Source organism: Apostichopus japonicus, chromosome 14 (assembly GCF_037975245.1).
Source record: "Apostichopus japonicus isolate 1M-3 chromosome 14, ASM3797524v1, whole genome shotgun sequence".
Classification (NCBI taxonomy): Eukaryota; Metazoa; Echinodermata; class Holothuroidea; order Aspidochirotida; family Stichopodidae; genus Apostichopus; species Apostichopus japonicus.
The window spans coordinates 1,468,242-1,599,183 of record NC_092574.1 but is presented as its reverse complement, the minus strand read 5'-3'; the positions used below and the strand labels follow the sequence as shown (position 1 = coordinate 1,599,183).

The following is a 130,942-nucleotide window of genomic DNA, read 5'->3' as shown; positions in this document are numbered from 1 at the left end:
AATTGTACGTCGTCTCAACATGCACAAACTCCCGAAGATTGAGTACGAACCGACACTGTATGAAATTGATCAAAACAAATAAGTGTGAGTATCAAGTCTAGTATTAGGGATTGGCCGCAAGCTGAGGAATACCAGCACCGTACTCATACACCCATCATACTAACGTTAGGTTTGTATTGCGAAAGATCCATCTTTTTTCCAGAGGCCTAAAGAAGCACGCCTCCTTTTATAACAGTTGATTCACTGCAATCAAGCAAATCTGCCGTTCTTCTGTTGTTGAAACCGATATTCACAAGTTCCTCGAGTTGTATATCATCGTTTCATCCATTTTAATTTGTGATTGAAAATTCAATGAACGAGTACGAGTGCGAACGGCCGACGCACCTCGACTCTGTGATTGAAAAGTTCACGGCCCGCCCAAGATATAAATATGCAAGTTTGGCTGTCACTCAAATGAACGATCTCTGAGACGACGATCTCTGAGTGGGCGATCTCTGAATGGACGATTTCTTAATCACGACCATTTCTCAGTCGCGGCGGTTTCTAAGTCAACGGCCATTTCTAAATGGACGGTTCCCGAAAATGTGGGTGTGTTTGCGCGGCAATCTCTGATTAGACGGCCTGTGTATCAACGGCCATCTCTAAGTAGACGGCGCCTCACGTTAAGCGACGATTTCAAAATGGACGGCTTCTGTATTTGAGCAGCGATCTCTAAGTGGACGGTTTCTGAGCGAACGACCATTTCTGAGTGGACGGCGCCTCATGTTGACCCTTTCCGCGTTCCATACTTATACACCAAGCCCACAGACATACACCAGTATCTCCATTCTTCTAGCTGCCATCCCCGCCACTGCAAATCTGGAATTGCCTACAGTCAAGCACTTCGTCTTCTTCGTATTTGCTCTAATAATTCCTCTTTCATTCGTTATACAGATGATTTTAAAAACACCTTATTGCCAGGGGCCGTAGTGCCAGAAAGGTGCATGTAGCCATTCAGAGAGCCGCTCCCAATATTCATATCAATAATAAGTAGTTACCAGTATTCACTTATAAGCTTCTAAACTGTGTGTTGCTTTTCTTTCTCACCAATATCGATATACCATTATTGTCTGTTATGATGATTCAAAAATAATATCTAGCTAACCTGAAGGAGCCGTGACCTACACGTCTCGATCAGGATATTTCGTTCTGAGCATCATCACTTGTATTTTGTCCCTTGTAGTTGCTGTTACTTGTCATTCCGCCTCTGAAGATCCTGCTAGGATCGAAACGTCAGGCCCACTTACTTTTACGCATGGTTAAACATGTTAATATCCACCGTAGGTCAGTTGTATTTTAGCTCTTCACAAATTTGATAAAATCCCTAACTATATATGCTTGGACCAACAAGCAATCGAAATGCTTGTGGACGCATTTATTCCACTAATAAGACAATTGTAAAGGCTTGCTATATGCATGGCCTCCCAACTCGTCACCTAAAGAAACTACAATGCATTCCAAACTCGGTGACAAGGTTAGTTTCACAGGCCAGATCTATAACTAATGTTACTTATATCCTTAGCAAGAGTGTGCCCAATTGGGAAACTTTTATATATATAAGCTTCAGTGGAAAATTTGTCGGTGTAACCGATGCAACATGCGATGAAGTCTTGCAGTCGGCCGTCAAGCTGACGCAGAAGAAAGCTGAAAAACGCTTTAAGTTAGTAGCCTAAAATAGGTATCTTATATTGCCCCCAGCTTATATTGCTGAATGCTGAACAAATAAAAGAATGTAACCGAATGGATATGTAAAGTGATTTGAGGGATCAAATCAATAAACGTGGAGATGGGGGGGGGGGTGTTTTCTATTGCGGCGAGGGGGGAGGGGTCGTACGGGGGCTCCTCTGGAAAGCAGTGACTTCTGCACTGAGCCGGACTACCCTCATTAAATATGACAATAACAACAACAACAAAAACCAAGACCTCCAACCCTTCCCTTTGTACGGACATGCCCTTGAAGCACTCGTTTGATGATGGAAAAAAAGCAAACCATTACATGAAACTCCTGTAACTAATGTATACTGAACCCTCTGTAGTACAGTTGTAATCTAACGACAGATCCATTCAGTTATGCTGTCATGCATCAATCGTTTTCATATTACTTTATTATGGATGGTATCCATGTACGTTCCGTACTTGACGCCGTCGATGACTTCAATCATTAAGTTGGAATCTTCTATCCCACATGAAGGTTAATAAGTTTAGAAAGGTTTAGAAGGTGAAAAAGCTGTTTCAGATCACAGACTGGACTGTAGAAGCTTGGAAATTATACATGAGAAAGAAACATACTTCCATTATCTAAATTGGTAAAGGAATTTTCATTTTGGTTATCTTATTTGAACCCTGTAGTAAGCAGGAATCCAATTGGTAATATTATTTCCTCATTCATGAATACATATATGTACAAGAAGATTCCACTACAACATTTTATGCATGCTATTGGAAATATACCAAAAAGGCAGAAATAGTTCTTTATTTTAAATGTCGCAGATGCAATGTCTCAACTTGAATGGAGGGAAAAAAGTCCCTCTAGAAACGTATATGAATAATTAACTTAATGAAGCACACGCCCAGTGGCGGCACCAACGGTGTGGGGGGATCTGGGCATTTCCCACCTCCCTAATCATGAGCCCCCCCCCCCCCGCTACTGCGGTAAAAAAACTGAAATACTCTCCATTACGTCCAAATTTCCCAGATTTGGGTTTATTGGCTAACAAAATGCTACCCCCTTAGGTGCATTCGCTCCCTGGACCCACACAAGGGCTATGAAATACATTTCATTCCATTCATATCTGAAATGTATTTCTGTGTTTAAGTTATAATAGCGGCTAGAGAACTATCTGAAAGCATTGCTGCCCCCCTGGACCCCATTAGGTCCCTGAGATACTTTTGGCGTAATGTAAATGTAAATCCTCTTTCTGACAAGTACTTTGGCGCTCCAAAATCGATACAAAGGCAATCAATAACTATCTAAAGTGATGTAGCTTCTGGGGTATGGAACGCGAAAAGGGCAAACTTATTTCGTTGTCTAAACTAAGTTTGTTGTTGTCCAAACTAAAGTTGTTGCTGCTGTTTTACCAAGTTGCTGTTGTTCGTTGATGTCTACACTTACGTTGATGTCTAAAATCACGTTGCTAAGTAAACTTACGGTTGATGTCTAAACTCACGTTGATGTCTACACTTTCGTTGCTATCTAAAGTTCAGTTGTTGTAACACATTGTGAACGAACATCATTCTTTCTTTTCAAAAACTTATAAAAATCAACCGCATGCAAGTTGCTTCCGTGCAGAGCTAACAACATTTCTATTACAGAGATTTTCATGCTAAATACAGCCAATGATGTTTTCTCAAACTTCCCGCGATTTGTTTGGTTAATATAGTCCCTTACCCATTGTCTGCAAACATGCTTGCATCTTCAGTGCTATAAATGAACGCAAAGTATGATGGTTAACTATGTAACTCGAAAAGGGAACAAATTCGCTAACGTCCTGATTTGTAGCAACAGCCATGTTTATATCGTTGACAACCTGATTTGTCGAACTAACTCACGTTGTTAACGATATTTTTATGATAGTTGCTACAACTCCGAGGACGTTGTTAACGATATTGTTAACGTAATATTTGAATAATTGTTTTATCACAGAAAGTTATGAGTTGAGACAATCTATTAATTTTGCGGGAAGCTAACACTACGTCTCTGATACTGAAAGGATTTTCCATCTCACAGTATGTTTTGTTTTCTCAGTATCGAGAGTTAATAATGTAAAATGTGCATTCATACCACAGGTAATTTCTTCGTTGCAAACTTGCGTAAATGTTTGCGGTCCATTTGACCACGTGCTTCAAGCCATGATCTTTCGTGTGTATAAACTACTGTATATATACATCGTCAAAAGTAGTCATTGAAGTTTGAGATACTTCATCGACATTGCGTAAAAATGTTATTTCAATACTATAATTTTCGTGGAGCTGGTTGTTTCCAAATACTGCAAAGCATCCAGGGTACATGTTGGATCAGTTGCTCTATGGTTGGATGTAGTCTGCGCTCCGTGAGTAACACGAAAGGCACAATATTGAAGTACGTAGGCAATGCACTCACTGAACTAGTTTACTAAACTCGCCAATCAAGTTCATTCGTAACACCAATCCAGTTCGGAGTTTCGATTTGGGAAAGGGATTGTGGGGTAAATTGAATATACATGTACAAACCTCGCTCAGCATTGTTACGATTTTTTGACCAAAAAGGCCGCTAACATGTTATGCAAGAAATGAATCATCCAAGATACACTCGAGTTTTGACTAGGGCTATGTGTTGTAGGTACGATGATATGATCTTCTTCACAAATTTTCAGGATTTGCGCATGAAACTCCGAAGTTCGAACAGGCCTAATACAATAGCGAGGAATTTAGCATGATATGCACACTGCATGTACGGGGATATTTGAAGAGTTGGGGTTGCTGGTGAAATCGCTGCAATGTCAAAGCATGGAGGTATACTATATACGGAGTTGGCGGGGAGGAAAGAGTGACAGGGCAGCCTAAATGAAGGTAGGGCGGCCGCCCCTGTAAAACAGCGAAACTAGGGCATGCACTGGATGGCAGCTGCCACATATATTGTGTAGAACATTCACAAAGTACATGCAGTGATCATCTTTAAAACTACACTAGTAAAAGTATAGGTCATATAATAAACGCAATTGGTGTTCGATCGGGACGAAAACTGTTGTCTCTATACTGTCACTCGTTTTACTTGCTTGCCGACATTCACAAAGTATCCAGATATCACTTCATGGTTCAAGTGCAATATTTTATGATGGCATTTTGTGTCGACATCCGTATATTGTTGAAGGGGCTCGACTAAGTATATAGGTTTAAAAGTGAAGTATTTTTATGCTGGCATTTTGTCTATAGACACTCGTTTTACTTGACTTCCGACAATCACAGCGTTTATCTACATTGTTGAAGGGGCTAAATGAAATCAGTTTAAAAGTGGAGTATTTTTATGATGGTACTTTGTCTAAACACTCGTTTACTTGATTTCTGACATTCACAGCGTATATGCTAACCTATCAGTTTTAAAAGTTGTTTACCGTGTAGCCTCCTATTCGTATGAGGCGTAACGCACATTTTATCTGGTTGGCTGGCGGTGGGAGATACGGTAGCTTATAAAACAAGGTTTCCACAATTTGACCTCTAGTGACCCCAAATGGACTTGGACCTCCAAGACCCCAATTGTTTTTGGTGGAGGTGTGTATAGCAACGTACAGTAGACTGACCTGTTTTTATCATGTCATAGTGTTATTGTATCAAAATGGTGGTTCGGGCCATTTCTATTGTAACAGCTAGTAATCGAGTGTACTGAAGTCATCGAAACTTCAATGCATTTTGCATTCTGATTCACATTACGCGGTTGAGCAATTTTGAACAGCGCCAATGGCAACAACGTAAGTTTAGACAACGACGTATGTTAAGACAACGGAAGTTAAGACATCAACGTGAGTTTGAGCAATTAACAACTTGGTAAAACAGCAACAACAACTTTAGTTTATAGACAACACCAAACTTAGTTTAGACAACGAAATAAGTTTTCCCTTTTCGCCATCCATACTGGGTGGCCTGTAGTTCCAGCCAATATCAGTATACAGTTATAGTTTCAAAGCTGTTGCCACTTTTGTTAGTTAACTTTTTCAAAACGTTGCTCATTTCATTAGCCACTGCAGTCGGTCGCAAAAAGCCATTTTGTTCTCAAAATTAATCAACATCCCTCTTGAAAATGTACGTCCCTGGTTACACGACACTAAAGTGATACTAAAGAATTTCATGCAAGCATTCAATTAATAATAAAGCAACTTTGATTCACCGATAAAGCGTGGGGTTGGTAGGGTGTGGCAGGATAGGGCGTTTTTCTTTAACCCCCTAGATTTGCTCGTGATTTCACTTCATAAAAGTGCGTATGGCTTTTCCAGAATGTTTACCTCATTCCCGAATTGTCGGGGTTTTAACATTGAAAGTTCGACTTTCCTCCTCGAAAGTTTCAACTATTTATCTTCATAAGTCAACTATTATAGACTTTGACTTAATGCCAAATCGTCAATCTTTCTTGTTTAAATTTCGAACATTTGGTATCAAAGTTTAACTATTAACTCTAAATTTGACAATTTTTTTTTCTCTCGATTTTAGATATAAATGGTCGAAGTAGTAATAACAAGACAAGATTCGGCTTTTAATTATCAAAATGATGACTGTTTTACCAGAAATGCTGACTTTTCTCCAACTTTTCATTATATGTTTGCAAACGTACGACATGTAATATTTAACCCTCCAAGGGCGTAGGAACCGGGGGGCTGGGGGCGCCACCCCCCAGTGAAAAATATGGGGGCGGAAGTATCATTCCGCCCCCCCCCCCCGCTTCGCAAGTCAGAAAACCCCTTTTTTCATTTCCAAATGAGAAAAAAAATCTCATTTGGAGCACCAAATTGCATCTAAGGCCAGCTGCAGGTGCAAATGCAAAATTATTCACAAAATGGAGTGGGTGTTGAAGTGTGCTATATTGCACCAAATTGCATCTGAGGCCACCTGGAAATGCAAAAAAAAATCCATAGGGGAGGTCCCCCTCCCCTTAGACCCCAGGCCGCTCATCAGTCTTCAGCCCTCAAAAGTACCTTCCTACGCCACTGTAACCCTCCCAATCAGGCATTGTCACATGGCTGATCTTTGATCGACAGAGAAAAACGAGTGAGACGAGCGCCACTAGTTTTATTTTGATTGTCAAGTTGCTCGATTTTAGTATCTCCCAATCGACGATAACAATCTGTGCGGTTGCTCGTATAATCTGAAATTGGTAAACTGTTTATTAAAGGATAGTAATATTTAACTATCCTTTACCGCGACTAAAGTTCTTCTTTTTTCGTAAACCGCAATATTGCTATTTTCGCGGAAAATATGGACAAGCTATCTTCATTTTGAGTAATCTCTATAGTTGAAGGGTATATCACAAATGAAATCATCCAATCATAACAGAATAATATCGGTATGGGGAGGGGGGGGGGGGGTGAATAACGTCGAAAGCGCATGTGTTCATGAATCAGATGAGTGCCTTTTTAACTTTGTAATTCAACAGTACACTTTGTTCAGAAAAAATGTTAGGCCTAATTAAAAAGTCTCTTCTCTTGAGAAATGCAAATTGAAGAAAAAATAACAATTTCAAAAGTGCCAAATTGTTGTAAAGAATTACAAGTCAAATACGGTAGTTTGTGAATATAGAATGCATAAAGAAACCTCTTTTTGTCAGGAGGTTTCGAGGTGATTGTTTGATTAGCCCTTCAAATCCAAGTCACATGTCCTCAAATTTGGGACCTTCACCTTAACCCTCCTCCGTTGCCTCTGTCTGCGTGGGGGGGGGTGGGGGCGGGGGGAGAAAAATTAGGATTTCTTCAGATTAGAATAAAAGTATAGTAAAAACGCCATAAGCCATGCCTAAAATGTACAGTTCTTATTATATATGATGAGTGGTTCGCAATCTTCAGTGTAAATATCCACCTAAGTAGTATTATTTACGGGAATCTATTTTTGTTGCATGCAAGCAAACAATTTGTCATGAAGACTTATCTAAAGCTGCATAACAAGTAAGTTATTTATAATATCAGCTGATTTCTAAAAATAAATCACAAAGAGATATTACACCCGATAGTTTGATGTTATCTTCTTTTTCTTCGTTTGCAAGTTCAAAATAAACTCCGCAAACAAAGAAACCACCTAATCTGTTATCTTATCTAGTACTACTTAAAAAAATATCGCCAATTGAATCACTCCTACACTGATCTGTGGCAGTAGAATATGTTTACAAACAATCAGCTGATATCTTGGGTGTGTGTTGGCCTAGGTCAGGATTTCTCACTTAATTTTCTGCGAAGACCGGAAAGAAACATTGGATGGAGGAAAAGCCGCTAAATGAGAACTACATTGTTTTAAGCTCACCTTAAGATCCCCTTTGAGTGGACTAACGCTCTTTTAGCATATAGCGCTCGTAAATCACAGCGTTGAGTTTGACTGTTTTATTGAAATTAAATTAATGACTCTTTATCACCTTTTTTTGGGGGGGGGGAGGGGGGTATTCGGTGGGCTATTCAAATATGACTTTGACACACATTGTCTGGCATATTCCGAGACGGTAACATTCGTACAAACATTATATTTTTAACTGAGTTTTAACTGAGTGTTGTGCTATAAAGAGGAGAACCACTTACTTCCGTAACCTACTCATATATAACCGGAAAAAGGGACGTAGCGACATGGGGCGTAGGTTGTCTCACCCCCCCCCCCCCAATAATTGGCTTGAGTCTTCAGTAGTTGAAAAATTGGCGGTCAAACATCTGACAGTTGGAAAAGCTATCTATGCAACATAAACTAATTTCAGCTGATCGCACCCTTGACACGATAATTCTGATTTCAGAGTCAATAGTATTAGTCTATTTTTAATTTTAGGCTCACATTATTACAAGATTTCACTCTAACTCCTAACTCCTTGCACAACCCATAATAAGGTTGAAAATATACAAAATAACTTTTAAATTGTCTGGATACGGCCAATTGGCGTTTTTGACAACCCACAATTGACAACCCAATCGTGCTATGCTGCTGAAAATTTCGAACTTGCGGTACGCACCCTTCTCATGAATCCACCCAGTTGGAAAAATTATGATTGTCCCTCCCCCCCCCCCCCAATCACAAGACCCTATAGGTCAGTGCACGGACACGTAGCAAATACTGTGTAATCAGGATCCAGCTGCCATTTCTGCCTCGATGTTTCTAACAAGTAGAACAACGGAGAACTTCTGATGAATTAATTCTCAGCCAATCGAGTCAACTCATAACAACATGATCGGACAGAGGCGGATTCATGATTTAAGCCGGAGAGGGTTTGGTCCTGAGGTGGTTGAAGCCGACTCGCTTATACTGAATCTGGGGTAGGCCTACTCCGCAGGCAACCAAGTGAAATGGTGCGTTCTGTGGCATATTTAGGCTATAAACTAGGTCTATAATAGCGTCTTCATGCACTGATTGGGCTAATGACTAGGTCTATGATTTGTTGTGTGTGGTTGAAGGGGGGGGGGGTACGCCCCATATCCCCTGCACAACCGTTCCTGTCGAATGAGTATTTTGCGTTGATGTAAACTCTAAAATCGTCATTCGTTACTTCGAATATTTAAGGAAATCTCAACTAAAAATGAAAATTGTAAAACTTTCTCATTTGCATTTTGTTTGTGATTAATATGAAGTATTTATTGGTAACGAACTTCAAATTTCAGTTATTAATTACTCACCGTGCTAACTAATTATATAATTAGTGAAAATTATCGAAATAAATGATCAATGCAAAACTGAATTCTGAAAGAATTTTATGATCAGAACAGGATTCGACTCTGTCATCTCAGGATTAGAAGGACGGTTCTGTTTTTTGTTCACTCTTAGAGGACCATCTCATTGGAACTTGCTTATACATATATAAGTAAAACAGCAATGTAAGTCTGTCGTGCAATGGTTTCTGGGGTACTAGACAACTCAGTAGAGTACGTGACTTGAAATATAATACATTGATTTAAGTCCATGTGATAAAGGCAAACATTTCTCTGTTCTTTAAAAACCTGAAAATTGTCTAGTTTCAAAATAAACTGCAGTGTAACTTTCAGTTGTAACGTTGACGGAAATTGGTACTACTAACACACAAGGCTGATTCAAACGTCCAATAACGGTAAAAAAAACTAAAAGCAATATTGAAGGCTACCTAGAAATCGGTTGAAGAATAGTTACCAATCCCCTAATATTTTGTGTGAAGATTAAATTTAAACTAATATGATTTAATCAGCCACAACATGAGATACTTTACACATATTGAATACAATGAAGCAAGCATCTTAACTTCCTCATTGTTCTGTCGAAACAACCACAAGATAAAGCGTCTTCTATAGGTTTTATAAATAGAGGAATACAATCTATTCATAGTGCCAAAAGTAACAATAGGCTGTTATAAAATCTATTTTAGTTTCATGTGGAGCATCTTGGTATTATTTGACTATGCTGATAAAAATCATATATATCAGATTATTATGATTGAGCTTGATAACTGGTCAACTTAATGATCGTACCATCGGTACTAACATCAAAGTGAACAAGACTGGAAAAATGAGGCAAAACACAATGATAAAAAAATAAGAACAAACTAAAATAAACAAACGTGTGCATGAGGTGAGCAAACATAAAACAACATACGACAAAATAACTAAGACAGACATAAGTATTAAATATGTTACGAAAAACATGTCAAACAGTCTATGCATATACGTGTATATAGGTTGAAGAGCAGTAATAATATCGAATCCTGGAAAATATCTGTAAGGGAGCTTATTGCTGCCATATAGCCCTAGGACTTCTACTATTGTTCACGAATCCATTTACATAATTTGCACTTCTGTTCCATATATACATTGTTAGAACACTGGGTGTATTTTCTGTAGGATTAAGATTTTCCTTAAAATTTTGTAATCAAACTTTGCCCAATTATTACCCAAAATTGCCTTAATTAATGTTTATTAGATTCATTCAAACCGTTCGATAGCCTTTTAATTTATTCTTTTGTTCTAATCTATGTTTGCTAAAAGTTCAGTTAATTAATGAACGTAGTATATTGTGCTAACATCAACACACAAGTTGGTCATAGTGTTGACCCATTAAATGGGTATAGTTTATTACAATTGACACAAATCGGTTGCAGGTAATGTATTTAACAAGAAATATTTTGCGACAGCTAAATAGTTGCAAATATTTTAGCAAAGCAAATTTTGTTGGTCAATTTATTTCGTTATCACAGTTTTTATTAAGATGATGACTAAGTGCCCAACATTGGGCAGGAAGTTAGCAGCAAAGTAGTCAATTTTGATTCGAATCCTGTCACATTTGAATCGACTGCCTGGTCATCCGCGGGAACCGTATAGAACAGTCAAAATAACCAGGGAATACTTGCCAAATAAACCGAACCTAGTGATGTTCAAGAATATGCAAATGATTGGGTATCCTGCAGGTAAAAATAAATTATCGCGACATTCTGATAAAAAACAATTGAAAAGATTCATAAACAACAATAAAACGATCCAGGTTAGTTGCATTATATGTTTATATCTTATATTTATATAAAAATATATTTCATATATGTGTCTCTTTAGCTCGACTCATGCAGTTCTTTGATTAATTTAATTTTCCAAACAATTGAGATCAGTGGCGTAGCCAGAGGGGTACGGGGGCATCAGTTCCCCCACAGAAACTTTCGGGACGGAACGGAGACGTCAAAAACACAATTTCATGCACGTAATTCGATATACATCGGAGAGATTTAATGTTGTACTACACAAAAGTATAGTTAAAATTATAGAAATGACCGCACCATTTTGCATTTAAACCCTTTGCCGAAACAACAAATTCCAAATGGGGAGGGGCAATCCCTCCCCATATACTCTCCCTAAAACGGATGTGAGCCAAGTCTAGCCAGGATAAAAAAATCTACATTTTAGTACATAAACATATTAGTCGAAATTATTCAACATTGTTTCAAAACTGGCAAAATGTAGTACCTTCTTGCAGGGAGAGGAGTACACCATAGCATCTTGTGCACGTGACTACACAATCAAAAAAGGTCGCTCTGTATTGTGCCACGAAGAGCCATCAATACAAGCGTTAATTAAACCTTAATTCTCTGACTCTTAAAATAGCTCTTTCATAATAGCTAAACTTTGGTATGATATAAATAAACTGTGTATTTAGAATATTAAGAGATATTAAATCGATAAACATGTATATAGTCACCCTTACAATGATATGGCTGTACACATCATACATTATATTAACATACACAAATATTATTATAATGATGACAAATTTAATCAACAGCTTATGGAATATATGTTTCTTTTTAAACGAGGAAACTATAGAAGTCAAATGTGTATCGATATGCTATAAAAATACCCAATTAAAATCATGCATATGCATGAAAAAATCGTATCAGTGTTGTAGTCGATTCCAAGTCCGAGTTCTTGACTTCCGAGCCCTAGTCCTTGGTGTCCTATTACAAGCCTATGGCATAATCATGCGGAGGAGGGGAAGCCTCCTCCACTTTTAAGGGAGGGGAAAGGAGCAATTGTAAAGATAGCGGTTTGCAAAAAGTTTACCCGTTCAACACTCTTACATGGTCTGATGTGTGCTCTAACATTTGTTATCTTATAATGTTTGCAATGTCAGAAATCGCAGCAGGGTCAGTGCAATCTCTTTTAAAGTCGGACTGGATCAATGCTGTTATTTACATCGTCATTAAAATGTTAGTAAAATCTTCTTGTTACCAAATGTACCTATATCTGCAGGGAGCTGCTACTTTATAGTAGCAACTCCTTGAAATCTGTTGCCCTTGGAAGCAGCTCTTCACAATTGATGTGTCCCTCTCTTAAGCAGCCTCTTCCACGTACCAAGGTGCTTCGCGTGCCCTCTCAGTTTTGTGAATACAATTGCTACAAAAAGGATCTTTTGTTGAAACTGATCCATTTTGTTAGAACGTTTCGAGTTAACGTTGTGGTTTGCTCACTCAAATCAAGTCACAATAGAATTGATCAAATACAATTGATCAGAAGCATACATAATCTGACGGTAAGCTGTGCCTCCCCAGGCTTCCACCCCCTCCCCGTCACCTATTATCTAGTAAGCAAATTGATTGTATTTACTACAATATCTTTATGAATACGATCAAGTATTTATTTGTGAACATGTAACTTGATACAGGCACCTTTCGTACGCCTTGGCGTAGTGTTTTTATGACCATTGAACAAGGTGTTCGAAAACTTGTCTATACATGTGTTTTAATATTCAAATAACATGTTCTGTATGCTTTAGATAATGTGAAACAGACTATTAATATATTGTTATTTATTAGTAATAACCATTTCATTTATCCTGGCCATGCTACATTCATATGAAAGAGCCGTATAGTTTTAGGCTATAATATATACGTTTTAAGAAAGGCCACATGCATAAGATCAATTATTTATTAGTAAACAATAATGTAACTTGATACAGGCACCTTTCGTACGCAACACAATGTGTTTATGACTATTGAACAAGATGTTCGAAAACTGTTATTCTATGCATGGGTTTAATATTCAATTAACATATGTACTGCATGCTTTAGAAAATGTGACTATCATTATATTAGCTGCTGTTTTCTTTATTTATTCACTAATAGTTGAGAGAAGCAACATCATCATTACCAATGCCATTCAGTTTTAACAGTTGGGAGCGACTGACCCTTCTTACCCCCATAAGATCACTGGAATGCGCAAATTGAGAGTGACATGGACCCGACCTCTGATCGTCAGTAGGGGGGGGGGGGGGCTGTGGACGGTTCAATCGCTACCTAAATCATTAAGGGGAATTTTCGAGTTTATAATTTATTAGCACAATCTTGCGTTTAGAGCTACTAATATTATCCTAAATTGTTATTTCATTATGCCGCAGAATGCACCATCTGACGGTCCAAATTTTATTTAAAAAAATGCGAGGGGACCCCCAAAACCCACATACATAAGAGTTGTATTCAATGACCTTAATGAATCCCCCTCTATAAAATCCTCTATTCGCCTCTGGCCTTTCCATAAAAGTTCAGCCCCTTACCTAAACGGTCAGTCGCGGAAAAGTTGAATTTGTACCCATCTGGAATCATATGATACTATGCTATGATGACCATTTAATTTTCTTTAAAAGTTAAAAAGGTTTGATTTCGTCACTCTGCTTTCACTGCAGGAATTTGAATATCCGTTTCCAGGATTGGAGGGGAAATGTAATCGATACAAGCACTCCATGAATTTAAATACCCGCATTGATCAGAAGACTACACACTCAAGTTTTCAACTTCCATTCAGACTGTTTACCTGGCTGTGCCTGTTTGCCTACATGTTAGTCAAAGTAGTTTATGTGCAAGTGAATTTTATGATATAAGCACAACCAACTGCATTAGTTGAATAGCCGTTGATCGCTTCTCGACCTTTTGGCTAAGATCATGTGTAGTATCGATTCCCTTTCGAGGGGAATGGTGATGCACACCTGGCGATGATCACACAGTCACAGTCCCGATGCAAGGGGACTGGGGTAGAGAGCGGATTAGTCGTTCGGTAGTTTGGTTTTCGTGCCCAGGTTCTTTCCTGTGCGACTTTTTCTTAAAAAGTATAGCCGTTGATTGCAAACCTGATATTTCGAACTTGAAAATGTTAGAGAGCTAAAACAAATTAAACACTTTCAAACGATATATTTCGTACATAAGTTGAGTTTGGAGGGGAAGGAAACAAGTTGGGAGGGGAAGGAAACAAGTTGGGAGGGGAGGGGGAAGGAAACAAGTTGGGAGGGGAGGGGGAAGGAAACAAGTTGGGAGGGGGAAGGAAACAAGTTGGGAGGGGAGGGGGAAGGAAACAAAAGGTGGGAGAGGGAAGAAAACAATAGGTGGGAGAGGGGAGAAAACAATAGGTGGGAGGGGTAAAAGCAAAAGATGGGGGAGAGGAAACGGCAGAAGGGAATTGTATATGTTCTGGATTTGTTTTTCTATAAGAAATATCGCTGATTCCATGAATTATGATCAATATTTTTAAAGTGCTACGAACATCTAGACAATTTGCCCCGTATTCACATGTGTGTGATAATCTCATTCAAAATCTGTAGAATTTTTTTGGAAAAGCTCTTTTCGTTTGCAAGATAAACACGTGTTGTGCTTATCAACCTTTCTCATTGTAGCCCTTAATAGCCCTTAATAAGTTAACTAATAATTGCAAGACCACATATATCATTTGAATAATGTGATGTTCCTCTTTTCAAAGAACACAATAATATTTCAAAATTTTCAAAAATTCGCCTTAGGCCCACAAACCTGTGTTCCGTGTCTTTGAAACGAAGGTTGTGAAAACAAAGGGATTACATAGGCAGTCACTCCCTGTACATCATCAATGTGCATAATTAGCTAACATTTATTTATAAATAAACCTAGAATGAAGAAAAGACTTGTAATATGGTCAATCTTTGATGGATTTGATGGGAGTTGCAGCTATGTTCATGATTATAATGCCTAGGCTATTAGAGTGATTAGAGCAATTACATTGTTCATAGGCGTCCGTAGACATTTAAAGTCTTCCCTGTCCATGTCCCTTCATAATCTTTGCCAAATGTAACAAATGATAAACCTTCGTTCCCATTGTTCTAGGATTACTATGCCTAAATCACGTGCTTATTCTCCCTTTGAAATGGATATTGCTGTACGTACTATTTAAACCAGTTCTATAAATTGACAATGTTCATTCAATACAAATACATTACACATTGTCACGCACAGAACAAAATTATTAGCATGCCTACTGTTTTTTCATTACCCTTTTTCACAATGGGAGAATCCACGAACGTTTGACCTTTCAAAGAAATGTCGAACCATGTGAGGTGGGTGATACGATGGAACATAAAATCCAGGCTATTGTTAGCAGCGGAAATGCGTTTGAAAGTTGCAACATTGAAAGATATCTTGGTGGTCCGTCTCGTAGGTGGTTTACGTTGAACTGATGCTAAACCTGCATATAGGCTATATAGGGTAGCCTATACACATGTTGACAGATTTGAGGAAACAATAGCAGGCACATGATGAGCATTACCTTTCAATTCAAGGGGAATAATATTCAATTATTCATTATTGTATACTGTTCTTTTGTTAGCACCAAGCAATAGAAGCATAGTAATGGAATGCTCTGCAGTACCTTAGGCCAATTTGATGAGTATGAAGTAATTTGATAGGGTGCTGTAATTACACGGCATTCTCCAGTCAGTATTGACCTTTATTGTCGTTATACACAAATAGTGATCATGCTCATTTAATAATGATAGAGAAATAACATTTTCACACATCCTTCGGCATGCGTCCATCTTTGAAGCAGCAGGGTTGTGCTTTTCACGAATATAAGTCATTTCTCAATATTAACTCCAATTTCTATTGCAACAGTCAGAGTGTGACGTCGACGAAATATTTCTTCTTCTCCCAAGTGTCAAACGGTTGGTTTCTAAAAATATAATGACAGCTAGATAATGGCAATAACCACTCCATTTATCCTGGCCATGCTACATTCATATGGAAGAACCGTAGTTTTAGGCTATAATATATGTTTTAAGAAAGGCAACATGCATATGATATAATGTAACTTGATACAGGCACCTTTCGTACGCAACACAATGTGTTTATGACTAGTGAACAAGGTGTTTGAAAGTTTACAGGCCACGAGACCGAAGGTCCGTGAGACTGAACTTAAAAAAGGTCCGCGACACCGAAGGTCTTCGAGACTGAAGGTCCGCGAGACGAAAACTATTACTATGCATTTAATAGGGTAAGACAAATATTACTTCCAGTAATAATACGTTGATAAAAGCGCGTAATTAAAAATAATTTACAGCCATTTCTTCTCATAGTGGATACCAGTGACTTGCGCAATGGGGGCTGGGCGGCTTGCATTGATACTAGGCCTCCACCAGTGGCGTAACCAGAGGGGGTTGCGCTGCCCCAAATGAAATTTTAGAAAAGAATGTAACTTAATAATCATAGATATAGCGATACCCTATTTTAAACAATATGGCCCCCCTTGTCAATCTCTTTGACCCCCTCTAAAGCCCCTCTAATGAAAAAGTATAGTTACGCCACTGCTCACCCCCCCCCCCTCCTCCTCACCTCCAGTGGGGGAAATCACTCAGTCGGTTGAAGTCACTTGGTCGGTTCAATCCGGGAAGATTAAAGTGATTCAGACTGGGGAAAATGATTGACAGACTACACTGTTTTGATTGATATCAGATTTTAGGGGGGGGGGGGACGTCCACAAGTGAAACATTTTTGGGTGACGCTCCCCCCTCCCTCACCCCTGGTCTCGCGGACCATCGGTTCGCGGAAATTCGGTCTCGCGGACCTTCGGTCTAGTGGAATTCCCCCGTTCGAAAACTGTTATTCTATGCATGGGTTTTAATATTCAACTCACATATGTACTGAATGCTTTAGATAATGTGACTATATCATTATATTAGCTGCTGTTTTCTTTATTTATTCACAAGAGAGAAGCAACATCAATTTTCCCATGGCTATCAGTTTTAACAGTTGGGAGCGACTTGTTACCCCATAGGATCACTGGAATGCGCAAATGGGGAGTGGCATGGACCCAACCTCTGATCGTCAGTCGGGGGGGGGGGGGGGGGTTGGGCTGTGGACGGTTCAGTCACTACCTAAATCATTAAGGGGAATTTTCGAGTTTACTATTTATTAGCACAATCTTGCGTTTAGAGCTACTATAGTCCTAAATATGCACCATCTGCAGTTTCAAATAAAAATAAAACAATTTTTGGATGCAGGAGAACCCCCAAAACCCACATACATAAGAGTTGTATTCAATGACCATAATGAATTCCCCTCTATCAAATCCTTCATTCGCCTCTGGCCCTTCCACGCCCAAGCTTTGGAGCCCCCTGTTTGTGCCCCGGCCTTTACGTGAACCCACTTCCGTTGCTCCTACACGTATCCCATGGAACCTGAAACATTCATTATATGTCTATGATGCAATCATATGGTACTATACTATGATGACCATTTACTTTTCTTTAAAATATTTAAAACGTTTGATTTCATCACTCTGCTTTCACAGGAATTTGAATATCCGTTTCCATGCAGGACTGGATGGGAAATATTATTGATACAAGCACTTCATGAATTTAAATACCCGCATTGATCAGAAGACTACACACTCTCCATGCATGCTTTCATTATAGGAATTTGAATGTACGCTCGATCGTACGTGATGTGGCACGATCAGCCGATATCACGCCATCGCGTGTTGGGAATCTCCCTATACACATTGATTAAGGCACGCCGCCTCTCTTCACACTTATAATACGGCTCTACGGCAGATACTGTGCAATGGCGAAAACTTACTGTGTTTACACATTGGAAGGAGTCACTTTTCAAAAGGCTCAACGTTGATGTTTTTGCGTACATTTGGATTTACAGTTATCAAAGAGAGAGAGAAAAAAGGAGAAAGTACTTGGTATGTATACTTTTGAATGCTTTATTCTGTTAGTTTCATTTTCTTTTTGGTAAAGACTCGGAAAACTTGTAAAAATCAAAACACACACTACACCACAGATGGTTCAAGTAGGCCTAATACTTCTTTGCTATACTCCAGAAAATAAACAAAAATTTATATTAAAAATATTTAGCAATTATCTCATTATTATTATTATTTAATAATGATGCACTGGTATTGGTTTGTGTGTTACAATACTGTCTACTTTTCAGGCACGAATCCGGGGGTGGGGGGGGGGGTTCCTAGCTGGGATGGACCCCGCGCCTTTTCAACCCCACCCAGAAGTAATAGTTATCATAGAACAACCTTGCTTGTAGACCTAATTATTTAGACCTAAGATATAGCCTACATATGCCATAGAATGCACTATATCTGACGTCCTTTCAGTTTTCTGAGGGACGACCCCCATGCAGATCTCCCTGGATAAAGTCGGATTCAACAAGGCAATACTAACCCTCGTTTGTATAATCCTAGATTCACCTTTCCAAGTTAAACATGAAAGAAAAGGGATAGTGGGATGTAAAAGGTCTCACTTCAAGATCTTTGTTGCACAAGCGTTAACGTTTGTGACTTTCCACAGGGAACTTCAAACTCTCTTATATAGCTGTTCGAGTAGTTCTTCCACACACAGGCGCGTAGCCAAGGGGGGGGGGGGCGACCCCCCTCCCCGTGAGTATAATTTTGTTATGATATCGCTAGTAATTTCAAAATAGAAAATGCTTAGATGCAACATATACAAGGCCTGGGAAGTGCCATTTCCAGTGATCTGGGAGGCACTTTCGCCCAAAATTATCTTATAATTCAGAAAATTCGGTCATGCTTTATTGTGACACCAGCCCCTCTGTTGAGCTCACCGTTGTTTAAACAATCCATTATTCCAAAGAAGCTTACGTAAGACTCATGAGTTCAATCTCAACTCTGATAAATTTGTAATACATTGAGACACAACTGATATATTTGACACCACGGATGGTTTTTGATTTGCCACTTGATTCCGTGTGTTTAGGCCTACTTATCGAAAATTTAAGTTCAAAAAGACGTTTGCCCAAATGTCACAATTGACAAACCAAGTACTAACTTTGTTAAAAGTGTAACAATACTGGTACGCTATATATAGCTATTGTCAGACGTCAACAATTCCATTGTTACTGAGGATATAACCTACAATAAACGGCACAAACCGCGACACTCGCTATAGCTTTAATAATAGCCACTTATAGGTTGTGGTTGGGTATTCTATCTGATTTAAATACTCAACGTTTGTATAGATGTCCGCCTGTTTCTTGCTAATCAGAAAGAAAGATTAGCTGATCCTTGCATATGTATGATATTCTTATACGGGATTGCAGTATCGCCAGGCACGTAGCCACGGAGGGGGGGGGTCCCCTCCCCCATAATTTTCCATAATTTATAGCTCAATAAAAAAAAAGGTTGTATACAAATGGAATACAAATGTATAGGGGGGGGGGGGGGACAGATGGAAAAGATTGCACCTTGGCATCTAAGGCCCCTGAGATCAGCACAAATTTCTCCAAAGGCGAGGGGTATGGGAGGGGTAAACCCAGTGGCGTAGGAAGGTACTTTTGAGTGGGGGGCTGAAGACTGATGGCCGGCATGGGGGAGGGGTCTAAGGGGAGGGGGTGTCCCCCTCCCCTTTGGATTTTTTTTTGCATTTCCAGGTGGCCTCAGATGCAATTTGGTGCAATATAGCACACTTCAACACCCACTCCATTTTGTAAGTAATTTTGCATTTTCACCTGGCCTTAGATGCAATTTGGTGCTCCAAATGAGATTTTTTTCTCATTTGGAAATGAAAAAGGGGTTTTCTGACTTGCGAAGCGGGGGGCGGAATGATACTTCCGCCCCTCCATATTTTTCACGGGGGGGGGGGCTGGTGCCCCCAGCGCCCCGGTTCCTACGCCCTTTGGTAAACCCCTCCCCTTAGACCCGTCCCCCAGAACGGCGATCCTCCTGCATTGGTGTCCCCCCCCCCCCCACCCACCATATGATTATGAGTATCGAACATGCAACAATTAATTAATAACATTGCTTTTAGAAATCTATCCACGCATGGACCTCTTCATGATCACGCAGAGACGAGTCATAGAAGGTAGATTAAGGAACAGGTATCTGACCCCTTTTAAGTTCACAGGAAAGGCTAGCAGCTATACGCTGCAAAGAACCGATATGCATCATTTCAATATGTCGTTGATTGGTTGGCTAATCATAAAGGCAAAAGCTAATCAACATATATCTAGATTTTCTTGAGATAGGAGGGCTGCTTAAGCAGCTAAAAACAAAAGACCTTCGAGAACAGACAACCTCGCTAGAGCTATATATGCAAATCGGAAAAGCGAGTCGCTGATTGGTTCAATGTTTCTTGTTTACTGCACTTTATAGTCTGGCAAGGCCGTGTTCTTATTGTAAGTGTGATTACACTATACTAACAAACGACTAATATGTTTATATATCCTGAAATAACTTTGATAGGACAACGTGGCTATTTGCAGTGTACGGTAGATATAATCATTTACATGTGAGCAAACCTTATAAAAGGAATCTTGTGAGTTTGAGAGAACACAACAGATTTGGAAGGTTTTGTTTCAATACTGGGAGAATTTTGGCTCTACAGGTAAGTTTCAGCTCACGTATTTTCATAGCTATTGCAAACGGTTCTACTTTGCATCCAGAAGTATCATTTATGATACGGAATCTATGTTAGCAAATACATTTGGAAGTTTTTATTTCAATACTGAGAGAATTTTCTTTGAATATAACTATATATGTTTCGGCGTAGACATTTTTATAACTCTATTAATAAATGGTATAAATGTTCTGCATTGCCTCCAGTAATATTTCGGACACGACATTTTTGTAACTTTGTAATGGAAACTGCTGTTTATACTAGGAAGATTTCTTTATACTGTTGTCAAAGTTCAGCCTTGCACTTGCTTTATTCACATTAATTATCGTCATATTTGTCGTCGACACATCTGTCAATATGCTGAGTGAGTACCATTGCTTGTAAGTTTTTTTTGGGGGGGCATGATGGTGAAGGAACGTTCTACTTTGTGTGTTTCTTTGTCGAATATTACTCCAAAAAGGCACTTTTTACTACAAATTTTTTAAAAGGGCACAATATTACCAAACGAGGCTCATAGGCCTATTTTATGAAAAGGGTAGCCTACTACTTTAACCTTGAACTAAAATGTTGCGGAAGATTGTGGGGGGGGGGGTGACAAGATCAAGTCAAAATTAATATTGAATATGAACGTATAGGTTTTTTTTTAGTATACAGTCCTGACAAAACAAACTACAGATCTCTAACTCCGTCTTCGTACGGATATTTCAACTTCGGAAAACCACCATTCATCTTCTTCTTAATTAAAATACCCGCCCGTTGCGATGCAAAAATTTTTAAATTTAAAAAATAAACGTCAAGTGGTACATGCTGAGGGATATTTAGACTATAAATTGGGTCTACAGTCAGCTCTACTTGCAAAATTGTGCTGATTAATACTCTTCATTTTTTCGTGAGGTTGAAACCCCATAGCAGTAGTTTAAATTTTCCTGGCTGGATGTAAAACAACCTCCGACTGCCGCTTTAGACCCCACACCACTGTTACTTCATGTAAATGTGCAGATTTTTGTTTACCGCCTTTGCTCCTATATAGCATATATACTTCAAATAATTGCACCATTGATTCACACTAAATCGTAATAAATGTAAATAATGTGGTCTCTAAGTAATTGTGTCTAAGTCCTTGATAACATATGAAACAGATATTCTCCTGTCGGCTTTTCGTCACTCTTCCTGAGATGGGAGAACACTCGAACGGACTGATATAGACTCTATATCAGGGGTTCCCTAACTGGGGTACATGAACCCCCAGTGGTGCGTGAGTCCATCCCAGGGGGTTCGTGAGAAGTTTCTGAAAGTCAAAACTAGAGTACTTTTTGGTGAACTAAAATCTGATATATCATAATTTAGTAATGTACAATTAAAGTCGTACCTACTGTATCGACAAACTCTTTTCGCGTTCCATACGCATATGTTGCCATAGTAGTACCGTACCGGGCGAGCATTTTTCATTTTTCATTTTTCATTACACGTTCTATGAACTTGATCTTTTACGAAGCACTGTTATGCGTATTAGGCCTATAGTATAATAATGACTCAGATCGTGTCTCGAAAATTGGGGGTTCTTGGACAACTCTGACATCCACAGTGGTTCGTGGGGGGATAAAGTTAGTGAAACCCTGCTCTATATGGAGTATGCACCCTATAGCGGGGTGATTTGTCAACAAATGTTTGAAAACAAGTTGGTGCTACTGCAAAACCACAGCTGATTTTACAACAGCATCTGATGTTTCGTGGAACTAGATAGGACATAAAGTATAGTATATCATGGCTTGTTTTGTCGTTTCTTCCCGTCGCTCCTGGTTGGATTTTCGGCTTTCGAGCAAACCTTCAGATGATCGAGTGGTAACTTTCTTCAGCACTAGTGAGTTTCATAACTATTTGTTTCAGAAAAAACAACCTTGCCTATACAGTATTAACACTTGTTTACATGCGACTTGCGAGGTAACCAAAACTAACAATATTCAAACCCGGAAGTATTGATGAGTCTAGGCTACTAACGATTTCATTTTAAGTGTGGCAAGGAATCACTTAGCCGCCTGCAGCTTCTGGTTAAAACTCTTCTTGTATTTGCACTATACCGGCATCAGTATATGAAAGTTCATGTACCCACGCATTTACCATGTTACCATTTACATTACTTTTTAAATATGATCCTATATGAACATTGTCAAATGGGTACTGGGCAGGGTTTCCCACAAGGTTTGAAACATGGTCAGGGTTCAATATTTGCAGCCCACATCATTTGACATGTCATGTCCTTGAGTTGTGTCGTGTCAATGTGTCCAGGCCTAATGAAGGGAAATATTCAGTCATTTGATAATGAGTAGAGTATTTTCATTCCATAATATAGCCGACTTTGAATGAAGAATACTTAGGGAGGATGCAGTGACATAATTATTGTGGAGCTCAACCTTCAGTAGCTCTTAATACCTCAAGATGTGTCCTCCATATTTATACCCACCAGTACAGCCACCCTAGTTTAATATTTACAGGGCCACTCCCACAGTCCCAATCCTGTAGGTTCCAGGTTGAAATATGGTGGGCCTATAGTTACACTGTATTCATTGCAATTTGCCAAGCCATAAGACTAGTTCTAGCAGGTTTGAGGGACAGATTTCATATGCACAATGGTCACACCTTGTAACCATGCAATCATCACATAAATGTTAATGATAAGCCAATCAAAATGGAGAGTTCCCTTGAACAGGAGAGGAGAGGTTAGGGTCTATCCTCTCAGGGGATCCAATCACTTTGCCATATATATTTCTGAATGTAGGAACATCCAACTAACTTGTTTATTGTGAAAGGCTAGTTTAGTTTGCTGTGATGCATCAACCGCTTGAGCAATTCTTTGAGCCTATAATTTATAAGGGACAGAATGACTTACTGTAACAATGCAGTATCTATTAAACAAACCCCTGAAACTGTCCTTACAATTGTATTGACTGCTCCACACAAAGGTTCTTGTTTTTATATTTTAATAAAAAGATAATTTACGATTATCAGCCACAGTCATAGAAACTGTTCTCCCTTGGGTTGACTTTGCAATCTGTAATTACAGGATCAAAATTGAATGATACACCATGTTGACATGTATCTAATCTTTTGAAACTTTGATATGTTTTGAGGTATAGTAAATTGAAGTCCTGGCTAATCCAAAACTGTATTTCTTTCTGTAGTGACTTTGAAAAGCAGTACATCACCAAGCAGAAGAGATGAGGGGTGGACAGACAGACACTCAGGTTGTTGTGAGCGGGATGTCTGGTCGTCTGCCAGATTCAGACAATCTGAGTGAATTCTGGGAGCATTTAATCAACAAAGACAACCTCGTAACATCAGATGACAGAAGATGGGAACCAGGTACTTTAATTTTAGTTCATGCAGTCCAGAATTGCAGGCAAACTGTAGCATTTGAAATTACGTTGCATGGTCCTTTTTCAGTGCAATTTCGGTTTCCTCTGAATGCTAGCTAGTATAAACGAATCGAAATAAACTTGCGAGTAAATATTGCAAGTAAGTTTGTCATCGAAGCTTTTCACATCTCTTGCAGGTATCTTTGGTCTCCCTCCAAGAAATGGAAAACTAAATGATCTGAGCAAATTTGATGCGTCATTTTTTGGTGTGCATCCTAAACAGGCAAATATGATGGACCCTCAACTTCGCATGCTAATGGAGGTTTCATATGAAGCAATTATGGACTCAGGTAATGAAACTTAATAGGTTATTATCAATAAAAATAAGCAAACTGTACCCTGACAAGAGAATTTTAATGCTTTAACATCTATGGATATTCATGAGAACCTGAATACACACTTAAGCCCAAAAAAAAAATTGTACTTGCAATTTAGCTGTAAGGTTGCCCACTCTATCAAGGTAACTTAATTTCCTAAAGGTTTTTGAAGTTTCCTAAATTTCCTTTCTTCCTCTCTTAAACTAGTATACTTGTGGGCTCTAATAATTGTAGTATGGAAAAGATCCCCTACTTAAACAGACAACTATTTTGTAAGCCTGTTTGTAAACCATTTGCTAAAATGTGCAAAGTTTGCAAGAACCAGAATGTTTATCAGATTATCTATGAACAATGTTTTTATATTTTTTTCATGACATAAGTTATCAGTGAAGACAGGGTAGATGCATAAACTATACACTGCTTGGATGGATAAGCTAAAGTCTGAAATCTTTGCTATCTTCAACATGATTTACAAACTTAATTCAGATATCATCATTTAGTAAACTCAAAGAAGCAGCAGCATTATTTTGAATGTTTTATTTGCAGGAATTCATCCCCAAGAATTGCGTGGTTCTAAGACAGGTGTTTACATCGGTTGCAGTATGTCTGAAGCAGTACAAGCCTTCTGCAATGATCCTGAGCCAAAAGATGGATATGGAGTTACAGGAACCAATAGAACAATGCTTGCCAATAGACTTTCATTCTACTTTGACCTCCATGGTAAGGACACTTCCTGCCATTCAAAATTAATTATGATCTATCCCTTCCCTTGCTACTACATTATGGTCAATTTAACTGCCAACTGAAGAATTGCCAAGTTAAGATCAATTGCTTTATGTTTGTCTTGTGATGCACTATTGTTTGTTCATAAAAACAAGTAGCAAAAGTCATGCTATTGTTCTATATTTTCTTTTGCTTAAACTGTCTTGAAAATAGTTTCAAATAGCATTGCAAATATTCTCTAGCACAGAGAGTTGCTTCGGTGTGTAATATGCCAATGCTGTACACTAATTTCACTTCATGGAGACTGTTGGGTGTAAGATATTAACACAATCTCCCCTCTCCAGGGCCCCCCTTAATCAATTAATAGCTTCCATATAGAAACCTGTAACTTGCCATGTGAGTGCAAGTATTGTGTTGTCAATAGACAAAACAGTATACCTTTTAATGTTCCAGTATCAAGTCCGGTAAGGAACCACCACTCATATTGGTTTACTGGTATTAATATGTATATACAGTACACTGGTTTAAAAAACAAATTGATATAAATTAACTGTTTGATTTAATAGGACCAAGTTACAGTGTGGATACAGCTTGTTCTTCAGCGTTGATGGCCCTACACCATGCCCTGCAGGACATTAGGAGTGGAGAGTGTGACGGTGCAATCATAGGTGCTACAAGCATATTAATGAAGCCACAGTCATCTTCACAATTCAACAAATTGGGTGTTCTAGCACCAGATGGTCAGAGCAAGTCATTTGATATTTCAGGTTAGTCATGGTTATTGACAATTTGAAGAAGATATGAAAGCAAGGGAAACACAACCAGTATGCAATAAAGTTATGTTTATGTCTGTTTATGGGTCATAGATCATGATAAGTTAAATCATCAATTGAAGTTAGAGAGACTTTCTCTTGAAGCATGTACCCCTTACTGCAACATGAGAGGTTCATGGATGCTCAAGTATTATTAAACTAATTGAGATTCCCTGTCTTTTGGCAAGCAAAGAAATTCATCTTTTTTTGACGTTTACAGGTGATGGATATTGTCGATCCGAGGCTATCGTTGCAGTGTACATAACTAAGGAATCTCTGTCTAGAAGGGGCTATGGATATCTGATCAACTCCGGTACCAACACTGATGGCTTCAAAGAACAAGGTATGAATCAGTCCCTTGTAGATGCTGCACAGGGGGGAGCTTAGCTTATTAATGGGGGAGCTTAGCTTATTAATGGGGGCTGGATTTTTGTACTGCAATTATCCAAGGTGACTTGCAATTTACAAACTATTTGCCAAAATAAAAGTACTTTTAAAGCATTGATAATGCTAGTGATTGACATAATGGTGTGAAGGAGGGATGTATTAGCAACTTGAATACGAAAATGGTAAGACTATAAAAGTCTGAAAATTCTCATTTTCTTCATGAGTATCATCTGTAATAACAGGAAATGTATCTTGTCAAACTCATAACTTTAAATTTATTTCATTTGGAATAAATGGCACTAAATCTGCAAAACTGTGATTATTAAAATTGTCTTATCGAAGAGAGATTATATACCTTGTCAAATATTAATTTTCATATATTTTATATTTGTCAATTGAGATGGTACCAAGTTTGCAGTGGTAATATTTCACTTTTACAGTATCAGTGAAAAATACTAAGTATGCAAGACAAGCAATTGTTAAGATGTTTGTAACCATAAACTGTGTAAAGCTGTTGATGTCATCTCAGTTTTAAGCTTCATGAGAACTATTAGATAAATAGTGGGCTAAAAACAGGACTGAGGCATTAATTTCTACTGGCTCATAGATCCAACCTGCACTGGGCCTTGACAGAAGTGTCACTCTTAGCATGTTGGAAGAATTAGTAACTTTTGTGACCAAGAGGAAATCAACTCCTTCGACACTTATAGACGGTGACACCTGTGGTGCTTAGGACACAACGGTGCATTGGTTTTGAGCCAGTTTGCCAATAGGTCAATCACGCCCTGGCTAAGCAGCAGTCATCACAGCCAGCAATGCATTGCTTTTTAGGTTTAGTTGGTCTTTTTGTTGCAAGCTGTTTTGTTGTAAGACAGATGTTCTGTCTCACAAATACCGTCTGTTTTATTTTTAAATTAAGACGTTCAACATCAAGTAATATAAGGTATCCATATGATCATATCTAAATTGCAGGCATTACATACCCTTCTGGCAAGTCTCAGCAAAGCCTTCTGAAGAGGGTATACTCACAAGCCGATGTATCTCCTGATGATGTGGAATACTTTGAGGCCCATGGTACTGGCACTAAAGTGGGGGACCCAGAAGAGACCAATGGGATCCACAGTGTGTTCTGTCAAAATAGGTCCAAGGACAATCCCCTCTTGATTGGCTCTGTTAAGTCCAACATGGGACACAGTGAAGCCTCATCAGGACTGGCAGCTTTGGTCAAAGTATTGATGACCTTCAACAACGGCATCATTCCTCCAAATATTCACTTCAATACACCAAACCCTGACATTAAAGGCTTGCAGGATGGGACAATGAAAGTAGTGGTGGAGCCGACTAAGTTCAATGGTGGTTATGTCGGGCTAAGCTCCTTCGGGTTCGGAGGATCCAATGTTCACTTCGTTCTGAAACCTTTCACAAGTCCAAAGCCGATGGTGACATCTTCGATTCCGAAGTTATTGGTGTGCGCTGGAAGGACTGAGGATGGTGTCGTGGAGAATCTCACTTATTTGACAGACAACATTGCAGATAGTGGTGCACACAGCCTAACCAATCTTGTGGCCAATGGGCCTACCCAAGGCTTACCATACAGAGGATACAAAGTAGTCAATGGTGTCAGCAGTGCTATAGAAGTCAAGAAGTTGGTTGCTAAGGAAGGAAGACCAATCTGGTAATTGAACATTCCCTGCTTCTTTTACATTTGCTGAAGATTAGCCAGATTAGTTTATTTTCGTATCAGGAAAGTTAGGCTTTACTGCATGCAATGCCTGGCTTCCTTGTTAGTTTTGTTTTGGCTGGAATTATGATAAACAGTCTTTGATGATTAGATTCCATTGGTTGCACTTCATCAATACTCCACATTAGATCAAATGTAAGTAAGCAAAAATGATTACACGTTCCACAATGCAGAGCTGTAATTGTCCACCTTGCTCTAGATGTTTAATACTTTGCAGTAACTGAAATATCCCATATGTTTTGATCTGGTCAATTGCATTGATCATATCAGATAGTGGGTTTGCATGCATGGTATCATGATAGCCAGTTTGAATTGTGACTATATTTTGTTCTAGGTATGTGTTTACTATGCATGCATGGTATCATAAGGCCAGTTTGCATTGTGATTTCATTTTGCTCTAGGTATGTGTTTACTATGCATGCATGGTATCATGATAGCCAGTTTGCATTGTGAATTCATTTTGTTCTAGGTATGTGTTTACTATGCATGCATGGTATCATGAAGCCAGTTTGCATTGTGATTTCATTTTGTCCTAGGTATGTGTTTACTATGCATGCATGGTATCATGATAGCCAGTTTGCATTGTGAATTCATTTTGTCCTAGGTATGTGTTTACTATGCATGCATGTTATCATAAGGCCAGTTTGCAATATGAATTCATTTTGTTCTAGGTATGTGTTTACTATGCATGCATGGTATCATGATAGCCAGTTTGCATTGTGATTTCATTTTGCTCTAGGTATGTGTTTACTATGCATGCATGGTATCATGATAGCCAGTTTGCATTGTGATTTCATTTTGCTCTAGGTATGTGTTTACTATGCATGTATGGTATCATAATTAAGGCCAGTTTGCATTGTGAATTCATTTTGTCCTAGGTATGTGTTTACTGGAGTTGGATCTCAGTGGCCTGGAATGGGTAAAGACTTGATGGTTCTAGAGACGTTTAAGAAGTCAATTCATCGATGTCATAATATCCTGGAAGAAATCGATCAAGAGATCAATTTGTTAGATATCATAATGAATGGCACCAAAGATATGCTGAAGAACACTACCAAGTCATTTGTGTCCATTGCCAGCACACAGGTAAGATAATTGATATGTATGTAATAGCTGTGGGATTTTATTAATGTTAATAGTTCATGTGGGCAAATTGTATCCACAGAAAAAACATATCAAAGGCATACATGTTTTGAGTGCAATGTTGTCATCAGAATTGATGAGTATTAAAACCATCTTTCAGATACTGTAGTACTACAAGGTTAGCAAATGTGTTGTTGTTTATTTCTGCTGACAAAGAATATACTGATTGTAGGTTCAGTTAACTAGGAAAATTAAATCGCATTGTTGTGATATGTAAAGTTTTAAAGATGATGGTTCTAAAAGAACTGTATTTCCACACAGAATGCCTGCATGGAGATTTTAGACCAAATTTATGCAAGGAAATGTTGATGTCAGTAACACAATTGTATAAATGTAATAACTTCCTCTGCTAATGTGCAACCATGCATTCACATATTCCTGTAACTATAGGAAGTAAAAAAATCACATCCAGTCATAAAACTGGCACAGAGCTTGATACTATTCATATTTGGAAAGACAAATTAAGACTAGAGACACTAGTGTAACAAACAAAATCAAATGCATAAACATTGGTGTTCATAGCTTATAAATGTCTTTAATTTGTTTATTTTTCAGATTGCTTTGGTGAACTGTCTGAGAGACCTTGGCGTAACTCCAGACGGGCTAATTGGTCACTCCGTGGGTGAACTCGGCTGTGCATATGCTGATGGGGGTCTCACAGAGGAGCAAACACTATTGGCAGCATACTGGAGAGGGCGATGTGTCATGGAGGCAAAGTTACCTCCTGGAGCCATGGCCGCAATTGGTAAAATGTTTTGAAATTCTTCGATAAGTTCAGCAGTTTAGCTAGTTGGCATATATGCAAGTTATGTGAGGGTTTAATTTAAGAGGGACACTTAAAAGGTATACTTTGCAGCTTGAAGAAGATATATGGTATCGACTCATTTGTTACCTACTGCCATGACAAAACGTATATGACATTTTGTCATTAAAGGTCTTACATGGGAAGAGGTAAACACAAGGCTTCCTGCTGGAGTAGTAGCAGCATGTCATAATGCAGAGGATACCATTACCATCTCAGGGGATGAAGAACCGGTCAACAAGTTTGTTGACGAAATGGAGAGAGAAGGTGTTTTTGCACGTACAGTTGACTCATCTGGTGTTGCCTTCCACTCACACCATATGGCAGCCATTGCCCCACAGCTTCAGCGTGTGCTGGAGAAGGTGAGCAGAATACTTTCAGCATTCACAGCAATCTACACACTATACTGTAAAGGTGTATAAAAAGTTTGTTATGCAAGGTGCAAGGTAGGGGTGAATAACAATATAAATTAAAGTAAGGTTCTTTAAAATAATTTAATTTACTGAAATTAATTATTTCAATTGATACTAGGTCATCAAGACTCGCACCCTTCGGTCATCATCTTGGATTAGCACTTCCTACCCAGAGGAACTATGGGATACGGAGAGGGCCAAATGGTCTGGTGCGTCTTACCTGGTCAACAATCTGGTTAGTCCAGTACTTTACTATGACGGTCTATCGAAGATACCCTCCAACGCCATCACCATAGAGATTGCTCCACACTGTTTGATGCAAGCCATCCTGAAGAGGACTCTCCATCCAGACTGCGAGTTCCTGTCATTGATGAACCGCAAAGAGGAAGACAACCTCAAGTACTTCCTTTGTAACATCGGTAAATTGTACGCTACTGGAATGAACATTGACTTGAACAAGCTCTACCCACCAGTCAAGTATCCCTTAGGAGTGGGTACCACAACTTTATCCCCTGGTATCAAGTGGGACCACACCATGTCTTGGGATGTTCCCACTGCGGAAGAATTCCTCAAAGTTGGTAGCAGTTGCCCTTCTGTAACAACATTCGAAATTGGTAAGTTGATGATAAATAAAAAAATTGATGATTTCTCTTCCATTTTCAGTCACATCAGAAATGTCAAGGGTATACTATAATTAACTGATCCATTGGTAAAAGTATTGAATGCATGTACAATTTTATGGTCATATGTTTAGCCCATTAGATATGGTTTACTGTGGTGCTGTTCCAAGCTGTAATTAAAACCAGATGGAAACATCTTTTCTGCTCTGCCATTTTGAGTTCATGAAATTACTCTTTCCTGTTTGAGATCAATACAGCAATCATGAATGTCTTGTTATGTTACTGTGTGTTTAGAACTATGTAGATGTTAGGAGAACTACATTGTAGGGTTAAAATTTGACAGCTCTGCAATTAGTTTGTTCTGTTTCAAAATATGTTTGATATATTATTTTCTCATATTTAATAAATCCTTTCTACCAAGTAATCATATTTACCTTTTGATGCAAATTTTTCTGCCAGACACATCTGAAGGAGGTGCAGAGGAGTTCATTAGAGATCATACCATGGATGAACGGGTTCTTTACCCAGGCACTGGCTATGTGACCTTAGCTTGGAGAGCATTAGCTCGCATGCACAATATGCTTCCTGAGCAGATGGTGGTGGAATTTAAAGATATTGCCCTTCACAGAGCAACCATTATTCCACAATCTGGTAAGTTTATCAAACCTTCTTCCAGGGGTGAGTTATGAGGAGGAGAATTGCTAGATCAATAAACTGATAACTTGATCGCAACAGCTTTGTCTTGGTGATAATATTCAGAGAGTAGAGGTAAAGCTACCACTCCACTTATTCTCACCTCTCCTTGGACTCAAAATTTGTCCGTTGTCTCCCTGAAAATTAATCCGATGATCAGTTTTAGAAAGAGTTTCTGTTGGTTTGTTTATTGTGGTTGGATAGTTTACAGTGACTTCTCTTAATATTGTAAAAGTTTTATGATGTGAATTTCTGTGCAAGTTGTAGTGAAATGGATTAATTTGTTTAGAAAGTTGACAAAAACTATTGTATGTGTAAGACTGTCATGTAGCAGAATTGTTTTAAGCAAGAGTGAGTAAATAAACAAATAGATAAACAAATAAATAAAAAGGTGCGACTTAAGTCTAGAACTTTGGTATATTTCCTTGCATTCAAAATTTCACTACATAAATAAATTTTGTTATCACATTTTCCAGATATCATTAATGAACCTTAAAGTTGTTAACTCGTGTATTTTGCAATCACATTTTTAAAAATCACATTTTGGGATTGTCAGATGTAAGGTTTCATATATATGCTTGTACCTCCTTTTGGACAGGAACTGTGACTCTAGAAGTTCGGATTCTTTCTGCTACTAATTGCTTTGAGATCAGTGAAGGAGATCAGCTGACTGTTTCTGGCAAGTATTCAATCCCAGAGGAACCGTTTGTTCCAGAAAAGCAAAGCTCAATGAAGGAAGAAGATGGTTGTATCATACTGGAAAGGAAAGACATCTACAAGGACTTCCGTCTCCTTGGTTACGGCTACGGGCCATTCTTTCAAGGGATCAAACAGGCAAGAAATGATGGTGAGTTATACTGAAGTCTAAAAGCTGATGAAACAGTTGCCATGGCAACCTCTTTGAAATGTTTATCATTCAAAGCCTGGTGTTGCCTTTAATGCACCCCATCCTTTGTGCTATGATAGTTTAATGATTCATAATCTCATATAACAAACAGTCATTACATATCATCTGTCTTAATTATCAACACCAACACCCACCACTAGAGTAGACCTATCATACCTCATGCAGCACACTTAACAGTTTAGCCTAGTGAAGGCTTAGAATATCAGAATTAGATGTGAAGTGGTTGTTTTGTCCTTAAATAATTGCATCTTTTGAGATGGAAAGAAAACCTTCATAAAGCTTCAATAGCAAAACCTTTGGAATAGTGTGTGAATTTGATGGTAAGTGGATTCGTGGAATATGACTGTGGAACAGAAACAGATTATTTAAGATGTCGCTCTTCCTCAAACATGATTGGTATAAACCATGCTGTCAGCTTTAAAGAAATTGAACATGATCACTGTGTAATCAGCAGCGAATAGCAATCCAAAATTTAGCAATGATAATTCCATATTTGATGAGCCTGTATAGGGCCTTTGAGGACACACTATAAATCATCCACACAAGTTTATATTTTCCCTATTTTTGTTTCTTAAGTTTCAGTCATTTTGTGATAAATGTTTAGCTTGTCTGTTATGTTGTCTGTTTAGTTTCTCTTTTCATAATGCCAACATTTAATTACTTCATTTCATTTATTATTAGGTTCGAGTGGTACCCTTGAGTGGAATGGTAACTGGGTGACATTCTTGGATACGTTGCTACAAGCAAGTATCCTCGGTAGAGACAACCCTGGCCGATGTCTTCATTTACCGACTCGGATACAATCTATCCGGATCAATCCTCTCTTCCATCTCGAATCATTTGGTGCAGTAGATGAGGAAGTAACAGGTGATTAGATTTCTTATACTTTCAATACTTGATACATAATGTTGTTTGAAATATTTGAATAAACAATTAATGTTAAATATCAGAAACATGTGCATTCTATTAGACAAAAGAGATAATCTGCCAAATGGTGAGTGTCTTTTATTACTTTCTCTTCAGAAATCCCCTTTCACGTGGATACTGTTTTGAGTACGTGCAAGTCAGGAGGTGTGGAGATTACTGGTCTTCACACTTCGGTGGCACCTCGACGACAAATCCAGCAAACCACAACTTTAGAGTCTGTTCAGTTCGTCCCCTACGGTGTGACATCTATGTCGATTCAAGACACACCAACAGCAGAGTATGGCAATGCTTGTCAAGAATATCTGACATTCCTTCTGGGAAGGCTTGCATTACTCTACCCAAACCAGGTACCCAAAAGCTGTCTCTCATACAAACCAGCAGGTGGAAAAAATATTGATGATTTGATGACAAAGTATATGTCTGATGAGGAGTGCAGCTACCTTCAAGTATTGAAGCTGATTGGAGATTTGAAGGGGGGCAACGGTCTCCTGATAGATGTCAGAAGATTAATAGATCAACATGCCATTCAGTTGTCTAAGGACAAACTGCTCTCCGCCTTGCTTCGTAGTCATCCATTGAAAACCTGCTTGGACATTGTGTGGGAAAATACATCCACTCCAAAAGTGAAGGTTCTGGAGATTGGTGCTAGGAATGGTACCATGTTTGCTCATGTGATACCACTTATGGCCTCACAGCCCATGCTCAAACTCGACTTCACTGCTGGAGATCCTAATTTAGAAGAAATGAAAAGTGCTTTTGCAGACCATCTGGAAGCGCTCCAAGTGAAAACACATCACTTTGACATAAACAAGAGTGAAGTGAACGGCCTCGGAAATATGAACTTGGTGGTGACTCGGGGGCTGGCTCAGCAATCTTCAAATATCTCTGACTCCTTGGCAAAGATCCACTCTATGATTGACGGATCAGGTTTTCTGTTGCTTCATGAGCTCACAATGAATCACGGGATTCGTCATGGCTTTGATCAACTTATCAACGGCATTAATCACAGTCAGGAGCAGTTTGTTCGTAGTCTGGGAGTGTACCTCACTCAGAAGCAGTGGGAGGAGCTTCTGGTAAACTCTGGTTTTGAGCTTCTCTCGGTCTTTGCAGACAACGTTGCCTCATCTCTGTTCCTGTGTAGGAAGAAATATACTGCCCCATTGAGCAAGGATAGGTTCATCGTGGTTTCGTCTGAGAAGTACGATTGGGTCGAGGAGGTGAAAGATGCCCTTGTTAAATCCCAAGATCCCGCTACAGAGACTGGTAGAATTTGGCTTGTAGCAGATGGACAGCATTACAATGGCATTGTTGGAATGGTCAACTGCTTGAGACAAGAGGATGGAGGTAAAAATATCAGGTGAGAATATAAACTCTATAACTATAAATAATAATAAAAGTAATTGATGTATTGCAAAGGACCATTCACTCATTTACTTGTTTTGATGATGAATTATACTACATTTGTTCTTATTAAATCTAATGTGATTATTTTATACCATTCTATGTTTAAACGTCTGTACATCGGTTGAAGGAATTCCCTGGAAGCAGAGGTAGAATGATTATTAAAGAAATTTTTGCCAAGCTACTCTAACAATGCACATTCTTTTAGCATATTCTATTCTGTAGTAGAAATTTGGAATCCTTTTTTTATTTTCAAAGTAAGGACCATTTTCTCTGTAACTGCAAATATGTTTATGTCTTTGCAATGATCGAAGAACAGAAAATTTACTGGAAAATTATAGACAAATATGAAAAGAGCCAAAGTCTTTGAGTTTCTTGTAAGGAAATCAAATTTTCATGAAATTCACAAGAAAGCAAACGACAAATTAGCAAGTACACAAACAGAATAAATAATGTATGCTCCTCTGTCTATTATTTGAACCCAGATTCCTGTTCCAAAACATCTCCATCATGTTTAATCCTTAATTATTCGTTTGATGGTTTATTTATTAAAATATTGTTCTCATCAGATGCATATTTAATGCCAGTTCTGGCTGTATGCCTGATATCAGTATTGGATCTATCACCATGGAAACCTTATCAAGCAAGGATCTGGTCATGAATGTTTACCAGAAGGGTGGTGTCTGGGGATCCTATCGACATCAGTTTCTTCAGGAAGGTAGGCCTTAATTCAGAGAGTGGTGTAGATTCGAGATCTGCTATCTTTATTATTGAAGTGTGTTTGGTACAAATCAAACTGTTAAAGTGTCTCAATGTTATCTTTATTCGATTGAAATGAATTGATATATTTCAAAAATGTCTGTGACTTTATCTGCTAGGTATGTTTCTTTATGAAATCATTTAATATGGTGACCTCTGTAGTATCAACAGATATTATGAATCTATACATTAGGATAACTGTTATAAATGTTGAAATACGTCCATAGCACATCAAAGTTTTAATGCTGACTTTGTATATATCTATCAATCAATCAGTATGTATGTATATTTAACTATAAAATCTAGTGGAGCTGTATTTCATGTGGATATGTATGTTATGTGGATATGTATGTTATGTGGATATGTATGTTATGTGGATATGTATGTTATGTGGATATGTATGTTATGTGGATATGTGGGATGTTCCAGCCTCATTCATGCAAATAATATCATCATAACTTTTCTATCTATAATTTCCAAACTAGCTGAACAGTTTGTGGAGACCAGTGATGCCTATGTGAATGTCCTTACACGTGGAGATTTATCCAGTTTGAGATGGATCAAGTCACCTCAGACCACCAGTTCTGATCAACAGGATTGTTCCCATAGCAGATGTTCTGTGTACTTTTCCTCTCTCAACTTTCGTGACATTATGTTAGCAACAGGGAAGCTACCACCAGACGCTTTACCAGGTAACCCTTCAGTTATGTTATATAGGTGATAGTATTTGTTGTTGCATGACTGCAGACAGCTATTAGTTGATCTGAGCTCTCTCTATGTTATGACCAAAACAAAGCAGTCAGTTAACACGATGAGCTTTGAAAAGGGTAGTATGTTTACATATATGGCCATTTGAGGCCTTTGCATAAAGCGCTCTATAAATATTTGCTTATTATTATAATTATTATTATGACATATGCCCATATATACTTGGTATTTTGACATCTATATAAATTTGTGTAGTCTTGTGGAAAATAAAGTTATACTGCAAGTTTTGAATACCTAATGTGACAGGACTATAAAATGACTATTGAAGGGAAGCAAACTTAAAACTGTACTCTCCATGCACAGCATAACGTGGAATAAATGGGCAGAGGTAACCATGCATAACATAATGTGGAATAAATGGGCAGAGGTAACCATGCATAGCATAATGTGGAATAAATGGGCAGAGGTAACCATGCATAGCATAATGTGGAAAATGGGCAGAGGTAACCATGCATAGCATAACATGGAATAAATGGGCAGAGGTAACCCTGGTTGGTGTTTAACATCCATGTTGCTAATTCTGCTCTCCCATAGCTGAGCTAGCTCAAAAGGAATGCATTCTGGGACTGGAGTTTTCTGGTCGTGATCCAGAGGGCAAGAGAATCATGGGCTTAGTACCAAGTAATGGACTGGCTACATCAGTGCTGGCTGAATCCCATCTTCTGTTTGAGATTCCTGATTCTTGGAGCTTGGAGGATGCAGCAACAGTACCAGTGGTATATTGTACAGCTTACTATGCCTTGGTAGTCAGAGGTCAGCTTAGAAGAGGAGAGTCTGTATTGATACACTCCGGGTCTGGTGGTGTTGGACAAGCAGCAATAGCCATTGCTTTGAGTTATGACTGCCGAGTATTCACAACTGTGGGTAAGTCTGCAAGTATAATACAATTAGTGTATTTCTCTGTTGTAATGTTAGTTAATATAGGCTAAAGCTTGCAGGAATGATTCTGTCCCTGTTAACTGTGTGTGGAAGAATTCATCATTAAGTACAAAGCTGTCTATCATCACTTTAAAATTCACTTCATGAATGACAAAGATAAAGATATGTGTGCTACAAAGGTTAACCTTTGGGTGGAAAAGAGTAACACATTAGAAATATCTTCATTTCATTCTGGTATTGTGGTAATTGTTCATAATACATTGCTTCCTTATGTAGGAACCAAGGAAAAACGAGAATTCCTGAAGAAAAAGTTTCCCGCTTTAACAGAAGTTGCCTTTGCAAATTCACGAGACCTAAGTTTTGAAGAACATGTAATGAGACAAACGAAGGGTACAGGCGTCAACCTTGTACTGAATTCATTGGCTGGAGAAAAACTTGAAGCAAGTTTGAGATGTCTTTCTATGCATGGAAGGTTTTTAGAGATTGGCAAATATGACCTTTCTCAGAACACAAATTTAGGTATGTTACAACTAGGCTATGTGCATTCTAATTGATGATGTCGAGAGTATTTAACAATTTCTGCATATGCGAGATATGTTGGCATAGGGGTCATGTGGACCCAGCTGTTTGAAAACCTGAAAAATTATCAGTTTAAATATATACAAAGCATGCCACTTTTTGTCTATTAATGTAGTTTTAGTTAAAAGTGCCTTCATAAATATATGTATTTTCCTATCTGATTGACTAGGAATGGCAATCTTTCTGAAGAATACGTCTTTCCACGGAGTTCACCTGGATCGGCTGATGGAGAAGGGGAATCCTGATTGGTCGACTGTAGCGAACTTGATGAAAGATGGAATTCATAGTGGTGTGGTGCAACCTCTGAGTAGAAGCACTTTTGATCGGGATGAAATTGAGGAGGCTTTCAGGTTCATGGCCCAAGGGAAGCATATCGGAAAAGTTCTTGTAAAGGTATTTACTGTTTCATCTCAATTCCAGAAATGAAAGGAACATGATAGACAGTTTGCAGGTATTGCTTCACTAGTGGTATTTCACTAGTGACTAGTAGTGACATGCGCTATGAAGGTCGCATTGTTCAATGTTTATCACACTAGTTACTGCTTCAAGTTCATATGTGATGATGACCTTGATGTCCTCTCCTCAGAAGGTCATGTATGTCAATTGTTTGGTATTTTGCTGTAAATTTCAATGTAAGTCTGGGCCATACTCACTCCAAGATACAATCAATGTTTTTATAATTTGGTGAAATTGTCTCAATTTCCTTCAGGTTCGAGGAGAGGAAGATGAAGTGAGATGTTCTCCATGTGATGAAGCAATGACTGTAACTTTGAGAAACAGTTGCCATCCCGATAAGGTCTACATCATTGTTGGAGGACTCGGTGGTTTTGGACTGGAGCTAGCTGAGTGGCTAGTATCAAGAGGTTGGTTTTAAGATATTTCATCTGTTGATGTTCATAGTAAGATGCTGTTACATTGCTCAGTATTGTTGTGGAGTGAGAACAGCTGTTAAAACCCTGCATGAAACCTGTGCAGGTAATGTCTAATAGTTAGATCGCCTGATGTGTTGATTCTAGTTTGAACTTTAACAGTTTTAATAGACAGATGGGGCAGACTTGTTCATTAATAAATTGATCATATGATTAGAAGTCTTGATATATACTACTGGCCCATAATCCAAATTCTTTTCCTGATAATATCTGAGGATAATGATTAACGGTAATCATTTGTGCGTCTACTTATCACAGGCTGCAAGAAACTGCTGTTGACCTCACGTTCAGGCATCAAGTCTGGTTATCAAGCGAGATGTGTCAGTCGTTGGCAGGAGAAAGGGACCTCTGTCTCTGTGTCAAAACTGGATGTTGCAGAGGAAGATGGGGCCATCAAACTCATCAGAGAGAGTAATGTAATGGGACCAGTTGGTGGAGTCTTCAATCTTGCCATGGTAAGTAGTATTAACATTTTTTTTCTTTTTAAATCTTTCATCCCTCTTTGAAAATATTGAGAGCAGCAAGCAAAATGAACAGATATTTCAAGAAGGTACATACCTGTAAGTACTTTATTAGATGTCATTGTGCTAGTTATAATAATAACTGTATTAAGAAATGAACCCTTAATATCCCCGGCATGCTGGTATAAACAATTGTATATTAATAGTACTTAACATTTCAATCTTGAGGATATTAACAAATGTATTCCATAGACAGTAATTCACAAAGCATTACATGCAGTATATCAACCTTACAACATAAGTATGCCTTGATCTTCCAAAAGCTCAAAGTTCATCCATACAAAAGTATGGACTTACCCAGACATTGGAAAACTGGTGGAATATGTGTCAAACTTGCATGCTGTGCAAGTGTTGCTTGATTTGAAAAGAAAACAGCTTTACATTGTCTTTTTCTTATGAAATTTTGCCGTTATCTGTGAAGTCTATTCTAGTTTGGTTGTTCCCATTCCTCTTAGGTTCTACGGGATGGCCTGATTGAGAACCAGACAACTGAAGATTTCCTGGTAGTTTGTAAGCCAAAGGTCAGAGGCACGGTAAACCTGGACCAGGCAACCAGACAACTTTGTGGACCAGAACTGGACTGGTTTGTTATGTTTAGTTCAGTGAGTTGTGGAAGAGGGAATGCTGGCCAGTCAAACTATGGGTTTGCTAATTCTTCCATGGAGAGGATTTGTGAAAGAAGAAAGGCTGATGGCTTACCAGGTATATACAATATCATCAATTTGATTACGTCCATTGTAATTTAATATGCATATATATACATATTATGCAATGCTCTGCCATTTGTTGATCTTCCATCTCTTTAACTCAAGGAGTTTTGTTTTTTATTGTTCTCTTCCAGGTTTGGCCATTCAGTGGGGTGTGATTGGTGATGTTGGAGTTGTCATGGATACCATGGGAGGCAATTCTACGGAGGTGGGAGGATGTGCTGCTCAAAGGATCCAGTCTTGTTTGACTACTTTGGACCTCTTCCTCTCTCAACCTCATCCGGTTCTCTCTTGTTTCGTTAGAGCTCAAAGGGAGAAGCAATCTTCCTCGCAAGGTCAGAAAGCCAATCTAGCTGAATCAGTAGCTAGGATTCTGGGCATCAATGATCCTTCCTCCCTGAACCAGGATGCTACACTGGCGGAGATTGGCCTGGATTCGTTGATGGGAGTGGAAGTCAAACAGACATTGGAAAGAGACTTCTCAGTAATCTTAAGTATGAAAGAGATACGACTTTTAACCATGAAAAAACTTGGAGAGTTAAATGGAACAGAGTCTGGTCCTGAACCAGGGTCATCTTCATCATCATCATCAGCAGCTGAGAAATCTCTCGATATCCCTCTAGCTAATGTATCATCGATATTAGAAAGCCAGTCTAAGTCTTCACTTGTGAAACTTACCAATGGTACCAAGGACAAAAACCCTGTCTTTTTCATTCATCCTTTGGAGGGAACAGTCGATGTGTTCAGGATTCTTGCATCCAAATTAGAAACGAACCCTTGCTATGCTTTACAATTCACAAGTTCTGTACCAATGGATTCTATAACATCAATTGCAGCTCATTATATTGCTGAGATTGAGGCTATTAGTCCTACAGGGCCATGCCACTTGATCGGTTACTCTTTTGGCGCCTCCGTAGCGACCGAGATGGCACTACAGCTGGAAGCTGCCGGCAGAGAGAACTACCTGGCATCACCTCTGATGCTGATTGATGGATCCCCACTGTCTGTCTCATCACAGGTGAAATACTTCATGCACCAGTATGAACCAAAGGAGGAGGAGGTCAAAGTTCATGGATGGGAGGCTGTCATGGATGTTCAAATCTTGGCCTATTATATACAGATGCAGAAGCAGGTCTTATTTGATGTGGTAAGGGATTTATTCCTTTTTAGTGAAAATTGAACTAATCCACAAGATAATACTGCAGCTTGTTGTAGTACTCAATATCATACATAAGTGAATCTGTTTAAAGGCATAAAAGATACACAGTCAGCATCAGAAATCCAAATCTGTTATGGATTTGCAAACTTCAGGAATTAGTTTGACCATTTCATGATAAATGGATTGAATTATTTCACATCATTGTTGTTATTTTTCTCTCTTGCACAGATGAAAGACAAACTTCTCTGCTTGCCGTCATACTCTTCATGCCTCGAAACCGCTGCTGAAGTTTTATCCGAGGAATTCTCTAACGTTACCAAGAATGACTTGATGTTTTCAGCCAAAAGTTTTGCTATGCGTCTCTGGGCTGCCAGCAGGTACAATCCTGTCATCAAGTATAGTGGAAACATCTGCTTGCTAAAAGCTATGGAAACAGCTAATGTAGCCATTGACGGGGAGAGTAACGGAGACTATGGATTAGCTCAGGTCAGTTGATTTATGCATACTTCAAATTGTTTAATTGTAACTTCAATTGGTTTATGATGTGTGCTTCAATCATTGTAGTATATGTAAAGGATGCTTTGTAAAGTAGAAAGTTTGACACATTTGCGTTCAAATGCTTTCTCATTCTGATTTGTGATGCTATTAATAGAAGAGAAAGGAGAGCTGATAAAGTAGCCACCTGGCCAATAGGAGAGCTGATAAAGTAGCCACCTGGCCAATAGGAGAGCTGATAAAGTAGCAACCTGGCCAATAGGAGAGCTGATAAAGTAGCAACCTGGCCAATAGGAGAGCTGATAAAGTAGCCACCTAGCCAATAGGAGAGCTGATAAAGTAGCCACCTAGCCAATAGGAGAGCTGATAAAGTAGCAACCTGGCCAATAGGAGAGCTGATAAAGTAGCAACCTGGCCAATAGGAGAGCTGATAAAGTAGCAACCTGGCCAATAGTAGAGCTGATAAAGTAGCCACCTGGCCAATAGGAGAGCTGATAAGTAGCCACCTAGCCAATAGGAGAGCTGATAAAGTAGCCACCTGGCCAATAGGAGAGCTGATAAAGTAGCCACCTAGCCAATAGGAGAGCTGATAAAGTAGCCACCTGGCCAATAGGAGAGCTGATAAAGTAGCAACCTGGCCAATAGGAGAGCTGATAAAGTAGCAACCTGGCCAATAGGAGAGCTGATAAAGTAGCCACCTGGCCAATAGGAGAGCTGATAAAGTAGCCACCTAGCCAATAGGAGAGCTGATAAACTAGCCACCTAGCCAATAGGAGAGCTTATAAAGTAGCCACCTGGCCAATAGGCGAGCTGAGCCACCTAGCCAATAGGAGAGCTGATAAAGTAGCCACCTGGCCAATGGAAGTACTGTTTTTGACTTGGCAATAAGGTTGGCATGTTAAATGAGCCAGTTGAACACATCTGCCAGTTGGCATGACTTTGTATTGCATCACTCCATATGGTTCTTTCATGCCCTGGTTCAAACCACTTGTAGTGGCAGTGTGAACATTTTTAATAAAAACAAAATATTTATAAAGGTCATACTTCCTTATATATACTTAATAGCATAGCATGAAAATATGGTATATAGCATATGGGTGGACACATTTGATCTGAATAAATGTTATGCACTTGCTTCATACATACTATTTCAACATTTGTCTTTTTCAGGTTTGCAATGGTGATGTTGACATCCAGTTAATTGAAGGGAACCATGAGCTGGTAATGCAAGAACCTGGCGTGACAACCATGGCCGAGAAAATCAAGGATTTGATCATCGTGTGATGAGTAGCCATGGTAATGACTTATGACCAACAGGATCAATGGTGGTTGTTAAGTTTGAATAAGAGAAGAGACTCTTTAAACATCTGTCGAGTCATCAGCCGATCAGTTACTTTCAAAGTTTAAGCAGACTATTCTTAAAGAGTCTATAAATGTTCTCATATTGTTTTTTTTCATGTTTAAATTGTCTTTCCTTTACATTCATTTCATATTGTTTTCATACAGTTCTATTAATGAAGTGATAGAGCACACATCTGGCTTCAATGTGGAATAATTGAAAGGGACAAAATGAGATCCGCTTATCCAATATTAGTATTTTAAGCTTCTTTGTTCTTACTCAAACTAACAAAATAGGTTGTTTATTGGTATAAATGCTGTGTATATAGGTTTGTCATAAGTATCCATTAAAGAAACATATATTAAGTACAATGTGTATTAAGTACTACATATTAAGTACTACATATATGAGAAATTCTATACCATATCCAGAATATTCCACTATTTTTAAAGTGTAGAGAGGGACAAAATCAGATCCCTTTATCCAATATTTAGTATTTTAAGCTTCTTTGTTCTTACTCAAACTAACAAAATACATCTACTATTGAATCAATATGCAGTGAAGCAGCTTTTGCTGAATTGGAATATCATTGTGAACCTTTCTTTATATAAATATATAAAATGTCTAAATCAACACAAGTGTTAGTTTCGCAGTTTTGTTGAATATATCCTAGTAACATACACTGTAGTATCATGTGTTAAGGTATGCAGTATATTTACAGACTGAAAATAGTATGCAGATTCATGATGACAGTTTTAAATTGCTCCCTATAAAGTAATTGCTCAAACTAAGAAGGAGTGGATAAAATTGTATCGCTTGTCTCATAAATAACAGAAGAAAGGACCATAGGATGTTATTGGTATAAATGCTGTGTATATAGGTTTGTGTGCAGATGGCTTTTACCCAAGGATAGTATTAGTTGTCATCAGTATTCATTAAAGATACATATATTAAGTACAATGTGTATTAAGTACTACATATTAAAGTACTACATATATGAGTTATTCTATACCATATCCAGAAAATTCCACTAATTTTACAGTGTAGACTTTCTCTCATTTAAGGACAATGGGTATTAAAGTTGGCAAGGTGTATATAATTACTATTAATGCTAAAGTTGTACTTCTCTTATTGCTTATCATTACAAGTATCAGTATCTTACTATTAGTTTACCTTTTCACTTTGGTTTATTTTCTGATGTTGCTCTTATTCTCGCTTGTTTATGTAGGTCAAATATATGTGTAATTGCAATTAAGTTTACTGCTGAGACAGATTGTAATTAGTTCAATGTTTTATAAGATATATATTATCATTGCTTGTATAGAGGTGGAAGGAGGTTGTGAAGTTGCTTCAATGTTTCATTAGATATATATCACTGCTTGTATGGAGTTTGTGAGATTGCTTCAATGTTTGTAACTACTAAACTTCAATGTTAATTATTACTATGACGCTAAAGTTATTTTTCTCTTATTGCTTATCATCGCAAGTATCGGTATCTTTTTATTAGTTTGTCTTTTCACTTTGGTTTATTTTCTGATGTTGCTCTTATTTTTGCTTGTGTATGTACAGTAGGTCAAATATATGTGTAATTGCAATTAAGTTTACTGATGGGACAGATTGTAATTAGTTCAATGTTTCATGAGATATATATTATCATTGCTTGTACGGAGGTTGTATGGAGGTTGTGAAGTTGCTTCAATGTTTCATGAGATATACATCATTGGTTGTAGAGATATATATCATTGCTTGTATGGAGGTTGTTAGGTTGCTTCAATGTTTCATGAGATATACATCATTGGTTGTAGAGATATATATCATTGCTTGTATGGAGGTTGTGAAGTTGCTTCAATGTTTCATGAGATATATATTATCATTGCTTGTACGGAGGTTGTATGGAGGTTGTGAAGTTGCTTCAATGTTTTATGAGATATACATCATTGGTTGTAGAGATATATATCATTGCTTGTATGGAGGTTGTGAGGTTGCTTCAATGTTTGTAATTTATGCTAAAGTTGTACTTCTCTTATTGCTTATCATCACAAGTATCAGTATCTTATTATTAGCTTGTCTTTGCACTTTGGTTTAGTTTCTGATGTTGCTCTTATTTTTGCTAGTGTATGTAGATCAAATATATGTTTAATTGCAATTAAGTTAACCGATGGGACTGATTGTAATTGCTTCAATGTTCCATAAGATATATATTACCTTTTGCTTGTACGGAGGTTGTATGGGGGGTTGTGAAGTTGCTTTAATGTTTAATAAGATATATATATAATCATTGCTAGTTTGGATGTTGTGATTACATGAGTTATACAGTTATACAAATATATGAATCTAATATAGATCAATAGGATTTTTTTAATATTTTTAGTCATTGTATGTGCATCTAAAGTGTTATCATATTGTGAAATATTGGAAAACTGCTTCTTGAGTACTGTATCATGTTATGAGTGTAGTATGATGTAATGTAGAACTTCACTAGTGAATCTTACTTTATTTTAATTCTATTGCTGACTACTCTTACTGTTACCACACATTTAATATGTGTCCATATTGTAGACAAATAAAACTTCCTGCTATTGTGATGTGCAAAATAAACATGAAATGTATTGAATGAAGCTGCCAGTAATAATTCTGTCTTTTAGAGTGAGGAGAAGTTGGGTGGCATGGGCGCAGATCAGTCTTGGATAATGGTGGGGACGCGTGTCTGTTCTCTGATACTATCTAAGCGGAGCGCGACCATGGGTTTGCGAGAGCGTACAAGAATTGTTTTGGCAAATATACCGGAAATAACACTTCCCAGACCCAATGATGCTCCCAAACCTCCTTAAGTTTTAGATCTCATGGCTTAGAAAGTTAGTTTGGGGAAATACATGGGCATCTGCAGAAAAAAAAATCAGGGGACAAATAATCCAAGCAGACTTTTGTATACAATGGGTCTGGGGTCCTCTCCCAGAAAACAATTATAGACTGTCGCAAATGCGATTTCCATCCTATATTTAACAACTGTGGATAAATATAATAAATGAGAACTGCTGCATGTCATTTGCACAATGCTGGATCAAACTGCGCCAAAGTTTAATACAGGGGAATTGGAAATGCAGCGTTTGGTCAAGACAAATTGGTGGGGACACGGTATATCATGTCCCCACCACTGAAAAAGTTGGTGGGGACGCATCCCGCTGTCCACACCAGGATCTGCGCCCATGGGGTGGGGTGAGGAGGGCAAGGAAGCAATAAAGTGTATATTGAAATACTATACTGTTATCTTAAATGTACCACTATTGAGGGATGCTGGAAGAGTGTTAAACCTTGGGGGGGGGGGGGTGAACACCGACTTGGAGGGGCAGTGGATCATGTGACTTTGATTTGAGAGGAAAATCACGTACCTTTTATAATTACCTTTAAACTTTCTTCAAGAAGGATTCTTCATGCATTCAGCACCACAAATTTCAGTATTTGAGTGTTTTCCAAAGGAAGGATACTTTTTGGTGACATTATATCTTAATTTATCATCAACAGGGCACTTTGTATTTTGTAATCCCTACAGGTAGTGTATGTACTGGGATGTTTTGCAAACCTCACACACCTTGAGGCACTGAAATGAAATTTGGTGGGTTGGTCTGACTTAATGGAGGGTACCATAGGGTGACACAATAACATGGGGTTAGTCAAGAAGTAATAATGTGTGAACAAAAAAGCATGTCACAAACACCTGAACAGTCTGGCCCAGACTGCAAACTTTTGGGTGTGTGCATGCAAACATGACGAAGTGGCCGAAACCCTCCTATGTGGCACATCAGACTGTAAGTTTGCAATGCGTTACTTTTAATGTAATCAAAGGAGGGGGGATGGGGGATGTCCCTGGGCATGAGCTGTATTGCCTACATGACTAATGACATAGGGTCAAAGTTCAAATAGAAATACATGATTTTGGCCATTACATGAATACTAAAATAACACTACAGCTGAAACCTTCCAACACAGTAGAACAGTATAGCCCACAGTGCATGGAGAAAGGTCAGGTGATCAAATGTGTGCGAAAAAGCATTTTGCAAAGTACTTGTTAAAGACAGGCAGATGGACTTTCAAGTTGGTGGGCATGGGATATCCTACCTCTGTGACTTATGACGTCCTATGGTCAAAGGTCAAATGACAAAAAAAATCAACAGGTTTTGCCTTTATGGTGTATGACAAAATGACAGAAACCCACAAAACCATGTATAATAGCAGCATCTAAAAGTTTGCAATGAGTTAATGTAAATAAGAAAGGTCGCATGGTCAATGGAGGTCTAAGGATCAAAGCTGGCTCAATTTGTTCACGTTCTAAAACGACAAACGCCCGAAAAATGAACTTCCGTTGGCTAGTTTAGAATGCTTAAAGGGTGTGAAGACTCGCGCAAAAAGAAACGTCTAATGCCGGTAATCTGACCTAGTTTCGAGTGAGGTGTAACAGAGGTGTTAGACACCACCATCGATCCCAGAAAATACGCACACAGCTTGCTACCTTTGGTAATTAGACGCTAGTGTATACAGTCAGTACATACAGCTGCGGTCAATACCCATAGCACAATGTACAAACAATACATCGATGGACATCTAGCTAAAGATAAAAAGGTATCACGTTGCATTACTGTCTGCATTTTGTAGCGACAAGCAGAAAACTTCCCTTGCAAGCTACGGAGCGCGGCACGCGGTTTGGGGTGATTCATCAATGCCTTTAAGAAAAATTGCTGCCAATTTAACTTTGAATAAAAAAATATGTTATTTTGTCTAATGTACAATACGAAAGGTCGCATGGTCAACGGAGATCAAATGATCAAAGCTGGCTAAATTTGTGCACGTTCAAACTCGACAAACGCCAGGAAAATGATCTTCCGCTGGCTAGTTTAGATTGCTTAACAAAAATTGCTGCCAAGTTAAGTTTGATTAATACAAAAAATGTTCTTTTGGCTCTTGTGCACATGCCAAAATGACCAAATATCTGAAAGTGTCAAACCATACAAGAAGTAGGCTACTGACTGTTTGAAAAGAAAATTGCTTCTATGAATGTTGGAAGCTATTTAACATAAAGAAACCAAGAAAATGAAGTCATTAAAATTCAAAGCTCAAATACTTGATAGTTTGTGAGTCAGTACGTACGTGAGATGACCTCATACGGGTCATAAAAGTCACATTTTGGGATGAGAAGAGGGTGGCCTTCTTTTTTAACAATTTCATTCAATTTTGAACACACAAGAAGAAAAGATATTTTTTCACCGGGAAGTGGCATTTCGTATTAATGAAAACGGAGGTATTTTACAAAACTGGCAGCACTAACTAACCCATCGCACCGTCGCCACTTCCGCGAGTGTGCCTCCATATTTACGAATTCACATTGAAACGAACATGCAGAAACAACACATAGATAGCCTAGGAAGCATGACAAACGATAAAAAAAAACTTTATCATTAGCTTCTCCTTATCTTGTAGAAGTAAATATTATTTGAGGTATCATGAAATCTTGATGTGACACCATATTACGTGCTTATGTAAACACGTGGAAGAGAAGTTCATTGCCTACCCAAAACATGAATGTTAGGTAGCCGAAACTTGACCTCTTCTTACCATTCTTACAATACGTGTTCACGTTAGGCCATGAAGTGATAGAGTGATCAATCCTGTTATCTATATACCGCATGGTAAATGTCTGTAGGAGATAAGAGCTTTATTAGATCCCCAAAATAGTCGTTTATCAGCAGACAAATTTACATTGTAAATAGAGAGAATAAACGGAATAATTAAAAGTAACAAACAATGAGCACTGAACCTTATATGAGTGCACATTGTTATAAGGTATTTAGTAACATATAAGTTACATAGGAGACCAGCTGTCCAAGTCTAGTGTGGCTGGTCAGGTTATATTCTTTGCAATCGTCCACCCCTCAAGATGCTTCCCAGCCCCACCCCCACTCCCCTAGTAGGCTTCGTTTAAACAATACTGAAACATTTCCCCTTACGTCCAAATTTCCTTTATTTGGGTAATATTAGGCCAATAAAATGCTATACATACGCCCATCGACCCCTGCCCCTGCAGTGTAGGTTACTCCACAGGGGCTTTGAAATACATTCCAATAAAATTATAAATCATTACAATTTTGTAGTAAATACTTCTGTGCTTAATTTAAATGAGCTAGTGCAGCTTCGAATACCTTACACATAAATTAGCTTCATCCTACTGACATGTGCTGTTATGATTTAAAGTCGCCACAAGGGAATAAGAAATGTCTCAAAATCCAACGATTTACTTCGTCCCCTGGACGCCCACCAGGGCATTGGAATTATTACACAGAAATGGAACCTCTCTCTCTATTTTTTATATTCTAAACTTGCTACGAGAAACAAGGAATATATGAAAACGCTTGGGATTCCGGGGGTTTCATCTCTGGACCCCATTATTTTTGCCCTCCAAAATCCCTACAAAGGCGAACTCCCAGTCAATATATCTTTACAATTGTATTATTTTATTCAAAACGTAGCTCAGCTAATAACTGCAAGTCAGTCTCGAAATCGATTTAAATCCCTCCTGAAAATTGGTGAAACTACGATCCTGATTATGTGACATTATAGCTTTTTTACAAGACTTTGAAATTCATGCAAAAATTAAATTGTTCATAAATTAAAATTTGGTTCACCGATTAAGCATGGGACGGGGAGTGGGTAGGACATGTTCCCTATCCCCCTAAATTTTCCAGTGATGTATCTTTATACAGGTGCACCTCCAAATGTTTCCCCAAACTGTATGTTTGCCCTCCCCCTCCCCTACTTGCTCTTCCCGCCACTTTGGAATATCTGGTGCCGCTTGCGATTCATCGACGTCATACAGCTTAACTATCTAATAATAGTGGACGGCGTTCTTTAAATCACACGCACAGTCTTCGGATTGCTTCATTCCAAAAATAATCATGATAAGAAGGAGAAGTAATAAATAAACACACATGCATTGTTCGAACTAGTTCATGTTATCAATCCAGTCTTTGACAATACCTGAATAATGGTGCTTGTTGCGCCGAAACTCGTCTGATATGATATGATATGATATGGTGTGATATGGTATGGTATGATATAGTATGATATGGTCTGTTAGGATATGATATGGTATGATTTAGAGTATTAGAGTATTTTTTTATCGAAATATCGACTTTTTATTTCGTTTTATCGACTGTATGACTTGATATTATACCGCTATTTATAAAGCAAGTTGGGCAATTCCGACTTCGTATCTGAAATGTTTGACTATTTTATCACAGCTTTACTTTAAAATTATCTTTAACTTCAGCTTTTGAACAATTGTTGCTTCATCACTTTCAAATTTCGAAACTCGACTTACTATAGACGTTCCGAAAAGAAGAACTAAATCCTGACGGATTATCCTGTATATCTATACGAAAAATTGATCAATGATTTCCTGGCCCTCATATTTGCTAATGCAAATGATATAGCAGAATAATCCATTGTTGCTACGACGTGCATCTCAACATACATAAAGGGACAGAGTAGAAGATCCCCTCCCTCGATATGGATGGAGAAGCAAAGACGGGACAGCTGAAACATAAAACTATGGCGTACATCTAAACGTAGTAAACTAAGGTATGCTTGTCCACCTGTTCCTACGCCTATGGTCTATGGCAGGGTTGTCCAACCTACGGCCAGCGGGCCACAGTCCGGCGCGCCGCAGGGTTGCGTCCGGCCCGCCAGAGATGCTCTACGGTGCGAAATTTTAGTGAGCAGATTTATTGATAACAACTTGAAGCTATATAATCAATCATTCGAACCTTCTGGGTCCCAAACACTGCATACAGGTCAGTTTGTGTGACACTCTCTCAGCGGAGGAGGGGGTGGCTGAACTTTATTCATCTGTTTTATCAGGAAGGAAAATAAATCAGTGCGCTCCTCGCGCAGTGCTCACATTTTGTTGCCTTGGGCTTCGGGCAAAAACATCGAAAAATCGAGCGTAGGGTTCATGCGGCCCCTCCTTCATCATAATCATTCCATGTGGCCCTCCTTTGCAAAAGGTTGGACAACCCTGGTCTATGGTGAGGTCAATCGTCAGAAAACAGTTTCATGCCACACAAGCATAAGGGGAATGTAGTAATATATACCCCGCCCCCGCCCCACCCCCTTATTTTTCAATATTGACTGAGAAACAAGGGCGGGATAGGCAAAACATCATAACCGGAGAAGAAGTGCTGATCCAACGAGAATGAGTAAGAATATTGTGGAGCTAGAAATTCCGAATAAACAATTCTAACAGAAATTATAATGCCAGCTTTTTTTGACTAATATTTCAGGTCCAGCTAATTAATAAATGATGCCTGTTGGTACTAGGTTTGGATAGAATGAACCTAGAGATGCCGAGGCGGGATCGTGTTTGATCGATAGGCGGGCGATGCGATGTCGCGCGTTTTCACTATAGCATCGAAGCTGACCCATGGATCAAATGAGCCAGCAGTTACAGTATTATACACTATAGTTGTGCAATAATACATTCTCTGCACGTTTAATAACTCAGGTTACATTTGATCTGAGGGTCACCTTTCATGCTACAAGCGTTTGCGATAAAAATTCCGATTTGTTTAACACTATCCCAGTTTTAAACAATGCAAATTCAGATGGTAAACAAATTTAGAAATTTGATTACATGAATGTATAAATAGAACATAGGCCACTTGTTGGAATGCACTTATCGATGAAGGAACTAAAACTTTGCAAACAAACCAAATCTTATTTTGTTTCACTTGGACTTTTATCAACATGTCTGCTGTCTATTCGTTAATTAAAAATAGCAATACATTCTAGTTTCTAGTTTACGAATAGATATATCTATATATAAATAACAGCACAACCGGTCGTGAGATGGAATTTTTCTGGTGTGTTGATCTTTATTAAGTTCATACAGCAACCAGAAGCGTAGTTGATTTGTTTGTTGAACTCAAAACCGATTTTCATATAACAATGTATGTAGATAACAACCATGGAAGTATTCTACCTTTACATGTCTAAAGACAATGCGATATGTTTAATGAGGTACATAAATAGAACACCTCACAGATAAGGCTGTTAAGTTAGCTATTTCTGTAAAACACGCCAGTTTTGTTTATTGCATAGATATGTTAATGATAACAAAACACCAAATTTCACACTTCAGAGGATGTTCATATTACATGCCTGACATTGTTCTATAATTCATTTGACAACTCCCACCATCCCACCTGACAATGTTCTATAATTCATTTGACCACTCCCACCATCTCACCTGACAATGTTTTATAATTCATTTGGCCACTCCCACCATCCCACCGGACAATTTTCTATAATACATTTGGCCACTCCCACCATCTCACCTGACAATGTTCTATAATTCATTTGACCACTCCCACCATCTCACCTGACAATGTTCTATAATTCATTTGGCCACTCCCACCATCCCGCCGGACAATTTTCTATAATACATTTGGCCACTCCCACCATCTCACCTGACAATGTTCTAGATCATTTGGCCACTCCCACCATATCTCACCTGATATTGTTCTATAATTCATTTGACCACTCCCACCATCTAACCTGAAAAAAAAGAACAATAGAAAACCTCCATTAAACATATTTTGCATAAAAACTGAGGACCGAGCGTACCTCGGCGAAGCATTCCCGATCTTTCTTGTGTTTGGTTTTCATGTGGCATTTTCTATTCTGTTAATGTAAGTGTAAATGATCTGATTCTTATACGCATTGTTACTATTTACATTGGGTTTAAGATATTGGAACTACAGTTAAAGTTCAGGCTCTACTGCAAATAGCAGTTAGTATAGTGGACGTTCTTCTACACTAATGTTAGAGATAAGTAAGATGAGTTGGATAGTCAAAGTTTTATCAGGATCCTCCCAACTGCGTTCTGGAAGAGTATCATAAAGGGTCTTACCACGACTCAGAAACACAAACCTGCATGCTATTTGTCTAAATCTTTTAAACATTTTATGCATTTGTATTCCTATCATTCAAACTAAAATATATATATATAACTCTCTCGCAATGCCCACCAATATGGGAATTCAACAGAAATCTTCGCCTCAACAGAGTAAGCCAGAGAGTGCCATGTCTGGGCGTCTACTGCAGTTGCTCGTCCAAGCCATGGGTATTAATGGGCTCTCATTTGCGGTTCCATCTGTGCTGCTGCACCACTCCTTCCGCTACTCTCTCCAGACTCTCCCCAGACACCCAAAAAACGGGAAATTTCCACGGTTAACCGGTTAATTCTGTTATAGTTAATCGGTAAACACGACAGTTAACCGGTTTTAGAAAAACCGAGATGTACCCCCCCCCCCCTCGATTTTTTTCTGCGGACGCCCATGCTTGCAGTGAACTTATAGTGATCTGCCGCAAGTGTTCTCCTTCAGCAATTGTGCCAACAAGCAGCAGGAGAACATCTCTTTTGGTATGTTATCAATTAGGAGCTGGTTTTGTGTGGATTGAATGAAAGTACATGTGGTGCAAAAATTGGGTCATTGGAGGCAATTTTAGACCACTTTAGGCCTTCCGGGAGCAGCGCACGAACATTTTTACTACTGAAAAAAGAGGTTTGTTTACAAGTGACGAAAACTTCAGGCTCTCATAGGAAAAAAATCTACATGGTCATGATACGGAAAATTGATGGTGCCGTGAATGGCCAACTTTTCAGTTATCCAGTGATGGGCTACTTTTAGAGATCACATTCTTTCATGATTCAGTGTATAAGTCAATGGGGCATTTAATAGGCGTATGCTTCCTGGTGGCACCGAAATTCAGTACCAACCTGAAGCTATCCCAGGAGTTATCACAGGATTCATCCCAGGACTCATCACAAGATTCATCCCAGGATTCATCACAGGATTCATCCCAGGATTCATCCCAGGATTCAGATTTATCACCAGATTTATTCACCTGACTTATTAAGGCAGCGGGAATTACGTCGAAAAGTTCTTTCATTTTCATATTTCCTGACGCACATCGGGTGGGGGGGGGGTTGGAAAAATGAAGTCAACGAAGCTCCAGGAGAAATAGTCAGGAGCAACTCATTGTTTTTATCAAATTTTTTGTTAATACGAAATAATAAAAAGACAAGCAAACAGTTTGGGGAAACCTTTGAAAGTGCACCTGTATAAAGAGTACATCACCGGAAAATTTAGGGGGTAGAGAGAACATGTCCTACCCACTCCCCGTCCCACGCTTAATCGGTGAACCAAATTTGAATTTATGAATCCTGGGATGAATCCTGTGATGAATCCTGGGATAGCTTCAGGTTGGTAATTCAGTGAAATGAGTGTTTTGACCAGACATGGGCAGTTCGTATCCGTTGATCATGAAAAACAGAATATGAATACCATGAAAAATTATGTTCCAAAGCTGTCAAAGATGCCTAAAATAGTTTTTGTTTAAATTTCCTGGTATTTTATAAACATTTCGAGCGATTATGGTGTATCTAGGTAATTTACAAATGACTTATGCCATGCATGCGGTCATTTCAGTCGTTTATTTTTTACATGAACGGCAATACATAGAGAAGTGCTCATATCTACAGTAGTCCTCTGGGTAAATATTGTTATTATCCAGCTTTGCCTGTACTAGTACTGTCAGTGTCAAGACACAACACACTAATTGGCACTTTCGCACAATCGTTCTGTGCGAGAACTGCTTCGCTACAGAAATAAAGCACTAGCGAATGCAATACAGTTCATCGTATTGTGCTACCCAGTCTGAATTCTCCTAGTTTACTCCTTGATCTGGTTCTGTGTAAGCCGATTCCTAGCCAAAAAAGGCGTATGCTCCTACGAGGTTTCATCCCTCATTAGGCATATGCCTATTGCTACAATAACTACCAAGGCCTAACTTAGGCCTAGGCTACTGTAGCTCAGCCCAAGATACACATGTAGTCTAACTTGGATCTAACGCTTATCCTAGCCCGTTAGTATTACTTCAATAGATCCCTACAGAAGTGGGCTAAAGAATAAACTAATTAACTTTTGGGGTAGTAGTCCTAGTTTTGAGATGTCGAATGTGATGTTTAGACTTAATTAGACTTTGGAGGTATTAATATTATAAGCTGTAGGCCTATTGAGTGTTAAAAAGTTAACCGTGGCAAAGCTGCTGAACCCATTGTCAGGTGGCTGGCATGATACTAAGTGATAGACTATGAGGAATTCTGTGGATGAGGTTGAATCAATCACAGACTAAGAATTTGAAATATTGAAGTGGTTAAAGGCATTTAAGACTCGCCCCAAACCGTGTGCGGCCATCTGAAAAAGTTAACTTTCCGTTACTTGCAAGTAACGTTTTGTTCGTGTGCTACAAAATGCAGAAACGTGATACTTTCTTATCTTTAGCTGGACCTGAGATGTCCATCGCTGTATGTTTGTACACTGTGCTGTGGGTATTGACCGCAGCTGTATTTACTGACTGTACACTAGTGTCTAATTACCGACGGTAGCAAGCTGTGTGTGTATTTTCTGAGATCGATGGTGGTGTCTAACACTTCTGTTACACCTCATTCAAAACTAGGTCAGATTCCTGGCATTAGACGTTTCTTTTTGCGCGAGTCTTCACACCCTGTAATACTACTACTAGTAAGAAGTAACAATAAACATCAAGTTTGATGGAGTAGTACAATCAGTTGCCATGTTCTAGGCTAGCTCTAATCAGACTCAGGGAGGTTGAATGTCATTTATTTAAGGTCAATGCTGCATGACATTGGTGGTGCAGTCAAGACGGAACTCCCAGATTATACTAATTGTCTTATAAATTTCTCTTATTCTTTGATATCTATGTATTGCAATGTGTTAACATCATGCACATGCAGCCTAGGCCTATACTATAGCTCATGAAAGTATTTCGACAAATTTTTTATGAAAGTCCTTACACTTCCCTAGAAATCTATTTGCTAATGATCACACTGATTTGGTACTTCTTATGGTGTAGTTTACTTAGAAAGATGGAATGCATTTGAATTTCACTTGGTGGAGCTCATAATATGTGCTACAAATACTATCAAATGTTTTAATACAAACATGGTAAGTACAAGATCTAGAAAGAATAAGTTGGGGATATTTCTTCATTTTGCTTTACATTGGCTGGAAATAATTTATCTGTTTGGCATCCCAAGATGGTACACTAAATGGTCAAAGCTGTACAAGGCCAAAGATATAGCAGTTACTTTTTACACAATAACCAAAACTGCTACACAAACTTTAACACTAAACTTTAACAGTTTAAATTATTCCCTGATAGGACACAAGCCAAGAACACTTGAGCTAGATAAAGTAACTGGATATTATTGATGATTTTGACCAAGCTCTGCAATTATACATTTTGTTTTGACTTGCATAATTGCTCAATTTTTCAGAGAGTATACCAAGATGGCTGCTATCAGACACACACTTCAAAGGGACATCTTTTTGCCTCAAGATGAAAGACTAATCGAAGTTGTTCATGTCAGTAAGACAGGAAAGAAAAAGAAGTCAAGTTTTCTTTGTGCAGCAGGTTGAAGTTTATTTTATATTTTGATTTTTTTGTGTGTTATATAATGAGACTGGCTTTCATGTAAGTCACTGTCACACACTGAATTCTCTTTTACACTTGTTGGATGTATGTCATATGGCAGCATGTGCTATTAACATTTCAATACTGTATTTTTCACATGTTAAGATAGTATACCAGTCCTCAAGTCATTTTCTGTTTCTGTTATGTACTCGTTAAAAACCCCTCTCGGGTATCACAACAAGGATTTTGGTACGCAGCGCAGCAGTGCTAGTAACAATGCGTGGGCAATCTTGTCTTAAACACCTCAAGACAATGGCTCTCCTTCACAGCCAAGGATTGCGTATTCCAGTCTTTCATAGTCCTAGGATAAAAACTATATTGAAAAGCACGATGATTATGTGGAATTTGAGTATAGCGGCCACGTCTCCCTGGTTTCAAGAAGGGATTAGTCTCGTTTGTGACTGCAACTAGGCCATTAATAATTCGATAAAAAAGCATGAGTCTGGCCCTTTTCCTTCTTTCTATGAGGGGGGTTCCCATTCAAAGTCTTTAAGATCTCGGTGACGCTGGATTGCCTACGGAAATCACGAGTTACAAAACGTGCTGCCTTCCTTCTTCTCCACTTGAATGGATAATGTCAAAAAGAACACATTCATGCACTATGTATGTTTGTTGTAAAAATGTCATACGTTTAACTCATACTACTGTACTTTAAATAAACCAACTTAATATTTCTCACATTTATTGTTTTCAAACTGATCTTTAAATCTTGATGCATCTTTTTCTCATACAGTTACAACTGATGAGCCAATACAGGTATACATTCACAAGGTCAAGAAAATTGATAAGGATAACTACAAGAAAAGACAGTCATGGATACTTACAGATTTGAAGTTTGCAGATGGCAAGAATTCTAAAATTGTAAGAGACATTTTCTTACACACCTTTGCTACATTTGTGGCAATTATAAATTGATAATATCTTTCAAGATAATATATTTGTAGCCATACTACCCCAATGAGAGAGCAGTTTCATGTCATTTAAATGCCTAGATTCTCATTTTCAACCTTTAAAATGTTCATGGATCCACAGACATTAACCAGATAATAGTCAGCATCTCCAGTGATCTCAGACCTGTTCTGTGTTGAAACCCTATATAAGTAAAATGTTTACAGACTCTTACCTTCTCTGACCTTCAATTTTTAACTGACCCCTGAGGGATTCGAAGACAGTAGGTTGAGATGCATGGTTTCAATACAGGAGAAGGACATTGCTGTTTGCTAACTAGTATGAAGTACAACACTATTTTCTTTTTGTATCCTAATAATCTCAAATTGTGCAATTGAATTAGGAGGGGATGAATTAAGAGGTTGGTTATATGTGAACTAGATAAGTCAAATCTGCAAAGAGACTGTTTGTGAAGGATTAAACCTATTATAAGCTATTGCACAGGTTCAGGAGAAAGATGGATAGCTATGCTCCTTAATTATTAATTAGACCAAGAATGACAAGACAATGCTTACTCGGTTAATTGATTTCATGTCTGTCATAATCAGCCTATTGGCAGTTATACTCTTCTCATGTCACAAAGAAACATAGTGACAGGCCTGTATGTTATGATTGCAATTTAGAATACAAATATATTAATATTTGGCAAAGGTGACTACGTGACTGGTGTGTATGGTTTTAATGTTGTTGTCTCTAATATATATGTCCACCATCGACTTGAGAGACTAGGCAAAGATATAACTCATATAAGACATTTGTTTTGACTTTTGTATTTTAAGTTCCAATACTGTTCCATAATCATTGAAGTAAAAGTATACAATGCTATACAGTACTGTATTAAGGAACTGTTTGAATTTCTAAACTTCATTGTAATAGTTGCATTTTATTGCAACTATCACTACTTCATCCAACATATATATAGTTTTGTTGACCATTTGCCTGGTGGCCACAAATTGTTATGTCTCAGAACTTCTCATATTTAACTCTATTTTGTAAAATTAATCATTTTGTTTTCTTCCTGTTTGTGTAGGACGTACCAGAGTTTGATCTCCACTTTGAGAAACCGTACAAATGGATTGCCAGTAATGTCACTGAAAAGACCAACTTCATAGCTTGTCTGTGGAAGGTAGTGTAATAGTTAAACTTCATATCTAGTAATCTGGTCAACTGTATTCTCATTTCTGCTTCTCTTGAATCCTATCTTGATTTTTCATGCTACAGTATTTTTAGCATCCCTTTATATACAGTATGTACAGTACCTTTACTTTCTCTATCCTTATATACTTTTACTTCATATCTCTATGTATGGGTGCATCTTTCCTTTATTGAGATCCCTGTCCATGAGTTTCTTGGTCAACCATTTATGTGAATCCCCTGAGTTGTTTGTTCTTCATTATATGTCTTGAGTAGTTTCCATTCTTGTATTTTAGTTGCAAAGGATGGTGTTATTGTTGTCCAAAGAGAAGTCAAACAAGAATAGTAGACAACTTTAAGTGTGTATTTAGATAAAGAAAGCAGCTACTCTAACAACACAGTGGTCGGTTTGTATTTATAGCCTGTTAGAAGAGGTTAGAATGTATTAAGAGAAATAAGAAAATAGGAAAAATTTATTTGATGTAATTGGTCAGTGGTGCAAACTTGGGATGGGTTGGAGTAGTGGAATTGTGTGGGGTATGGAGAAGTATGGAACTGCTGTGCAAAGATCAGGTTAAAGCAAAATCTGATACTGAAATGGTTGGTCTTTATGAGAACTTTATCATACACTTTAAACAATTAAACACAGATTAGAGTCAATAACTAGTCATCATCATATAACTTGTGTAAATGAATCAAACGAGTCATGTTGATGTAACATTTGTTGATGGACGTTTTGTTTCTTTAATTTCTCACAGCTGAGTCAGAGATATCTGAAGCAACTGAAGAAACCAGATTTTATAAATGTCAACCCAGAACTTTTAGAAGGTGAGATCCTGTTATGAATGACAAGCTGTCTCCAGATTAAAGATTTCACCATGTCCCTACCTGTAGATGATTATGGTGGTGATGAAGATGATGATGTTGATGATGATGATGAGGGTAGTGGTGGTGGTGGTAGTGGTGATGATGGTGGTGATGATGGTGGTGATGGTGGTAGTGGTGATGATGATGGTGGTGATGACGATGATGGTGGTGGTGGTGATGATGATGATGATGATGATGATGGTGGTGATGATGATGATGATGGTGGTGGTGGTGGTGGTTGTGATGGTGGTGGTGATGGTGGTGATGATGATGATGATGATGATGATGATGATGATGATGATGATGATGATGATGATGATGATGATGATGATGATGATGATGATGAAGATGATGGTGGTGGTGGTGGTGGTGGTGGTGGTGATGATGATGATGATGATGATGATGATGATGATGATGATGATGATGATGATGATGATGATGATGATGATGATGATGATGATGATGATGATGATGATGATGATGATGATGATGATGATGATGATGATGATGATGATGATGATGATGATGAAGATGATGGTGGTGGTGGTGGTGGTGGTTGTGGTGATGATGATGATGATGATGATGATGATGATGATGATGATGATGATGATGATGATGATGATGATGATGATGATGATGATGATGATGATGATGATGATGATGATGATGATGATGATGATGATGATGATGAAGATGGTGGTGGTGGTGGTGGTGGTGGTGGTGGTGGTGATGATGATGATGATGATGATGATGATGATGATGATGATGATGATGATGATGATGATGATGATGATGATGATGATGATGATGATGATGATGATGATGATGATGATGATGATGATGATGATGATGATGATGATGATGATGATGGTGGTGGTGGTTATGGTGGTGAAGATGATGTTGTTGATGATGATGGTGGTGATGATAGACAAAATTCTTTCACTAATTTTACTAGCTTGCTCTATTGATCAGGTAATTTAGTGAAAAATGACAAAAGCTCTGTTCTTTCTGCTTTAAAATTGAATTGTGTAGACTTTCAGACATAAGATGTTATTAACGTTTCATTATAAGATTCAGATGATATTATCTCTTACTTTGAACAGAGCACGTAACCCTAGATACAGCACGTTCAGAGCACCAGGTGGAGGAGATGGGTGTGGCTGAAGACTACCAGGCACTTTCATCAAGAGAAGAGGCTGATTTGGAGAGAATGATGAATGAGTGTGAATATGCAATTGGAAATGCAGAGGCATTTGTTGAGAGACTGGCAAATGATTTATCAGTCTTGGATGGTGTAAGCATTCTTTGTCTTTTTTCATTCCTCCTTTAACTTGAGCTCCTGATTTAATAGTACACCAGTGTGCATTTATAGCGTGAATGAATGGTTATAATGGTACATTCATTATGCTGAGAGATTCTAATCAGGGATGAGGATTAAGATTTTTTATTCCTCTTTTTCATTTCTCTGTAGGCAAATATTCATTCCATCATTGAATCACAGCAGAAAGTAGCAGATCTGATGACTCTTCTTGATGAATCGTTAAAGGATATCAATAGCCTGGAGAAAAGTCTCGATAGTTACGATGACAAACTTGAAGTAAGTATTTCATATGTTTAATAGTCATATATCAGTATTTCATGTTGTGAGATGGATTCATCCATGGAATAATTCTATGGATGTAGAGTGATTACTGGATCTGCTCTTTGCTTTCTTGTAGCGGGTACGAGCTCACATGGAGGTGATGGAACAAAAGGATTCAATGATACAGATTCAAAGGCAAAATCATCAGAAACTGATTTCATGCCTCAATGAGGTCACCAGTAGTCTAGATATCAGTGAGAAGAACCAGAAAGCTCTGCAGGAGACACAGATTGGAACCCTAAAAGGATTCCGGGATTGTAAGGAAGCCTCCAGAGCCCTTCAGACAGCCATGAAAACAGAACTACCACCAGGTTAGTTTGATACAAAAAAAAAAGACAAATATCTTGAAATGGAATGTAGTATGTACAAACAAGTTTCAAATGAATGTTTCTCTTGTAATAATTGGTAGAATGGTTGTAAACTGTATGCTTTTCATTATACCTTTGGAAAAGTTGATGCAGTCCCCTTCAGAAATTAAACACACAATATTGTGAAGCAATGTTGAAAGCTCTCATTGCAGTTTGTAGAAAGTGACAGTAAACTTTCAAGAATACAAAAACTGAATAATTAATGAGCCAAGGTATAAACATGGCATCTGATCGATAATGGTCTTTTAAGTAATATGGTTAATTAATATCATAATATGGTAATCTGGTTAATTATAGATGAGACATGGCATCTGGTGAAAAATGAAATGAATGGCCTGTTTTGTGTGATCATGAAATGTTTTTGATTCATACTTTACTGAATGAAGAGTATGCCACCATAGAGGGCCTGGTTTGTCTGCTTGGTTTTAAAATTCTTCGCCATTGTTTATGTGCATCACAAGTTTCACTTTTAATTGGTACATTTTTCAGGTCTAGAAAAACTCCAAGCTGTGACTGACCAACGGCAGCTCTTGAGCAGTTTACAAGAAACATTTTCTAAGAGACTTGCAAAACACTTGAACGGGATATTCATTCAGCAGGTATGTGCCGATGTTTTATTTAGTTTCTTTATGGCTGTACCATATTATTTACCTGTTGGTATATGTAAGTATCGTTCTACTATAGAATAGCTGTACCAATGAATCGCAATAATAACTTGTACATGCATTCTTTTTATGCGAAGTAGGTAGGTAGATTGTGTTTGGAGAGTTATGTTAAAGTGTTGCTATCTATTAGTAACAGATGTCATCTTTATGTCAGTCATGGAAGGACCTAACAATATATTTTGTTCATTAGTTCAGTGGCGAACATTACATTGCAGACCAAACCACTCACCATTTATCATATAGGTTTTCAGTACAGTACATCATTGACTAATCTCCCACCATGTCTTCACCCACTTATGGACTCAGGGTCAACATATGTCGTCCAGACTGGTGGACCAGGTCTGTAGCAGTTAAGTATGCAGTCTGTTAACAAACCAGTTTGAACAAATATGATGTTCTTTAAATGGTTTGTTCGTTAACGTAAAAGTCTTTTGTGTCTTGTTAATTATGAGAAAAAAACAAATGTTGCTTAAATAAACAGTCACACCAGCTTTCTCTCCTCTTAGGGTAACGAAATGAGCGAGAATCTTGCAACCGGCCAATTGTGCTTACCTAAGCATAGTGGATACCACAAGGAACTACGACCCTACTCTGAACTCATGCAGTGGCTGAAATGGGCTGATAAAGATGCCTACTATAAACTGTCCAAGGTACTGGAATTTATTATATAGTCAATGACATGTCTCACACACTGAACACACATCATTTGTCCTCATTACCAAGCTCACAGCAAATCAATATCACAACCTGCTAGCCAAGGTGTGTATGAACCTAACAGTGTTCCCAAACACAGATCAATGAGGCTCAAAGAATTGAAAGTACTAGGTCAGGCAGTTCTTTCTTGTTTTGTAAACTTCCGTGCCTTATCAACTGACAGTTATTTCTCTGTGTAAGTTGTTTCATTTAGGTTTACTGATGGTTGCGTATTGGCTTAGGAATGCTGAAGTTGGTGACCTACAGACATAAATGGATGAAATGCTTAAGTTATTAATAAGAATTAACCTGAAAACAATGTGTATACTTGGTTAAACCTTTTCAATGTTCATAATACTTAAGTTCAGTCTCATACAAGTATCACTGACTTCTTTTACCAGGTATACATAGACTCAATCAGTAAACTGTATGAACGAGAACTCCAGGAATTCTTTGAGAAAGCCAGACAGGCGCTTCAGTTCAAACCTAAGTCAACTGACGGAAAGAGACATGGTCTAGGGAAAGAAGGCAAAGGATCTGCTGGAGATTTATCAAAGCTTGGAACCAGATCTGGGAAGCTGGGCTCCTTGCAAGACACCAGGGGATCAGACCAGGATCTGACTGGCAGGCAGAAGTTTGATGTGGCAAGTATATTCAACTAGCCTGGATTGCCTGTTGTGGCAAGTATATTCAACTAGCCTGGATTGCCTGTTGTGGCAAGTATATTCAACTAGCCTGGATTTCCAGTTGTTTCAAGTATATTCAACTAGCATGGATCGCCAGTTGTGGCAAGTATATTCATCTAGCCTGGATTGCCAGTTGTGGCAAGTATATTCAACTAGCCTGGATTGCCAGTTGTGGCAAGTATATTCAACTAGCATGGTTTGCCAGTTGTGGAAAGCATTTTCAGCTAGCCTAGGTTGCTAGTTGTGGCAAGTATATTCAACTAGCCTGGCTTGCCAGTTGTGGCAAGTATATTCAGCTAGCCTAGGTTGCTAGTTGTGGCAAGTATATTCAACTAGCATGGATTGCCAGTTGTGGAATGTATATTCAGCTAGCCTAGGTTGCTAGTTGTGGCAAGTATATTCAACTAGCCTGGATTGCCAGTTGTGGCAAGTATATTCAACTAGCCTAGATTGCCAGTTGTGGCAAGTATATTCAGCTAGCCTAGGTTGCTAGTTGTGGCAAGTATATTCAACTAGCCTGGATTGCCAGTTGTGGCAAGTATATTCAACTAGCCTGGATTGCCAGTTGTGGCAAGTATATTCAACTAGCCTGGATTGCCAGTTGTGGCAAGTATATTCAACTAGCCTGGATTGCCAGTTGTGGCAAGTATATTCAGCTAGCCTAGGTTGCTAGTTGTGGCAGGTACATTCAACTAGCCTAGATTGCCAGTTGTGGCAAGTATATTCAGCTAGCCTAGGTTGCTAGTTGTGGCAAGTATATTCAACTAGCCTAGATTGCCAGTTGTGGCAAGTATATTCAGCTAGCCTAGGTTGCTAGTTGTGGCAAGTATATTCAACTAGCCTGCATTGCCAGTTTTTGCAAGTATATTTAACTAGCCTGGATTGCCAGTTGTGGCAAGTATATTCAACTAGCCTGGATTGCCAGTTGATGGTGAAAGGATTTAACTCTGAATCACTCAACTGATGGTGTCTTTTTGGTTGCAACTTTCAATTAATATAGTATGCATGCAATTCCCCTGTACGATGGTGACAGTTTGCATCAAAGCCTCCTGTCTGTAAAAGTTAAAAATGGCCCTTATTTTGCTAGAACTATTTAGATCTGTTTGTCTCCTGTGTTTTCTCCTATCAAAGGATATTGAATGAATGTGAAGTTGTTGTTGTAGAGAGGATGACTTCACTGCTTTCATAGTTTACTTTAGACTTGATAAGCTGAAATTTGTAGATAAGTGGTTGCACTACCAGTCCAGTATGCAAGTCTGTATTGAGTAGAAAGTCTATTAACTATGTTGCACAAGCTGGTACTATAGTTTAGACAAGCTTGCCCTTATTGAACACTTATCTGAATAAGATGCTTGTATTAATTCCAACAGTGTTATGTACGGTTGTTGAGACAAAACTATTGATCACAGTAGCCGTATGTTTTTACAGGTTTTACTAGGCATTTGTACATGGCAGGTTGTTGTTTTTAGCTATTGTTTGTCTTATTCTATTATTGTAGTAAAAGTAATGTACATTTTGGCACGGTAGTTTGTAAGTATCAGTTGTTTCATGTCCTGGATACACTTTCCTTTCTTTCAGGTGTTTTCTCAGATTCTATCGAATTTGAATCCTGTTTGCAAAGATGAACAGGACTTTGCTACGGAATTCTTTGGATACACTGAAGGCATAGATCCTGAGGTACGATTCTCACTTCATCACAACATATAAGTACTGTAAAGCAATGTGGTTGGTATGCTTAAAAACTTACAGCAACACATATAAGTACTGTAAAGCAATGTAGTTGGTATGGTTAAAAACCTACAGCAACACATATAAGTACTGTAAAGCAATGTGGTTGGTATGCTTAAAAACCTACAGCAACACATATAAGTACTGTAAAACAATGTGGTTGGTATGCTTAAAAACCTACAGCAACACATATAAGTACTGTAAAGCAATGTGGTTGGTATGCTTAAAAACCTACAGCAACACATATAAGTACTGTAAAACAATGTGGTTGGTATGGTTAAAAACCTACAGCAACACATATAAGTACTGTAAAGCAATGTGGTTGGTATGGTTAAAAACCTACAGCAACACATATAACTACTGTAAATCAATGCAGTTGGTATGGTTAAAAACCTACAGCAACACATATAAGTACTGTAAAGCAATGCAGTTGGTATGGTTAAAAATTTACAGCAACACACATAAGTATATGTAAAGCAATGTGGTTGGTATGGATAAAAACTTACAGCAACACATATAACTACTGTAAAGCAATGTGGTTGGTATGCTTAAAATCAATGCAGTTGGTATGGTTAAAAACTTACAGCAACACATATAAGTACTGTTAAATAATGCGGTTGGTATGGTTAAAAACTTACAGCAACACATAAAATTACTATAAATCAATGTGGTTGGTATGGTTAAAAACTTACATCAACACATATCAGTACTATAAATCAATGTAGTTGGTATGGTTAAAAACTTACAGCAACACATATAATTACTATAAATCAATGCAGTTGGTATGGTTAAAAACTTGCATCAACACACATAAGTACTGTAAAGCAATGCAGTTGGTATGGTTAAAAACTTACAGCAACACATGTAAGTACTGTAAACAATGCAGTTGGTATGGTTAAAAACTTACAGCAACACATATATATAAGTACTGTAAAGCAATGTGGTTGGTATGGTTAAAAACTTACAGCAACACATGTAAGTACTGTAAACAATGCAGTTGGTATGGTTAAAAACTTACAGCAACACATATATATAAGTACTGTAAAGCAATGTGGTTGGTATGGTTAAAAACTTACAGCAACACATGTAAGTACTGTAAACAATGCAGTTGGTATGGTTAAAAACTTACAGCAACACATATAATTACTATAAATCAATGTGGTTGGTATGGTTTAAAACTTACAGCAACACATATAATTACTATAAATCAATGTGGTTGGTATGGTTTAAAACTTACAGCAACACATATAATTACTATAAATCAATGTGGTTGGTATGGTTTAAAACTTACATCAACACATATCAGTACTATAAATCAATGTAGTTGGTATGGTTAAAAACTTACAGCAACACATATAATTACTATAAATCAATGTAGTTGGTATGGTTTAAAACTTACAGCAACACATATAATTACTATAAATCAATGTGGTTGGTATGGTTTAAAACTTACAGCAACACATATAATTACTATAAATCAATGTAGTTGGTATGGTTTAAAACTTACATCAACACATATAAGTACTATAAATCAATGTAGTTGGTATGGTTTAAAACTTACAGCAACACATGTAAGTACTGTAAACAATGCAGTTGGTATGGTTAAAAACTTACAGCAACACATATAATTACTATAAATCAATGTGGTTGGTATGGTTTAAAACTTACAGCAACACATATAAGTACTATAAATCAATGTGGTTGGTATGGTTTAAAACTTACATCAACACATATAAGTACTATAAATCAATGTAGTTGGTATGGTTTAAAACTTACATCAACACATATTATTACTATAAATCAATGTGGTTGGTATGGTTTAAAACTTACATCAACACATATAAGTACTATAAATCAATGTAGTTGGTATGGTTTAAAACTTACATCAACACATATAAGTACTATAAATCAATGTAGTTGGTATGGTTAAAAACTTACAGCAACACATATAAGTACTGTAAACAATGCAGTTGGTATGGTTAAAAACTTACAGCAACACATGTAAGTACTGTAAACAATGCAGTTGGTATGGTTAAAAACTTACAGCAACACATATAATTACTATAAATCAATGTGGTTGGTATGGTTAAAAACTTACATCAACACATATAAGTACTATAAATCAATGTAGTTGGTATGGTTAAAAACTTACAGCAACACACATAAGTACTATAAATCAATGTAGTTGGTAAGGTTAAAAACCTACAGCAACACATATAAGTACTGTAAATCAATGCAGTTGGTATGGTTAAAAACTTACAGCAACACATATAATTACTATAAATCAATGTGGTTGGTATGGTTTAAAACTTACAGCAACACATATAATTACTATAAATCAATGTGGTTGGTATGGTTTAAAACTTACAGCAACACATATAATTACTATAAATCAATGTGGTTGGTATGGTTTAAAACTTACATCAACACATATCAGTACTATAAATCAATGTAGTTGGTATGGTTAAAAACTTACATCAACACATATAAGTACTATAAATCAATGTAGTTGGTATGGTTAAAAACTTACAGCAACACATGTAAGTACTGTAAACAATGCAGTTGGTATGGTTAAAAACTTACAGCAACACATATAATTACTATAAATCAATGTGGTTGGTATGGTTTAAAACTTACAGCAACACATATAAGTACTATAAATCAATGTGGTTGGTATGGTTTAAAACTTACATCAACACATATAAGTACTATAAATCAATGTAGTTGGTATGGTTTAAAACTTACATCAACACATATTATTACTATAAATCAATGTGGTTGGTATGGTTTAAAACTTACATCAACACATATAAGTACTATAAATCAATGTAGTTGGTATGGTTTAAAACTTACATCAACACATATAAGTACTATAAATCAATGTAGTTGGTATGGTTAAAAACTTACAGCAACACATATAAGTACTGTAAACAATGCAGTTGGTATGGTTAAAAACTTACAGCAACACATGTAAGTACTGTAAACAATGCAGTTGGTATGGTTAAAAACTTACAGCAACACATATAATTACTATAAATCAATGTGGTTGGTATGGTTAAAAACTTACATCAACACATATAAGTACTATAAATCAATGTAGTTGGTATGGTTAAAAACTTACAGCAACACACATAAGTACTATAAATCAATGTAGTTGGTATGGTTAAAAACTTACATCAACACATATAATTACTATAAATCAATGTGGTTGGTATGGTTTAAAACTTACAGCAACACATATAAGTACTATAAATCAATGTAGTTGGTAAGGTTAAAAACCTACAGCAACACATATAAGTACTGTAAAGCAATGCGGTTGGTATGTTAGCAACACATTATTTATTAGTTTCTTGAACTGGTTGCACAAAGGATACAAATTAGCTGTGTTTAAAATATTACCATGGTCAGTATTTGGAGGGTGGAGGTAGTCAGAAGTCACAGTACTTTGGATACTGTATCACAAGGATCATGTCCAACTTTAATTTGAACTTTGTCATTTTAATGTATTGTATAATCATGAACAGAACTAGCTGGAAAATTTCTGAACAAATTTCGAAAGAACTTAAATATTGAATTGTACCATGGTGGGTGGAGTGGATTAGGGTGCACTCAAGATTTTGAATTGGCAATATATTTTACTGATTGCCAAATTGATTCCTCATTATTACATATCTAGCTTTTGCAATGTATTTAATAGCTACATGTACATCTGTGTTGTTTGATATTTTGTTGAAACTCTAGGCATCATTCAATGCACACAGTTACTGTAGTATCTATGGAGTTACTGGTATATAGTACTAGTATGAAAACTATGGCTAGAAGAAAGTATAACAAGAGAATATTTCTTTCATTTTTTTATATTTGACACACAGAAAAGAACACTAAACAATTGTTCATTAGATATTGTTTACTCATCTTATAAGCCTCACACCACAAATCAATAGATTTGCTAGCATGTCAAGTGTGGCTCACTTTACATCGCTATGGTAACAGCACAAAATATAGGATTCCACCAGTATACTAGTCTTATTTATTCCTGTCTACCCTCAAAATAAACGTTTCTTTTTTTCTTCTTCAGATCGATGAATTTGATGGGGGTTTCATGAGTCGACATAAGAAGATTGAGTGAGTTTTGAATTCTTTACCTCTGTTGCAGTATGGCACAGTACACATTTTGCATGTTGAAAGAGTGGTTTGCAGTGACTTTAGTGTACAAACAAATGTGTCAGGCATGTATTTGTGATGTGCATAAACCTGTTTCATGGATTCTTGTTTGTCTTCTCATATTCCAGCTGAAAGCTGAGCTCATGTTACTTATGTAATTCCTGTAATCAATGCAATCAATACTCCACAGTCTGTGTATGACAGCACAAGATATATGTATAATGTATCTGCAAAACAGTACATAAATGCTTTGAATTATTCTCCAGTTTGTTTGGGTTATGCACCTTAAACACTTCTGAAATTTGAAGAGAGAGTTAAAGCAAGTCCTGAGGGAATTTAAGGTGTTAAGGACTAACTTAGATGAAACATTTCTATCATGGGAAGGGGATGACAGGACAGTCTACTCCATGTCTGGGATTTCACTGATATACTTTCATTATGCTATCTAAGAATGACAGTTTTAATGTTGCAATTTAAAATGAAACCTTTGCCCAGGAAATGTGTCTCAGTAAACAAGAATTGCTTTGTTTTACAAGTTGAAAGAGTTTTGTGAACTCATTAGACTAGGTGTAATTGGCGTGTCCTATTAACAAACAGTGTATTGTCTTGGTTTGATGGATCACCTGGGTTGACTACAAATGTTGTGTGGTTTTAATGCATCATTGGTTATGTTGTCATGGTTAAATAAAGAAAACAGGAAATTGGGAGGAGCAGAAAAATAAGAGTTTAGAGTTAAGATGTTCATCAATAGGCATATCTGACCCTGACACACTGTAATTGATGACTTGAGGAAAGTTCGACTGTATTTTATGAAAAGGAGACACCTAAAACTTTAATACATGCTTAAAAGTTGTATCAACATATGAATTTGGTGTGTCAATTACTCCATAAGTAAAATAAACCTGTGTTAGCGTACTATAGTTAACAGGTTTGGACTAGGCAACTATTAGTGGTACAACTAGTATGCAGTACATATATCAATAAGTAGAATTCATAAGCCTCACTTCTATATTGAAACTACAATTTATAGGCAAATTCACTTCACAATCTTGAACAATCAAGTAAGGTAATCATATTATATCAGAACTTTTTTCTTGTGTATTATTAACAAATTTTGTCAGCATTCTTTTTTTCTCAAATAAATGCAATATGAATAAGTTCCTAACCAGTGTATTAAAAATGTATATCATGGATGAATAGACAAATAAAATGGGGATGGGAGGGGGGGGGGAGAAGGGGGTGGCTAATATCTGAGAAACAAAAATGAATGCAATTTATTCCTAACCAGTGTATTAAACATATATCACGGATGAACAGACATCTTAAGAGGGTGGGGGGGTGGGGACGGGCTAACATCTGAGAAACAAACATGAATGCAATGTGAACATGTTCCTAACCAATGTATTAAACATATATATCATGGATGAACAGACAAATTAAAGATGGGGCAGGGGGGGGGCTGACATCTGAGGAACAAAAATGTCACTGGATTAATGAAAGTACTGAGTAGTGTGTAACCAATCTGTTTCTGAAAGTAGTAATATGAAATTTGAACAGGAAATTGTACATTAAATATTTTACAATGTGCTTGAACAGTATTTAAATTCCTATTTAAATAGGTGAAGCCTTGCATGGAGACAGGAAGGGATGAAAAAGTAATGCATTCTAATTTTCATAATATACATAAAGAAAAGGAAGGGTGCAATCAGTGGTCTCAGTGACATAATTGTTCCTGTAAGCTGACCTGGCTATCTGCAGGGAGATAATCTAGGTCTAGTGATAGGATTAAAAAATGAAGACCATCCTAGTTTTGGTGGCTTGCCATCTTTTCAAGATTGGCCTATAAGTGGGAAAATTGAGCAGTTTTGATGACTCCTTTGCTGAAGGCAAATTCAATTTATGCGATGCTGATGTCATTACCATGGCGTGTATTCCTTTTTGACATGTTCTAGTGTGTGCTTGTGTGACACCTTGGCTTTAAAATTCTCAAAAGGTGCATGATGGATGAACGTTGTACTTGGCATGTGGATTGACCTAATATTGAACACAAAACCCCAATTGTTTTTGGAGGAAGTCAAAGATCATTGGAGGTTAATAGAAGTGAATGTCTGTAAAACCTTGTAAACGTAATAGCTTCAAAAGCAAATCTTGAATGAACTCCATACATGGTATGTGCACCCAACTTGGTTAGTACAAGAATAGTATTGTTTTCTGTGTAGTTCAACCATCATTTGAGGTCAACAGAGATCATAGTCTCAAAACATTAGTTGCAGAACTGAAGCTTGGATGAACTTTATATATGATCCATCTTATTTAGTACAAGCATCCTATCAATTGTTTAATGTGTGAAACATCACTTTAGGTCGCCAGAGATCAGGGTATGAAAAATCTGTAAGCATGTTAGCTCCAAAAGTAAAGCTTGAAAAACTCCATGATTGGCGATCACAAAAACCTGGTGTGAACAGTTTACATTAAAACTATAAATATTATATGGGGCAGCAAAGAAACAGGAATTAGCCTGTTGTCATTCTGGCTTGTTGTAAATGGTATTTCTTTTATCTTTATCATTTGTACAAGAAAATGACAACTTGTGTTAGTAAAACCTCTATTATCTGAATCAATGTATCAAATGTAAAATGTGATATTAATCCGTCTCCATTATACAGATCAAGCATGTGTAAGGTTAGAGCAAAAAATGCTCTAGAAATCCTACAAAATATTAAACAGCCAACACGTGTTACATATCTTTATGTCATCAAAATGGATTACACTGCTGCTCTTTGTTATCATTTGCCTATCATTCTGTAGCTAAAACAGAGGTGATGGTTGACTCCCCCCCCTTCCTCTCCCCTCCCATCATTCTTCATATTACCCCAGAGAGGAAGATTGACATTGTCAGGCTATGTAGGTGACTGTTCTCATTATTGTTCAACACTAGACTGGTTCATTTGGTAACAATGTTACGACACTAGACTGGTTCATTTGGTAACAATGTTACAACACTAGACTGGTTCATTTGGTAACAATGTTACAACACTAGACTGGTTCATTTGGTAACAATGTTACAACACTAGACTGGTTCATTTGGTAACAATGTTACAACACTCGACTGGTTCATTTGGTATCAATGTTACAACACTAGACTGGTTCATTTGGTAACAATGTTACAACACTAGACTGGTTCATTTGGTATCAATGTTACAACACTGGACTGGTTCATTTGGTAATAATGTTACAACACTGGACTGGTTCATTTGGTAATAATGTTACAACACTGGACTGGTTCATTTGGTAACAATGTTACAACAGTAAACTGGTTCATTTGGTAACAATGTTAACTGGTTCATTTAGTAACAATGTTACAACACTGGACTGATTCATTTGGTAATAATGTTACAACACTAGACTGGTTCATTTGGTAACAATGTTACAACACTAGACTGGTTCATTTGGTAATAATGTAACAACACTAGACTGGTTCATTTGGTAGTAATGTTACAACCTTAGACTGGTTCATTTGGTAACAATGTTACAACACTAGACTGGTTCATTTGGTAACAATGTTACAACACTAGACTGGTTCATTTGGTATCAATGTTACAACACTAGGCTGGTTCATTTGGTAATAATGTAACAACACTAGACTGGTTCATTTGGTAGTAATGTTACAACACTAGACTGGTTCATTTGGTAATAATGTAACGACACTAGACTGGTTCATTTGGTAATAATGTTACAACACTAGACTGGTTCATTTGGTAACAATGTTACAACACTAAAACTGGTTCATTTGGTAACAATGTTACAACACTAGACTGGTTCATTTGGTACAATGTTACAACACTAGACTGGTTCATTTGGTAACAATGTTACAACACTAGACTGGTTCATTTGGTAATAATGTTACAACACTAGACTGGTTCATTTGGTAATAATGTTACAACCTTAGACTGGTTCATTTGGTAATAATGTCACAACACTAGACTGGTTCATTTGGTAATAATGTTACAACACTAGACTGGTTCATTTTGTAACAATGTTACAACACTAAAACTGGTTCATTTGGTAACAATGTTACAACACTAGACTGGTTCATTTGGTACAATGTTACAACACTAGACTGGTTCATTTGGTAACAATGTTACAACACTAGACTGGTTCATTTGGTAATAATGTTACAACACTAGACTGGTTCATTTGGTAATAATGTTACAACCTTAGACTGGTTCATTTGGTAATAATGTCACAACACTAGACTGGTTCATTTGGTAATAATGTTACAACACTAGACTGGTTCATTTGGTAACAATGTTACAACACTAAAACTGGTTCATTTGGTAACAATGTTAGAACACTAGACTGGTTCATTTGGTAACAATGTTACAACAGTAAACTGGTTCATTTGGTAACAATGTTACAACACTAGACTGGTTCATTTGGTAACAATGTTACAACACTAGACTGGTTCATTTGGTAATAATGTTACAACACTAGACTGGTTCATTTGGTACAATGTTACAACACTAGACTGGTTCATTTGGTAATAATGTTACAACACTAGACTGGTTCATTTGGTAATAATGTTACAACCTTAGACTGGTTCATTTGGTAATAATGTCACAACACTAGACTGGTTCATTTGGTAATAATGTTACAACACTAGACTGGTTCATTTGGTAACAATGTTACAACACTAGACTGGTTCATTTGGTAATAATGTTACAACCTTAGACTGGTTCATTTGGTAATAATGTCACAACACTAGACTGGTTCATTTGGTAACAATGTTACAACACTAGACTGGTTCATTTGGTAACAATGTTACAACACTAGACTGGTTCATTTGGTAACAATGTTACAACACTAGACTGGTTCATTTGGTAATAATGTTACAACACTAAACTGGTTCATAACACTAGACTGGTTCATTTGGTACAATGTTACAACACTAGACTGGTTCATTTGGTAACAATGTTACAGCACTAGACTGGTTCATTTGGTAATAATGTTACAACACTAAAACTGGTTCATTTGGTAACAATGTTACAACACTAGACTGGTTCATTTGGTAACAATGTTACAACACTAGACTGGTTCATTTGGTAACAATGTTACAACACTAGACTGGTTCATTTGGTAGTAATGTTACAACACTAGACTGGTTCATTTGGTAATAATGTTACAACACTAGACTGGTTCATTTGGTAGTAATGTTACAACACTAGACTGGTTCATTTGGTTACAATGTTACAACACTAGACTGGTTCATTTGGTACAATGTTACAACACTAGACTGGTTCATTTGGTAACAATGTGTTGTACACTAGACTGGTTCATTTGGTAATAATGTTACAACACTAGACTGGTTCATTTGGTAATAATGTTATTCCAGTGTATGTAACCAATTGTAACTGCACTGTGTTCATGATTGATGTGGCATGCTATTAACAGTGTTTTGTTGTGACTGTCTGATCCTTAAATCCTGCAGCATGAAGGCAATGCCCAATGATTTGAAGTAAGTTGTGCGCAATTCGCTTTTGATGCTCCAGCTTTTGCATTAGTGTCTCTGCAAAGAGATGGTTGCATTTCACGTTGATCGTTTTTGCATGTAATTAACATGATTTACAGCTCACTCGAACCTAGCTGTTACAGCTGATCAGGAGGACTAAGCTAGAGTCAACTGATCGTGTTTGAAGATCGCTGGAGATTTCCCTTGCACGTCACCCTGCATATCCATCTGCGTGTTCTGTGTTGTTGGTCATTGTATCTGTTGCTGCTATTAGAGCTGGTTGGATCATGGGGCTAATCTATACAAGAAGACTTCACCATATACAGCATTATACAGATCATTGTGCATCCTCTACTGTATATGATGTTAGTACGGTAGAAAAACACACTTTATTGTTGCATCTATTGGTAGAGCTGCTCATTTTCATCTGCTACATGAGTTTATGGATAATTCCTAACTGCATGTAATTTATCTCATTCATCCATTGATTAACACTTTCATTAACCTTCTAATTCATTAGTATCTCTTTTCAGTTGTCCTTTCTTATACTTTTTTTTCATTCTTGATTCCTTGCCGGAGGCAAAAAGAATCTATGTGTTCATGATGGCATGGGGGTGTGTTACCTTTTGGCTTGTAAACACAGTTTGTGGGTCCACCTTAATGACTATGAGGACTTCTATGGAGGTCAATTGCAATTTGAGGTCAACAGAGGTCAAAGACTGTAAACCTTGTAAACACAATAACTGCAAAAGTAACACTTGGATGAACTTTGTACTTGGTATGTTAATGAACCATATGAAGTACAATGTCTGATATAAAATGTAGCAAGGAATCATGAATCATGTTGTCATGTTGTTTTTTGTTTTACAAAGGTTCGAAAGATGTTACATACATTGCATTCATTGGCTTTAAGTTTATTTCACACTGGACCTTTGTTTAATGCATATTAGTGTAATAAAGCTCTATCTAAGCATTGTGTATCCCTGCAGTAAGTATGAAATATAAATTGTTTGCTTGAGTTCTGCTAACAACAACTAAAAGTTTGGCTAAAAAAATGCATTGTCATGATTGCATAATCACAAAACTTTGTTGAGATAGGTAACAGTTTGCGTGTGTTTATGGTGGCATGCATAATGTTGCTGGGAGCTGTTGCATGTATTACGTGCTTTTGATTTGTGATGTTAGTATTATTGTTTTAGTTGCAACAAAAATCTTATATCAAGAAGTCACCTGAATCTTTTTTAAGTCACAAAATTCCTTCAAATATAAATTTGAATCAGTCCCTGTTTTGCTATAGGGAGTATAGCTAAGGATGACCCATGTTGAAAGTCGTACATATCAGCCTGAAGTTAAGGCTGGAACTGCTTCTACGTGAGATGTTTGCTCGCTTTATTTATACTTTATTACTGGTGTTTTGTTTATTAGTGGGCCAGTCTTTCATTTAATGTATTACTATGGTGTTACTACTGAACGAGAAGAGCTCCATGTGGGGTATGAACTTGCTTTTTCAATATATGCTTGTGCATTAGTCCACCAGTATTTATGCACGTCATAATCACAACAATTTCAAAATCCAAATAGAAAGGTTGTGTGTTCCTTTTAGGTATAACATTCCTTACAAAGTACAGCCACTGTATGTAACTCTTACAAGTCATAGGTGGGCACCAAATCAATCGTGCAGGTCATGTTGAAATTTTGTACCTAATCTCTGGACCACAACCCTTAAGGATATATGCCAACTTCTGTTGCCAAAAATTGGAAATATTACGTAATATGGGAATGAAATATGATAAAGTTCTTCATGTGCATAGCCAATCTCACAATTGCCATTTCTGAGGATACTGTTGCATCCTAAAGGATGAATCACCAAGATTATAGTCAGCTAAATTCATTGATTCCTAAAATATATCATTAGCATGTCCAGGACGGATAATTCTTAAACTTGGTTCATGGAAAACATTGAATGTATTGGAGAGTTTGAACATGATTAAGTAGCATTAATTATGTTCAGTAATAATAGGAATAAGATTTTCAATGCTTTTTCTGGTTTTCATGTTCTTAGAGGTGAGTCGGGAAGGGTGTCCAGTTAAACGTATGAATGGAAATACGATTTTCATAAATGTCAAATGTTCAGGCCAATCTTATAAAGCAGTTGCTGTGACACAGATGCTGTATTAGGAAGAAATAATAATAATAATAACAATATAGCAAACAAGAATACAGAAGGCATTTTAAGAACACTGAGGTATAAACCTTTTTTTTAATATCTCTCTTTACCCTTTTAACATTAAATATTTAATTTTTCTTATCGCTCTAGATCTCTGATGTCTGTGCTCTTCTCTACATTGGAACAGGAATTGCGGAATTTTATTTCCTTCTCCGAGAAAATGGATAGCTTGTAAGTCTATAATAAAATGATTATTTACAGCAGTTGGTGCATAGCAGAGTGACATGTCTGGTGTCGTAACAAGTCCAGCCTCTGAATTGAACTCAAGATGACTTCATTCTTGGTGACTTGACATGAGTCTGATCCCCAAATAACTTGACTTGACTCAAACTGGCAAACTTCTCTTAAGTCATTGAAAAGGACTTGACTTTACTTAGGATGGAACCATCACTTAACAATACATATGGACTCACAGTCAAAGCAAGGAACTTGTGTCATTAGAAGGGAACTGAATCTTCAGCATTGAGAATTCAGGAATGCTATAATTATATTAGCATTCATCATACAATTAAGGCTTGCATACAAATGTAGCATTTGTTTAACGGCTGTCAGTACTAATAGTAATGAGTAATGGCAAAGAGTATATTGCATATAAAAATGCCAAGTTGGTTCTTGAAATACAATTTCATTGTGTGTGCACAAAATATTAATATTAACCTAATAGGAAGTTTATAGTGAACTTTAAATTCTGAATTATGACACTGTATAAAATGAGCCTTGGTAAAAATGGTTGGCATGTAGTCTGTTATCAACTTAAACTAACTCACAGAAATGTTGACTACTTAAAATACTCATGGTGACTTGGGCAGACTTGAGACTTGGGTGACGTTTACAAGGAGCACAAAGTTGAACTCAAACTTTATCACAAAGTTGATAGTTTAATATTAAAACATATACTACTGTTGGACTCTTTGTTTTGCATATCTATAATTTTTTTATATTCTTCATTTCTTTGAGGATTCCCCTGTACCAGTGTCTTAGTTAAAGTTTCATAGAAATCTTCCCAATTTTCATGTTCACTGATGTCTCTTGTAATGTTGTATTAATGGAGGCTACAAGCACTTATCTTCTGTTTGTATAAATGTGTATACACGTACAACCTGTAAAGGATTAAAATCAAATGTTTGAATTAAGGGGGACAAATTTGAAGATGTTTAAAAATCCTGAGAATGGAGAACACCACTTAAATATGAGCTATTCAAGACCTAGCCTAATATACATATGAGAGCCAAATAAGGGTTGAAGTCTAATCAACTGTCTAGGGTAGTAACTATCCCATTGTTTGCAAGAAGTATCTAACAGGTTTGTCAAGACATTTACAAGAGTTTTTGTTAACTTTAGATAGCAAATGCAGCCAACTACTGAAAATTATTCTGAGAATTATTTGGATACAATGTGAGAAGGCCAGTGTTAACATTGCTCTTAAACCGGAAAGCATGATAAGATATCTGGATGCATGCAACATCCCAACTTGAAAATTTGAAGTACCCTTCCTCATGTTTGTAAGGGAATGTTACATATCAGTGGTATGTTTGCTGTAAATTTTCCTTTCTTGTTCCAGTTTCTCTGTGTTTATGCTGGTCAGGATAAGCCATGATGTCCTATCTCAGTCACAGACCAATAAATCTTCAGCTTCCTACCTCCATCTAATCCTTGCCAACTGTCTGGTGGAGGTCAAACGAAAGTTTGATTTGTACATCGTAAGTAGATCTGCATATGGTTACTACAACTTGTACAGACTAGGTACTGTATATAACACACAGTGCAACACAAATATATTGAGAGAAGTTGCATCATAATGAAATCAGTAGGCATAACTGTAGTGCAATACTGTAACGCTCATATGCTCCATTAACTTTAGATATTTACAGCGTCTCATATATTATTTATGTGATGGATGGTCCTAATAACAGCTTTAGAATGAACTTTTTTATCCATCAGTATGTTCGATGATGGACTACTGATGAGCTACTGTTTTGATCCATCAGTTTGATGGAGTACTAATGAGCTACTGTTTTGTTACATCAGTATGTTCAATGATGGACTACTGATGAGCTACTGTTTTGATCTCATGATATTAGTATCTTTCTCAACCTCAGATTTGCATGCATCGTTTACTATCTATGCATTCCCAAACACATTAGGTTAATGCAGGCAACCAAGAGCCAGGTAATGGAAACATGACTGATTATCATTCAGTAGTTTCATATTCACAACATGACATGATAACACTTCTAGGCTCCCTGTAATTGCATCACCTGGGTATCAACATGGAGCACCCTACTCGTGACCCATGAAAGGGATGTTGCCCTACTAAATATTAAAGTCCAGAGCAGTTGTGAGGTATAACCCTTTACTCATTGATCTTCTTGTTTTTCTTCGGTAGGATGCCCTGGAGCAATCAGTAAAAGAGACCAAGGTATCCAAGAGGGGCAGATGTGGTATACTTGGATTTGTGAAAGACTTTGAGGTGAGATAATACCTTCACCAAATTAGAATGGAATTGTGATATTTGCAGTAGACGCACCATGGTCATAGTCACTGTGGCCATTTAAGGGGTGCTGGAGCCATAGGTATCAGTTTCATGAGATAATGTTCTGTGTTTAGTGTCTGCACTATGTTTGTTTCCAGTCTGTTGTTTTCTGTAGAAGTCAAAGGTCATCTGAAAATCTAGACAAATCTTGTTACCACCTTTACTTCCTAAGTGAAAATTTACATCATACTCATAACATCATACTTATAATAAAGGTCTACCTTGGTGATTAAAAGAAATTTAACCATGATAACTGCAAATTCAAAGCTTGGATGAACTTCATAGTCTTGATGTTATTAAAAGTAACTGAATTGGATTCCTTGACAGACAACAAGAGTGATTTTGTGCGTAATGTTGTGTATAGTAGCGATCAGCATGCTGTCTGTTTATTACAGTATTCTCTATCTCTGCAGGCTACTGGTAGCTCTATGAGAAACACATTAGCCATGATAGCCATTCCTCATCTACCCCCTCCCCAACCCAGCCCTGGGTACAGACAACATAGAATAATATGTATGTCACATACAGTAATTTGTTACTTTGGTCTACTGAAATCACCAGGAAGTAGAAAATTAGCCATAAGATTTGCAAATGGAACAAGACAATGTGGCAATTTTAATGGTCACAAGAATTTTGTTTTTAACAGGAATAAATGCTAAATCTCTGCAATATAGGAGGATGAAAATATTGTGACAACATAGATTTCTTGGTTAAATTTAGGGGAATCCAGTTATGTGTGAATGTTATATGCAAGATCAGAGTGACACACAGTTACAACCTAAATCAAAATACAGATTTAAGGATATGTTTCGCAAACAGGGCTGGTTTGTTTCACCAAGAGCTATCGAGTTCTGATTTCTGTAGCTGTAGCTTGAAGTTTTCAAGCCCAACAATTCACTGTTGTTTATTTCATGACCCAATTGTACAGATCTTTGCAGAGCAAGCAGAAACTGTATTTAAGGGATCGGAGAGACGTAGAGACTTGGACAAAGCTTACAGTCGTCTGATGATCGCCCATCACTCCGCCATTCACAGAGTCGCCATCGAACACCAGAAGACACCAAGGGATGTTGTCATATTTGGTAAGTTCACAGAAAATGCTCTTCAAAAAGGGGCAGGAATATTAAACGCCCAAAAGAAATCATGTTATTCATCCTACTAAATCCAAGTTTGAAAGCCAATGTAATATTACTATTGTTTGACTGTATAGCAATATGTGATTTAATGTCATTACAAGTTGCTTATGGTGTCTAAAGTTAAAGAATAGCAAAGTATGTTAAACGTACATTCTGTTTGAAGGGAGGTGTCAAATAACACAGAATGACACCCTAAATAGATCTGTCTTTTGAATCAGACTTTACATTGTACAGAGATGTAGATAGCTTGTTTGTAGTTCTTACCTTAATTATTGTTATAAGTAACTGGACAGTTTGATTTATGAAGTCATTTCTGTGAACCCATAGTTTGAAATTTATTATATGTTTCTCTTCTTGCAGAAAACTTTCACTATTTGCATGGTAAGTCAAATTCAGACCTTTGTATTATAGTTCTAAGAAGTCTAAAGTCACTTAAATGTTATTTTTTATTACCATGCTGAAGGCTCAGTAACCCTTGCAATCGCGCTGGCGTGTATGTGGGTGTGTGTGTATGTAACTGCTAGTTTGTAAACACTATATCTCAACAACCACAAGTTGAATCAATGTCATACATGGTAGGTAAATGCTCCATGATATGTAGATGTGCACATTTGTTTTTGGTTCCCATCTCATGAATATTAATTAGTGGGTGGGGCTTACCCGCTACAACCGTATGTCCAATTAAATCATAATTTGTATAGTGATGTACTACATAGTAAGTACATGTTCTTTGCAACAACAATTTCTACCTCATTAGTATTCATGAGTGGGTGGGGTTTAATGGGAAATCGTCAAAAACAGCTTATAAGCACGATATCTACATAAACAAGTTGAATCAATGTCATACTTGGTAGGTAGGTCCAGCTTGGTTAGTACAAAAACCCTATTGACATTGGTAGAGGTCACATGAGGTCAACATGTGTCAAAGTCTAAAAACGTTTAAACATGAAAACTCCAAAATAAAAGCTACAATTAATCTGTGAATTCTCCAATGCTGTGATTTTTCTTTTAATGAACATAGTTTGGTCAAATTCAGTTCAGTTCAGTGAAGGGGCTCTGTAGGATTTCAGCAATACATACAGTCATCCAGGAAATGAACTCTGCTTCGGAGAGTTGATAGTCTTGCTTTAAATGTGCACTCAAACTGCTCTTATCAGGTTTCACTTTTTGAGCTTCAATGGGTCTCAAATGGTGCAAACATTGGCTCAATGGGTCCAGAGGTCATCTCAAATGGTCTCAAAATTGGTCATTTCTCTGTGATTTATACAAATTCATTTCTTGCTTTGGCGCTTGGTTTTGAAAATATTTCACATTGTATAAACAATGTCTTGTAACTCTCATTTATTAATAACAAAATTATTAATGGAATGGTTGGTAACAGAGCTGATTTGCTAGCTCAAAGTTGGTAAAAGAAAATGTCATTTATTCATACGTCTAGGTGTCTATATTTCAAATATGAAGACTGTTCTTCCTGGATATTGAAACATTTTGGAATAAAAGTTCTCTACTGTAAACTCCATACCAGTGAACCAAACAGTCGATGTCCACAAGGGAGTGCTACAAATAAGAGCTGAAAATCACCGATCTTTTCTGGTTGTCACTGAATTTGTGGACAAATTTAACTACTTGCTCTACATTAGTCAGATTGTTATTTTGAATTTTGAGCAAATCGTATGGCAAGGATTCACAAAGCTGCCTTTCTGGTTATACTATAGATGTCACTAAATAGACTTTGTCAATATGACAGCCAATTCCTGGTACCTTCCTTTATGTGTTGCTGCATTAGTCAATAGAAAATCCTCATCATTTTGGTGTGCACAAGTTCATGAATATTAACATGTATGGCTTACCACACTATGAATATGTTTGGGCATTGGAACGACTAAACGTTTTCATTTCTGGTATAGTCAACTCAGACCGAGCAGTAAGTGAATGGTTTACAAACTGGAATGTTGATATGTTAAGTGATATAAGGATAGCTTATGTGTATTATAAGCCTTTGTGGATGCAATGTTCATACATCTGACATCCTAGCATGACAAAGTTATAACATTAGGCTGTCTAGACAATATTACATTATCCTGTCTAGACATTTTCATATCATATTACAGGAGCAAAGGAGTCCCAGGCAACCCAAAGATAATTTTTCATTCAAATACCTTATAATTTTTCTTTCATATTCCTCATAATCTGTAAAATTGTTTGACTGTTTTGTTGAAGCTTCAGTAAATAGTCAACATTTTGACATGAAAAGTAAAAAAAGTATGACAAAACACAACTGGAAAGTTCCACAGTTTGTGTAGAAATGTCATTATGGTAATGTGGTAAAGAAACAAAATTATAGAAAGTGGCAGTGGACCAACTCCAGTGTTCTACTAAAATGAATCTGATAACAAAGTCAGACCAGAGAATTTCATATTTTTCTGGTCCCTGAGGTATTTTCTCTGAGGGAATATTATATCGTATGTCTCTTTGTCTGTTTATAGCATTACTCTCAAGGTTAAAGATAACAAGCTTGGAGCAAGAACGGAAAGAGGCCAAACAGAAATACCAGGAGCATATGCAATCATATGTCATCGATTCTTTAGGGAGACCAATGGAAAAGCTGACTGTAAGTTTTATCACTCTACTTATAATAGCAGTAATGTATCTGTTGATATGTTAATGTTAAAGTTAAGTAGAAGTAACAGAATGAGACTGACGACATCAGATGTCTGCAGAACACCTGCAATTCCTCTGATTTTGTTACATTGTGATGAATGAAATATTAATATATATATTCTTCTGTGTCAGTCACACGATCATACATCTGACATTTGATAACATACTGACATTTGTTTCATATTTTCCCAGCATTTCTTTGAGGGTGTCCAGGCCCTGGTTGGTCAGGGAATGAAGGAGGTTTCATATTTTCACATTTGTTTCATATTTTCCCAGCATTTCTTTGAGGGTGTCCAGGCCCTGGTTGGTCAGGGAGTGAAGGAGGAGGAGGTCGGTTACCAGATGGCCTTCAATAAGCAAGAACTTCGCAAAGTTATCAAGGAATATCCAAACAAGGAGGTTTGTCCAAAGAAAATGTTTAGCGGATTTGTAGCTTAAATAACCACAATCTGTTCAGCTCTTGCATTCTTCCTTCCTTCCTTCTTCAATGTAATTTCCTGACAAGTGATAGTTGGTGAAAATGTTAAGTAGGTTTCATTTTTACACATGTTTAACTGATAATGAACATTGACAGTGTATCTTGACATCTTTAATTAGTTTACATTTATTAGGGAGTTTTGATCATTTGAAACAAATTGGTTTACATTTAGATTTATGTATTTATGGTATCAAATGATGACATCACACTTTTTCTTCTCACTTCATAGGTGAAAAAGGGCTTGGACAGCTTGTATAAGAAGGTGGAAAAGACACTCTGCGAGGAAACAAATCTGATGCAGGTAAGATTATCAGAGAAGAATATTTACATGCTACTCAAGCTGGTAAAACATTCACTTTCAGTGTGTTATTACTGAATGTTACCATCCATTCAAATCTGATGCAGGTAATATTATCAGAGAAGAATATTCACATGCCTCCTGAAAGTAGACTGCCTTGTAAACATGCTACTCAAGCTGGTAAAACATTCACTTTTAGTGTGTAATTACTGAATGTTACCATCCATTCACAAAGAATGCCATCTGATAACATAACACTCAGTTGAAAGGCCTGTTCAGTGCACCAGCTTATACCTTACATTAAATAAATACTTGCAAGCAATTGAAACTATGCAGTAACGTTGGCGCGCGTGTGCGTGTGTTCGCGTCTGTGACACATGCTTAGGTCTGTGTTAACTCAACAACAGAGTCATGGATATAGTCATACAAGCTAAATAGATGTATTATAAGTGAGAAGGGGTGCCCTATTATTTTTGGCAATGACCTTAATAATTAATGAGAATATGGGGTCAAACAAAAATCTTTACATTGCAATATAACTCAGCAACTTTAAGTTGAATTGTAGCCAAACTTTGCATACACTTGTTGGTTAATAGCTGGTACATGTAGGCCTAAAATGTTTTGGACTATTTAGGCCCAAACATTGTGTGCCCATTTTTGTCCCGAGTGGGCCCAAATTTTATATTCACCTCGGATACAATTTGGGACACATTCTTTGTGGGGCCCAATATTATTGGGACCATTTGGACTCCGTTTTTGGTGGGGCAATGATATTTTGAGCCACAGTGTTGGGTCAATTATGTTTGAGACCATTTAGGCGCAAAGTTTTTATCAGGCCCAATTTTTTTTGGGAGGGACCAAGATTTTTAAAATTGCAATAACTCCACAACCTTAATTCAGATTGTGTCCATGAATACAGATGTTGGTAATAGCTGGTACAGGTGGGCATAAATATTATATTGATGACATGCAACACTTAAATATTCCACTAAGCAAGGAATTAGGGTGCTTGTTGTGGAAATATTTGTCAGTTTCTTTTAAAATATCTACCTATTGCTGTTTTGGTTTTGATTCATGGTTATGGAATGGAGATGATCAGTGTCATACTGTGTCAGAACTTTGAGTTGCTAGTTGGTAGTTTGTGCTTTATACTGCTTGGTTCCAGTTCTATGCTTTGTTTAAATAGAATGTTTATACACACATACAGAGTACCTGTGATGATAACCAGAGCACTTTATTCATCACTTATAAACCTTATCAGCTGATAGACTTAAACGTTTAAACCCGTTTTTGTTCTCTTTTCAGGTGGTGTGGCATTCCTTTCAAGAAGAGTTTATTCGTCAGTATAAGCACATCGATGATATGATTCGCCGTTGCTATGGCGGCTCAAATGTTAGTCTTGAGTTTAGCATTGAAGACGTTCTCAAATATTTCTCCGAGATTGCACAGTCTCACTAGTTATCTATCTATAGACATTTATTTTAAGAGTATAATTTATGCACTTGTGTTCATTGCTGCATGTTTGTTATCTTCTGTCTGTTTTGTCTTGTCAGTCTCTGGATGATGATGTTGTATTGAGGTCAATCTCATCCACTCTGATCCGGTATAATAGTTGAGAAAATACTGCGGAGAATAACTCTCTACTCTTTAATCCTATACTTTCTACTCTAATAACCCTTTACTCTTTAACCTCTACCCATAACCCTCTACCCTTTAACTCTCTACCCTTTAACACTCTATTCTAATGCTCTACTTGAATAAACCTCTGCTCTTTAACCCTGTTCTCTTTACTCTAATAACCTCTACTCTTTAACCCTCTACTCTAATTATCCTCTACTCTTTAACCCTCCATTCTTTACTCTAATAACCCTCTACTCTTCAATCCTTTACTCTTTACTCTAAAACCCTCTACTCTTTAACCCTCTACTCTTTACTCTAAAAAACCCTCTACTCTTTAACCCTCTACTCTGATAATCCTCTACTCTTCAACCCTTTACTCTTTACTCTAAAAACCCTCCACTCTTTAATCCTCTACTCTTTACTCTAATGACCCTCCACTCTTTAATCCTCTACTCTTTACTCTAATGACCCTCTTTTCTTTAACCCTCTACTCTTTACTGTAGTAACCCTCTTCTCTTTAACCCTCTACTCTTTACTCTAGTAACCCTCTACTTTCCAACCCTCTACTCATTACTCTATAACTCTCTACTCTTTTAACTCTTTACTCTAACAACCCTCTACTCTTTACTGTTAAGTGCTATGTAATATCCCTGAGACAATCTCTATCCAGTTTACCATTGCACACTGTTTAGTTTGGTGGTATCATCTATTTCCTCTGGTTAGTATAACATATAAACATATACACATTGTAAATATACGTGAAGGGAAATAATGGACATAGTAGAAAGGCTTGATAAACAAATAAAGCAACATTAGCACTGCCGGACTGAAATAAGAGACCAGTATGAATCAAGGTGAATTGAAGAAATGAAACTGCACATTGGAATCATGTTTAAATGTGATTTGATGAACAAAACAGGATTAGTGGTTTAAGTGAGTAATATTGATGATAGCTTTGGTACCTGCTTGATGTGATTTACCTATTTTTCAGAAATGCATAATAAAATGAAACACTTGGGGCAAAATTCTCTAACATTCCTGCTTACAATTTGGTTAATTTTGATCAGAATCACTTCTTTATGATGTTGAATCTATCATTTAAATGAAGACCTTTCACATAAAGTGTAATGAAAAATGATTTGCCTTCACTGTTAAATGTAGCAGCTTGTTAACAACAAACTTTGTCAAATGTAGTACAATCTAGTCTATCCTACCTGCCCTTATTTTACCCCACACATATTAAATATAACAAATTCTGGAAAAATTCATAACACAGGTCTTGTCAGATGGAACTCCTTGATCCAAATCCCAGGTTTATATCTTCTTAATATACAAACTACTGTATTGTATGTAACTTATTTCATTTGGAGGGGTCCACCACAGGACTACACCGACAACAGCTTAAAAAGATACATATATTGTGAATCAGTACATGTGTTTTCATGGTGCCATCAGTTTATACACTCTTTGAATATCTCTAATCTTGGAGACAAGTCAGGTAAGCTAACACTAAACTGATTGTGTTTCTACTAAAACTTACCTGCTTTTGTCATTAATGTTTATCCAATTAAGTTTTCTCCCAATATCTCTTGCTTGATCTTCCTTGGATCGTAAGAATAATAAGAACCTCTTAAGTGAATAAGATTATTTTTTTTGTAGTTAATAAATTATCTTAGATCATTGTGCAATACATTATTAACATTGTGTGCAGTCTTCTGTGATTATTTGGTTAATTCTTTTGTTTATAAAGCAGCTGACAGGTTGGCTCCCTCAAATTAGTGACTTGAAGAAATCAGTAGTTTAAATGATCCCTATCGCCTGTAGATAACAAATTATGCATAATGTACTTTTGATAAATATCAGTTAAGTTCTTGAGGAAAGTTTATTTTACTAGACAAACTGTGAGTACATTTAAATTTAGTTTGCTATACACACAGGAGAACGCTACACTAGTGTATATTCTACAGACCTTGTAATCAGTGCAAAATATTTACAAAGGCCGGGATTGAGAGCTTGCTAACAGGTAGATCACAAAAGTTATCAATGATGGTGAGTTTGAACAAGATCTGAAGTTATCTCTGTTGTGCCTCAAGGCACAGCCATCTGGCCACTGTTGTTGTTTAGTTCCTAGCTTTCATTAACGACCTGCCGGAGTGTGTTTCATCTAGCATGGACGGCTGTTTGCGGAAGGCTTCATTGTGTACTTTCAGATTGAATCCATCAGCGACTGCATCAGCCTTCACTTGACGATATAACTGCACTCTACAAATGGGAGTTAATCTGCCAGATGAAGTGTAATAAATCCAAATGTTTCGTTATGCATATGATCCACAAGAAGCAAATCTCCAACGATTACTTCATTGGAGATTCAGTACTTTAGGAGGTTAAACATCATCCTTATTTTGGTGTTGAGTTATCAAATGATCTTTCCTGGGCAAAACATATCACACAATCTGTTAATGCAAACAAAGTATTTGGGCTCTTAAAAAGGAACCTGTGGAACTGTCCATCATCCACAAAGGAAGTTGCCTATAAGACCTATGTTAGACCAAAGCTAGAGAATGCCAGCTCGATATGGGACCCATATTATGTTACACACAATGGATCTATTGAACAGTGCAACGACTGCAGCAAAATTTGTTATGGATGACTACAGATGCACTAGCAGTGTTAACAATATGCTTGTAGATCTGAACTGGGGTAAAGTAGAAATACGTAGGACCAAAGCTCGGCTTACCACCCTATATAAAAGAAATGCTTGGCATTACGCCTTGTAACGTTCTTCATCTTGTAGCTGACCGCCCCAGCAACTCGTACTTCTCATGCAGTTCAAATTATTTCCCATCCCTCTCCATGCAAAAAACTTACTTCCCAGCAAGACACGTTAGGTATCAGCAGTGGCGTAGGAAGGTACTTTTGAGTGGAGGGGGGGGGCTGAAGACTGGGGGAGGGGTTTAAGGGGAGGGGGTGTCCCACTCCCCTTTGGATTTTTTTTGCATTTCCAGGTGGCCTCAGATGCAATTTGGTGCAATGTAGCACACTTCAACACCCACTCCATTTTGTAAATAATTTTGCATTTTCACCTGGCCTTAGATGCAATTTGATGCTCCAAATGAGATTTTTTTTTCTCATTTGGAAATGAAAAAGGGGTTATCTGACTTGCGAAGCGGGGGGGGGGGGGCGGAATGATACTTCCGCCCTCCATACTTTTCACTGGGGGGGGGGCTGGCGCCCCCAGCCCCCCGGTTCCTACGCCCTTGGGTATCGGTGTCTCAACTGGGATCTTTATTAAGGAATTGTGTTACTTCCTGTAAATACCATTTCTTTATTATGAACTTGAATTTATTGTATTTAGTGTAACGTTACAGGAACAGTTTCCGGTACCGTCAAGTAGAAAGCACCAAATTCAGGTCTTGTCCTGAGCTGAGGGTGTAGAAAAGCTATGAAGTATGATATTTACTCCTATATATATGAACGCCCAAAGAAACGCAATCCAAAGTTGATTTCTTATTGATTCATTATAGTTCTTATGTTTACTTTTCTGAAATTGGTACATTCTGCAAGTATCGTATATATATAATATATCCCAGAAATTCAACCTGTACTTGAAAATTTCAGTAAAAGAAATCGGAACACAAAATTGCCAATATGTTAGCATCACCATCAGGGCCAACCGTAGAACAAAGTGATGGCAGCATTCCACTATATATAACAAGATGCCACTGGATAGTCATCTCGCTCGCTGTTGGTAGGTTGCCATGACAATACCGAAGTCTCATCAGATAATGTTCACGATTTTTGGTGTAGAGAACTGATTTTATTCGGCACACGAATGCACATGTCCATAACGTTACTGTTAGTGTAACAGAGTAAGGCGAATGCCTTGTTAGCTTCGTTTACAGATCGTGAAATTGATTGATTTGTAAGTTGTGTGAATGCATACAAGTAGTATTAATGTAATGATAATAAAACTGAGAGGTTGTTGGGTAATGTTTACCATTTGGCTAAAACGGAGTATCGTACTTCGTAGCCCTACTAACGTAGACTAGGCTATAGACAAGTAACGTAAGTAAGGATGGATAGGCTTGAAAACTTCAGTTTAATAATAATGCTTTAATATAATACTGTACCTTGTTAGCCTAAGCTAGGAGAGGCCTAGCCTATATCAGGTGGTGTTATTCCTAACGTTGCGTCTTGTTCATAACAATTAGGCGTAGGCTAGCCCAGCAAAGGATAGGACTTTAACACAGGCAGCTTTTCAAGGAGATCCAAGTTAGCATTAGGCTACTTTAGCCAGCCTACTGACACAGCATGGTGTCTCTTAACTTCACTTATTCTAGTGTAAAGGTGGTGGTTCCAGTCACTTATTATTAACAATTTGGCCTAACTTTAGGATCCGTACCATATGAATGGGAAAGCTTACTAGGGTTAGGAATTAGGGTTAGGAAGTAAGGTTAGGGGTTAGGAATGGTACAGATTCTAAATTAGTACCAACAATTTTACAATAATGAAACCACGTTTTCGTACGTTGTTCGCAAGTTGCCTGGTATTCTGCAATTTACTCTGACGACTATTTTTACAAATCAAGTTAATTCCAAAGGATCTTTCCCAGATCCTCAGCTTTTCATGACCACAAGATTGTTTCCCATTCCTGTCTTGATGCAGTTAATAAAACCAATCCAAAAGAAGCATATATGCTGTTTGTGACATAATGGCAGCCCCTTTACCAGTCATTCGTAACACACAAGTGCATTCTCCACTACTCAACAACCCTGTGATGGAAGAAAGAATACCAAGCCCACCAAACAAATCCAGACCATCTGCACATCTTGTACAAGGAAGGCGATCTAGAGAGCAAAGACTGAAATCACATTCAAGACAGAAACAGTCAGATTTATCAAAGTTGGATGCACAACGGTAAGTAACTTGCGCTCCTAAGACATTTTCAAAATATTTAAAATAGTGTTTTTGTTTTCCTCGACCCATCTCATAATTTTCTTCTAATAGTTTGAGTTACCATGATGAATAATACATGTATTTATGTGTGTACATATGTATGGAAGCAATGTTACAGTCACGAACAGATATAAAAAGGCTACAATAATGTATGACTGCATGGTAAACACCTGTTAATTACTACTTGATTTTTCACACCTGAATCTGAGAAATATCTTTTATCTCATCACAATTTTGTGATGGAGAAATAGGTAAAGATATGAGATGTAAGCCAATGAAATAAGTACTTTAATTGGACAAAGAGTTAACAAAATTAATGTTAAATTCATTGATAATTAAATGGTTTCTTTATAGGAGTAAATTTTATTTCAGTGCAAAGTAATTTACTGTATTACTTTGACAGGGAACCAGATTCGCAGTTAATTGTGTAGTATTTAGTTCTGTTGTCATCAGTGATTAGATTTACAGTTTTCTGTTTAGTACCTGCTGCTTTAAATATATTATGTATGTTATATGCTGATTAAGTGTGTACTGCTGACTACCATACGTTGCATTACTTACCTACTGGAATTCTTGTACAGACATCTCATTCCAATGAGCATAACAATTCTTATAATATCCATACTTTGCAGAGATATTACAGTACACTCTCCTGCATTTGTACTGCCTAACATTGCTATTTACTGCCCAGCACAATGTGAGAACTAATACACAGTTCTGTTATCTCCCAATAAACCAAATATTCTAGAAAAATGCAGCATTTTGAAATTTATACTTAACTGCTATTACTACTTGTGAATTTTTCATGGCATGTAGTAGATCTAGTTCAAAAGTGCAAAACATCAACACTGTCAGAAAGTTGATTATATCTTTTACAGTTCTGCTTTCATAAATAATAGCTTTGTGTGGAAATTATTAGGATTGTACGATAATGGGCTCCAAATCAAAATTTGAGAGGTGATGTTGTGGTGCAGTATAGTTCTGATGTGTGACAAGGTGAAGTAAACTAAGAATATTCCATTACAAACATCCAATAACATCTCTTGTTTATTCCTATTTTCATCCACATTTGTTAGTCGTCTGGGATATGATAACCAGAAGGTGAATATGTTTCTTTTCAGATATCGCAACACTTACTTTCACAACTTGTGCCTTGAGGTCCTCAAAGATGGTTTTCACAGATCGTTTTCTGAGGTATTTAGCCTTGTGAAGGATCAGCAGGGCCTGATTGATTCAGCAGGAGTTGACTCTTTGGTTCAAGATAGGACATTACTGGCTGATCAGCATGCAAAGCTGGATAAGATGAAACAACATCTAACAGAAGCTGAATTGTCCTTGAGAATATGTAAGCAAAGAATCAATAAACACTTCACTGGAAATTAACTCTGATTAGGCTGCTATTAAGAAATGGAATTTGAATATGTCTGCAGGTCATGATTAACTAGAGTTATACTTTCAGCAATATGTGACAGAATAAAAAGAATTGAAAAAACAAAGAGGACAGCACTTCAATTGCTGACATGCTTGGATTTATGTATAGTTTGAGTTGTTCCTCAGCAGCCAAGAAGAAGGTGATTTTATAAACTGTTTCAGGAATATTTCATCAAATGTAGATGTTTGGAATGACAATGGCAGAGTGTTGGTAGAACAATGACTTTGATGTTAAACTTTGTTCTGAGATGATGATTCTCTGCGGAAAAGTACAAAAAACATTTTGTTTACATGGTTAATGTGAAAGGGGTGGTTAATGAGTACAAACTTTCCAATGGGTTGGTAAATTATAGACTCGGTCAAAACCAGCAATATAAAACAATTTATAACATATACACATAGTGACCATTCATATTTCAAACACAGGCATTGTGAAGCCTTTGCAAACATTATTTCATGTAACAGTGACGAATCGTTGTATTACTATGCATAGTATGTGAAATCCACCTTGATAATCTTGACTTGATCAGCCTTCTACCATTTATTGGTAAGGGGGGAAACCTCTAATTCATAAGACAGCTTTATTGACAAACTACAAACAATAAAACAGCCAAATTATCAAGGATGTAGTTGACCAATAATAAGTTATCATCATATTAAGTTCAATGGAATGCAATTTACCTGCCAGTGTACTGTGTTGAAATGATTTCAATTTCTGAACACTTGTAAGCACATTGTGATGAATACTTTCATTTTATTTCTGTTATTGTTGAGTGTTTCACGTCTATCTTTATTCTTTCATTAGGCGATATGAGAGGAGTCTATGCTGCAAGACACAAGCTTGCTGATTATTTCTTAGAGATAGGGGACTTGACCCTCTCTGACCACTTTTTCCAGTCCTGTTTGGAAATGGCTGTCAAAGTTCCAGATGATGACCAAAAGGTGGTGGGTGAAGCCCATTGTAACATGGGTCTGGCTTTTGAAAGAAGAAGTAAGTAAAAAACTATTTTACCACAGATTGCTGCAATGCTTGTGCATAGCTGCCTTCTGATATAACATAAGTTTATATACATAGATATAATACTTGAAGTGACATTACTATCTGATGTGGCAGAGTATGCTTTTTATTGGAACTACTGTGAAGAAGAAGCATTGCTTATTGGTAGAACAAATTAAGTGAAGTCTGCCATTGAAGCCTGTGAACACTTACCAATATCACAAACTGAGCTATTCCAGGCAATCCAAAAATGACAAAAATGCTTAGGATTACTCTGTGGCCACTTTAGCATATCTAGAAACTTTACATTATCATATAGTCCCTTCAACATACTATGCTCTGAGATTACCCATTTTCAGTTCTGCATTTACAATTTCATCTAATTGTGAAGTTCTGACCAAGGGAAATTAATCTTTGAGGGCTCCTCTGGAAAGCAGTGCTTCTGCACTGAGCAGGACTACCCTCATTAAAGGTGACAATGATAATTTAAAAAAAAAAAATTGTTCTTTGGTCCAGTTGCAGTAACTTCATTTCGGCTAAATATTTCTGAATTTTCTCATTTAAGGTCAGTTTGATGATGCAGCAGCCCACTTTGAAGAATATTACACTCTGGCCAAAGAGAAGCAGTGGAAGACTGAAGAAGGAATCAGTCTGCATTCAGAGGCGTGCGAACATCTGAGGAGGTTGTACACTGCCATAGCTGATACTCACCGAAAAACAGACACCGAAGAGGAAATCAACTGTTTGCAGAAAGCTTTTGATATGGCAAAGGAGAGTAAGTGATAAGACATATTGTCACACATTATCAGTATGGCTGATATGATTGTAGTGGTTAACTTCTCTTTATGAACCCTTTGCCAGTACCAGTCAATTATCAGTTTACATGTTATGTATATGCTAACATAAGCTTAGCCCTATGACAACATTGGTGTGATCTAAACCTTTATTGGAACTCTTTGTGTACAATGATGAAACAAATGAGACAGACTTTCACATGAGTGCTCTTCAGTATTAGATTAAGGGTAGGTTTTAATATGTTAGTAAATTGTTAGTAAATAGGTTGTAAAATGTTGGTGGAAAGAAGCTAATTTTTTACATGTCATGGATTGAAGTTATTGCATTGCTCAAGGCATTCAACCACATTTTGTATAAAATAGCTTTATTTTAAGACCAAATATATAAAATTAAGTGTTTGCTATCTAATTCTAACTAAATGACAAATTTGAACTAAATGACACATGATAAGAGGCCAAACTTATGTATTGTCGTTCCTGCAGGTCGCGATGGGAGGAAAGAAGGAGAAGCGAGTTATAAATTAGGTCTTGCGTATGAACATGCCGGGGATGCTGAAACAGCACTGGAGGTAGTACAACATGGAGCATGATCCTTTGGTTTGGGTCTTTAAAACACATTAATTTATCATACATGATACATCTTAGCACATTAGTTAATTACCTTTACCAAGAATGCTTGCGATGGCATCGTCCATGTTTATACTCATCCTCATCCTATGCCACAACATTGTGATTGACCACAGATGGGTATTTGGTCATCACCTTACACAACTACGGTACAGTCTGATGGTAATACCCAAACTGGTTTGTTGCTAATAACGCAGAAAGTCATGAAGAAACAGCTATTTTTACGATTTCACAAAAATGTGTTTCATGTTAATTGTACGTCTTGTATTCTGCATTGATGGGATGACCTTGATTTAGCTATTGATCAATATGGTGTAAGTTTACAAGCACCTAGTAAGCTAGTGATATATTGTGTTTTAAATTTGTCATAAACATGTTTATGATGTTTTTATTATTACATTTATTTTGTTTTATTTTAGAATAACACAGTGAATACATATAACATATATTAATGAAACTTTAATCAACTGACTTACTAAAGGTGGCGGCTGTGTACCATGACCAGATGTGAAGTTACATGGATTTAATATTTTCATAATTTAAAAATAATCAAATGTACAGCAGATGATCCTCCTGATATTGTTTGTGTCAGGATGTCCGTGATTTTTTTTCTTCTATTTAACTCTTCCTATGTAATAAATATCAAGTCTGGTATAATTTTATCATCATTTCGCCCTCTTTTATCAGTATTTGAGCCGATACATGGATCTATGCAGGAATTTTAAGGATCAAGAAGGAATGGGGAGAGCCTGTGAAGCTATTGCCAAATGCTATGAAAGGTAGAGAGAAATTTAAAATCAGTTGTTTGTGTTTTTAAACTTGTTGTCTTCTGACAGGTGCTAGTACTCTTAATTACAAAATATATTGTTTGTTTATTGCATAGATGCCACATGCATGGTAAGGTTCTTCAGAAAAGACTGCTCATTGCCTATGACAAACAAACAAACAATTCCTTAGACCCGCAAAGTTCCCTGGCACACGTACCTAGTCTAGCATACTTTGCATGAAGAATTGGTGGCAAAAGTTAACATTGCTATTAAATGAAAAAGTTAATTGCTTATATTGGGAACACAATGATAAGTTATGTGTGTTCACATGAAAAGATTTAGTTCTTTGTTTTTGGATTGGAATGTTTTGCTTTAATGTGTATGTGTATTGCTTAATTTGCATACCAATGATGAAATTTGTAGCACAATGTATGTCAGTGTTGAGATATGTTCAAGACCTTGTACATGTGCTTTGTCTGAACTTGTCCCTGGCTGTTTGCAACTGTATCATATTGTAGTACTACACTATGTTGAAAACTTTGAACTTTGATGGGGGTCGTATGACATCGTACTGACATCATACTGAAATGCACTGTGTCACAATGCTAACTTCCATTTTAATTAATTATTATTTTTATTCCATAAATAGAAAGTTTCCTTGAATGGTTTTTGTAGAGCAGGATCATTTTTGCTCTTAGGTTAGTTTCCCTTGGAAGACAAGTAACCCATGTGGTCTAGCTGTTATGTATGTGGTTGTGTGTGTGTGTGTGATGCAAGCTTGTAAACATGATAACTCAACAAATTGGATGATGGTTGCATTATATACTTGGTGTGTGGTCAGTAGAAGTCAAAGTCTGCAAACCTTGTAAACATGGTAACTCCAAACTACTAGATAAAGGTCACACATAGCATCAAGATCCAAGAATAATTGTCTCTTTCTGGAGGTCTAAGATCGTTTGAGGGAAATGGAAATCAAGGCCTGAATAATTTGTGTAAACACATGGAAAAGTGAAACTGTGATAACATTTATAGTGGGTGGGTAGATCTTCTATTCTGGGTATAACTATGTGTAAATGTTTGAATGTGGTCTTTGAAATTTATAACCACCCATTGTAACATTCAGGAAGAGATGAATGACCTTTGTCTTCTCAAAGTACAGGCTTGATTTTGAATCTAGTTGTCCATCGCATTCCAAGATACACAACCCTTACGTACTGACAGAACATACACACATGCCAGGGTGATTGTTCATCTTATTGACCCACAAAATGATAGTTTTATTGATTGCTGCGACAGGTTTTAATGACACAGCATTTGGAAAGCATATCTTGTGTGATTGTCGGTATATGTAAACAACCAAGTCAACTCTGAAAATCATAAATAAAATAAAATTAATGACTAATTTGTTCTCATACATTTGTACGTCAACACCTGTTGGTGCTGTGGTTTGTTATTCCCTTTTGTTTTCATATTTTGTACCTGTAAGTGAATACTTGGAGTGTCTGCTCTCTTGTTTACCTTTAGGCAAGGGAAGTTGGAGGAAGCAGTGCGTTATCTCGAAATGTTTGTGGAGGTTGCTGAACAAACAGAGCAACAGAAGGCACATTGTCAAGCATGCAGTTGTTTGGGTTCAATTTATAACTCTTTGGTAAGTTTACTGCTTTCGACCTATTTGTGTGGAGATATTTTGACTGACAGCCTATGTAACTTTAAGATAGAAAAGAGCTAGGATGTCCATTGGTGTATAGTATGCATTGGCATACGGACAAGGGTGGGGGGGTGTGGCAAAAGTACGTTCCTGCTCTCTCACTTTTCTAACTTGAGATGCATTCCATGGTACTGATGGATAATTCAAGTAATTCTGTTGTATTAGCAAAAGACTACCAGGCAATGAAATGTTCATATTTTAAGTGTCATGATTACTGTAGGCAAAATTCTAACTTTTCTTTGAAATATTGAGTTAACTGTTGAGGTTAAAATATGGAGAATTTATGAAGATACAATTTGTTGTAAAGTTAATAATTTCAACAACTGAACAGCTAAATAAAAAAGTCAATATTTTGTGATGAGACATCTCCAAATTTAAATTAACAGCTTTGAAACTGCCATGTAAAGATCCTAAATTTTGGTGTCAAACTCAGAATTTCAGGAAGGAAAAATTTAAGATGAAATAGCCAAAAATTCAAAGTGAAAAGCTGAAATGTTGGTTTAAGAAGTTGAAATTATTGTATGGGATGTTGAAGGTTTGAGCAAATAGCCGAAACGTTGAGATAGAATTGTAGAAATTTTGACGTAAAATTAAATAAAAGGTACATACCAAAATTTGAGGAAACTTTTAAGGCAAAATAGTTGGTGGCTGTATAGCGCCTCAAAAACAAAAGAAAACTTGTTTGAAATATACTCGCATGTTTTAGGTTTTCTGCCCCAGTCATTATTGACAGCTTACCATGTCACTGGAATTGGCAAAACAACCTCAACTTGGCAGAATTGTCTTTTGACAACTGAGTGTGCTCCTATGTCACATGGAAAACAACCTATACCTCTCTGTTGTAAACAAATAAAACAGTCCAGAGATTTGGATACATGACATAAATTATATTTGTCAGACAAGACCATAGACTGCAAATAAAAAAAAGAGACTCAGTGGGTGATCTCTGACAGGATTAAGGCAAACATTGGTTCTTGTGCAAAAAACAAAATATGTCTCGTAAATTAGCTTTGAACTTCCATGATTAAACATTAACATGTTATGTTGATTTACATTTTGCTATTAGATATTCAACTTTATACTTAACATGATATGGAGATGACGCTATATTTGTCTTGTTTTGTGCAGGAAAATAGTATTATCTCATTTAAAATGTAACCTCACATTGTAGACACCTTCAGGTTATGAATAATGTTACATTGAAATGTCACAAAATCCATTCAATTCTTCTTCTGTTCTGATTGAAAGGTATTTAAACATGTTGTACATCATGTTGTGAGAAGTGTTCAATAACAAATTTATGCATAACATCATATTCCAAACCCAATACTTATGTTACTGATATCCTTCCTACCATGGCCATTTCATGACATCACAAATATACACAGACCATAAACTACTTATTTTGACTTCATATTAACAGATTTAATAAGTTTATCATTATATGACTTATCTTCAGTGTTATTTGAATGCATCAGAGCTCCAGTTATTTAGTGCATCAGTATCTTGTGTGCATAGTGATGAGTTGAACATTTATAAATATTGGCAAACAAGATTGCTATCCTATGGATGTCTTTATCAGCACTTGTTTAAGAATCCTTTAGTTTGTCAGTGTTAGCACAAAAGATTGTAAATAAAATTAGTTTCATAACAATGTACCGTTTACAGAAGTAAAAAGCATTTAAAGCGTGAATTTAGTATGTACCAAGTTACCAACCATATTTGATATGCTTGCAGGGCCAGTATGATAAAGCATCACACTTCTTTGGAAAAGCCTATACAACTGCACGCAGCACTGGCGACTCCAGTAACATAGAGGCCACCAGAGTGCTGTTTGGGATTGCGAGTGCCCATCTGTCATTTGGTTCATTTGCAATGTTAGTTGAACATGAAGCCAGGCCGTCCTCTAGCAGACTGATGGAGTGGAAGGATGTCAGGAAAGAAGAATTTGTTGATGTCATGCAAGGTATAACTGAATTTTACTTCCAATGCTGCACATTGGTTTTGATGCAGTTGATAGTAAGAATGGAGCCATTGCAATCTTTTCAATATTAGAGATGCCATTTATGAAACTTCAAGCTCGATGTGTATTAAATTACAGTCTATGCCCCATTATAATTGTTAATTTGGAGACTATACCTGTCTCTCCTTAGCAGGGACTCCTTCTGATGAGTGATATCTGGTTTAATTAAAGGTCATAATCACTTTTTAATATCACAAATTTGAAGCAAACTGAGTGTTAGTGTCACTGGAATCAGCAGAAGTCTATGGTTAAATATAGACCATATCATTGGGTTTGTCATTTACATTCACTCTCTTAAGGTTTTTATATGGATCTTTCTACAAATGGCCTCACTCCCATTAATGCTGACCTTGTTCATTATCCTTTTATTTCTTTAAAACATATTCTTACCAGCTTGTCATGCTCTCTTTGTTACTTAGATCAAGGAGAAGAAGGCTGATAGTGAGTGGGCATCCCAGCAGCTACCTCACCCCTCTCCAGTGCACTGTGCAGAGGTTTGATGTTACCCACCAGATGAACAACAAAAACTGGCACGGCATTGTGTACAAAGTGTATAGTGTACATGTATACATAATATTGAAATTTAATAATATTCCTTTTTAACTCTAAACTTGTAGTTTTTACTTGATTGTGTCAAGTTCTCTGTACCTCTTCCTCTCCTCAAGCTTCCTTTTTAAATTCACGAGAGATAGTGTGTAGAACTTCTTCAATTTCAAGCTGGCAAGCAGGATTAAAGTGAACTATCCAAATGATGGTGTTCACTTTGAATATACTGTGCATGTTACAATGGGAGACCATATGAACTAGAGTGTTTGACTTTATGTTAGATATCCACATTGTTGTTATTATAGATACAATTGAATTGATGAGTAAGTAATAACGATACCAGTAATTATATATAAGACAACTTTAATATAATGAAAGAAAGTTGAAAACTGCAGAAACTTTCCTTGTTTAGTTTACATTATAAACCCTTCAGAACTTAACAACACAGTAGTCACAGCAACTGATGTAATATTAAAATACTTATTTTATTTTATGTGAAAACAAATTTGGAAAAAACAGCATATATGTTATAAGTTGTGATTGTACCTTTCATGGACAACTTGATAGATGATATTCCATTACCTTGAGTTATATGACAAGCTTACAGTCAGGTAATCTAATATTCTGTAAACTGCTTTATTGATACTGTATACCAGCAGATATTTATTTCATATACATATCACTTTACCTCATAGGCAGTTCAATTGTATGATATTGCTAATATCGCCTTTAAAACTGATATCTGGTAATTGAGATCCCAATATTGTCATTGTGAAAATGTGGTCATAGCTTGACTTACAAATAGCTCTTTTTGGGTTTGCTAATTGTTAGATGTGACCTCCCAAGCAACCCAGGCCAGTATTATACTCCGAATTCTGGGGAGAATGGTCAAGGGAATTTCCAGAAGAGCTTAGTGATTTTATACTGTGTGCCATTCCTGGTAACACGATGTAGAAGGGACTGTGGTTTCAAACTTGCACGCAGCAAATATCTGTATAGAGACTGACACCAACTAAGGGCTGGATAGCACTGTTAATTGGTAGACCACAGGACTTTTAATCCTTATGTCGCTGCCTTTCACATCCTAATGGAGCTTCTTCTTTTTGGGGGGTTCTTTCATACTCTGTTCATAAATTTTTAAGTTATCCTTGTTGCTTTGCTAATTTTTAACCTTTGAAAAGAAACAATCCCTGTTCTTCTAAGATTTAACGGGATACAGAGAAGAAAATGTACCAATGAAATTGTTAAATAATGGATCCCAAATCTCTGTCTTTTCTTGTCTGTGTATGAACATTACTGTGGACGTCATACGGATGCAGCATAATGAGTAGAAGACCCTGTTGTAACCTGCGACGGTCAAAGGTCATTTGAGGTCACCAGAGGTCAAAGTCTGAAAAGTTATAAATTCAAATAACCTTCAAAAAGCAAAGCTTGGATTGACTTCACACTCAGCATGTAGATCCTCCTTAGAGAGTAGAAGAACTGTTTTGTTTACAATAGAGGTCAAAAGTCTCTGAGATCAAGAGGGGGTAATGTCAGAAAACATTGTAAACATGATAACTTCAAAGCAACGCATGAATACTTCATACATAGTATGTCACTTCAACGTACTGAGTACAACAAACCGTTTGCCTTTTAAGCACAACTTGAAAATCTTGTGCGCATGTAATGTCCTTGTAACGTGGCAATAAAGCTCTAACTATGTTGGTGTTATGGTGGTCGTTATGTCTTTGTGCTAAGAAAGCGCCCTTTGTTATTCGTGACTGGAATTTGTGGTATGAAATGGACGGAAGATTCATTTCAATGTCTAAAGGTGTTGACCTTTTTTGAGGTAATTTATTTTGTAAAGGGTCTCCTCAGTTCGTAGTCCGTCTGACTGTCCTCGACTGTCCCTCCAACCTGATGCATTCCTCTTCCGCCATCTCTGTGTCAGTTCCATATTGTTCTCGCTGTAACTTATCTTGAGAGGGGCGTTTGGAAGATGCTATTGGCACTTGTCACTAATGGCTTCTTATTGTCTCCCACAGGACTACGTTATTTATATTCGTGAGATCACTTTTCATGGGTGTTGTTGGAGTTCGTATTACAAATCTCGCCATTATGATTTATATCAGTAAGACTGAACTACCTCTTTCTTTGGCATGGATTTCATGTGTCTGAAAAAACTGGATTTGTTCAAATTATTAATTCTTATTATTTTAATATATACTTAAATAATACCAATGCTATAGGCTTGTAACCGTACATCCCTAAATCACAAATGTTTTGGTGCTTTGAAAACGATTTCCATAACAGTTGATCACAAAATGAGGACAGAAAGTTCTTCCTACGACCAGCCAGGGCAGCCATTCAAATTGTCTCATTGCGATCGGAAATTATTATATCGCGACAGCAAAATAACTGCATTAACAGGACTCGGTTTGTGATAATACTATACTGCATTGCTCTTGTATATATTGTTTGAACCGAACTTGAGGAATAGAACCATAGTAGAGGAGTATATAGGACTCATCGCTTATAAATGCCGTTGCAGGTGAGAAGTGGGGGGGGGGGGGGGTGGCGGTCATGCAGAATTAATCAAAATGTTGTCGTGGATCATCTAAATCTGTTGAGGTTTCATATCTAGTTTTGTTCTATAATCAGAACTTATAAGGTAATATTGTTGTATTAGAATACACTCTCACAAAAAGTGATTTTCATCTGCCAAGTGCGCTTCCGGTCTTTTGGGCTATAGATGTTCTGTTGGAATCGCAATCGTTTAAGGTCATCAGTATTGGTTCAAACTTACTAGACGTTCTTCTAGGGTACCGGTTTTCCGTCAAAAATTTCCCCAGCTTGGGGTTGTTAAAATAGACAAAATACTGCAGTGTGGACATCCACTTTAAGATTGGCAGTAAAATGCTTATTGAAGTTTCAGCATTGGTGATAAGTACCTGACATTCATATTTGGGGACAACGCAGTGATTACCTAACTTCTGTATCATATTTATTGGGCCAAATCCAAAACCTCCGGTATTTGCGACAAACAGAATTCGACTGACCACTGTAGTTATATTTCAACAAGAAACAAACCATAAATATCGAATATATACGTTAGTTGTAATGTCCACACAATTTATAAATACGACAGACGGAATCAACAAAACAGAGTTTACCGGAACCATTGAACATTTGTACATTGTTGTCAACATTGATTGGAGCTTGATTCCATTCTCAATGCATAGAAGGGGTTTATAATCTGATACGGAACGGACAAAGTGAAATAAAATAGCTCTTTTTATTAAGTTGAACATTCTTTATTTCAACAACAAAATAAAAATAATACAAGTGCGACGAATGGAATTTTCATCTCATATAGTTATGAAGGAGTGATTACATGGTTCAACCCTCAATCAATAATTTTGCTGTCTATGTTAAAGGGCATTAATTCCTGATATTGTTTTCAAAATTATCACATTGATAAAAAGTATTTAGTCGTACAAAACAAAATATTTGTATCTCAAAACCGCGACGGGCCGAAGTTGCTCCTTTTTCTTCGTCTTTGGCCTTATTTCACATTTTTTTTAGAAACTTTAAAAACTTCATTAATGTCACTTAACTCAATCAATAAATCAAAAATTCAGATACTTTTTGACACAGTTAGCATTAACATCCTTTAAATTATCAATATGCTGGCGCCAAATTTTACCTTTAACAACCATAAATGACATAAATGCCCAGCTTTCAAAAAAAAAATTAATTGTATTACCTTAATGTGCATAGATACTGTGCAAGATGCAATTTTATATAAAAAACTAACTTGAGTTTTTAGTTACTTTGTTGACAGGGTTTGCAGTTGGCCATATTCATCTCACTGTTCTCTGATAACATGAATGTAAACCGGCAAGGGCGTAGGAACCGGGGGGGGGGGGGGCTGGGGGGCGCCAGCCCCCCCCCCCCCCAGTGAAAAATGTGGGGGCGGAAGTATCGTTCCGCCCCCCCGCTCCGCAAGTCAGAAAACCCCTTTTTCATTTCCAAATGAGAAAAAAATCTCATTTGAAGCACCAAATTGCATCTAAGGCCAGGTGAAAATGCAAAATTCTTTACAAAATGGAGTGGGTGTTGAAGTGTGCTATATTGCACCAAATTGCATCTGAGGCCACCTGGAAATGCAAAAAAATTCCAAAGGGGAGGGGGACACCCCCTCCCCTTAGACCCCTCCCCCAGGCCGGCCATCAGTCTTCAGCCCCCCACTCAAAAGTACCTTCCTACGCCACTGTAAACCGGTGCTGATGGCGGTAAACCACCGGAACATGATCACAAATGCTATTGTTTTATTGCTATGCTAGCCTAAATTTCACCAGAACGGTTTCCTTTCTTTTGCGGTTCATTTTGATGTGACAAAGCTATATGGATACCGGTATTAGTAACAGGGCGTAGCTGGTCCGCCTAATTGACTTTCAGAACTGAAGACACGCATGCGTATATGCGAAGTGTAAAACAGGAAGCTGCCCACTAATTAGTTGTGAGAAAAGTTAATAACTTGGCTTACATACATAATATTAAAAAGATAATTTGCTTTAAACAGACGATAACTATAATGAACAATTTATGCTCTGTCCCTTCTATAATTCCCTCTTTTCCCTCACAATATGTCGCTAGCTGTCAGTATGCTGTGATTTTCAGTGACTTAGCTCGACAATTTTAGCCATCCATGACATGAATGAATTACCATATTCACCATTCCTTCATCTCCTTGAAACTTAAAAGTTTCTTGCAAATCAATGTATTCTTTCAACTTGGGAATTCAGTCCTTTGCCCATACTGAACGTACCAGAACTTTCAGTTTTAAAACAGTGTCGAAATATTATGTGCTATGACGACATGATGCAGAATATACACTATTCCGTTGTCACGCAAGTTCCTACGAAGAATCAACCAAGTTCACTTCCTATCAGGAAAGCAAGTATCGAGTTTATTGCTTGGTAACAACAAGGTGTCACACAATACGGATGGTATAGTTATATGGATCATTGCCCAACAGGGGGAGAGTTTATAGTTCTAAGATGCGGGCTGCGTTGACTCATAGTGACAGTTCTTTATTTCATATCCTGGCATGTGTGGTCAACTTACAACACACACTCATGGAACATTTTTATATCACTCCATGTTTTCTAGTTGCAGATTCACATTCTTACCAATATACCTTTCTAATCGGACGCTGACTTTTGTTCTCAACTTCAAAGTGAACTTACAGCCATTTTCTTCAACTAATTCACTGCATGAGAGACTTTTCAAATGTTTGACGAAATGTTCTTGGGTCCTTCAAGTTTGGCCAACTCGGAGAACTTTGACGACCGTATCCGACGAGATATTTGGACTGATTTCGAAAACTCATCCTACGTGTATACTCACAACAATGAAACACTGCGTGAACTGCGTGTTTTCACTGGTAGAGCAGAGTTTTATTTTGGTGTTTTATATTCTTTGATTGCTTTGATTGGCATAATAGCTAATCTTTTGATCTTTGTTAAGATGTGTGTTTCGTCGATATTACGTACTCCATCAAACTATTTCATCACCAATTTAGCTATGTCGGATCTCCTTGTACTAGTTGCTTTACTGACTACTAGAGTTATCACCATGTATACTGTCGGATACTACCAGAACATCATTCTGATTTACTGTGTTCAATATCTACAACACGTAAGTATATTGCACGCCCTATGTTCAATGTATGAGTGTAGTCAGGAGCAAAACAACACACAGCTGGGATGTATTAACAATATATCTAATGACTATTTCTAGCATACATGTACAACTAATTTTGTTTCTTAGGCATATGTCATTCTTGTTTACTTTAAAATGCTAAATGTCTGGGATGCTCAGTCAATAATACGGAACGCCGGCTCAAGTTATTTTAGAAGAAAATATAAATAATCAATCAAGAAGATAACACAAAATGGGTGTGGCCAGGTGGGGCGTAGGGGGGTGGGGGTGGTAGCCAATTGTGGATTTGCTTAGAAGAACAATATGCTTTTGTAGATGCTATACCGGCCCATATAATGCACCCTCCACGACAGTGCTTGGCCATTCAGCGGGTTCCTTTGCATTATCAAACGAATTGTTTATGAAATCAAGTTCTTTTGTTTCACTAACCCACTGCTATTTTTTGTCTGTTGACAAGGGAAATCAATTTTTGGCTAAAATGGTCGAATTTGTGTTATAAGAAGCCGAACATTTATTATAAAAGTTAAAATGTTTGAAGAACAAGTTGAAGTTTCCCATGAAAAGAGTAGTAATTTCGAGAAATAACTTATTTTTAAGAGAAAATAGGCGATTTTTTTAAGATAAAGCATGTAGGAGCTCAACATATAGTATAGCCGAATCTGAGGTAAAATATAAAAAAAAATATATAATATTTCGAAATGTCGATTGTTCCTCGAACTTTCAAAGTTATTATTAAATTAGTAAAGTTAATATTAGTGACAATTTTTAGACGAAAACTTCTAATAGAAATGTCGTGTACTCAATAAGGTGTGTCCACATACGCTACCAAGTATCCAAGCTTTACTTTTGGAGTTATCTATGCTTACAAGGTTGTCAAAAGTTGATCTTAGTTGACCTCTGGCCTCCACAGGAAAATAATACGATCATTATGTTCAATAAACTGAATCCACAAACCTGTATGGTAAAGAGCTAATCTAAACTTGACTTTGGAAATTATATATATCGGTTACAAGTTTGCAGACTCTGTCCTTTGTTGACCTCAAGTGACGTTTGACCTACACAGAAAAATAATTGTGGTTCATGTAATCACTAGGGTGGGCCTACATTACAAGTGGCAGTTCATCCTAGGGTTTACATCGTGTTTAGAAGGTTATCGGGGTTTGACTAGTATGTTCACCTTAAGTGACATTTGACCTCCACCAATTTGAATAGGTGTATATATCAGTAAGGTGCATCTATTCATCGAAACATGGATCTATCCATCGCGTACTTTTGAGTTACCGTGTTTACAACCCAATGCGTTGCATTTACATATACTCGTATTGAAAGCAGACACACGGTTATCACTGTCACATAAAAGCGTATATGGTACGGAGGTCTTGCCAATGCAAAGATCCAACTGCCTGTCCGAGCTTTCCGTGGAGTGCATCTATCGTTCAAAAAGCGAGAGAGAACAAAAAACTCCTCCCCCGTCCCACTTCGAAAAGTGAGGGAGCTGCCACTTTGCCATCTGTTCCTATACGCTTATGAGAATGTTTTGCCAGTTATCTGCAGAAACATAAAACCAGTCAAGATATTATCACATTGTTGATCTTTCTTCTCCTTGTTTGTCGTTAGGTATGCGTTCAAGCCACAGCCTTTGTTCTGGCGGCCATGTCATATACGAGATACCAGTTCATTATCCATCCACTGAAGGCAAGGGCCGAGTGGACATCTGCAAGAGTATGGTGGATATGTGGAGCTACTTGGATCAGTAAGAAACACTCAAACATGGCTGACTATATCTAACGCTATACCATTACAATGAACACATATTATACATGTACTAATGATACACACCGTAGATACCATATCAACGCAGTATGTTATGATTGACAATCTTCAAACCGTAATTGTTTACATCAGCCCTCCAAACAAGGAGAATGGTTGGTAGATTGTTGGTGTGTAAGATAAGAAGGCTAGGAACTGTATATATATAGTAGACATCGGTGGTAGACTGTTGGTGTGTATAAGATTAGAAGGCTAGGAACTGTACATATGTAGTAGACATCGGTGGTAGATTGTTGGTGTGTAAGATTAGAGGGCTAGGAACTGTACGTATGTAGTAGACATCGGTAGTAGATTGTTGGTGTGTAAGATTAGAGGGCTAGGAACTGTACGTATGTAGTAGACATCGGTGGTAGATTGTCGGTGTGTAAGATTAGAGGGCTAGGAACTGTACATATGTAATAGACATCGGTGGTAGATTGTTGGTGTGTAAGATTAGAGGGCTAGGAACTGTACATATGTAATAGACTTCGGTGGTAGATTGTTGGTGTGTAAGATTAGAGGGCTAGGAACTGTACATATGTAATAGACTTCGGTGGTAGATTGTTGGTGTGTAAGATTAGAGGGCTAGGAACTGTACATATGTAATAGACTTCGGTGGTAGATTGTTGGTGTGTAAGATTAGAGGGCTAGGAACTGTACATATGTAATAGACTTCGGTGGTAGATTGTTGGTGTGTAAGATTAGAGGGCTAGGAACTGTACATATGTAGTAGACATCGGTGGTAGATTGTTTCTTTCAGCTTGGATACTCCATTCGTTATTCATAAGATATGTTTATGAATATACGCTTATTTCTTTTACATTTTCCTTTGAAATTAATCACTGATATTTCTTCATCCACATTATAATTCATGTTTCCGTCTTTTTGTTTTCTAGTTTCGGCGATCTTGTACGTTCCTATTCTGTTTGGAGTTCTTCATGTTACAGGCGATACAGTGACGAGTTTTGTACCGATACCATTACGCAGGAAGATGTTCTCGTCTCTACGATTGCTACCTATGTTGATTATTCCTGGTGGAATCATTCTGATATCGTACGCTAAAATTATTGCCACTAATCGCAAGCGGAATACGTTCTTACGGAGGAAGTCGATGGTGACAGCCAATGGGACTTTGCAAAAGAATGCAGAGACTCAGTCCAAAAAATTAACCAAGATGGTGATTATTATAGTCTTGGTATTTTTTATTGGGTGGGGACCATATCAAATATATTTATCCGCTCTTGACCTTCGCCCTTACTTCCTCCAAAAAACTCCTTTAAGATGGAGACTTGTTGTGATTTCATTAGGAGTTCTCCGTTTGCTTGCTTACTTGGGATGTACCATCAATCCTTTTATTTACGCTCATACTAACCCTGCCTTTTTTACGATACGTCGGACGAAAAAAAAATCAATTCTTCCTAAAACAAACACAACAGCTTTATCTACACCACGAAACTCTTGTCAAATTGAACAGAATCGTATCGTTTGATTTCTCTCCAAGCTACATGTCCACTAGTACACTGTATAAATGGTTTGTCACAAATTACTACTTTAATGGGAATATATTATCACGTTAAAGTTCACTTGAACACAATGAATTGTTGTGATTGAAATAATTTTGATAAAACATTTAGTTCTGAAAAAAATGAGTCGGAGATAAATTTGCAGGCGGGAAATTGGGACATGGGATATAGAGACAAAACAACACTTTGTGATATTTACCAAAACCCAGTTATAATTAGTCAGCTAAATGTTTCATTCACAGAAACTCAATTATCATTAGTCAGTTATATGTTGCATTTACACAAACCCAACTATCATCAGTCAGTTATATGTTTCATTTACATAAACCCAGTTATCATCAGTCAGTTATATGTTTCCTTTACATAAACCCAGTTATCATCAGTCAGTTATATGTTTCATTTACATAAACCCAGTTATTGTTTACTCAGTTATATGTTTCATTTACACAAACCCAACTATCATCAGTCAGTTATATGTTTCATTTACACAAACCCAACAATCATCAGTCAGTTATATGTTTCAGTTACACAAACCCAACAATCATCAGTCAGTTATATGTTTCATTTACACAAACCCAACTATCATCAGTCAGTTATATGTTTCATTTACATAAACCCAGTTATCATCAGTCAGTTATGTGTTTCATTTACATAAACCCCGTTATCATCAGTCAGTTATATGTTTCCTTTACATAAACCCAGTTATCGTCAGTCAGTTATATGTTTCATTTACATAAACCCAGTTATTGTTTACTCAGTTATATGTTTCATTTACACAAACCCAACTATCATCAGTCAGTTATATGTTTCATTTACACAAACCCAACAATCATCAGTCAGTTATATGTTTCAGTTACACAAACCCAACTATCATCAGTCAGTTATATGTTTCATTTACATAAACCCAGTTATTGTTCACTTAGTTATATGTTTCATTTACACAAACCCAACTATCATCAGTCAGTTATATGTTTCATTTACACAAACTCAACTATCATCAGTCAGTTATATGTTTCATTTACACAAACTCAGTTATCATCAGTCAGTTATATGTTTCATTTACACAAACCCAACTATCGTCAGTCAGTTATATGTTTCATTTACACAAACCCAGTTATCATCACTCAGTTATATGTTTCATTTACACAAACCCAACTATCATCAGCCAGTTATAAGTATCATTTACACAAACCCATGCAGTCCCCAGCATATAATTGATTTTCAAGAAACTTATACAATGATCGCCGGCACAGTTGTAACAACGTTATGTAGAATAGTACTTTTCATAACATCTGATATGTGACAATAAAGAGAAAAATTTAAGCATTAAAGTGAAAACCAATGGTGACGACTAAAACAATAGCTATACGAAAAACATTGATTTAGTCAGTAGTAATTGTATTGATACTACGCGAACGGTTCATATCATTTGGAGCCCCGAAATGTTGTAGAAACTCAACTTTCCTGTAGGTTCGGGATATTTTCCTTCATAGCATCACGTAGCACACCAAACGAAGTCGTGTACTACTGAAATTAGTGTCCATTTGGGACAATTTGTGTCTGAAATATACATGCATGTCACAGTGAGAAGCACTAAGAGTGACAGTATGAACACTGTCAATATCCTGTTTGTATCATGTACAGCCACTGGTCATATACTAGATGGGCCAGCTGTATGAGAGTACAGTCGGAGAGTGGTTTCGTACCAGCGTTAGGAAATTGTTCCAACCGGAGTTAAATTTAATATTTGTTCGGATACAATGCAGCAGGGTACTTAGAAAAGACTAATGTACTTATTTAGTAAGAGGGTTATCGTTATAGAGTAAATATATATAAGTCTCATAAATGCAATTAGGTCTGCTATTGGTTTGATATTTCACCTGCTCGCCACATCTCTAAAAAGAAATATAAAACTGTTGGCGATCGTTGCTTCCATTATACATGACCTTACCTTTGGATGAACTACCTACCTCTACATAGATGTCCCATTGGCAGATTTTTGGGCTACGTAAATGCACTTTTATTATTATTATTATTATTAGTATTATTATTAGTAGTATTATTATTATTACTATTACCATTACTATTACTATGACTATTACTATGACTATTACTATTATTATTATTATTATTATTATTATTATTATTATTATTAGTATTATTATTAGTATTACTATTACCATTACTATTACTATGACTATTACTATGACTATTACTATTATTATTATTATTATTATGATTATTATTATTATTATTATTATTATTATTATTATTATTATTATTATTATTATTATTATTATTACTACTATTATTATTATTATGATTATTATTATTATTACTATTAATATCATTATTATTGTTGTTATTAGTATTATTATTAGTATTATTATTATTATTATTGTACATATTTCTATTATCACCTTGATATATCACAAAGAAATGTTCATATACGAACTTCATATATTATCATTCTAATCATGATATATATTCATAATTCTTATCGTATCTTTTAAGTTAATTGTGTCAATAACTTCTATTTATGTGATAAAATTTAGATATTTAATAAAAAGGGCAAGTACAAGATAACAATGAAGAGTTTTGAATGACTATGGCTCTTATGGCGTCTATACTTTTACACTATAATTATATGCATAAGGTATCAGTTTAAAAGCATAGACTTATTGCAAAGGTGGGCGAGCTCTATAGTGGGTCGAACGACCCCACTTAACTTGGACGAGGGAGAGGATTGACTAACTGCTTTAAACTTGGGAGGGTGGGGGCAGGAGTTACCTCCTTTAACGTGGACAAGTTATCATCCAATATAAGGTCCAACGTGCAGGCGCGGCGGAACGGGAAAATTATTGGGGGGCTAATGTGTTGAGACTATCTAAGCGGAGCGCCACCATCGGTTGGCGCGGAGCGTACAAGAAAATTTTGGGTTTTTCAAACCCCCTGATGGCCGGAAACGGCACTTCCAGAGTGTTTTATGCTGCGAATACCTAGCCCTAAAATATGGGTCTCAAGCCTGCAATTTCTCAGATTGCACGTAAAAATCTGTAAAAACATTGTAATTTGTATATTCGATGGCGTTTTAAGAGAGTAGCTATTACTCGTAGTGTACTCACAAAGACGTTTTTGAGTGTAGTAAATTACTACTAGCAATTAAATGCAATAATTAAATAAATGTCATAAGAAAAAACAGAAAGCATTTCTTAATGTCAGCAAATGGGTAATTCCAAAACCATGTACAGTTGCCAACAAATTTCTATGAACCAAGCACTGTCACGAATGCATGTACCCTATAAAGTACAGGTGAAATGCTAATATTGTGTTTTTGTTCGTTTAATAATTGATTGCGTTTAAACATAGAGCCATGTTCCACGCCTTGCGTGTACTCGTAGTGTAACATGAGGCAAGTCATTGGCCTAAGGCGAAGTTGTGTTTCGCTTACCGGTACTCACACTCACTGCTTCCACTTTTCACGGGGCGTGCAGACGCGGTTGGGGTGACAATGTGGTCTATAGCCAGGGGACGGGCCGAGGATCCCCCGCATTTACTAAAATTATTACACCTATATAGTATACGTGTGCATCGGACAGATCGACAAGTATGCATTGAAAACTGGGCAGATTCACGTTTAGGAGCCTTGGTAAATATTGGGGGGGCTTATCATGCATTTGCCCACTCAACTTTTTCATTGGGGGCTGAGCCCCCCAAGCCCCCCCCCCCCCCCGGTTCCACCGCCACTGCCAACGTGTATGTTAATGATGTTCTGGGAATCGCTTAGTGTCATTCGGCAAAAACGGACTACATAAAGTTAGCTGACAGTGTAACTTCTTTGTGGCAATAGGACGTCAACCACGTTTTCATCAAGACGTCTTGTCGATGCAGTACCTATTTCATGGTTCAAGGTAAGGAAAAAGGCAAGTCAAATACGATTTCTGATCGCAAGGCACCCATATTTTCACCGCAAATTGATCGATAAGTATACCCCTCAATGAATAGTATTAAGCTATAGTATAGAGTATAGGTCACTAGTGACCTACATATTGAGGCCTAGGTTACTTTCATGATATATATTATAATTATGTATGTATGCGTGTATGTATGTATGTTTATTAGATCCTCCTGCAAGCAGGAACTTGCGAAGAAGCCTAATTGGCTTATCAAAGTCGCAAGCTGACCGAAGTCAGTCTCTCACATTCATATTTAACGTCCATGATTATGAATTGTTAATTGTCAACAACTCTGTAACTGGACGACACACATTAATCTGGGAGTGACTCGAACCGGGGACCTTATGATTGAAAGGCACCGGTGTTAACCACTGAGCTAACACTCCACAATTATGTTCTGTTTATAGAATTTTTTATCGGACTTTTCAGCGAATTCCATATCGTCCAGAGCATTTATATGGAGACCTGTTTGCATTCACACGCCAGGCTGTGCTTCTATTACACCTGCTTTCCGGTGGAATGTACGTTGTTTATTAACAAATAAGAGGACTATTGATTAAAGGCATTGAAGACTCGCCCCCTTTAAAGGAAAGCCTACATTGTACTAAGAAATATATATCATGCTCTAATTTACCCTCCACGGTTTAACTGACGTTGTTATCACCATGGAGCTATTTCCGCTAATAGCTCCATCATATTATAACCCAAAACGTAAAGCTGTAACGGGGAATGCATCTCATTGTCACCGGATCTATGGTATTAAGTTTTGGTTCAATGAACAAAATGGGGGTATTAGCCGCTTTAGCTCGGCTGAATGCTTTTGGTCGAGCTATATAGAGATCATGCGATTCTGCCGAAATTATGTCACTTTTTTGCCACCATATTTGATTGACTGCCATTTCGTCATTTTCATTGGATTGGGCTGAAATTTCGTCAGTGGTTTGTGTGAGTTAAGTCATCATACATGTGATCATATTTTATAAATTTGAAGGTCATTTGAGGTCACGAGAGGCCATTTTCTGAAAACGTAAAAATTTCTACTCCTAGAGCCTTTGACCAAACTTTCTGACTTGAAATGTTGTTGATATAACTTTTAAATGGTTGTGAATTAAAGTTGTTCAGGAAATTTTTTTATCGTCATGTGAGGGCTCAAAACAGGTGCATCTGTAAAGCTTTCAGTTATGATGAACTGTAGGCCTCAGATCATATGTAATGATTAAGAAATTTGTTTCAAACTATTTAGTTTTCATTACCAGTTTATGCTTCTCGGTGTGAGTAGCAACATGTTTCTATCTTAATTTGCCGTCATTTTGGGAAATAATTCCACCCGTGGGAGACTTTATCAAGTCAAATATTTACTTTTTATTCAGGCTTGCTATGTATAGTTCGATGTCACTCTCTGTAAAAAGGACTTCTTGCCAGATTTGAACTTTTTGCGCATTTTTTACGGTGTGGTATACGACATGTGAGAATGACCTATATTGTTGTTGGGGCCAATTCCGATTGCTGCTCTTTAACGTTTTTCTGTGTAACATCGATTGTAAAAAAAAGTTGCAGGTCGTTCTTTTATTGCATGGGTGCAATTTTTGTGAGCAATTTTGTGTCAGCACAATTCAAACGTGATATCTACAACGTTTTCGTTCTAGTATTGCATGAACGAAAACTACGAAGTGCATATATACTGTTTTTATTGGTTTTTGCAATTAGTGGGGCATAGTTTATCCCTAGTAATGATTAAAACGATCATAATATAAGTTCGTGCCAGTGTTTCAACATTAAAGGAAAGTTCCCGAACATTTTCGGGAAGTACCCTGGGACGGTTCGAATCAGTGTTAGCGCTAGAATGTTAAATAAGGGGGACTTCGCCCATTCAATTTATTTTACGGTGGTTTTCAAATTGTGGGGGATTTTCAAAAAAAAAGAAATAAAATTGGGGGGGGACGGCGGCGGTTTCATGATGTTAGTAGTTAGATGTACGTACATATGCCAGTGCCGAGGTTTAGCGCACATATAGTACATACAGTGCAGTACACATGTTCGACCATTGCGATTAAAACGCACTGTACAATGCCACAGTCATAACGTAGCCAGGGTTTTCTTTTTGGAACTTAGGTTTGAACAGTCACATTACTCCTTAAAAAAACCCAACAAAACTTTATAATATCCGGCTCGTTATTGTTGGCAAGTTTTGTAACTATAGTAATGATTCAAGTTGCGGGAAGTACCAGGAATTGTTGCGGACGAAATTCCCCCAAAGAAAAAGTATTTTGTCGGGACCGGCCTCTAGATAAATTGCGCGTCCTAAGAGCGAACACTGGTTCGTATACACACTACAGTTATTACGGCTAACAACCGTTCTAATCAGTCCATTTCCGGAATAGTCACCGGACTTCAGGATATGTCGCGGCGCAATTCGGGGAAATCCATTTCTGAAATGTGGAAACAGGCTTTATATTGACCGCACCTGTCATACCATGATCATGTGTCGCACATACGTAATTACTCTTTGTAAAACAATAGCTGGCCATTCATGTGTGAATCGGCTGTTTGATGAAATCCGACGGTTAAACAACATATTAGCATTTCTAAATAATCTAAGGCAACACTGAGGTGTCGACATGGTCAAGTATATATAGTGCAATGTGATATTGTCTTTGTTATCATAACCAAGTTTCTACGGCGCTTGGCTAAGAGATAGTTCATTTTATACTGTACAACCCCAAATCTTTTCAATCATGTTAGCGTTTTAGGGACCGTTGATTTTATTGGAGGTCAAGAATCATCTGAAGCCAACAGGATAAAATAATGAAAAACACTATTTACCTACCTTATCTCAAGAATGGAACACATAGGTTACCCATTCTGAGTTGAACAAGCCCCTGAATAGTATTATATCATATATAAAGTCATTTGACCTCAACTGGCTCAAAATGCGAACACGTTGTGACCACTGTAGCTAAGGAAATGCAACATTGACAAGTCTCCTACTTCCATGAGGTGTCGTTTTGAGTATAAATGTGATTTCATTTTTGAATCAGCAGAACTCATATGAACAAAACTATTTCAAGGTATCTTACAAGGATAACATTCGCTCATACCCTGTTACGATGAAATCATCCAGCAAATATCAATACAGTTATGCATTCTGGTCTAAAAATAGCCTAGGACAAAGGCAGCTCTGCATATTAAGTGTGCAAGATAACTGACAGCTTTTTGACTTTGCAAAATTTATTTCAAACTCCTTTCTTTGTTTATTTCAATGAAAGTAATATACATATCTCTATGTCTTGCTTTTCTCAAAACATTTGTATACAACTTTCTAACTTTGTAACAAACTATGTCTGCTAACAAGGAGCATAATGCAAGAAAAGGGGAGATGGGAGGAAAGGAAATGACACCGTTATCCCGTCAATGTCTTATACCAGGGGTGGGCAACCCTTTTTGAATGAATGGGCCAGATATAAGGAGTGAAAAATTGGCTGGGCCGCACCTAACCAACGACCTGCTGTTGATTTCAAACCTTTGATTCCGAGGACTTTCAAGCAATAGGTGTGTGTAGGCCTACTTAATCTGTATTCACAAAAACATAATGCCAATACAGTACAGTTGATAATTAACTTGTGGGGATAATAGGCCTACCTGACAGCATCATTAGTGCCGATAAATTCTAAGCAGCTAACTCGTTTTATGTGATGATGTAAAGTTGATTGACTTTTTTTCTTTTTCTTGAGACATCTCCCGGTTGCAAAACAATCACTTGCGAGCGGCATGTGGCCCGCGGGCCGTACTGTTGCCCACACCAGTCTTATACAAACAAACAAATGGATCAGGTGCTCAGAAACATGCAAATCAAAACAAATTTCTCAAAACAGAATTTTAGGTGAGTTACTGCTCTTGTTTTCGTTAGTAACTGCACAAATCTGTGAAACTGGAGAGCAGATTAACTTTATTTTTGATACCAGTTATCAACTGTCATCATTGGTAGAATGCCCTGCCTGATGACTCTATAGGTTACTTTATAGAAGATAGAAGCCTCACATGCGTGAAGGTAACATCTTGAATTACGTAACTGCCCAGGCAAACACGCGGCAATTGGTTTAAACTCAAACTTGTGCAATAAATATACTTTTAATTTTGTGTTTGGGGTTGAAGGAAGGGTATAATATAGTCTTGATCAAGACGTTTGTAATGTTCGTTTCTCTTGCGTATTTTTATCTCTCACGAACACTCACGATATCTGTTATAAAATGTTTGCACGATCAGGGCGCTCGTCCGTTCCATTGTAGCAGCTTATTTCCATATTCACAGCTGTAGTCTCTATGCATCTTGAATCTACACAGCTCTGAGTTTATGTATACTACGAGGGCGCTTGTTTACTGAATTAAACTTACCCGAGGATCTGTCCGAGTATCGAAAAGGAACTTAAGGAGGAATTGGGGCGCACTATAAGCGTACACCACCAGAGCCGTATAATCTCTATATACGGCTCTGGTACACCACAGAGCCAACATAAAGTGTTTTTGGCCTATACTAAAGCAGTTGTTTATAGTATACTTATATAGTAAACTAGGGTCTTAACAAGACTAGGTTTTACATAGCTCCTATTCACACACCACTGGACCTGCGGCACGCGCCTGCCACGTTATATGGTTCTGTTTCTGTAACTCACCAAGTTTGATTTCAGTGCCACTATGGTATGAGATTAGTGCCACATTTCCTTCTTCTTTCTTAAAATATGATCCTCGGACTGAAATAATATCGCAGATAAGTTTCATAGAAACATTACCAATGCAATGGATACAACGCAAGCAAAGTTTGTCCTTCAGTAGGCCTATCTTAGCTGTTAATCATGACCACCAGATTAGCCAGATGGAAATTAACAAGCATAGTAAAGAATAATTCTGCATGACTTGATAAATAAGTTTTCCAATTCCCCCCCCCCCCCAAAAAAATGTTTTTGTAAGCAGCATAGCTCCCAACTCTTGAGAAGGCAATTGCTGGTCCATGCCACAAATCGCCGTCCTGGGGGAGGGGTATAAGGGGAGGGGGTGCCCCTCCCCTTTTGATTTTTTTTTTTGAATCCTGGTGATGGTGGCACTTAGAAAGGCTTTTGTCGCCCAAAATTTTCTGAGAAATATGCATATTTTTGTGTGTAACATCAATAAATTGAAAGTAGGTGATAATTCATTCTTTCCCGTGGCATGAAAATGTTCGCTGCTCGCACCAATGAAAAGAAATATAGGCTAATTTGAGGTTCAAATAATGCTGTAAAGGAGGTTTTATACTCTATTATGCTAAATGCTAAAGAAATGATAGTTGGTAAGTCCAAATTTGATGCAATTTTTTTTTTATGTATACTTGACAATTACAATGCGGGTTTTTCGGACGCTTGCGCGGGTCAGCGGGTTTGGGTGTTAGAATGCGGGTCCAACCCGCGAAATGCGGGTCAGTTGGGAGCTCTGAAGCAGGGAATCTCTGCTCCAAGTAAAACCTATATGCCCGCTATACACAACGGCATTGGCTAAGCAAACTATCGGTTTAACTCAGAAACAACTGAAAGAATCAACAGTTTGAGTCATATGATTGAACGTTATTTGGTGTCCTAACACTTTCTCACGGCGTTTGAGAAGGCATGTAATATCGCGGCTAGAGGGAGTAGGTACTCTTCACGCTAGTAAGCCGAACCTCCTATTAATTGCCCTTATTTATGTTGAATGCCCTAGTATATGTCGAAAACAGTTCAATAACGCATTACATTATCATGAAAATGTGCCGTAGAAAGAGGAGTGATTGCTTCACTTGGACGGTTTTTCGGTATCAACTACAAATTTAATTTCTACAGGTTACGAGTCTGAACGTTTTTAGAGCGTTTTCTCATATAGATATTTAATGTGACGAAACATACCTTCCATCATTTTTAGCCAGTGTGCCCTAATGTCAAATATGGTAACTTTTAGATTTTACATGGACATGCTGGTAAGAAAAATCCATCATTATTCAACTATTGCCTATGTCATCTGGAAAGAGGACATGTGGAGGTGGAGAGGGGGGGGGGGGGTGGCTGGGGTGAGAGAAGTGAAATGTGTGTCCTACGTGATCAAAAAAAAAAATCGCAAACAACGTTAGTGAAAAGCACGGTAGCTACTAAGTTAACGCTAATCATCACTCCACAAAATGTCATTGCTCTAAAGACCTTTCAATCGTGAAATCACCTCGGCTACAGTCAGATCATTTGTAGATTGTGTTCCATATGATCCCCCCCACCGCCCCCAGAACACATATGAGCCACCCCCCGCCCCATCGAGTTGATTGCTTTTATAATATTTAAAAGACATACAATGCTCTTTAATTAAGACATCAATTACCGACTGGTGCACTAATAGAAGGCAATCATTGAACTTCACATATTATGATTCTTGCAGCACTTACATTGACCTGCCCAGCATCACTGCATCTGAAAGAGACAACCCTTGCCTTCCTTGTATACTAGCCAAAAATAATTAGCGATTTCTTTTAAATACACCTGAAATTATGAAATGCAGCAACCACGAATGGAAAAAATTAGTGTTGTGATGGAATTTGAATGTAATATTGACAGTTATCACTTTCTATTTGAATCCTCATCCAGCTGTTCCATCTCTCACAATATGTTTCTTTCCTTTCCAGATCGGTTTTGGTGCCACGAGGGGGGGGGGGGGGTGGTGGGGTGTGGGGGGGGGGGTTACTCTACCACATGCCTCTCCATTAATATGCCAGTACATGAGTATGGAGATCCAAACTGTATAAACAACCAACTACAAGTTTGGTTAGGGTGCAAGCAAATATAATTTCAAATATAATTTCAATTACAATTGGTCAAAGTGTAAAAAGGTTTTGAAAATGACAAGATGTCATCAAATAAATATCCAGTGATACCTGAATTCATGCAACAATTAATTATCACATTAAAAGGATTGCGATGTGTAGAAGAGGGTGGCTCTTCTCTCAAAATTCCATATCAATTTTTTTATGTCCTGAGGTCATATAATAAAAAAAACCAAAACTACCAGTTTATAGTTTAAATCCAAAACAGCAGTATCTTGTTTTCAGGCTCAGTTTGCTCTCTGATCTAGTTTAGTATTTCATTTGTTCAATTCCACGTTATGGTAACTTTATTCTAGGTTTATGTTAAATCATAACAACATACAAAGCAGAACCTGCAATATACATTACATACATTACTTAAATACAATGAAAGGGGACATGTGTTTTAAATTTTTTTTCTTTACAAAGGCAATGAATAATGAGAGAACAGGATATTGAAGCAAAGTTGAAGCTATTCAGATAACAGTAGGGAGAATTACATAATACATAGGAGGCAATGGACTTTATCACTGAGGAATCAGGGCCCTTTGATAGAGGCAATGGACTTTATCACTGAGCAATCAGGGCCCTTTGATGGAGGTGATGGACTTGATCATTGAGGAATCAGGGCCATTTGATTGAGGCAATGCACTTTATCACTGAGCAATCAGGGCCATTTGATAGAGGCAATGCACTTTATCACTGAGCAATCAGGGCCATTTGATTGAGGCAATGCACTTTATCACTGAGCAATCAGGGCCATTTGATTGAGGCAATGCACTTTATCACTGAGCAATCAGGGCCATTTGATAGAGGCAATGGACTTTATCACTGAGCAATCAGGGCCATTTGATAGAGGCAATGCACTTTATCACTAAGCAATCAGGGCCATTTGATTGAGGCAATGCACTTTATCACTGAGCAATCAGGGCCATTTGATAGAGGCAATGGACTTTATCACTGAGCAATCAGGGCCATTTGATTGAGGCAATGCACTTTATCACTGAGCAATCAGGGCCATTTGATAGAGGCAATGGACTTTATCACTAAGCAATCAGGGCCATTTGATTGAGGCAATGCACTTTATCACTGAGCAATCAGGGCCATTTGATAGAGGCAATGCACTTTATCACTGAGCAATCAGGGCCATTTGATTGAAAAGCTGTACAGTAAGGCTGGCATCATTCTTGCGAAAGTTTTTTGTATACTGGTAAAATATAGGCCTATTGGTCCATTACCAAAGGCAATGATGCATAATTTATTTTCTACAGGATCAGTTCAAATGAGACTTCACTACCCCAGTAAAGAGAGCAAACTGGTCCTGAAAGTTCATCTAATGACAATAAAATCAATGAATTGAAAGTAAAGAGAGAGAAACAAGTATGTGCAATACTAGCCCAGGCCAGCAATATTCACACAGTACTTGCAGAGTGAACTAGAAACCTAACTATACTAAAGTAGGCATAATACAAGTTACAAATGCTATCAATAGCAAGCTTAATATAGGGTAGAAATATTGTACGTCATTAACATATGCTTAGATCTCATTAGCATACAATGATACCTACATATAAAGCACAACATAGTGCAATCATATTCATGTTTCTATTCTACCCTATAGGTGATAAAAAACAACATTATCATTTATATATGATCATAAATTTAACTTCCTCATACATAATACCAACAAAAAAACACCAGAATTGGAAATGTTATCTCATGATTATTTCTTAGATGATATCGTACTAATTGTAGAGAAGATGACAAAACATGATATGAACTGGATGGCTGAAAAAGTCCCTTTCAAGTAACATTGATTCCAACACTCATGTTGCAGATGGAACTGTTACATTACAGCATAAATGCTCAAGTAACATTGATTCCAACACTCATGTTGCAGATGGAACTGTTACATGACAGCATAAATCCTCCTCTCCAGTTCTTTCAAAAAAACTTGATTTTGTATGTGGTCATTACATAATTCAACTTAGTAAATGTATATATGATAAATTTTAAGAAACCCAGATTCTAGTTCACTCTATCAACTCCTCATTTAGTTCTGAGGGAGGTTAGGACGCTGACCCATTTTGATGGTATCCAGGACCTTTCCAATGTCTCCATTCTTGGCTTCCACCAGGCGAGTCAGCCAACCTCCTTCATCTGTGAAACCCATTGCAAGCATCTGTGTCAGGGCAGTTTCAATATTTCCATCTGTGAATAACAATGAGGATCCTAATTATATTCTCAGACATAGGTTTTACCATCACACTGTTCATCTATCGAAACTGAAATCACCACACAACAATATTATGAACTTAAAACAAACTACTAAAATGAACCACTGCACCTTTTTTCTGCCTTAGCTGTCAAATGCGCAAGTGAACAAGCTCTGCTAAAATTGTTCAACTTTCCAACTTTATCTTTAGAACCAAACCAACATCAGTAATTACTTTATTTCCTAAAGGATATTACAAATTCTCTCTATGTAATCAGCAATTATTTAAAATTAATGGATATATAATGATTGCAGGATTCTAGGCTTGATTCCCAATTTCCAGCAACAGTTCATCTTCACTACTCCAAAGATCTGATGTAACAACCAACCATGAACTGGTATCTGCTTCATAAGAACACAAAACACAAAAACCCACTTTTTGATTGTTTTTGTGATCTCATACCAAAAATTAACAGTAAAGTAACTAACGATTCTCTCAAAATGACTTTCTTTAAGACATTAAGTTCTAAGTGTCTTTCAATATACAATATATTTCTGTTGAATGCCTTCACTGTTGTGTGTTCTTGTTAGCGTGCATCTTAAGGCTATACTCAATCCTGCTTACAGAAGTACCAAGCTTTGCTTACCTTTTGGTGGACTTGCTCCCTGCAGGTCTGGCATGAAACCAGAAGATGAACCCTGTTGAGATGATGTGGCAGCATCTGATTGGTCCTTCACCTTGTCTTCATCAACCAGCATCCAGTCTTCTTCTTTCTGCTTGTTTGATCCAGTTTCCTGGTGGAGCAATCAAAAATGTTTTTTTTATTTATTATACATTTATTTGAGGAGAAATAGTTTATTCCACAAGTCATAGCTGACTGGACATGAAGCTGAACAGTCAGACAGCATGGTAACTATGTTGTATGATAGTGCTTTTCAATTTCTCATCCTCTTTAAATCTAGTACAAAGCATAAAGGTGACACTTCCAAAATGACCTACCCAACTCGAGACTACATCTTTGAGTATTTAAATGCAATTACGTCTTTGTGACAGCCATTTTAAAGACCAATGGATACCTCATTGAAGCAAAACTGCCAGTTAAGTCTCTTTGGGATGTGAAAGACATTAAGGAAATCCTGCATGAGAGAGGGAGAGCACCAGTTCCTGATTGCAATTCCAGATGGCTCGATAGCATTTTCATTCCAAATTCAGTGCAGCTCTTTGCTTATTTCAGCATTTGTTGTGACATGTATGCTACTTGTAGCCAGGGTTAATGATTTGAAATTTGTTCTAAAAAAGAATTTACAAGCTCTTACAAATTGAACAATAAAAGGAGTTATGATTGTTTACAGACAGACTGATATACAGAAACTTCATATACGTTTATGTTTTGTATTCCTGTCTACCAAACACACTCTGAAGTTTTGTGTGATCCAAAATTCACAGGTAGTTTTTCAGCCATGGAATAAGTCAACCTGAGCAAAAAACTAGCAATCATTCTAGTCCTTGTGGTCTCAATCCAGCCTATAATTAATGCTTTAATCTTCAACTAGCCAAGCCAAGTGAATCTTAAATCAGGCAATGTAAGGGCTCCTATTTAGCATCATCATGTTGATGCTCTAATGCTGAGAAGGTAAACATGAGATACATTGAGTGTCATTATAAACAGTAAACATACATCAGAGTATAAACAGAAATAGTTTAATTACCATTGGTTCAGATTCACCGCTTCCATTACTGGTCTTCTGTTGGGTACTTGATTTGTCAGCTTGTTTGGTTCCTTCACTGTTGCCAGATGTTCCTGACTGGTGTCCTTGACCACCGAAGGGTTCAAAGTTACCTCCATGTGGCCCGTAGGGAGAGCCAAAGCCCCACCATCCACCTTGACCATGATGTTTGCGACCTTTCTTGCACTTCTTGTGTTTACCACGATGTTCTACTGCAACGTCCACATCAATACCTGAGAGACAAAACAAACGTCTTACAGTTAAGCTCTTGTCAAAATCAGTTGAATCTAGCTGTACTACTTCTAAAAAACTGTTACTGATAACTTCTTTGCCAACTGAATGGCATGCTTGTGTAAAGTTTATATACATAGAAAGGAAAGGCTTGACTTTCAGTATGTCAGCATTGGCTGGTGTCTAAGTTTTCTGTTGTACGAGGTAGTCTTTCTACATTCAACTCTTATCGCTTGAATTTCATTGTGAGATATCTTGGTGAGCTGAGAGAGTTAAGAAATAATGGTTGATCTAAATAATGTATGAACACAATCACAGCAGTTGATAAGTTTGCAATCTATCTTCCAAAATAAAAACAACAAACATGCACATATTGTCCTAAAATTTGTAAAATACACAATATGTTAAGCTGATGTTAAACACAATCACTCACTAATTGAATCATGGCAAATTATTTTATAACTCATCCTATTATGTACTGAAAAGTTGAAGAAGAAATAGGAAAATAATCAAGTATTATGACCTGAAACAAGGCAAAATATTTAAAAACCCTCTCAAAGTTTGAAATAAAAGTAAGATGCTTTTAGGCGAATGAGAGCTACTGAAAGGTGCAGAATGTTACTGAGATGGAATGGTACTGAGATGGAATGGTACTGAGATGAAATGGTACACTAAGAGAAGTGTTTTTAAGACTTACCGAGTGGATGAAGCATCTGGGCAACAGCACAACCCAGAGACGAGAGATACTCCTCAGGACCAGTCGGGGTACCTTCACAACCTTCATTTGGAACATCTGTTCCACTCGATGAGTCTTCTTGTGGACCAGAACCTCCCTGTGGAGGAGCGTCCTGGTTTGCTGGTGCAGGACCATCGGGAGGTGGAGGTCCACCTGGACCAAATGGACTGGGACAGCCAAATGGCGGGGGCCCAGGAGGACCTGGAGGTGGTGGGGGTCCAAATGAGCAATCTGGAGGTGACTGAAACATTCCATATTGAGCGAATGGTCCAAAGGGTCCGAATCGCTGATGCCAATTACGACGTTTTCCTGAAAAGCCCTGAAAATGGTTCAAATGGAACAAATTCTAAGAATCTGTGGTTGGGTCAAGTGGACACAAACTTGTGAAAGAGAATCATTCCTCAGGACTAGCTTTGATATCTATTACAACAACTGTTACAAAACTGAGGACAGTGTTTCTTCTAAAACCTTTGTATTGAACCACACTTGACAGTAACTGGTAAACTGCTGCTAAAGGTTACTGAGGTAATGTTAAATTACGATTATCACTGGGGACTGGAGAGGTGGATACCTTTGGATATTTCTGATTTTGAAGACAATTTTCTCGGCACAAAAACAATGACCTAAGATTGGGCATTGACTTTTGTTTTAAATGCTTTACATCGTTATTCTGTTAAGGACTACATATATCTCTGCAATAAACACATTTTTCGCAGCAAGCAAACTGCATACAAACTTATATGAAGTGACCATTGCTTACCAAATTGCTCAGAGATTATGCATAATATACTGCCCTTTGTACCATGATTTATGTTTCTTGTGGCACGAGAGTAACAAGAGAAAACTATGAGGTTCTTTTTCTGTCAAATTCCATTATTTACTAAAAAATCACTCTCAATGGTGCTATTGAAAATGGTTGTCTAAGGACAGCTGGCAACTCATGTGCAATGAATATATAAAATTCATACTCCTTATTATACCGGTAATGGATATATGAAATTCATACTCTTAATTATACCGGTAAATGAAATTCATACTCCTAATTATACCGGTAATGAATATATGAAATTCACACTCCTAATTATACCGGTAAATGAAATTCATACTCCTAATTATACCGGTAATGAATATATGAAATTCACACTCCTAATTATACCGGTAATTAATCACAGCCATTGTGAATAATCATTGCATATATATGCTCCCACCGTTTAGACTAATTGAGACACACTTAGTTTTATTTACTTTAGCTACTTTGAACCACAAGTTTGGACATGTCATGGTCGAACACAGCTACATACTTTAAACTTTAAGACTCACTTATAAGGTACTGTACTCACCCCACATCCAGAACGTCCAAACTTGGGCTTGCGGATTTTCATGAAATCATGTTCAGGATGAATTCCTCTCTTCTCACACTTCTTGCAGAGGTCATAGTTAGGACAGACAGCGCACTTAAATCGAGGTCCTATTATACCCATCTCACACCCATCACAGGTCACACCAGGGTGACACACATCCTCCGAACTTTGTCCTTGTCCAACACCATTTTTCTCTGTGATAAAAATACAGTAGAAAGTTTGACAAGTTGACTGATGATTCATAACATATACAGTATTCTGAATTAGGTTCTTTGACCACACCTCCACTTTAGTATAAATGTTACAATGTGAACCAAAATAGAAACAATGCCAAAAGGAAAACATTTTTTGGAGGTTTTTCTTTTCTTTGCTGGTCGTGATGAACTCTTAAGCTTAATTTGGTTGTTCCGGACAGAAATTTGCTTGTATCGGACGACCACTAAAGATTGCCCTGAATGCTTCTACAACTAAATAAGCAACATCAACATGCACTGTATTTTAAATTTAACTCGGGTCTTACTGAATGTTTATTGCAAGAGATTAACCAACTAGTTCTCCCTGCTTACTGTATGTGAATTCTACGTAAACAAACATGATGTGAGTAGCAATGTCCTATTTTACTATATGCACACATTTGACCAACATAATACACATACTTACCACTATCTAGTATAAGCACTTCTGTTAAGTACAAATGCTCTACTACATATATGCAGTAAACATGTTTATGTAATATAAATAGGCACAGGACACATCAACTGTTGTACACTACATATCGGTCCACAAACAAACTTGGTAGATTTACTTGTCTCAGGTTAAAGACCAACAGAACAGTTTGTGTCAGTTCTTTTCAGCAATTTTAGAAGCACAAAAGCATGATCACACAAATGTCCTCTACTGGTAACATCTATAAACTGATAAATAACAACACACTCTCTCATTACCAACATCTTCCCTATAGTTACTGTATGTGAGGCCATATACCCATACAGCAAAGTGCCATATTTCTGGCCAGAGTTAAAACTACTTACTGTGGATGTAGATCCTGAAGACATTCTCATCCAACTGACCAAGCGCTTCTACTAACTCCTCATCACTGGAAAAAGCAATGAGGTCTCCCTCAGTATCTATGATGAGTAGAGATTGAATAGATGTAGAGGTTGCACCTAGGCTCTGGTTCTAAACTTCTTTAAAGTTAGTCTGTTGATATGAATATCTCTCTAAGTAGGGTCAATTCAATTCAGTCTAATAACAAGGAGGGTAAACTTCATTCACTGGGTGGGATGTGGGGGGGAGGGGAGGGGGGATGGGGAGGGTTCAAGGCAAAGATGAAGAGGAAATAAGAAATAATAAAGCAGTAACAGATGTACTGACTGACGAAAAACAGCTACAGAAGTACAGTAGGTTAAGTCTAAGTACAGTATCTCATTGGTTTATCTTGGCACTTTGTAATATGTTGACCACTTAACCACTATACAATTTATCAAACAAGCATTCACATTGTTTATGAACAAAGAGAAGGAGAGGGAGAGAAAACAACACACAGCAAACATGTATTTAGCTAGGCAATAAGTTCCCTTTTTGGCTTCAGGAGGGCTAGTATCACCATCAACCATTATGTTTAAAACATTCATTCAAACACTTGTATTTGTCTCTAAACTTGTATTTCTCTTGTTAATCTGTAATGGGAACTTGTCAGTCAACCAGCTGAGGCTTACGATGGAATTACAGTACAGAAAATCCACAGGAATCTTATAGAACCCAAGGGTTGATTTATGTAGATTCAGGGATTCAAACTATCGTTAAGTTGCAAAGATGATACATACAATTCAACCCAACTATTAAATTCTAAATTAAAATTTTCAAATTAAAGGACCTATCTTGGTTTACAACAAAGACTCAGGAATTTCTAGATAAAAGTCAAAGTACTACTCATTAATAGTGCCATAACCTACTGTAAGAATGTATTCATTATGTAGCATACAATCCTAATGCATGCAAGCACTATTTGGGCAGCATCTATTTTCTTAATGATATTTAGGACCTAAACTTGTATTAATTAGATTGAACAACATCATTATTCTATAAACTTGATAGTAAACCCTGTATTAAATAATACACAGTATAGCCTTCAGTCCTAATGCATGCGAGCACTATTTGGACAGCAATATAAGTATTTTGTTAATGATATTTAAGATCTAATATTCTATTAATTAGGATGAACAACACTATTATTCTATAAACTCGAGAGTGAACCCTGAATGAATAATACACACAGTGCCAACTAGCTGGACCTTACCTTTCCATGCTGTTTCAAAGGCCTCATTTGCCAGTGATGGAAAAACCGACATTAACTTCTTTGAAATGTACTCAAAGTTGGAGCAGACATCATGATCAACCACAAAGCGCCGTATTTCAGCATTGGCATTACCACCAAGCTTCAGATATGCTTTAACTGTCACAGACATCTTAGGACCTGCTGGATGTAAGTCAACGGTTTATAGATTCTGTAAGAATGAAAGAAAATACTGCATTTGTTTGTTTGTTTATTTATTTGTTCTATCACAAAAATAATTACTATGTGAAAGGAAGTCTTCTATAAAGCCTGAATTGACTTAACAGAGTAGAAGACTCCCTGGTAAAGAAGAAAGAAAAATATAATACAAGTTGAATGAGCATAATGATACAGATATTTTAAGGAGTAATAACTAGACAAGATAACATTGTCCTAGTTCATAAAGAATTTAGCTATACATGTAATTACTTAATATATATAAATATTGCATAAAGACCATATTAGTATGTTGTGATGATGTATTTTCTTAATACTTCTTAAATAAACTCAACAACTTATTGGTCTTTATATTATCTGAAAGGGAATTCCATGTTTTAATTATACGGTTAGGAAGCTATAGGTTCCTATACTAGTGGTACCGTAAAAATTATGATGTGCATTATAAGTATGTCTCGTTTGATAGTGATAAAAATACAACTGTGGTAACCCCTTCTATAATTTGTAAGGAAAAGCCGCAAGCTTCATTTTGATGATATCATCGAGTTTAGGCAAGTTTAGTTTCTTGAATAGCGGACTAGTGTGTTCCTGTGGTGCGGAATGGGTAATGTGACGTATATATAGCTCATTTTTGGAGTTTGCTAAGGTGATCAAGATTCACATTGTGTGTCCCAGAACAAATAATTGTACAGTATGCTAAGTATGGTAAGATCAGAGTTTGATAAAGTGTTCTGAGTATATTATGTGGGAATAAATGCTTCAATTTTGAGAGTATTCTAATATTTCTTGCAACTTTGTTAAAGATCGATGATATGTGGTTGCGTCGTATTTGCTTAACTTGTGTTCACTGCAGTAGTTGGATCTAGCCTACGTATCTTGAAGATTAATGAACAATAAACATTTCACCATCAGCCTACGTGTGTAAAAACATTGCCTCCATATTGTTATTATATATAACACAACTGATCAGCAAGACACTGGGATATTGATAACTTCAGAATGCCTTTTTGAACTCATTTTCACTATCAAATCAAGTAACTGATATGACTTTTGTAACTTTTTTAACATGTTACGACAGTGACAATTAACATTGTGAGTTACTATAGATTACCCCACCAATATGGAACCTCACTTCGCCTTGGAAGGTGGAGTCGCAGAACTTTATTAAGCAATATCAGCCATCACCAGTGTACTTTTTTTATTAAATAATCTCAGTACAAGAGGCCAATAACAACCTCACCAAAGTATGCTCTATCACAATAATGGCTGCGCTAGCACCCCAGGATGGTGGCTTGATGGACTACTTTCATGTAATCTGCAACCGTGCCTCCACAATTTGCATTTTGATGAAACTCAAACATACACAGTTCTGGGACCTAGGCTTAGTTGCTTCAGTGTGACCAAGCATGTTTCCAGAAAGCAGTTTTCCTACAAATGCAGGGTATTGTATATTAACTCCTTGAATAATTACTGGACGATTTACCTTGGCAGCATAAGACCTCTTTGGTTAAAACCAAGGACAATGAAATGCTCTGTTTAAGGTTAATATTAAACATACAGTGGTCCACTCAGTCTTAGGCCAGAGTGGAACTTAGCATAATAAATATTGAACACAGAAAATAACTTACATCGCCAAATTTACCCAGAATGTATCTCACGCCAACAAAGTACTGGAAACAGAATAGTAAACGTTGGTATGAACCGCAGCGTAAATGATTCTGCTTAATAAAAATTCTGATATATAAAGGGAAAACAAATGCGTATTGCATAATAATAAAGCTTACCTGGTTCCAGAACTTTCAATCGCTTTTTCGAAACGAATTCGTGACGACGCAATTCAGTCACATGAAAAACACCATCCTGAAATCGGTGTAAACTAAGCCTAAAACAAATTATATTTTTCTTATTAATAATATTTTAACAAGGTGAGTATCAATCAATAACGATGTTTATATTACAAAATACTCAAAATATTGAAGATTTTTTTTTATTTGTTGTATTAATATCTTCAAATCACTTGCAATATTTTTCTTTTTCAAGATAGCTACATATGTAGTTTGTTTACTAACAAAAACTGGCACTTGCGCAATGATTCCTTGCGTCACGGATATAAATAGATATGATGTCATAGAGTATTGCCAATGGGCAGAGCATATGGCTTGCTTTGGCAGTGAGGGAGTGGCGCCTCCATAGTGGCGTAGACACTTAGCGA

At 37.2% G+C, this 130,942-nt stretch overlaps 5 protein-coding genes and 1 long non-coding RNA gene across 14 annotated transcripts; 5 read left to right on the top strand and 1 right to left on the bottom strand.

Annotated features, from left to right (window-relative positions):
* The first annotated feature begins 17,885 nt into the window (after positions 1–17,885).
* Positions 17,886–45,507, top strand: LOC139979426 (fatty acid synthase-like). 5 transcript variants are annotated; one of them, XR_011797154.1, is made up of 27 exons: positions 20,692–20,847; positions 24,039–24,219; positions 24,410–24,562; positions 25,136–25,309; positions 25,879–26,079; positions 26,345–26,467; positions 27,484–28,186; positions 29,131–29,338; positions 29,951–30,140; positions 30,330–30,559; positions 30,729–31,224; positions 31,690–31,881; positions 32,522–32,770; positions 33,512–33,697; positions 33,854–35,114; positions 35,728–35,876; positions 36,403–36,609; positions 37,220–37,549; positions 37,841–38,083; positions 38,313–38,536; positions 38,853–39,006; positions 39,331–39,527; positions 40,049–40,295; positions 40,435–41,447; positions 41,688–41,945; positions 43,125–44,974; positions 45,125–45,507. XR_011797154.1 is itself a non-coding variant. In XM_071990196.1 (26 exons), exons 2-26 carry the CDS (start codon positions 24,075–24,077, stop codon positions 43,236–43,238), a joined length of 7,647 nt encoding a protein of 2,548 aa, XP_071846297.1. In that variant the 5' UTR covers positions 17,886–18,176; positions 24,039–24,074; the 3' UTR covers positions 43,239–45,004. The 5 variants fall into 5 exon arrangements, 3 of the variants coding, with proteins under 3 accessions (XP_071846297.1, XP_071846296.1, XP_071846299.1); XR_011797155.1 differs by lacking the exon at positions 45,125–45,507 and having other exon boundaries at positions 43,125–44,637; positions 44,691–45,004; XM_071990196.1 differs by lacking the exons at positions 20,692–20,847; positions 45,125–45,507 and adding an exon at positions 17,886–18,176 and having other exon boundaries at positions 43,125–45,004.
* Positions 45,508–54,933: 9,426 nt separating this feature from the next.
* On the top strand, positions 54,934–87,962 carry LOC139979704 (exocyst complex component 1-like). Of its 4 annotated transcripts, none has more exons than XM_071990748.1 (23): positions 54,934–55,098; positions 56,705–56,841; positions 57,635–57,762; positions 58,880–58,975; positions 59,742–59,811; positions 60,954–61,144; positions 61,322–61,447; positions 61,569–61,803; positions 62,350–62,459; positions 63,032–63,175; positions 63,620–63,862; positions 65,483–65,581; positions 69,711–69,757; positions 75,285–75,311; positions 77,623–77,703; positions 79,094–79,232; positions 79,919–80,002; positions 80,994–81,147; positions 81,562–81,582; positions 83,688–83,812; positions 84,055–84,261; positions 84,570–84,641; positions 85,944–87,962. In XM_071990748.1, the coding sequence occupies exons 2-23, from the start codon at positions 56,718–56,720 to the stop codon at positions 86,094–86,096; spliced, it is 2,676 nt and encodes an 891-aa protein (XP_071846849.1). In that variant the 5' UTR covers positions 54,934–55,098; positions 56,705–56,717; the 3' UTR covers positions 86,097–87,962. The 4 variants fall into 4 exon arrangements, with proteins under 4 accessions (XP_071846849.1, XP_071846851.1, XP_071846852.1 ...); XM_071990751.1 differs by having other exon boundaries at positions 54,935–55,098; positions 84,139–84,261; XM_071990749.1 differs by lacking the exon at positions 54,934–55,098 and adding an exon at positions 55,133–55,269.
* Positions 87,963–90,002: 2,040 nt separating this feature from the next.
* Positions 90,003–101,363, top strand: LOC139979849 (tetratricopeptide repeat protein 29-like). The gene is made up of 10 exons (XM_071991004.1): positions 90,003–90,180; positions 90,924–91,175; positions 92,336–92,559; positions 93,451–93,636; positions 94,208–94,417; positions 94,920–95,005; positions 95,751–95,842; positions 97,355–97,478; positions 99,276–99,504; positions 99,981–101,363. The coding sequence occupies exons 2-10, from the start codon at positions 90,970–90,972 to the stop codon at positions 99,998–100,000; spliced, it is 1,377 nt and encodes a 458-aa protein (XP_071847105.1). The 5' UTR covers positions 90,003–90,180; positions 90,924–90,969; the 3' UTR covers positions 100,001–101,363.
* A 3,698-nt stretch (positions 101,364–105,061) lies between these two features.
* LOC139979808 (QRFP-like peptide receptor) lies at positions 105,062–111,737 on the top strand. Its single transcript, XM_071990933.1, has 3 exons — positions 105,062–105,792; positions 107,434–107,569; positions 108,522–111,737. Exons 1-3 carry the CDS (start codon positions 105,385–105,387, stop codon positions 109,112–109,114), a joined length of 1,137 nt encoding a protein of 378 aa, XP_071847034.1. The 5' UTR covers positions 105,062–105,384; the 3' UTR covers positions 109,115–111,737.
* Positions 111,738–119,821: 8,084 nt separating this feature from the next.
* On the top strand, positions 119,822–121,628 carry LOC139979540 (uncharacterized). Its single transcript, XR_011797202.1, has 2 exons — positions 119,822–120,547; positions 120,763–121,628. It is a non-coding gene; the product is annotated as an uncharacterized lncRNA (long non-coding RNA).
* A 136-nt stretch (positions 121,629–121,764) lies between these two features.
* Positions 121,765–130,664, bottom strand: LOC139979539 (sequestosome-1-like). 2 transcript variants are annotated; one of them, XM_071990456.1, is made up of 8 exons: positions 130,515–130,664; positions 128,518–128,725; positions 127,250–127,345; positions 126,198–126,412; positions 124,819–125,176; positions 123,873–124,123; positions 122,810–122,957; positions 121,765–122,158 (listed from the first exon to the last, which is right to left on the bottom strand). In XM_071990456.1, exons 2-8 carry the CDS (start codon positions 128,684–128,686, stop codon positions 122,001–122,003), a joined length of 1,395 nt encoding a protein of 464 aa, XP_071846557.1. In that variant the 5' UTR covers positions 128,687–128,725; positions 130,515–130,664; the 3' UTR covers positions 121,765–122,000. The 2 variants fall into 2 exon arrangements, with proteins under 2 accessions (XP_071846557.1, XP_071846556.1); XM_071990455.1 differs by lacking the exon at positions 130,515–130,664 and adding an exon at positions 130,359–130,508.
* Between the last annotated feature and the right edge of the window lie 278 nt (positions 130,665–130,942).

Coding starts and splice junctions, on each gene's coding strand:
- LOC139979704 (XM_071990748.1), top strand. CDS start 56,718: ATGGCTGCTATCAGACACACACTTCAAAGGGACATCTTTTTGCCTCAA. Junction 61,145..61,321: donor ATTTATCAGTCTTGGATGGT/GTAAGCATTCTT, acceptor ATTTCTCTGTAG/GCAAATATTCATTCCATCAT. Junction 77,704..79,093: donor TCCGAGAAAATGGATAGCTT/GTAAGTCTATAA, acceptor TTCTTGTTCCAG/TTTCTCTGTGTTTATGCTGG.
- LOC139979426 (XM_071990196.1), top strand. CDS start 24,075: ATGAGGGGTGGACAGACAGACACTCAGGTTGTTGTGAGCGGGATGTCT. Junction 35,877..36,402: donor ACATCAGTTTCTTCAGGAAG/GTAGGCCTTAAT, acceptor TTTCCAAACTAG/CTGAACAGTTTGTGGAGACC. Junction 38,084..38,312: donor TTCTCAGAACACAAATTTAG/GTATGTTACAAC, acceptor CTGATTGACTAG/GAATGGCAATCTTTCTGAAG.
- LOC139979808 (XM_071990933.1), top strand. CDS start 105,385: ATGTTTGACGAAATGTTCTTGGGTCCTTCAAGTTTGGCCAACTCGGAG. Junction 105,793..107,433: donor GTGTTCAATATCTACAACAC/GTAAGTATATTG, acceptor GTTTGTCGTTAG/GTATGCGTTCAAGCCACAGC. Junction 107,570..108,521: donor ATGTGGAGCTACTTGGATCA/GTAAGAAACACT, acceptor TTTGTTTTCTAG/TTTCGGCGATCTTGTACGTT.
- LOC139979539 (XM_071990456.1), bottom strand. CDS start 128,686: ATGTCTGTGACAGTTAAAGCATATCTGAAGCTTGGTGGTAATGCCAAT. Junction 127,346..128,517: donor CTTTGAAACAGCATGGAAAG/GTAAGGTCCAGC, acceptor TACTCATCATAG/ATACTGAGGGAGACCTCATT. Junction 125,177..126,197: donor TTGGACGTTCTGGATGTGGG/GTGAGTACAGTA, acceptor AACCATTTTCAG/GGCTTTTCAGGAAAACGTCG.
- LOC139979849 (XM_071991004.1), top strand. CDS start 90,970: ATGGCAGCCCCTTTACCAGTCATTCGTAACACACAAGTGCATTCTCCA. Junction 97,479..99,275: donor GTTCAATTTATAACTCTTTG/GTAAGTTTACTG, acceptor ATATGCTTGCAG/GGCCAGTATGATAAAGCATC. Junction 99,505..99,980: donor ATTTGTTGATGTCATGCAAG/GTATAACTGAAT, acceptor TTTGTTACTTAG/ATCAAGGAGAAGAAGGCTGA.